Source organism: Passer domesticus, chromosome 21, assembly GCF_036417665.1.
Source record: "Passer domesticus isolate bPasDom1 chromosome 21, bPasDom1.hap1, whole genome shotgun sequence".
NCBI lineage: Eukaryota > Metazoa > Chordata > Aves > Passeriformes > Passeridae > Passer > Passer domesticus.
This window is the reverse complement of record NC_087494.1, coordinates 4833495-4972063: the sequence shown is the minus strand read 5'-3', so window position 1 is coordinate 4972063 and position 138569 is coordinate 4833495. Positions and strand designations below refer to the sequence as shown.

The 138569-nt window shown below is 55.7% G+C and overlaps 4 protein-coding genes and 1 long non-coding RNA gene across 25 annotated transcripts in view; 1 reads left to right on the top strand and 4 right to left on the bottom strand.

The window, feature by feature from the left end:
- Positions 1-7617, bottom strand: part of MEX3D (mex-3 RNA binding family member D) — an 11583-nt gene extending 3966 nt beyond the window's left edge. The window contains exon 1 of one of the 2 annotated variants that reach the window (XM_064396374.1): positions 7082-7617. In XM_064396374.1, the coding sequence (XP_064252444.1) occupies positions 7082-7532 (451 nt within the window). In that variant the 5' untranslated portion in view covers positions 7533-7617. Of the gene's footprint in view, positions 1-4647; positions 5883-7081 lie in introns of those variants that run through there. The other variant, XM_064396375.1, reaches the window with a different exon arrangement.
- Positions 7618-16066: 8449 nt separating this feature from the next.
- Positions 16067-32883, bottom strand: MBD3 (methyl-CpG binding domain protein 3). 4 transcript variants are annotated; one of them, XM_064396299.1, is made up of 8 exons: positions 32798-32883; positions 28547-28603; positions 26383-26542; positions 24177-24314; positions 21478-21568; positions 20422-20599; positions 19033-19230; positions 16067-17893 (listed from the first exon to the last, which is right to left on the bottom strand). In XM_064396299.1, the coding sequence occupies exons 1-7, from the start codon at positions 32851-32853 to the stop codon at positions 19038-19040; spliced, it is 873 nt and encodes a 290-aa protein (XP_064252369.1). In that variant the 5' UTR covers positions 32854-32883; the 3' UTR covers positions 16067-17893; positions 19033-19037. The 4 variants fall into 4 exon arrangements, with proteins under 4 accessions (XP_064252369.1, XP_064252367.1, XP_064252368.1 ...); XM_064396297.1 differs by lacking the exon at positions 32798-32883 and adding an exon at positions 32446-32648; XM_064396298.1 differs by lacking the exon at positions 28547-28603 and having other exon boundaries at positions 32798-32860.
- A 5545-nt stretch (positions 32884-38428) lies between these two features.
- LOC135284671 (cytochrome b-c1 complex subunit 10) lies at positions 38429-41267 on the bottom strand. Its single transcript, XM_064396301.1, has 3 exons — positions 41186-41267; positions 40273-40407; positions 38429-38668 (listed from the first exon to the last, which is right to left on the bottom strand). The coding sequence occupies exons 1-2, from the start codon at positions 41233-41235 to the stop codon at positions 40287-40289; spliced, it is 171 nt and encodes a 56-aa protein (XP_064252371.1). The 5' UTR covers positions 41236-41267; the 3' UTR covers positions 38429-38668; positions 40273-40286.
- A 2841-nt stretch (positions 41268-44108) lies between these two features.
- Positions 44109-127948, bottom strand: TCF3 (transcription factor 3). 17 transcript variants are annotated; one of them, XR_010349864.1, is made up of 21 exons: positions 127641-127944; positions 125488-125589; positions 118501-118573; positions 84351-84424; positions 83221-83317; positions 73996-74063; positions 70825-70954; positions 69214-69263; positions 63462-63564; positions 62766-62905; positions 62518-62641; positions 61648-61712; positions 60902-60980; positions 59867-59940; positions 59046-59249; positions 57537-57660; positions 56646-56808; positions 55537-55775; positions 51665-51809; positions 49668-50767; positions 44109-49625 (listed from the first exon to the last, which is right to left on the bottom strand). XR_010349864.1 is itself a non-coding variant. In XM_064396052.1 (20 exons), the coding sequence occupies exons 2-19, from the start codon at positions 125560-125562 to the stop codon at positions 51667-51669; spliced, it is 2013 nt and encodes a 670-aa protein (XP_064252122.1). In that variant the 5' UTR covers positions 125563-125589; positions 127641-127948; the 3' UTR covers positions 44109-50767; positions 51665-51666. The 17 variants fall into 17 exon arrangements, 16 of the variants coding, with proteins under 16 accessions (XP_064252122.1, XP_064252125.1, XP_064252127.1 ...); XM_064396052.1 differs by lacking the exon at positions 55537-55775 and adding an exon at positions 52496-52722 and having other exon boundaries at positions 44109-50767; positions 127641-127948; XM_064396055.1 differs by lacking the exon at positions 55537-55775 and adding an exon at positions 52496-52719 and having other exon boundaries at positions 44109-50767; positions 127641-127948.
- LOC135284513 (uncharacterized) lies at positions 60629-62109 on the top strand. The gene is made up of 2 exons (XR_010349865.1): positions 60629-60670; positions 61188-62109. It is a non-coding gene; the product is annotated as an uncharacterized LOC135284513 (long non-coding RNA).
- Positions 127949-138569: the final 10621 nt, after the last annotated feature.

Sequence of the window (138569 nt, the reverse complement as noted above, 5' to 3'; positions counted from 1 at the left end):
CAGCTGTGGCAGTGCCCCAGGGCCAGGCTGGACAGGGCTGGGAGCAGCCTGGGACAGTGGGAGGTGTCCCTGCCATGGCAGGGGTGGCACTGGGTGGGCTTTAACATCCCCTCCAACCCAAACCATTCTGGGATTCTGTGACTCAGCCAGGGCTGGAATGGCACAAAAGTTGAGTCAGGTCTGTCCCAAGCAGGAAAATCAATGCAGGCTCTCCAGCAGAGCAGAGGGGGAACAGGAGCTGTGCTGCTCCTGCAGCCCCAGCAGTGCTGCAATCCCAGGGCACCAAGCTTGAGGATGACAAGAAGTAAAAAACTGTCACACTGGGTGGTGTCACAGCCAGGCTCCTCGGCACCACCAAGCCCTGGCAGGTGGATTTATGGCTGGGGCACACCAGCAATGGCCCAGGGACCGGGGCAGGGCAGAACCATCCAAGGTGACATTTACTGAAGCCATTGCCGTGTGCCAGCTCCTACAGGGCTGTGCTGGGAGAGGCACCTGCAACTCCCACGTTCCCCTCCCAGACTGATCCTGGTACCTGCTGCAGGATCTGCCCCTGCTGCACTGCTGGGCACAGCAGGACCAGCCCAGGGCAGGGGGGAGGCTCTGCTGTGCTTCCCACAGGCACCAGCCTCATGCCCATGGTCCCAAATTCATCCTTTGCACATCACAGAACCATGAATATCTCAGCTTGGAAGGGACCCTCAGGGATCATTGGTCCAACCCCTGTCCCTGCACAGCCACCCCAACAACCCCACCTTGAGCACCCCTGAGAGCTCCTGGAGCTCTGGCAGCCTTGGGACCATTCCCTGGCCAGCCTGGGCAGTGCCCAGCTCTTCCCCTGAGCTCCACCCCAACCCTCACCAAGGGGCAGTTTCAGGATGCCAAGCCAGTGGCAGCTCCAGGAGCTGCACACAGGACATGGGGACATGTCCCACAGGGACATGGCCCAGAGAGGCTCTCCCTCACCCACTCCAGCACACCAGCAGCACCAGTGGGACCCAAATGATGCCACGGCAGCACCAAAGGGGGAAGAGTTCGTCTGGCTGCTCCCGTGAGCTCTTCACAGGGACAAAGCCAGAAACCTTGGATAAAAATCAAAGGGTGCCTGGCTTGGCCAGTTCCACCCTCCTCAAACCAGCAGCACAGCAAAAATGCCCCCAGCCCATGGCTGCTGGATGCTGCCAGGGCCAGGGATGGCACCAAACACAGCTGGGGTGGGAGCTGCTTTCCCAGGGGAGGGGCAGGTCTGGGAGGGTGGGGGTGTGGGGTCACCCCTGGCTGTCCCAGAGGCACAGCAGGCAATGCTGGGAAGGGAGGCACTGCCTGGGGCCGTGTGCTGGCACCAGCAGGAGCTGTGCCTGAGCAATCCCCAGCAGCAGCACACACATGGACCAATCTGCCCTGTCCTGTCCCAGGCCCAAACTCCTCCTGGCTGCAGGGACTCCCCAAAGTCCCAAACTTGGAGCAGGCAGGATGGGCAGGAAGAGCAGGACGAGCTTCAGGGCAGCGTTCCACACTGGCACAGAGAGCCATGGCTCTGGGACACTGGGGACAGGTGACACGAGCTGCCAGCAGGACACCCCTGTCCTGCAGCACACCTGAACCCCCTGAGGGTGCTCAGGAGGGGGGGTGGCACCTCATGGCTGAGCCCCCCAGAGCCACATGGACTTGAACTGCAAACTGGGGTTAAACCAGCAACTGCAGCTGGGGAATCATGGAATGGGTTGGATTGGAAAGGACCTTGGAGCTGATCTTGTTCCACCCCTGCCATGGCAGGGACACCTCCCACTGTCCCAGGCTGCTCCAAAACCATCCAGCCTGGCCTTGGGCACTGCCAGGGATCCAGGGGCAGCCACAGCTGCTCTGGGCACCCAAGCCAGGGCCTGCCCACCCTCACAGGGAACAATTCCCAATTCCCAATCTCCCATCCAGCCCTGCCCCCTGGCACTGGCAGCCATTCCCTGGCTCCTGTCCCTGCAGGCCTTGTCCCCAGTCCCTCTGCAGCTCTCCTGGAGCCCCTTCAGGCCCTGCCAGGGGCTCTGAGCTCTGCCTGGAGCCTTCTCTTGTCCAGGGGAGCAGCCCCAGCTCTGCCAGCCTGGCTCAGAGCAGAGGGGCTCCAGCCCTGGCAGCATCTCCGTGGCCTCCTCTGGCCTGGCTGCAGCAGCTCCACGTCCTTCTTGTGCTTGCAATGATCTGGACCAGCACAAGACATTTCAGATGAGCCCCTGCAAACCTCCACCCCAGCACGCTGTGGCTCCATCCTGGATGGCCACATCCCTGTGAAGCTGCTGCAGGACCAGGGTGGTGCCCGAGGGGGCTGTGGAGAGGACCTGGAGCAGCCTGGAGGTGCCAGTGAGCTCCCAGCCCAGGCAGTGCCAGCCTCAGCCCAGCAGCAGCAGGTGGCACCCACACATTCCCCTGGCCAAGGGCTGCTGTGCAGCACCAATGGCAGCACAGCAGAACAAAGTGCCAGACTTTGCTGCAAGCCTCCACCAAAGGCTCTAAAGATCCAAATAAAACCAGCCCAAAAGCAGAGGACAGAGGGGACAGACCTGGGGATGCTCCAGCCCCAGCAGCCCTTTGTGAACACCAGAGCCTGGGTGAGGGAGGCTCAGCTGCTGTCACAGCTCTGGTGGAGCTCTGACTCCCCGTGGGCACAAAATCATCCTGACACCAATGGCCACACTCAGCTGCCAGCAAACCCCAGCATCCCAGAGGGGTCACAGCCCCCTGTGCCACCACACCCAGCTGTGCCTGCAGGGACAGCCCCGATGGGGGTGAGCAGGACACTCCTCCCAAACTCTGTCAAAGCTCCATGGCCTCCTCCTTCACCCTCTCCCCATGCCACGTGGCTCACACTGCACTCCACTCTGCAGAGCTGCCCTGGCTGAGCCCACCCCACCTGCCCTTGGGCTGGGACATGGGACATTTCTGCCAGGGAACAGAATCCAGGGAGCTCTCCCTGGGATAATGTGGTGATGGAGCAGGAAAGGCAGCTGCTCTCACTGGGCATCACCACAGCAAACTTCGCTGTGAGAAGCCCCTGACAGATCAGGGCTGAGACCACTGCAAGAGCCCATGAGAACCAGTAAACACTGGGAGAGAGGGCTGGGAAGGGCCTCTCCATCCCCCATGCTCCAGTGATGGATCCCACACTGCTCATCCACGCCCTGATCCCAGCACGGCCAGGGCAGCCTCTGCTCCCACATCAGGTGCCCCCTGCCCACGAGGACAGAGCCAGCTCATGCCCTTGCCCAGGCCACATCTCAGCTTGACCAAGGAGGGCTGTGCTGGCAGTGCCCAGCTCTGAGCTGGTAAAACCCAAAAAAGGTCAGCAGAACTTTTCTGGAGGAGCCTCTGATGGCACCAGGCAGGAGGATGGTGTCTGTCACAGACTCAGGAACCCTCTGGTGCTTCACCCATGGCTCTTCCTCTTCTCCAGCTCTGCAGCATCTCCTGGCCTCTGATCCAGAGTTCTGGAGCTCCTGGTCCCCTTGGTCCCCAGTGAATGGCACAGGACAGGGCCAGGTGTGGAGGAGAAATTGCTGCACCTCCATCACAGCTCCTCTCCCCTTGCTGAGGGCTCCTTCCCAACTCTGCACACAGAAGGAGCTCATCCCTGCAGCCCTGCTGCAGGAAGCCAGCACATCACACCTTGCCTTCTTCTCCAGACACTGAAGAGGGGCAGGGAGGCTGGGCTCCTCTCCTGGGGACACAGTGTGCAGCCAGTGCCAGCTCTCAGATGTACAGGCAGATCCTTCAGCAGCCACATCCATCTGTGTGACCAAGCTCAGGAGTCCCCAGCTCTGCTGCGACCCAGCTGGGAGGAGGCAGCCAGGAAGATGTGCCAGGTGCCTCCAGGGACATGGCACCTGGCAGGAGACAACAGACAGCAGCAAGCCAGGGCTCCAAAACGAGAGGATTCCGTGCACCCCTGTGAGCCACGGCGAGGTTACAGGTGCCAGGCTGGCCCAGAGGGGCCCATGGTCACCCTGTGCATCCTCCCAGCACTGCAATGCCAGCCACGCTCAGCTGGGAGGAGAGGTGCCATGGGCCATCCTTCCCTGGATTTACCCTTCGAGCATCCCAGCATCTTCTCTAAACAGCAACTTTCCTTCTGTAGAGCTGTGACAGTCCCCAGGTGTCACAGATGGGGAGAGGAGCTGTGGCTCCATCCCATGGGAGGCACCTGGTGCGGGAGGGAAAAGCAGACACTGCTGGGAATGCCCCTCCAAAGCTGGCACAGCAGGAATCCACAGCAGCACAGAGCCCAGGTGCCAGTCAGGGCAGCTCTAACACCTGCACCATGCTCCTGGTGACTCCTATAATCCCCAAGGCTCTCTCTGCTGGATGGAAGAGGAGCCCACGCTGCTCCAGTGGGTGCCACAGCACTTTTTGGAGATGGTCCCTCCCACAGCAGAAGCTATGAACAGGCTGGCAGAGAAGGCACAGCCAGGGAATCCCACCCCAGCCATGTGGGCAGGGGGGACAGGAGCCCCAGATCCCAGCTGGAGGAGCAGCCCCAGATCCCAGCAGGCAGGTGCTGCTCTGTGGTGGCACCGATGCCAATCTGGCCATGGGCTCATGACAAACACTCCTCCAGCTCAGGAAGAAAACACCAATTTGATTTAGAGAACAAAGATTTACCTGACAGGCTGCTGCTGCTCCTTTGTGAAAGGGTTAAATTAGGGCATCTGAAGGAGAGAAACTGAAGAAAAGAAGTAGGAGAAGTTGTATCCAAGTGCCTGTGTCCCATCTCAGCCTGCACAGGACAGGACATCTGTGTCCTCCCTGGTCCCCACCTGCCACAGCAGCCAGGTCTGGGCAAAGCAGCACGGGTCCCAAAGTGCCCCAAGGTGTGTGAGGAGAGATCCTGAATCTTGCCCTGACTCCAGCCCCTGCCAGGGCACTTGAGATGCACATCTTCATCCCTTCCCATGTTCCAGGAGTGGTGGCACCACAAATTTCTGCTCCCTGGGTCAGGACCAGGCTGGGCAGTGAGGCAAGGACAAGAGTGACAGGGACATGATCTGGGTGACCCAATCCAGCCCTGCAGTGTCACCAGCAGGGCCCTTTTTGTCACCACGATGATGATGATGGTCCAGTCAAATACCCCAAGGCTCAGCCCTACAGCCAGACCTCACTGCCACAGGGCTCCCAAATCTGAGGAGACCCGCAGGGGGCCCTGGGAACCAGCAGGTCTGGAGGGAGAGCAGCACAGGCTGAGCGGGAAGGGCTCTGCTCGGTGTGAGCCCGAGGAATAGGCTCGGTATTGCCCAGGCTACACCTGATCATCCTTGCTGTGATCCAGCTGCCAGAGGCACGGAGAGCAGCTGGAGCACAAAGACACTGCTGCCAGCCCCGTGCTGCCCACTGCCCATCCCACAGCGTGACCGAGGGTGCCGAGTGCCCCTCCTCAGCAAAAACCAAAGGCCACCAGGCTGCATCCCGGCAGGCAAGAGCAGGAGAGGGGCAGGAAACACAAAGGGAAACCCCTGGAGAGGGCTGCTCCTGCCCATGGGCTGGGGCTGCAGCAGGAGCTTCAGCTCACAGCTGGCCCCAGATCACCTCCAGGCCCACAGGGCGCTCCTCCAGCACTGCTCCTCAAGTCAACAGAATAATTTCTTCGGCAGTATTTTTTGCCATAAGTTTCACAAGTCCACGAAGCTTAGCGAGCACCCAAACTCCACCAAGGTGTTTGGCAGATAGCTGGCTGTACCCCAAATTCTTCGGGGTGCTGGAGGGGTGAGCTGTACCCCAAATTCTTCGGGGTGCTGTTAGACCGGGGTGTCACAGCACCGAAACAGCCAGGGCAAGGGAGGCACCGAGCGGCAGCTCCCGGGCCAAACGCAGCCGTTCCCCGGCAGAAGCAGCGGCTCCCGGCACAGCCCGGCCCCGGCACAGCTCCTGTCACCCGCCGCACCCGCGGCTCGGCCACCAAATCCAGGTCTCATCCAGCCCGGGAGGAGGAGGAGGAGGAGGAAGAGGAGGAGGATCGCGGGAGCAGGGCGCGGTGCCACGCTCCGCTGCCGGCCCTGCCCCGCCGCCCCCCGGCCCGGCGGGGCCGCGCAGCCCCGGGACCCCCGGCCGGGCGCTGGGAGCGCACAGGGGGCACGGAAAGTTGGGAGGCCGGGAAGCGGGGCCGGCTGGGAGGCAGCGCAGGCCAATGGGAAGCGCAGAGCATGATGTCACCGCGCTCATCACAGCATGGCTCTGGCTAACAAAGAGAACAATGAGGCTGCCCAGCTCCCCGCTTCCCCCCGGGAAAAGGAGCCCCCCGAGCCCCGGCCCGCAGCCCCCCGGGCACGGAGGGCCGGGAGCCGCCGGGCCAGGGCAGGGCTGGGGTGCCAGACCCCGCAAGGGCAGAACAGCCCCGAGGTCACGCTCCCTGCCAGGGGATTCCTGCCGGGATCCCTGCGGGCAGCAGCTCCCTTCCTTTTCCTTCTTTCCCCTAAAATCCTCCGCCCTGGGTCTTTTCTTTTTGATTTTTCAAGGCGAAAGTTTGGTTTATTTGGTCCGTCCTGGAGACAAAGCCCACTCCAGGCACACCCACCCGGCGGGGGCTGGGGCGTCCCTTTGTGACAGGTGGGTGCGAGGGGCTCCAGGGCCGCCTGCGGAGCTCCGGCCACCACCGACGAGCGGGTCAGTGACCATTTATATCGCATTTATCAGCAGGATTTACAAACGAGCTCTGAGATGAGGGGCACCGTTTGCACGCCGGGTCTGAGACACGGAGCTGGAGGGGAGGGGGCAGAGGCACAACTACAATGAAAGCAAAGCTCTCGCCTCGCTCCGTGTCCTGGCAGCTCCCACGGGCTCGCGCGGCTCCCGGGAACTTTCCGCGGGCAGCCGGCGCTATCCCACCGGGCGGACGGAGTTTAATTGCCATTTCCAGGCAGTTCGCCGGCAGCGGCAGGAGCGCAGCTCCCGGGACCCGCGGCCGACTTTCGGGGCCGCGGATCTGTCGCCGTTAAGTTTCCGCCTCCGCACGGAGACAAAGCCCCGAGCGTGCCCCAAATCGCGGCGGCAGGGAGGGAGGGAGGGGGTGCCCGTGTCCCGCCGCGTCCCCACGCCGCGTTACCTTGCCGGCCCACGATCTCGGCGACGTGCTCGGAGCTGGGCACGGGCACGCACTCGGTCATGTTCACGCTCTTCTTCCTGCTGGCCGGCGGCTCGGGCAGCAGCGCGGGCGGCCCCAGCGGCGGGGCCAGGCTGCCGAAGGCGCCCGCGGCCGGGGCGGGGGCCGGCACCGGGGAGCCGCCGCCGCCGCGCTCCCGCTCCCTTAGGCCGCCCGGCCCCGCGCCGCCCGCCGGCTCCTCCGCGCCCTCCAGCCCCAGCAGCGAGAGCTGGTCCAGCGCGAACCTCAGCGCGGCGGCTTCGCCCTGCGCCGGCGGCCCCTCCCGCTCCCGGCCGGGCTCGGGCTCCGGCGGCGGCTCCTGCCCGGCGGGCGGCGGCGGGCTGAGCAGGGTGAGGCAGCGCGGCGGGCCGCGGGCCGGCTGCCCGGGCTCGGGCTGGTACATGGAGCCGGGCATGGCGCGGAGCGGAGCGCAGCGGGCCGGGGCCGGGGCGGTGCCGCTGCCCGGGGCCGCCGCCGCCGCCTCCCTGCGCCCCCCGCCCCGCCCGGCGATGGGCCGGGCCGCGCCCGCCGCGCGCATGCGCGCCGCGGCCCGGCCCAGCGGGCCCGCCCCGCCCCGCCGGAGCCACGCCCACCGGGCCACGCCCTTCTGCGCCCCGCCCTCCCCGCGGAGCCGCGGCCCGGAGAGGGGTCCGGGAATTGGGGGGGGGTCCGGGAATTGGGGGGGTTTCTGAGCAGCCCGGAGGGGTCCGAGCATTTGGGGGGGTCCAAGCGTGGAGGGAAGGGAGCCCTGAGCAGCGCAGGGGTTGGGGAGCGGTCCGAGCATCGCTGGGGCGTTCTGAGCATCCCCGGGGAGCTGCGAACGTCCCGGGAAGGGTCTGAGCATGCCCGCAGGGGTCTCCTAAAACTGCAGGGGGGACTGAGCATCCCGGAGACACGCCAGCATCGCAGATGGTGCCGGGCATCCCGGGAGCGGCCGGGCAGCCGAAGGGGACCGGGGGGCGGGTGTCGATCATCCCGAGGGCCTCGAGCATTCCCTGCCCCGCCCGCAGCTCAGACGCGGCTGCTCCCATCGCCGCCGAGAGCCTGAAAAGCGCCGCCGAAACCGAGGGAGGCGGGAGGCACCGGGCGCGGAGGGGACAGCCCGGCAGTGCCAGCGCTGCCGCCGTCCCTCGGCACAGACAGGAGCCAGCAGGGCCCCGGGTACCGCCCGGTGCCGCCGGGACCGGAGCGGCGGCCGCTCCTCCCGGTACCGGGGACAGGGCTGGGGCACAGCCCCGCTGCACTGCTGCTTCTCGCCGAGTCACTAAACTTAGGAAAACATCACATCTGTCTTTTCCCCTGGCTCTTCAGCTTCTGTTTCACGGGGGATTCCGCAGGGTCCCGGGCCCCGGGTTTTGCTGCTCCGTTCAGCTGGCACCGGGTCCTGCCTGACAGAGCCCAAACCCCGCAGCAGCCTGGGCACGCCGAGCCCAGGGCTCCCCACAAGGACAGCACAGCAGGGCCCTGCTGCCGTGGATGTGCCCCGTGGGCACTGCCAAGCAGCTGCCTCCAACCCCTTTGTCCCACGGCTTTACAGGGCCCTTCCACAGCCAGGACTCCAGAAAACCTTCCCTGACCCTGCTAGCCCAGCACACTCCTTCCCTGGAAAAGCAGAGACCAATTCCCAGCTCCCCCAAGACCCCACATGCCCAGACATTCCCACTCCACATCCGGACTCAAGTTTCATTTTCTCCATTTACACAGAATTGTCTTTCCCAATCACTGTCTTTGGGATTAATTCAACCGTTTGGTTTGGGATTGTTTTTAATTGCAGAAACCATCAGTGTCTGGGCTAGAAACCCCCCCTTCAATCCACCCACTCTGTTCCCATTTCAGATCCCAGGAAACATTAACTCTTGCTTCTCCATGGCCCCAAAACAAGTGGCATGGCCCGGCCTGTGCTTCCAAGCTGGTGACTCTTCTATGGAGAGAGACTTACACATTCTGATACTTTGAAAAGGACACCTGAAACTTCTGTGGGACCTTTCCAGCAAGGTAACAGCCACCAGGAACTGTCTCCTTAACTCTTTCTCCTCCTCTCACCTGATAACTAAACTCATCATCTTCCAGATGCTATGAAGTTTAATGAAAACAGTTACCAGGCTGCTTCTCCTCCTGCTTTGCCTCTTCTTCCTCTCCTCCTGCTTTCTCTCCAGAGGACTCAGCTGTGAACTCCCACCAGCCCCTTCCTTCTGTGGCTGTTGCAGTGAAAGCTGAATAATTTGTTTTCCCCCCAAAAAGCTCAATTTCATGGAGATGTGTCCATATCCATCCCGATTCCTGCGCTTACACAGATCCAACAGCATCAGCACAGCTCTGGGAATCCTCCCACTCCAGACCTGCCTTCTCCATGCCCTGAGCTGTTCAGGGAGCTGGCAGGCTCCAGGATTAAATGGAATTCTGGAATATCCAGAATATTAATGGAATCCTTGAATATCCCAGCTTGGGATGGACCCACAGGGAACCCTGTCCCTGCACAGCCACCCCAACAGCCCCACCCTGAGCAGCCCTGAGAGCTCCTGGAGCTCTGGCAGCCTTGGGGCCGGGACCATTCCCTGGGCAGCCTGGGCAGTGCCAGCACCCTCGGGGCCAAGAACCTTGCCCTGAGCTCCATGCCAAGCCCTGCCACAGCTCTATGCCAATTTTGGCATGAGGGTTTGCACCTCTCACATTGAGAGAAGCTTCTCCTCCAGGGACAGACACAGGAAATCCAAATCTGAGCTTGAGACATCTCCCTCTCTGCTCCTTCACTTCCCAAAATATTTAACATAGTAAGTTGAAGCAACTAAAAGTAGTGGGGTTTCCATACCTTGAAACAGAAGGGCACAACTCCTCCTGTCTGAGCTCCTTTTGTTCCCAGATCATGGAGGAAACTCAGGCATGACCAGCACTGGCTCTGGTAACTCCACCAGGCAGCCTTGAGCAAGGACTGCCCAGGTACCTGAATGGCTCCTGGATGTCCACGCTGCAGTTCCAACACCAGACACACTCCTGGCCACTGCAGGTCACCACATCAGCAGCTCTGGAGCCACTGACAAGTCCTGCAGGTGGGCTTTCAAAACCCCCTCAGCAACTGCACTCCCAGCACTGCCATTTCTGTCTCTGCTCTCTCAGTCCTTTTGGGAAATTTCTACATCAAGTCCAACAACACCCAGGGAAGCTGCCAGTTGTTATTTTAAGCACTTTGGCAAACCTGGTTTGTAGATGTTGTGCCTCTGATCTGTTCCATTTTCAGCAGAACTAGCTCACACTTTCTTCTGAGAGTCTTACTTCCACACATGACACCAGGCAGCCTTTGGGGTTTTTTTAACCTGAGCAATTAGCAGTTCTTAAAGAGACTTGTGTCTCCCATTAACAGAGGAAATGAGTCTACAAACCAGGGAAGTTGTTCAGCACAACTCCATTTCTTTACTGAAACATGACCACGCAGAAGAACCAGCTTCACTAAGCACAAGAGGAAAGAGAAGATGCTCACTGCCTCCAAGCCCATCTGTCCAGGTGCTTCCCCATCTCCCAGCAGACGTCATTCCCAAATGTTTGTACACCTGTAACAATACTGTGTCTGGCCATTAAAGCTGTGGCTGCCCCTGGATCCCTGGCAGTGCCCAAGGCCAGGCTGGGCAGGGCTGGGAGCAGCCTGGGACAGTGGGAGGTGTCCCTGCCATGGCAGGGGGTGGAACAGGATGGGCTTTGAGGTCCTTTTCAACACAAACCATTCTGAAATTCTGTAATCTACAGAACCAAAATGTCCCATAAAGAACAGAATCCCATGTACAGACAGGAGATTCCAGAACGCTGGACTGAAGCACCAGGTGCCAGAGCCCATGAAGGGGTTTCCTATACAGAGAAAAACCAACAGTTCAGCAGAGCACCAGTGCCACCACAGCCCCAACTCCCCCAGGAAGAACTCTGCAGCTGCTGCTTACTCCAGGCCAAGTGTGCAATGGCACAAGTGACAAGAGCTGAGCTGGAATATTTCTTCTGGAATAGAGAGCATCCTTTGTAGATGCACCCCTAAAGATGGGGTTAGTGAACACAGACAGGGGAACCCTCCTGTTCCTCCACCAAAAAACCCCACATTTGTCACAGAATCATCCCAGACTGATTTGGGTAGGAAGGGAGGATAAAGATCATCCAGTGCCACCCCTGCGATGGCAGAGACACCTTCCCAATGCTGCAAGCCCCACCCAGCCTGGCCTTGGGCACTGCCAGGGATCCAGGGGCAGCCACAGCTGCTCTGGGCACCCCAAGCCAGGGCCTGCCCACCCTCACAGGGAACAATTCCTGCCCAATCTCCCATCCAGCCCTGCCCTCTGCCACTGGCAGCCATTCCCTGGCTCCTGTCCCTGCAGGCCTTGTCCCCAGTCCCTCTGCAGCTCTCCTGGAGCCCCTTCAGGCCCTGCCAGGGGCTCTGAGCTCTGCCTGGAGCCTTCTCTTGTCCAGGGGAGCAGCCCCAGCTCTGCCAGCCTGGCTCAGAGCAGAGGGGCTCCAGCCCTGGCAGCATCTCCGTGGCCTCCTCTGGCCTGGCTGCAGCAGCTCCACGTCCTCCTGCTGCTGTTCCAGGGCTGGGGCAGCTCTGCAGGTGGGGTCTGAGCTGGGCAGAGGGGCAGAATCCCCCCTGCCCTGCTGCCCACGCTGGGGGCTCAGCCCAGCACAGGGGGGGTTTCTGGGGCAGTGCCCATGGCCGGGGCAGGCTGAGCCTCTCACACCCCGAGTCCTTCTCCAGGGCTGCTCTCTGTATTTTACCATTTGTCGAAATCACAGCACATTAGCCAAATTCTATAAAACAGGATCCAAAATTCAGAGCAAAAAATACTTTTAAAGAACAATTATTGCTGCTCTTCTCCCCTTTAGGAGGTCAGTCTTTACTTTCTGCACCTTGCCAAGCACAGAAACACAGGCTTGGAGCACAGCACAGAAGAGGTGCTGCAGCTCCAAGCAGAATCACAAAAAAGCCCTTACTCTGTGTGGGAAGGCTTAGGGGAATATTTCAGCACATCAGGAGCTGAATCACTGCATGTGGGTGGAGCCAGACAGATTGACAAGATGTGCAACTTGAAAGATGACCTCAGCCCGAGATCAATCATCCCACAAAGTCGCTGACTGAGGGAACAGCACAGGGGGACAGCTCAAGGTGAGGAGGCTCAGTGTCACCGTGGTGTGCCACAGCTGCAGTAGAGGCACAAGCTGAGGTCACCCAAACCTGGCCCCCTGTGCTCCCTCAGTGCCACCAGGCCCAGCTGCCCTTTCTGTCACTCCCTGCCACGGCACCTTCAGAGGCTCCCTCCCCACAGCAGGACATGAAAGAGGCACCTTGGGGAAGCCATTAGCAGAGGGCTCTTTTGCTTGGATTAGATGAATGAGGAATTGAGCTGTCAGGTAATGACTTTGGAGTTGTGGAGAAGCCAACTTGATGGAAAGCTAAGAATTAATTGCAGATCAGACAAAAGCATGAAAAAATAAAAGCTGGTACAGCACGCTTTCAGGTTTTACAGCCCTTCAGATCACTAAACCCCACAAAATGTGCCCAGCAGGCTAATCCAGGACATGGAACTCGACTCACCTTGCAAACAAAAACACAGAAGAACTTTTTAGGATTCAACTTTTTTCAGAAGCTCAAGCTTGGGGGTCCATACCCCACCTTGAGCACCATGTCCAGCTCTGGGCCCCCAGCATCAGGAGCCAGGCCAGAGGAGGCCACGGAGATGCTGCCAGGGCTGGAGCCCCTCTGCTCTGAGCCAGGCTGGCAGAGCTGGGGCTGCTCCCCTGGACAAGAGAAGGCTCCAGGCAGAGCTCAGAGCCCCTGGCAGGGCCTGAAGGGGCTCCAGGAGAGCTGCAGAGGGACTGGGGACAAGGCCTGCAGGGACAGGAGCCAGGGAATGGCTGCCAGTGCCACAGGGCAGGGCTGGGTGGGAGATTGGGCAGGAATTGTTCCCTGGCAGGGTGGGCAGGCCCTGGCTTGGGGTGCCCAGAGCAGCTGTGGCTGCCCCTGGATCCCTGGCAGTGCCCAAGGCCAGGCTGGGCAGGGCTGGGAGCAGCCTGGGACAGTGGCAGGTGTCCCTGCCATGGCAGGGTGGCACTGGGTGGGCTTTAACATCCCCTCCAACCCAAACCATTCTGGGATTCCATGTATCAGAAAACTTGTCATTTGTAAATGCAAATGCAACCAGATTTGTTCACCAAAGCATTTCTGAATTTTGCCACTGAAGACAAACCTCATCAGGCCACTCATTGCCCAGTTCTGTGCAGTCTCCAACTGCTGCTCTTTGTGACTCTGCAAGGTAAGAAAAACCCAATCTGAGATTTATTTCATGAATTGACTAAAAGCTTTCCCATTGGAGGCCAGTACTATTTCTTACTAGTAGTTATAGTTATTAGCTAGTCAGCAGTAGTTATGGATATTGGTAAGAAATCAGCAATACTAAATGAGATTGCTAAACAATGCCCTGACAATTCCAAGTGCATGTGGTGGGTCATTCTGGAGTTCAAAACGTTGTTCTCTCCCCACCCTCCCAAATGTTCTGTCACTGTAAATACCATTTAGCACACACTGTTCTGTGCTGTTCTCTCCTACACTCCAGCTACTCACGGGATCAGCCTGAGGAGGAGGGGGAGAAAGGTTTTCCCTCATTAATTCAAGTTGATCCCTGCTAATCTGAGAACAAATCCAAATTTTTAGCTCACTACAGCCCATAGAGGACATTATTTTCTGTGCTGCAGAATTAGGACACCACCTTCCCATGGCTGTGTTTCATTAAAGCAGGAAGGTAAAATAGGCAACACTGGGATCCTCAATCGACCCCAAAGGCTGGAGCACTTCCAGCAGATGCAGAAATTCCTGTTCAGAGTGACAACAGTGAGGAATATGCATTTCATGTGATAGGGAAGAAGTGGTATTATCCAAGTATTTGCATGGGCATCTGGACTCTTGGAGATTGTTCTTATGCACATAATCCCAAATAACTAGGATTTCCTGACTGGAGAGTTATTACCCAAAAACTTCCTTTCCCTCCATTAAGCAGTCTCCTGCCTCCTCCCCCTTTAAACACATTACCCCACACTCTTTCCAAGGACCAGGACAATCAGTCCAGACAGAATGGTCCCTCCTTAAAGCAAGACAAAAGCACCTGACTCAGGAGTCCTTCCAGGCATCCTGCTTCACTCATATCCCACAGAGCAGCAGTGAGAATTTAGATGGATATTGGGAAGGAATTCCTGGCTGGGAAGGTGGGCAGGCCCTGGCTTGGGGTGCCCAGAGCAGCTGTGGCTGCCCCTGGACGCCTGGCAGTGCCCAAGGCCACAGTGGGAGGTGTCCCTGCGTGGCAGGGGTGGCACTGGATGGGCTCTGAGGTCCTTTCCAACCCAAACTCCCAGCCAGGACACCAGAGCCTCCCCAGGCAGGGTTTAACATGCCTGCACTCCGAGTCCAGCCATGTCATCCCTGACTCTCTTCTCTTCCTGCTGGGCTGAGTTTACAAGCAAGAAAACTCCTCCCTTTCCTTGCTCAACAGCCAGTTCAGCAAGTTCAATTTCAGATGTGAATCGAGCCAACTTTTCCTGGGCAGAACCACCTTCAAGAGCTCTGCTGGCCAAATCCAGACTGCACCAACATCCATTCCAATTCATTCTATGGTTTGTACAAAATTTGATCCAGCTAGAATTCAGTAAAAATAACACTCCCCAAGCAGCAGGATAATGACATTTCCTTTAAATCTTGAAGTTTTGTACAACAAAGCAGAGAAGAAAAAAACTGTAGGCTTCAACACCCTATGCAGCAGAGAATATTAATGAATGAAATAGAAGTGTTGCCCCAATTCCACTCAATTACTCTTAAGTACATTATTTACTAATCATGTGCCTAACAAGTTGTAGCTCAAGCTGCTTTCTCCACCCTGGGGATAGATTGGATGATGGCAGACACTTTATGCCCATCAGTCACCCCCAGGGCTGAGATAAGACAAACTAATCCAGTTGTTATTGCAGCACCATGAAACACACGTCATGGTCAGTGAAAGCAAACATTTGGTTTCCTCACCTTGGTAAGCAGGTAGGTATTTCACTTTCTCTGCTGTGAGAGGAGTCCTGGGTCCTTCTTTGGCACTTTGCACAAGCAACTCCTCCACATCAATGAAAACATCATGAACTTTGTAAACTGAAGGAAAGAGAGCTGAACTGGGAAAGGGGTGGGGGGTGAAACAAGAGAGCTGGCAGCAATTTAAATTGATATTCATGTATCAAAATGTGAGTGTCAGCACCTCAATCACCTGTGGTACGGTGCCTCAATGGTATGTTTAGATCCAAGTCAAAGTAGATAAAGACAGCACCAGATATTAAACAGGTTTTCAAAAAGCCAGGGTCAGAATAAGATTGCTCTGGCCACAAGGACACCTCTGGGGTGGGATATGAACTGCTGGAGTTGAGATTCAAAGGCCATATGGGAATAGACTCAAGCTGAACCAGGAAGGTTTGGATTGGATATTTGGGATTTTTTTTCCCCCCACAGAAAGGGCTGTCCAGCCCTGGCACAGGCTGCCCAGGGCAGTGGTGGAGTCATCATCCCTGGCAGTGTTCAAAAGCAGTGTGGATGTGACACTGGGGACATGGTGTAGTGGTGAATGTGGTGGTGCTGGGCTGATGGTTGGACTTCATTATCTCAAAGCTCTTTTCCCACCTTAATTCTGTGACTCTTATCACCAACCTCCCCATGAGATGGGACACCCTGGCAGCTTCTCCCGTGCTGGGGACACAGGAGAGGATTCTGCAACAAGAATGAACTGCTTTCCACAAGTTTCCCTCCACATTCCCCTCTGCCAGGCTCCAGCTGTCAAGGTCCAAATCTCAGACTGGAGCCCACAACTGAACCCCCAGAGCATCCCCACTGGGAGAAGTGGAAAGGGCAGAGCACAAAACTTCAGGTAGGGGCTTGAGGCAGACTAGAAGAACCTCTTCTTTGTGAGAAACATTTAATTCAACACCATGACTTACAAGAGGACAGATTTACAGAGTAGTAACTGTAACAGACTGTTCAGAAAAGAAAAGAATGGTCGCTGCCTGCAGTGCCAGGTAAAGCTCCCCAAAGCAGCACCTGGCAGAGCATCAGCAAAGTACAATTCAGTCTCCTTGCAGTACTCAAATGAGCAATATCAACCAATTTTGTATTTTCAAACCTTTAAGAAAAGAGTGAATAAAGGATCAATCACTTTGGCATGAGATATTTTTCAGGGATCACTAAGCTGCACTACTCCCAAAGGCAATTCCCTGGCCCCTGGCTGTCCCTGCTAATCTTTCTCATACAATAAAGGCTCTGGGAGCTACTTTCTTCCCCAAGTTTTGGGATACCAACAACTTGTACAATTGGTTGGTGGCACAGTATTTAATGCACCACTTTGTAGTGTTCTCTCAGCCGAGATGTCCATGCACTGGTTATGCAATGGATACTCTAAGACTAAAATCATTTTGCAACCCAGTCAACACATTCCCCAAGCTATCAACTCTCATCTTCCTCCCCTCTCCTGTCTCCCTTCCCAGAGAAATCCATTTTTAGCCACAAGTTACCCCAACATGCTCAAAGATGTACTGGAAGAGACTGAGGGATCAATCAAGGTACCCATGGTGAAGCCCAATACTTATAAACACATTAAGGCAGGTTTCACATCAGTCCAATTTTTGACACAAAATGCTGGTCACTTCACTGCACATGCAAATAAGAAAGATTCAATACTTAATAAAAAGCTTTAAATTCATTTTTTAGATATCAATTATAGAAAAATCAACCTTTTACTTTTTTTTTTTTTTAAAGAGGTCAGAACATTACTGCACACAAAAGCAGGTGTGTAGTCACACCTGTTGGAATGGATCCCCTTCCCTCCACACTGAGGAACAGAGGGCAGGTTCTTGGCACCAGAAGAGAAAAAGGAGGAAGTTTTCCTCATTTTCAGTCAGAAATGAGTCATCCTTCCATCCCCAATTGAGAAAGTCCTTCTGACTGGACTTAAACCAAAGAAACATATACCTCAGGCTGGGTATATTCTGAACAGAGTCTTGGAGGCAAATGTCTGGACACACAGAGCTCTGCATCCAAACTGTGGTGTGGAATAACCAAATACCCCAATTCCCAGAGCTGGCAGCCCAAGTCCTCGAGTGCAGCTTCCCCTCCTCACCCCAGCTCAGGTGGGAGAGGCACTGGCAGCTCAGCTCTGAGACCACACTGCCAAACACTTCCAAGACCAATGTGGTCTTGTGAGGAAACAGCAATTCACACATGGAATGAACCATTCACGACATGAAATGACCTCCCTACAGTCAGGTACAAACAGGTAGCCCACAGCAGAGTAGCCAAGGAGTGAAACAGCATCTCCCTTGGGTTAGAGAGAAAATTGTTTCTGTGGGTCATTAAAAGTACTTTGATAGAAAAGCTTAAAAATGTATCACCCAGCACTGACCCACAAAAAGTAATACCAAAAAAACCCCAAAATAAAAGAGCCAGCAAATTCAGTTCCTAGGATTTTCCCTCCCACCATGTGATATTCTTTATCCCCTCCCACTTTTGCATTCCCAATCACCCTACCCCTTTAGAAAAAGGAAGAGGAGTAGAGCTCAGTCAAGTTCCATCTGCAGAACTCCCCTACAATGAATGAACCATCAGCTTCCATGTTCCCTGAAGTCCATCCAAAGGCTCTGGGGTACAGTTGGACTGATGGTGCACTCTTGGCTCTGTGAATGCTTGTGCTGACCCTGCTGAATGGGTTTATACTGGGAATTCTTAGATGGAACTCCCTGAAAGAGGAAAAACAAAGACCTTGTAACTCAAAAAGAATTTTTGTATCTTTTCTTAAAAGGAGAAATCCCACTGTCACAGCACATCCATGTCTTTATCTCCTGGGTTTCACCTGCAGCAGTCAGTTTGTTCTGGCTCCTGCCTGTTGCCAGACCTCTGCAGCAGAAAGGAATTCAAGGTATTCACTGTCCAAATAAAGCTACTGCTGGTGATAGGGGAAATGGGAAAAAAGAGCCCAGATAAAAGATGGGCTCTCCCAAAGGCCAAGCAGATTGCACATTATAATCAATCCTCAAGCTTCAAGGATTGCTTAACAAAATCAATCTTCCTCCTACCTGAAATCCCCATTCCCTCCAAAGGAGCTCTTCTGCTATTCATCCTAAGAAGTCCCTTTTTTCCCTCACCACATTCTTGATTCTTGTCTCAGAGGCTCCAGAGGAGGCCACTAAGTTCATCTTACAGAGTTGATGAGCCTACAGAGACAGGCTGAGACAATTGGGGCTGAACCCTGAGCCTCCTTTTCTCCAGGCTGAGCCCTCCCAGCTCTCTCAGTCCCTCCTGGTGCTCCACAGCCTTCCCCAGCCCTGCCCAGCCTGGCCTTGGGCACTGCCAGGGATCCAGGGGCAGCCACAGCTGCTCTGGGCACCCCAAGCCAGGGCCTGCCCACCCTGCCAGGGAACAATTCCTGCCCAATCTCCCATCCAGCCCTGCCCTCTGCCACTGGCAGCCATTCCCTGGCTCCTGTCCCTGCAGGCCTTGTCCCCAGTCCCTCTGCAGCTCTCCTGGAGCCCCTTCAGGCCCTGCCAGGGGCTCTGAGCTCTGCCTGGAGCCTTCTCTTGTCCAGGGGAGCAGCCCCAGCTCTGCCAGCCTGGCTCAGAGCAGAGGGGCTCCAGCCCTGGCAGCATCTCCGTGGCCTCCTCTGGCCTGGCTGCAGCAGCTCCACGTCCTCCTGCTGCTGTTCCAGGGCTGGGGCAGCTCTGCAGGTGGGGTCTCGTGCCCACCTCCCCCATTCCTGACCCAATGCCCCACACCTTTCAAAGCCCAGGCTGAAAAGTGAAGATTCATCAATATTTAAGGTTCCTCCTGAAAACCTTCCTGTGCCCAGTGTTTAAGGTAAGACACAGAATTACCACCCTACCTGGACTATACATTTTCCATCTCCTGGTCATGGTCCTGCTCCTCCTCCTCCTCTTCTTCTTCTCCTTCCTCCTCTGCTCCTTCCTTCTCCGAGGGGGGCTCCCCATCCCTGGCGATCTCCTCCACGTGGGCCAGCATGTCAGCCATCAGGGCCTCCTCCAGCCTCTTCCTCACCTGCTGCACCAGCTCCTCCTGCTTCCTGCCCAGCACAAGGGACAACAACGTCAGCCCCCAGGGCTGCCCCTGCCCAGGGAAAGGAGTCTCCAATCCCTCCACCATGAGACAAGCAGGGACTGGAAAAGCCCTCTAAGAACACCATTGTAGAACAAGAAAAGAACCCAAAAACCCCCACCTGGCATTGTACTCTGAGTGAAGATGAAAAACACTTTAAAAATTTGTCCAGTATTTCTATTCTGTGTCCTGCACCTGTTGATTTCTGGCTGAAATTTGGCTAATCTAGCAGCTGGCTTTTTTTTTTAGCCTAATGCTGATTTTTAACTCCTACTACTAATAACTAACAAGTCAGCCTACCCTGCACACTTTCAAAAATAAGACTGGAGAAAATTAAGTTTCAGGCCATTTCTTTCTGCTCATTTTGCTTTTAAGTCCCAACCCTAAGAAGTCAAAGACACAGCAAAGAAGTGATCAACAATCAGTGGCTCATGGGGCTCCTATTTCAGCTCAGCCACAGGACATCAAAGTTACAAACAGACTGTTTTTCCTGGTCGTTTATGTTTCAATCAAGCCCAGAAAAGTCATCCTGCAATTCCAGAAGATTTATCAAGCAGTCAAAGCAAGGATTGCCTTTAAACACTTAATGAATGCAAATTGCATGCTGCAGGCCTTTGGTATATTCAGTTCTCCATCAAAAGCTTAAAGCTGAGTTTGACCAATCCTGATTTAAGAAGACTTCATTAGTAAAGCAACCTATAGCAGAATAAATTGCATCCTTGCTCCCTGTCACCACAGCAGGCACGGCTTGGGTTTGGTCAATCCATAAATTTTATTTAATTCATTTACTGACACAGAAAAAGGTGAATAGAATCCAATCCCCCTGTACAGGATTTCTCCAATGCCAGCTCTGCTCAGAGGTGCCTCAGTCGAGGTTTCCCCAACTCAGACACTTTTGTAATAAAAACAAACTTGACAAAAAAAACAAACATGAGCCTGAAACTCCAGAGTAACTAAGCACGGCCAAAATAAAAAATAGTGGGCTTTAAGCACATGACAGAGCTTCATGTAACTACTTCTGTCTACTCTCTTGCTAGAGAGCCATTCCAATCCATTCCCAAGGCACAGTGCTCCTTCAGACATTGAGAAAGAAAAGCAAAGCACTGTTTGAGCACAAGGAAGCTCGTTCCAGAACACAAGTGCTATTTCCAGTTCCCACCTGATATCTTCATCAGTCACCATGAAGGCTTTGCAGAGAGGCTGGGAGGTGTTCAGCCAGACCCCAGGGTTCTTCTCCACGGCTGCAGAGAGCTGGCCAGTGATGGGCATGGTGCTGGTGTGCAGGGCACTGGCGATGGCAGAGAGCAGAGTCTCGTCCGTGCAGCCGGGGCCAACGCCTGCAAGGGGGAGGGAAATCCATGAGCAGCACTGCCCCAGGCAGGGAGCAGGAAATCAGGACAATGGCAATTAAATTTTAATGGCAAGGCACAGGCTGTCAGTTGGAAAGCTCACATGACATAAATCTCAGACCTAAATGCTTCTAACAGCACCTTTGCAGCTCTCCGAGGGGATTGAAACTTAGAGCAGTTCCTCATTCTGTTACAATCAAAAAGAAAAGAAAAAACACCAAACTGGCAAAGGAAGATGGTTCCATTCTGCTTAAACAAAGCTCAGAGAGCTGGGGCTGCTCCCCTGGACAAGAGAAGGCTCCAGGCAGAGCTCAGAGCCCCTGGCAGGGCCTGAAGGGGCTCCAGGAGAGCTGCAGAGGGACTGGGGACAAGGCCTGCAGGGACAGGAGCCAGGGAATGGCTGCCAGTGGCAGAGGGCAGGGCTGGATGGGAGATTGGGCAGGAATTGTTCCCTGGCAGGGTGGGCAGGCCCTGGCTTGGGGTGCCCAGAGCAGCTGTGGCTGCCCCTGGATCCCTGGCAGTGCCCAAGGCCAGGCTGGGCAGGGCTGGGAGCAGCCTGGGACAGTGGCAGGTGCCCCTGCCATGGCAGGGGGTGGAACAGGATGAGCTTTAAGGTCTCTTCCAACCCAAACCCAAACAGCAATCTGAGATGCTGTGCTGTTTCTGGAAAGGTTGAGAGGCTTTGCTTCAGTGTTCCCTCAGAACAAAGGGCACTGGGACCCCAGGCCAGCACTCCAGCTCCTGCTGCAGCAGGAATGGCCCCAGCCCTGGCAGGCTCTGGGAACAGGGAGCTCACCCCCAACACCTTCACTCCCTGCTGCCAGGTGCCAAATGCCAGCCCTGAGTGAAGGGCAGCCTCTGATTACCTTGCAGCCCTTTGGGAAGGTCCATTGTTTTCACCAGCTCCTCTGCAATGTCAAAGGCGTTCAGTCCACTCAACTTCTTCTCCCAGAAGAGCTGCAGCCAAAGCAGGTGGTTATTGGTGGTTACTGCACAACAGGAATGGAACTGACAGCTGCACAAAATCCCTGCTGCCTGTGCAGACAGGAGCAGCAGTGCTGAGGACACTTTAATGTGGATTTACCACAGAAGGGATCTGCTACCTCCAACAGCAGGAACAATCCTCACTGCCCCTCAGCCCTGCTGAGTCCTAACTTCTTTTAGCCAGATTTAGGATTAAATGTGTGAGATGGTATTTCTTCTTTGGACTCAGATGTCTGTTAGTTCTTATCTATGTTACAGTCTCACAAACCCTGAATTCTACAGCACTTCACTCTAACAAACAAAAAAATGGAGCCCTATCACTCTCTCTGCAAGGATAAACTGTCCAATTAAGAAATGACACCTGAATTATTTTTACTTTTTACCTAATAACCAACCACCCATGGCCCACAATGTGGCCTTTTTTATCCAATTACACAAAACCACCCAAACCTATGCAGAAGAAGGAGAAGCAGAAGAAGGTGGAGAAGAAGGACCAGCCTCCACCCTAAAACCTCCATCTTGCTCTATATCTATTACTGTATTCTAAAACCTTAAACTCTAAGTTTTCCACCCTGTGCTATCACACACTTCTATCCAAACTCCACACCCACAATCCCAGTTCTATCATTCCATTTTGGAAGCCTTTTCCACGGCCCCAGGTCAATGCAGTGTTCTCTGGGGGTCAGTGCCTGCCAGCACAGAAAGTCTCAAATTCTCAGCAGCCAGGGTTCCAACACAGCCCCACAACTCCTCTCTCCCAAGTTGCTGCCTTGGAAAACTCTCTTTCCTTCCAGGGCCTGGAACTCTCACTGCTCTGAGCTGCAGCAGCAAGGCCAGGCTTGCTGAAGCCCAGAGTGTGAGACAGCCTTGTTTGCACCCTGTTTCTGTCCTACGTATCCCACAGAAAATGAAGGAATGCAAGAACTGTATTCAGGGTATTATTTTCTCCCTTCAAATTGGTCCTTTCCCCCACGTCTCTCCTTTACCACATTTTCAGTCACAGGCTCTCCCAAGGCTTAAAAGCACCTGAATGTGTGGTGTGGTAGAAAGTCAAACACATCACCTTGATACACCTTTAACTCTGCAGGTGATGCAGGAGAGACATCAGGAGGATAGCAATGCACAGCTGGAGGATCAACTGTCTTGCAAAAAGCCACATTTTTATTGAGGTTTTGAGAAATCAAGAACTCGCCTCAAACAGTCCATGCATATCCCACCCTTTTTCCTGCCTGTCAAAATCCAAGTGCAACTGACCCCACATGGCTTTTCCAAAAAGGAGAATGAGGGCAGCCACAGCCCAAACACAGGCTGAATATTCCATAGGTGATTTTTTTTTTTTTTTGTTACCCAGAGCAGCTGTGGCTGCTCCAGTCCTGGAACTGTCCAAGGCCAGGCTGGATGAGGCTTGGAGCAACCTGGGACAGTGCAAGGTGTCCCTACCATGGGAGGAGGGTGGAATGGGGTCATCTTTAAGATCCCTTCCAACCCAAACCCAACAATTCTGGGATTTTTAAGCCAGTGCATGATGGGACTTGGCACTACTTTCAAATTTTGCAGAAGCATCTGGAGTCTGCTGAGAAAAAGTCAAAATATTCTGCAGTCCAGTAAAATATCTTAAACAGGAACACAAATCCAGCTCAGAACTGGTAAAGGGCATTTTATCTTGGGTGTTCTCTTTTACTGCCTTAACTATAAAAGCTGCAGGAATAGCAACAGCACTGTGAACATACAGGATCTGGTTCCCCAGAAAACCACGGTAAGACCCTGCCAACCTGCTTAAAAAACAGAAAAATCCCACCCCAACCACCAAAACCCCACCAATTTCAGATAAATTCTATCTCACACCTGGAGGTTCTATATATATTGAACTAGGTTTATTAAATTCTTAGAATCTGCCTTCAAAAAGTGTTTTAAGTTTTCAGAAAAGGCTTTCAGTGTTCCAACAGGTCCAGCTTATTTTACCAGTGCCTTCCCTTGTCCTGAGTACCCTTTCCTCTAATTTTGGTGTGCTCTCTTGCTTGCAAATACACATTATAAGAAAACCTCTTTGATTTTGTATTAACAATAACATTCTAAGTGAATTTATGATCTTATAAAGCAGAGTTTACTCCTACTCATATACAGACCCTTGCACTGCAATGAACACCACACTGGATGGGATCCATTCAGGAATGTGGATTTAATGGAACATGGAATTCTTACACAACTGCAACATTTGACAGTGATTCTAAACCTAAGTGTCCTCTGAAGTGGCTACAATGTCTGAATAATTTTGTACATAATGCTTAATTTCAGCATGAAAGAAATTCAGGTTTAGCTACAACGGAGTTGGGATCGAACCAAGGCTGGAGTTTGTAAATCCCAGTGTGCAGAGTCCAGAACTAGAGACTGGGAATGGGATTTGTTCTGATTTTAAGAGCTGAGAGCACTGCAAGCCACTGCCCCCGGAGATCAGATTTTTCTGAATGCTGAAGTGCCAGAGATCAGGAATTGCCAGGGAGTATTTGTTCAGCAACACAAAATTAAAGCAGATTATTTTGGGATCCTCCCAGTAGGAAATCCAGGAGTTTCTCAGCCTTACCTGCCTGGGCTGGTCCACAGCTTTCTGGGGGTCACTCTTCACCTTGTTGCTGGGGTGGTTTGTGATCTTTGTGACGGGCTGTTTGAAGATAGAGGCTGTCTGTCTCACGGGCAGGGCTGTGTTCAAATCAGGCTTGCCCTGTTTCACATGAAAAGAAAAGGAAAAACCCACAAAAAATGTTACAGTTTGGTAAAATGCTACTACAGTCACAAAGAAGTGCAGCAGGGAACAGTTCCTGGGCTCCAAATCTTGTCTAATCTCAAGTTATACAAGTTAGGCTGCTAAAAATACATAACTAAATTCAAATCTTCCTTAGACCTATCAAAGTTTTCCACTCATTCTGTTTAACATAGCAGCCTCCTCCCAAGTGAGTTCACACACATCAGTTTTACTCCCATTTTTAATGACTTTAGGAGTCAGAACAAACCACGTGTAATCACTAAACGAGAAGATTACAACACAATATTTGTAATAAATTTAAAAAAAATACATGCAGGGATTTAGGCTGGTTTTTGAATCCAGAAACCACTCCAAACCATTCCTTCTAAATCCAGTTGTGACCAATAAACAAACCAACACCACTGAAAGCTGAGTCCCTTTTTTACCTTTGGTTCTGAACAAAGCTCAGCTTTTAAATGAAGCTCATAATCAATTTTGCACTACATTTTCTGTTAGGGGAAGCATAGGAAGGCTGTTCCTCATTCCCAAAATCCAACACACAACTCTTGGAATGGCTGTAGGACACACTTTGTTCTCAGGGATGCAAACACTGTGTCTGCTTCACAGATTTATTCATGAGATGTAGAAAAGATGTATTCAGGACAAATATAATTCTGAACCATCTGGGTGCTAATCCTTTCAGAAGCCAGTGATAACATTTGTACATTTATTGAGAGTTTTGGGCAGAATTTTTAGCTTGAGAGGTGTGTGAGCTGCTGGTCTCTGCCTCAAGGCAGGTCTCAAAATATCACTGCAGCACCAGGACTGGAAGAAATGCTCCCAGCACTCGCGTGATGATGATCCTTGACTGGCTGATGTATTTCAAAAATGAGATTGTGCCTTTTCCACATGCAGTGTTTAGGTGCATACACAGTAGCTGCTGGGTTCTGGGGAAGATTTTAGCATCTGATGAAGATCCTTAGCAATGACTTGGGACAATCAATCCAGACAGGGAGCCTGTCACTGCCATCCTGCCACCTGAACAATCTGAATCAGCAGCTAGAGAATCTTTTCTTTTGTTCTACAAATAGGACTCACAGCCCTCTCCCCCCTCACGCTTCTTGCCCCAAATGCCACCTCCCCTTCCATCAGTGCCAGAGCTGGGTCAGCAGCACAGCCTGGGGGAGCTGCAGTGAGTCCCTGGTAGGAGCTGCAGCTTCTCCTCACCCCTGTGGACCCAAATCCCTCCTCTCCCCTCAAACCAAAGACAAGGGCAGGGCAGAGCTGCTGCACAGCTCCGCGGAATGGAGCAGACTGTGCTGAAGGAGGTGAGCTCACACTCCAGGGAGGGGGATTACAGAATCATGGAATGGTTTAGATTGGAAGGGACCCAAAGCCCATCCAGTGCCAGCCCTGCCATGGCAGGGACACCTGCCACTGTCCCAGGCTGCTCCCAGCCCTGCCCAGCCTGGCCTTGGGCACTGCCAGGGATCCAGGGGCAGCCACAGCTGCTCTGGGCACCCCAAGCCAGGGCCTGCCCACCCTGCCAGGGAACAATTCCTGCCCAATCTCCCATCCAGCCCTGCCCTCTGCCACTGGCAGCCATTCCCTGGCTCCTGTCCCTGCAGGCCTTGTCCCCAGTCCCTCTGCAGCTCTCCTGGAGCCCCTTCAGGCCCTGCCAGGGGCTCTGAGCTCTGCCTGGAGCCTTCTCTTGTCCAGGGGAGCAGCCCCAGCTCTGCCAGCCTGGCTCAGAGCAGAGGGGCTCCTCTGCACTCATTCCCACAGATCAATGCCTTTCTTGTGTTGGGAATTGAGGAAGGTGACAGTCTCTTCCCTGCCCTCCTCCACAGAAGACTGAGCAGTGACACAACTCTCCTCCACAGCACCAATCCCCTGGGAGCAGCATTGGTCCAACCCCCACCACCAGAGCTGTTCTGACACAGCTCCAATTCCCACTCCAGTCAGGAACTGCTGCGTTTTCCCTCTCCCAGACTGCTCTGGCAGCTGCACGGCAGGGAGGGGGAGCAGCAGTGCCTCCCAGGCTTACTTTGGCTTGGTTGGAGCAGTCGTAGCGCATCCTCTGCCTGTTCTTGTTCATTTTGTTCATCAGCATCTTGCCCGTGCGGAAGTCGAAGGTGCCCAGGTCCATGGAGCTGCCCAGGTACCGCGCCAGCTGCGGCTTGCTGCGGAACTTCTTCCCACTGGGGCTGCAAAAAACACACCACAGCCACATGCAGGCAAACCTCAACCCTCTGCACCTCCACACCGGCGCCTCTGCAGCTCAGGAGGGAGAGTTGTTATTGCCATCCTGGAAAACACGTGCTGGACTTTCCAGAATGGAGCTGATGTTCAACTCTGAGATGCTTTCATACTGACTCCTTCTCATGTGGAACACACAGATTAAGTTAAAATGTTTTTATATGTCAAGAGGAAGGTTCTGATCAGATAAACAAATGTAGCATAATGCACACAATAACCACCAAGGGAGATCTCAGCACAGATGCACTTTTCATTCAGCTGTCTCTCATAGTAAATGCCCATTTTTTGAGTATAATTTTTTCTCCCAGGACTGTTGCATTTGACCAGTACAAAAAATGCTCCTTGTCTCCTCTCCCTGCCCCTTGAACAGTACATTCAGGTTTGAGTCTATGTCTTTTATAGCATCCTGAAGACTTCAGAAAAAGAGAAAACCAGAAGTTAACTACTGACAAGCTGCAAAACACAAAATCACAAAGTGATGCAAAGACAAATGTCACAACCTTGTAAAACTTTCCATTAATGGAAAAAGGAAAGAGAGATTCTTCTGTAACACCTGGGTTTCCACAAAGACTCAACGTGGAGAGCAGGCACAAATTATTCCACATCTTTACTGATGTTTTCTTGGGGTTTTTTTTTTGGGTTTTGTGTGTTTTTTGGTGTTTTGGGTTTTTTTTTAATAATCCAACATCATAAGCTTTTTTTATTCATAAAGCAAAAATAAGCCAGTGTGCAATGGCTGCAGTGTAGGACTGTAAAGACAATAAGCACCAAGTATTCTTCACCTTCTCACTGAGCACCGTAACAACATCTCTTTATTATGTCAATGACTCTCACTTCTGGTTTTCTCCACTTTGCAACTTGCATATTCAGCCCTAGTTCACACCCAGGAGAAGCTCATTCCCTGTGTACCCATCCCACTATCAAAGCTTAATGGGCTGGAAGGCATTTTAAGACAAAAAATGCCAGTTACCACCTTATCTCACACTGGTGAGATACTGATAACTTTACCAGGGTCTTAACAACAACAAAACAAAAGATCTATTTTCACATTTTGTCTCCTGCCCTGAAGCTTTATTAGGGGAAAACCAGCATAAGCAGAGAATTTCTGGTATAGGACAGCAACAAAGCAATTAGGCTAAGTCAGGCTATGCATGAAAAAAAAATAGTTTAAAAAAAAAAACCAAACCCAGAAAGTACCAAAGTATTAAAAGGTCTCCAAAAACTGAGATCAATTTAATATAAATTACACTAAAACTGAAATTAGAAAAACTCTCTCGAAGGAGTTAAGACTGAAAGGTTGTGGTGATCCCACACAGCATCTGCTTAGGAAGCTCCTGGCTCCAACTGCTCCCAAGCTGCTTATCCTGCCTGGATCTCCTCCCTGCCACCACCACTGCTCACACAGCCCAGTGCTCATGCAAATGAACCAGCTGAGGAAAATAATCCATCTTTGGAGGGCAGGGGAGGAGGAGGAAACACTCCCCCACTGGTTATTCCTCAGCTGGACCAGCTCCCTGTGGAGCTGCACTTGGGCCAGGACACAACACAGAGTAGGACCAAGGAACAGAGGCTGTGTCCAGCCCCAAATCTGTGAATCACTTTTTTAAACTATAAAGGGAGCTATTTGCCTCAATCCAGAGAGAGAAATAAGTAACTTCAGCAGCTTTAGGGCAGAGCTGTTACTGCCAGTGAAGCCAGGAAGAAAAGCTCCTGCTACATGAAGAACATGGCACTGCTTCTTCTTCCAAGATCTGCTGCTCTAATTTAGGGTTTAGTGTCTTAGCAGGTTTAAAAATAATGCATTAAAGTGCAGAGTAACTTCCAGAACAGTCAGTACAGTCAAAGACAGGATTTTAAGTGAACAGAACCCTTCATCTCTGTGTGTTTAGTATGTGCTGTGGTCATTTTGCAAGGAAGAACTGAAAAGCTGCTCAGAGTCTCAAAAAACCCACCTGAAATGACTGAGAGTCCTGTCTCTTCCTGGGGAAGCTTGGCCCAAAGGAAAAGCACTGAAATGTTCAGAAGAAAAACTTTTATTCTGATTAGGTCTTGCAAAAGGCAGGAACATCCCCAGGCTCTCTGGGACAACAGCAGACCAGGGAGCAAAGCTATGACCAAAAGGTGACAGTGAACTGAGAAAGGAAGGGATGGGGTGCCCTGGAGCTCCTGGGGACCCCCTGGCAGGACCATGCAGGACACTGGGGCACCTACACACACCTGGGAGGGTCAGAGGTGTGGGGGGAGCCAGAGGAACCCAAAACTTGAGCGGGATTCCTGATGCATACCAGGACACACAGAAACTCCCCAAATACCACAGAACTCTGAGCCCTGTTGAAGCTCCCTTTAAATGTCACAAAATACAGAATTTACCTCCTCCTGCACGCCTGCTTTTGCACAAAGAGGCCCAGAAACGAGACATTTTGGTACAAAGCTGTAAAGCCCAACCTCTGCTCTGTAACACCCCCCAGGCAGCAACGCTGAGAGCCCAGATTGATCCCGAGCTCCCGAATTAGGCTCTGCCACAGCTCCCTGCGTGAAAGGCAAGGACACGGCCAAGTTGCAAAGGAGTTTACAAGTTGCAAAGGATTTTCCACGCTCGTCCATCACCAGCTCCGGGGCTTTATTCACTCGGGCCGCCTGGCTGCTGCTAACAAAACAGACCTGGCTGCCGGGACCCACCCCGAGGCACCCCCGGCTCTCATTCCCAGACTTTTCCGGGCAGATTGAGGCGCGTTGGGAGCAGCCTATTGAAGGGCCAGGCCTGCCAGGTGCCCGGGCTCTCCATGTGCAGCTCACCCTTTGTTTCCTGCCTTATATCCTTAAGGAGAGAGCGGCTGCCCAGGCCCGCTCCCCTCCTCCCGCAGCACAGTCTCCTCCCCTCTGCTCTCCCATTTAGCCTGCACAGGATCTGCACAACTTGGGAAGCAAGGGACAAAAGGCAAAAAAAAACAAAAAAACCCCAAACAAACAAAAAAAAACCCCAAACAAACAAACAAAAAACCCCACAAAAAAAAACCAAAAAAAAAAAAAACAACCGTGAGCAAACCCAGGCACCGCGTGCCTCTGGCAGGAATGGAGGCAGGAACAGCCCAGGGAAAACGGGGCACTGAGGGCAGACACTCAGAGCCTCGCTGGATGGGGCACGGGAACAACACAAAATGATTCTTTCTTGCTCTCCATCGGGCTCCCGCCCTGGCTTCTCCCCCCAGCTCTGCTCCAGGCAAATCCCGGCACCAGGGGCTCCTGGAGGGCTGCAGGAGCTCCCGATGGTGCTCACAGGGAGATGGGGACCCCAAGACACGGCATGACCAACACTGCCAGCGTCTCTGTCACAGCACCCCCACCCAGCTGGGCTATCCCAGGATGGGCTGGCACGGCCATGAAAACCACACCAGGCCAGGGGGGCAACTCCTCCAGCTGCCACAGCCCACCCCGCACCCCGCACATCCACAGCCCCATCCCACAGAGCAGCCTCGGGGACCGAGCTGTCCCCGTCCCCTTGGGGCTGTCCCAGGGGATGATGTCCCCTGCCCTGCAGGACAACAGGGGGGTCTTCCTTCAGCAAGCTGGACTCCAACCATACCAAAAATAAACCCCCCAAAAAAACCACTTGGAGACACACAAAATCTCCCAAATTTCCAGAAGCACCACATCCCTAAACAAGAGTTTGGGACAAACAATTACAACCAGATGATTTTGTAGGGCTCAATTCAGGCATCATGCAATCATGGAATTGTTAAGGGTGGAAAAGACCTTTAAGATCATCAGATCCACCATCACCCCAGCAGCACCACCATGTTCACCATTAAACCATGTCCCCAGGTGTCACATCCACATGTTTTTTTGAATATTTCCAGGGATGATGATGCCACCACTGCCTTGGGCAGCCTGTTCTAATCCTTTACAACTCTTTCCATGAAAAAAATCTCCCTAACACCAAACCTAAACGTCCCCTGGTGCAATTTGAGGCCGTTTCCTTCTCATGTGAGAAATAATGAGCTTCCCTGCAGGCAAACCAGAGCAACAGAGGAAAAGCAAAGCACAGACTCAGTGAAAGCATTTGCTCCACAATTTTTTTGGAAAAGATTTCACTGATCAAAATATACTTGGAGGAGTGTTAAAAACATTCCCTTCCAACTTCTTACATTTGTGCTGCAAAGGTAAGGAATTCTCAACAAAATAAGTTTCACACAAGAGTGTGAAGTTTCCCAGCACAGTGATGTCAACATCCTGAGGCAGAGACAAGCAGCAACCCCAAATTTCTGACACTTGGTCATCAAACTTTCAGGAGAAAAACACTCTGAAGAAAAAAGCCCCATAAAGCAGCATTAAATTCTCCTTCCCCCGTGTGAGAACCCTGAGTTTGAAGAGAGCCAGAACTCCCTCAAAGACAACCTGCCACTTTGTCAAAATCCCTAACACAATTTTCTTCCTGAAATCCTCCATGCCTGCACTTCTGCTCACTCTGAATCCAGCCCACAAGTCCCAGCCTATCATCCAGAAGCCCTCCTAAGGGTGAGGTTCGAGGGCTGGCTGTAAAAACCTGCCCAGGTACTCAGACCTCGAGGAAGATGGAATTTCCAGCCAGAGACTGGCTCACACACACAGATCTCACAGGGGGTTTTCCACAAGCCCTCCCTGCATCTGTACGTGCCTGGAAGCTGGACAGAACAATCACCCAGGTAAACAACAGGCAGAACTCTCGCAGGTATTACTGAACTGCCACACCTGTATCTGCCACTCTGAGGTAATGCAAAATGCAACAGAAACCAAAAATTAGTGCAACAAAGCTCTATTCTACCTTTGATCTCTGTCCAAATTGATACAAAGGGAAAACCCATAATAATTTGGGAATAAAAACATGCTACTTGTCCTCTCTCCCCCTGTTTTTAAAGTTCATCTCCAACACTGAAACTTAACAAACAAGTTCTGGGAAAAACAGGATCTTAGAGGCTTTTAGCTGCTGCTGGTGGTCTCATCCTGCCCTCAGCCTCTGAGCTGCAGCAGCAGAATCGGCTTCACATTCTCGAGGATGGCACTTTCTGGTTCACTCCCCCTTTTCTCACAAGCATAACCTGATTCCAAAAATGGAATCTGGAGCTAAAGCTGTGGCTGCCCCATCCCTGGAAGCGTCCAAGGCCAGGTTGGACGGGGCTGGGAGCCACCTGGTGCAGTGGAAGGTGTCCCTGCCCAGGGCAGGGGGTGGAATGAGATGGGCTTTAGGGTGCCTCCCCACCCAAACCGTCCTGCGAGGATTCTGTGTCGGAGGCAGAAGCTGATGGTGTGGATTTTCCCGAGAGGCAGGGCCAGGTGAGGACACGGGGACAGCTCCTGCTGCGTTCGCAGCTCCCGCTGGACCCGAGTTTCACACCTCAGCCCGCGGGTGCCTGGTGGGTGCGGGGAGGATCCATATGGCCACCTACAGCCATATGAGCCATGCAGGGCTATAAATAGAACCCCTCCAGCTCCCGGGCCGTGCGCTCCCCCCGCAGCCCCGCTCCCGGCAAGGCGCATCCCGAGCCCGCCCGGGGCCAGCACCGCCAGCAGCCGAGGCTCCCTCCCCACAATGCCGAAGTACGCCCAAAAAGCGGCGGAGCGAGCCCCGGGGAAGGAGGAACACCCCCCGCGCCGCTCCTTCCGAATAAAGAGCCCCGCGTGTCGGCGGGGCAGGAGCCGCTCTGAGGGGACGCGGGGGCTCCTCCCGGCGCTGCCCCGGCCCTGAGGGGGGCCGAGCAGCTCCGACCCCCCGGGGCCGGCCCGGGCCAGCTCCCCGCTCCCTTCCCCTCCACTTGTGGCTGCAGCCCCGGCCCGGCCCCCCCGCGCCCGGGGCGGCCCCGCCGAGCGCTCCCACCTCTTCCGCTCCATGGCGGCTCCTCCCGGCCCGCTCCCGCCTGGCTCCGGCCGCCTCCCGCCGGCTGCTCCCGGCCCTTCCGCGCTGCCGCTGTCCCCGGGAGGCGGCGCCGCGGCCCGGCCCGGCCCGCTGCGCTCCGCTCCCGGCGCCGCTCCCGGCCCTGGCCCCGCTCCCGCCGTCCGGTGCGCGCCGCTCCCTCCGCCCGCCCCTTCCACCCACCGAGCCGCCTCCCACCGCCCGCCGCGCCCGGATCCCTCCGCCCGCATATAGTCCCTCCCCCCGCCGCCCCCGCGCGGTGCCCCCCCGGCCCGGCCCCGCTCCCCCCGGCGAGCCCCCGCGCTCCCGGCCTTACCCCAGCGCCGAGCGCCGCGTGCTCCCCCGGTGTCCCGGCAGCGCAGCTTTGGGCATCTTCCCTCGTGCCCACCCCGGCCAGACTGGCGGCCCCGCGACCCCCGGCCCCGCCCCGCGCCCCGGGGACGCGGACCCGCCCGGACCCCCGGGGAGAACCGGCCCCTCGCCGGGGGGCTGCCCCGGGGCAGCTCGGGAGTTCGCTCCGTGCAACAGCAGCGTGCAAAAAAAACCGCTCAAAAAAACCCTAACAACAAAAACCCCACAACAACAACAAAACAAAACAAAAAAAAAAAGGGGGGGGGTAAATCTGCACACGAGGAACTGGAGTGAAGACAAAGCAATGAAAAGTTTTTCAGGAAAGCGTGTAAACCAACACCTACTGCAGCTGCAGTGGCAAATTCCCGGCTGTGGCAGCGCCAGGAGAGGTGTCTGCTTCCCGCTCCGAGGAACGGCCGCCTGGGAGCCCCAGCTTTGGGAACGAGACCCCAGCCCGCACCCCAACTCCTGCTGCTGTGCTCCTCGCCATTCCACTCCAGTATCCACATGCTGAGAAACAGCACAAAGCAGCCTCCTTCCCAAAGCTAGTCAGAGAAATCAATTTTCCTTTAATGAATGATGTATTAGCTTTTTGTTAAGAATCCTGCTTGGAGCAGCAGTTGGAAGGGATCAGTGTCAGACACTGCAGCTGGGGTGTCCATAGCAGTGAGTCCACACTCCAGCCACCACTCTGGTCTGACATCAAACTCTCTTTGTGTCAATAACCAGTGCTTCCTCCAGTCCTCAGCTGGCAGTAACTTAGAATCCTGGACTATCCTGAGCTGGAAGGGACCCCCAGGGATGCTCAGGGCAGCCCCTGTCCCTGCACAGCCACCCCAACAGCCCCACCCTGAGCAGCCCTGGCAGCGCTGGCCAAACGCTCCTGCAGCTCTGGCAGCCTTGGGGCCGGGACCATTCCCTGGGCAGCCTGGGCAGTGCCAGCACCCTCGGGGCCAAGAGCCTTGCCCTGAGCTCCATGCCAAGCCCTGCCACAGCTCCAGCCCTTCGTGGGCTCCTGGCCCTGTTGCAGAGCAGAGCTCAGCCCCTGCCCCTCTGCCTGCCCTGGGCAGGAGCTGCAGCCCCCAGGAGCCTCCCCTCAGTCTCCTGTGCTCCAGCTGAACGAGCCAAGGGCCCTCAGCCGCTCCTCAGAGCCTTCCCCAGCTCCCTGTCTCTCCTCTGGGCACTCTCCAACAGCTTTGGATCCTTCTGATCTCGTGGTGCCCAAAGTGCCCCAGCCCTGGAGGTGAGGCTGCCCCAGTGCAGAGCAGAGTGGGACAGTCCCTCCCTGGGCCTGGTGTCCCCAGGACAGGGTGGCCCTTTGGGCTGCCAGGACCCAGCGGTGACTCAGATCCAACTTGCCCCTGCCAGGACCCCCAGGGCCCTTCCCAGGGCGCTGCTCTCCAGCCTCTCACTCCCAGTCTGTCCCTGCATCCAGGGCTGCCCCATCCCTGGGCAGGAACCAGCACTGGCCATCGTTAAACATCACATGGTTGGGTATTGCTTACTGCCTTTTTTCCCCCAAAGTCAGGGCTCACTCACTCGTTTCAAACTCCCTCGTTTGAAAGCAGCAGGAGATTGAGGGAGGATGTGAGACTCGTCACGGATGCGAGGGAAGCCCACACCCCCACAACGAGCTGCAAATTGTCCAGACTCGGGAGTAGAAACGGGAAACAATTTCCAAGAGCCAGGTGCGCCTGTAGGTGCTGGGTTACATTCACTTTGTTTGAAAAGGTTTAAGATCCAAGCGGGTGGAGGTGGTGGCTTTAATTTGATCGATGCTGATCTTTGCCCCGAAGGCATTCCGGCTCCCCCGGGACCGGGTGTGGAAGTTTATGTTGTCTCCTCCGGCCTCACAGGTAGGAAACGTCTCGCTCTGCCATTGCTGTTATTTCCTGCAATCTTACACAAAAGAGATGGAAAACTTCCAATTCCTACTATTGATCAAACCCACACCATTTTCCATACATGCACTTCCCTGGCTTTTTTTTTAATAATAAAAACACCCCAAACCTCAAATCCAGGTCAATGGATACTGTTGTAACCAAAAACTCGTACTGATGTGGAGCTCTGGAGTGCAAAAGGGAAACTGAAGCACGGTGAAACCATCAGTGGTGTTTTTTAAGAATGAACTGGCAGAGCTGGGAGCCAGTGGAGCTGTGGGTTTGGATGTGGAAGTGTCACAGCTAGTCTGTGGGAGGATCCCTGCATGTCCTCTGGACCTCCAGCCGAGGCGATCAGGAGGCAGAAAATCAGTTTTCACTGGCAGCTGGCACCGGTTTGTGGAAGGGAAACATTTACTCTCTCCTAGGACTGCGTGAAATGTTTGGGTAGAAATGAACTCTTGAGCTGAAGGGAAAATATTCCAGTGCTCCTCTGGGAACACTGCCAAGGTGAGGTACTTGCAGGTAGAACCACCAGCCAAAAGTGGATTCAGCTGCCAGAGACTCTGTGCTGCCCCAGGATGAGCAGATAATCCCCAAAATCACCAAAATCAGTTGTTGTCAGACATGGAAGGAAGCAGCAGGATATCCTCACAGAAAAACTCTCGATTTCACTCTGCAGGTATCCCTGGTTCGAAGTTTCCTACTCTATGTTCCCAGAGCCAACTGAGGAGCTTATTCCAGAGCAGGACTGGCCACGGAATTCCCAAGCCAGGAGCCCAGCAGAGGCTCCTCCAGGAGAAGAGACCAAGAGGGGCTGGTCCAGGCTCACAGTGCTGAGGTCACTGCGGTGAAAAAACCCTGTCCCACCTCCACTTGCACATTCCAGGAGAGAAGTGAAGTGGGGGCACCACCACAAGGGCAAACACTTGGAAGAGGCAGGAATGCAAAGCCTCCCTTTTCTTAGGGGCTGTTTCAAAATTACATCACCAACCCACAGCTGTAAATCCAAAGCTGCCTCTGTGCCCTCTCCCCAGCTTTGGAAGGGGAAGCTTTGTCCCCCTCTGTCAGGTTGTTGTTTTTATTTTGTTCCTAACATACGTGGCATTCATAGCTCATTATGAAAATAATTAACTGTTAGAAGACAGGCAATGCTAGGATATTAAAAATTAGAAAGATCACCCATGCCACTTGAACAGTAATTATTTGAATTTTAACAGATACTTGCCCAAGAATGCAGAAGGTATTTTCAGGAGTGTGTTTCTTGCTCTTGTAGCAAAAGAAATATAGCAATTAAATCAGTTCTACACTAATTCTAGGGTTAATTAGCAATAATTCCATCACTGGAAATACTGAATGGAGAACAAGGAGCTGAACAATCCCCAAACAAATCCAAGGTCTGTATGGTCCTTGCAGAGCTGCTTGTGCACACAGCTGGGATTTTCAGTATGTTTTTCTCCTTTCAGTATCTCATCTCACCTGCTGGGCACACCTCTGCCACTGGGGCTGTGTAAAGGTGACTGTCACCACTGACTGCCAGCCCGGGGACCCCAGGGTTCCCAGAGGGATGGACACCACAGACCTCCAGCTTCAGCCTTCCCAAAGATCTCCAAGCCATGGGAACAGGTCACTCACCCACGGGAACAAGGCAAAACCAGGGAATTTCTGAAGCAGCAGGTTACACCCGTCCTGCCCAGGTGTGTCACACAGGTAAAGAAAGAGCAGGGACTGAGCTGTCCAGAGCTGAGCTTACAATCCTGCTCTGTGCAAGGACAGGCTGACAGAACACCCACTTCCCAAGAATATCCACTTCCCAGCCATCATTTGGCTGGAAATGGATCAGTATCAACACCCCTAGGTATGGCAGAGGGCTGCTGCTGTCACAGCTGCACTCTCAGCACCCTGAGGTTAAGGTGAGGCTCTGGCCTCCTGCGGGTCAGTCAGGAGCACTGCTGGGACAGCCTGAGGAATCAGCCCTGTTATCCCATTATTCCATATCCCAAGGAAGCTGCCCCAAGGCTGCCAGAGCTCCAGGAGCGTTGGGACCCTGCTCTCAGGGTGGGCTTGTTGGGGTGGCTGTGCAGGGACAGGGGCTGGGCTGAGCATCCCTGAGGGTCCCTTCCCACTCAGGATCTTCCAGGATTCTGTGATTGCATCTCAGGGGACAGAGAAGCAAAGGCAGTTTTTTGCATGTGAAAATTATATTCTTTGCCCCAAATTAATTAATAATGATGATGCTGAAGCAGTGTCGTCATCTTAGTGCAAAAGCTCCATACCTTCTTGGAGATTTCTTATGAGCAGCTCCTTGCAGCACTTCACACAAACTTCCAACAAACTCCATCTAACTCCTCGACCAGCCAACCTGCTCTTTTACAATACCCATCCTCACTGGATCTAGCTGTGCCCTGTTAAAGGCAGGCCTGTTCCTAATTCCTGGTAATTAACACAGCTGTAACCCCTTAGGGGTGAGATTGCCTCCATCACTATCTCTATTCTCCTACATTCCATCCAGCCACAAAGCAACACTAAGAAATTTTCCTGTTAGTTAATTAATTAATCCAAGTGTCCTGCACAGTGCCACTGTTTGGGCAGGTTTTCCACCAGTTTTCCATAGAAACATCCCTGAGGGTGACACAGCCCTGACAGTGACACATGGGCAGCACAGCCACAACTGGGATTTTCCCCTAACGAGATTCAAACTTTGCATTACAGCCAAACATTCTAGTAAGATGAAATTGGGCACTAAGCAGAGAGAAAACAGTGACCCTGCTCTCACACAGAGGAAGTTTGTTTGTAAATTCTTGTCTTTGTGAAAAGGGATGAACTTTTCCCCGAGTCTGAGTCATCTGTGGCTGAGTGGCAGAGACCAAAGCAAAATAATCCTCATTCTTCCTTTTCCTAACAGCTAAAAACTCTCATCTAAAGGGTTGTGGTAGTGGTTTTCTAACAGCTAAGAACTCTCACCTAAAGCCTTGTGTTTGTGGAGTTGTTTCATCACCAATTTCAGTTCACAAATAAATAGTTTATTTTTCTACTTAAACCCCAAATTAAGAAAACTGAGCAGTTCTCTGAACCCTTGGTTTTCATCCTGGTACAAAGAAAGACACCCAGGATTTGGGGCCTGCCTTCCTCAAGCCCCTAGAATAAACCAGAAAAGCTTAAAACCCAGACCATTTAAGGGGTCCATGAATTGATGTTAAAAACCCCAAATTCTTTCTTTAAACCTAATTTGAGGAATCTGTCACTATGAAACTCTGCAGTATTGGCTGTGAAAAGTTAACTGCATCCAAGAGGCCACAGTGATCCAGGAATCATGAGCCTAAAATCAACACATCCCTAAGAGTAGCTCAAGAGCTGTAATTGATATAAATAAATCATCAAGCCCAGTATCCTAGCAGCCAGTGCTTGATTCCTGAGGAAGCTGCACATGAAAAAAGGCAACATGTGGCAGGTCTGCCTCAGGACACACAGTCCAAGAAGCTGAAGATGTAACACAGTGCCCAGAGCAGCTGTGGCTGGCCCTGGATCCCTGGAAGTGTCCAAGGCCAGGCTGGACAGGGCTTGGAGCAACCTGGGGTAGTGCCAGGTGTGCCAACCCAAACCAGTCTGTGATTCCATGATTCTGTAACTCAAAACCAAACCAGGAGTCTGGTCTTAAGAACGTGGACTAAGAAGGTAAGACACACACACAATCCCAAAAACCCAAGCCCCGCAAAAACCATTCACTTGGTTTATTTGGTACACCAGGTTTATAAATTACTCCCATCAAGGCAAGATGTGCTGGGAAAGTGCTCAGAGGGAAGTGGTCAGTGAGGGTGAATTTGCTCACAGCTGTTCATGGGAGAGACGGACAGACAGACAGACCACAGCTTGCTGCAGAATCTGTACTGCTTTCAGGGTCACCCAGCGGGGTCTCAGCGGACGGAAGGCTCCCAACACTCTCCAGCAACAGAATCCTACAACAAACACAGAGCAGTCGTTAAGCAGAGCCTCCTGCACACAGCCACAGCAGCCACCAGGAGAGACTTCAAAAGGCTCCAGGATCCAGGCTGGAAGTTTCAGGCACAGGAGCTGATCCAGGTGTGGGTGGGCAGGCCTGGAGTCCCTCTGGAAGGGAGCACAGGCCACCACAGACACATCCCCTTTCTCTGCTCCTCTTTCCAGACACACAAAGTTCCTACTCCAAAATGGGAAACACAGGCTGTGGGCTCAGGAATAGAGCTGTGTTCTGACAATTTTTAAGGAAGGAAAGCCCTCAGCAGGTAATTTAATTGCCTCTACATAACCTGAGAGCTTTTCCACTTGGAAACTTTTCTCTATCCATGCTGGACAGGGCTTGGAGAGCCCGGGATAGTGGAAGGTGTCCCTGCCCATGGGACTGAATGGGCTCTGAGGCCCCTTCCCACCCAACCCACTGGGTGATTTTATGGTTCTATGACTTGTCTGTAAACATCACAACGACCCAAAATGCCTCCAGTTCAGCTGACTTCCAAGAAAAGTTTCATTCCTCTCTTGGTTACAGAAGGATCTGTGCAATACAAAGTTTGCAAACAGTAAATTGTTTAAACTGCAACAATTATTGCTGAAAAAGGACTTAAAAAGTACTGCCTGTGCTTTCCAAACTGACTTCCCTACAAAATACTGTGTAGCTGGAACACAAATAGCTCACTTTCATGAATCAACATTTAGATGTAACTGTTATTCTGACCAGAAAAAACAAACCCTGAGGTGGACAGTTTCCTCAGGACTCAGAGTTTCTCCATTAGCATCCTTTAATGAATGGAAAAATCTTCCTGACTCTCTTCTGTCTGCAGTAAGAAATAAAGAAATCCAAAGCCTGCCCACCAGAAAGAATATGCAGTTAGAGCCCCTACAGAAGGATTGTCTAACTGCTGCTCCAGCTTTAGGAATGGCCAGACTTTCAGAACATTCAGAACAGCACTTCTGATAGGCATTTAAAGAAGCAAAAGAACCAAAACCTTGAGAAAGCAAATCTTCCAAGGAATTTGTGGAATACAATAACCAGCTCTGAAAATTCAATTTACTTTTAATACCACATACAAGGAGCAGAAAGGAGTCTGAATTTGCCTAGCCACAAAACAAGTCCTGAGCTTGTAGCTCTTCTGCTCAGGAACAGAAGTAAACAGATAAGTCAAAAGTTCCAAATTAGCCTGATTTGACCTCCTAAGAACTGCATTATGTTGTAAAGACCTGCTGCTTGCAAAATATTCATTTGAAAAACATATTCTAATGAATATTCCATCCTTCTGGTGCTCTGTGAAGCACCATTTAAAAAACAGAAAAAAATATGATTGTTCCCCAGGCAAAGAAGAAATATCCACTGTCACAACAATACAGGGTTAATGTGTTGGTGTTCAAGTGTTGCAGGCTAGGTTGTCCTGGACAGATCTTGGAGCAGCCTGGGATAGTGGAGGTGTCCCTGCCCATGACAGGGGCTGAACAGGGTGAGCTTTAAGGTCCTTCCAACCCAAACCCATCCGGGATTCTGTGATTTTATAATTCTATTGATTAAGCTACAAGATGTACAACCAAAACTCACCATTAGAGGGAAGCTCAGTCTTCAGTTTTGAACTTGCCGCCGATGTAGGGAACGTACTGCAAGACCAGCTTCCAGTCTGTGGCCCAGATCACACCAACGCCAGCCACACCACCCCATGTCACCAGGGTGGGGGTCCTAAAGGGCAGACACACCCAGGGAAACAACAAATTACCACTGTGCAAGGCCTGGCCGATGCTCGTGGCTGAGGTACCTGAGAAAGTCACCTCTATCAGGAAAAGAGCTTAGAATTCCAGAATACCCTGAGCTGGAAGGGACCCTCGGGGATGCTCAGGGCAGCCCCTGTCCCTGCACAGCCACCCCAACAGCCCCACCCTGAGCAGCCCTGGCAGCGCTGTCCAAACGCTCCTGGAGCTCTGGCAGCCTTGGGGCCGGGACCATTCCCTGGGCAGCCTGGGCAGTGCCAGCACCCTCGGGGCCAAGAGCCTTGCCCTGAGCTCCATGCCAAGCCCTGCCACAGCTCGAGGAGCCTCCCCTCAGTTTCCCGTGCTCCAGCTGAACGAGCCAAGGGCCCTCAGCCGCTCCTCAGAGCCTTCCCGAGCTCTGGTCCCAGGTGGGCCGCAAGCCCTGCCCGCGGCTCTCGGCCCCTCAGCCCGGCCCGAGCGCTGCTCCGCACCCCACCACCCTCAGCGACCCTCAGAGGGCGCGGAAGGAACGGGGAGGCCTCGGCCAGAGGTCGCGAAGGGGCCGGGATGCCCTTCAGGCTCCCACAGAGCGCGCTGAGTGCGCGGCCGTGCGCGGAGGACGCGGTGAGGAGAGCGCGGAGCCCCGGGCCCGGCGGACAGCCCCGGGCCGGGCGAGCAGAGCCCGGCTCGGAGCGGACAGAGAGCCCGGGGTGGAAGCGGGCAGGCGCGGGCAGCCCCAGCGCGGCGCGGGCAGCCCGGCAGCTCCTCACCAGGTCCGCAGCAGTTGCGCGTAGCGCGGCCCCAGCAGCTGGCTCAACATGGCGATGGCGCCGCCTCACAAAGTGACCCCGAGCGGCGGCGGCGGCGGCGCTGCGAGCACGCGCGGGGCTGCAGCGGGGCGGGGCTGGGCGCAACCGGCCCGCGCGGGGCTGCGCGGGAGCCTGCGGGGACTCGGGGCGCCCTGAGGGGACACGGGGCGAGCTGAGGGGACACGGGCCTGAGGGGACACGGGCCTGGGGGGACACGGGCTGCCCTGAGGGGACTCGAACCACCCTGAGGGTACACAGGCTGTCCTGAGGGGTCTCGGGCACTAAGGAAACACCAGCCAAGGGAACACCAGCCCAGATGGGACACGAGCCCTGAGGGGACGGGCTTGTCTCTGTGCTGGGGGGGACGCGAGGCCTGAGGGGACACGGGCGGAGGGGACGGGCAGGTGGACACGTGGGATGGACAGATGGACAGGTGGGATGGATGGATGGATGGATGGATGGATGGATGGATGGATGGATGGATGGACGGACAGGTGGGATGGATGGATGGATGGATGGATGGATGGATGGATGGATGGATGGATGGATGGATGGATGGATGGATGGATGGATGGATGGATGGATGGACGGACAGGTGGGATGGATGGACAGATGGACAGGTGCAACACGGGGTCAGGGGCAGGACTGGAGGCGATCACCTGCAGCTCCCCCTGCACCTCGCAGCTCCGTGGACAGGTGGGATAGAGATGGATGGACAGGCGGAATGGATGGACAGACTGTCCCCACACTGGACAGGGGACACGAGCCCTGAAGAGACAGTCTGTCCCCATGCTGGGGAGGGATGAGAGCCGTGACACCAGCCCTGAGAGGACATGAGCTCTGAGGGGACACGGGCTGGGGGAAGAGGCTGTCCCCACAGCGGAGGGAGGACAGCAGCTGCCCTGGGGGAACCGGCTGTCCCTGCACTGCAGAGGGGACGTGAGGCCTGTGCTTGCACCAGAGAGGGAACAGAGCCCAGCACAAGCCCTGAGGGGACAGGATGTGCCCAGGCTGGAGAGGGGACACGGGCCCTGAGGGGTGGCAGTGTCCCTGCACTGAGCTGGGACTGCTTCCCAGCCTCTTGTGCTGGAGGGAAGTGCCCCCTTCCCAAAGTGATGTCCCCAGAGCCCGTCAGTGCCCCCTCAAACCACCCTATCATGGCCACTCAGTCTCCCCCAACAGGAGAGGGAGTTTCCAGCCAGGTTTTTCAGGAGAGGGTCATAAAATCACCATCAATTCCATCGTGTTCCCCAGGATCTGCTCGGAGCTTGCTCGGCCGCTTGTGAACGTGCAGGAGAACTCTGGATCAGACACCCCAGAGCAGCTGTGGCTGCCCCTGGATCCCTGGCAGTGCCCAAGGCCAGGCTGGACAGGGCTGGGAGCAGCCTGGGATGGTGGGAGGTGTCCCTGCCCATGGGGTGAGCTTTAAGATCCCTTAGAACCGAAACCATTCCGTGATTCTGTGATTGTCTGGCGGTGCAAGCATGACATGACATTTGCCCCTAGGATCTGGTAGTCCCATCCCAGCTCATCTCCAGCTGGTAGTGACTCGTCTCCAGTGCTGGCAGGAGCTCACTTGGTGGCCAGTGCTCACTGAATGCTCTCAGCAGCCCCTCTGTGCTGCTCCTTGCTCCTGCCCTCCCCAGCCCAGGCCTGCTCCGGACACTGGCACTTGCCTGCTTTATGCTCCACCTTGTGCATTTGTTGAGCATCCATCTTCCAGGCTGCTCCCAAGCACACGCTTCTCCCTCGTCTGGATCTGGGCTGTAAACAGCTGGCACAGGCTGCCCCGGGCAGTGGTGGAGTCACCATCCCTAGAAGCATTAAAAAAATGTGTGCATTTGGCTCTTGAGGACACTTTAGAGGTGGACATGGCAGTGCTGTTGGGACTGGGTGATCTTCAAAGTCTCCCAGTCTCAATGATTCTGTGGTTTTGTGATGCAGTCTAAGGAAGGACTGTCATCCATGCACCCAGAGCAGCTCAGGAGGGGCAGAGCTGCCTCACTGCTGAGAGAAGGCACCCAAGGCTAAGGAGATTTAACCAGCCATTGCCAGAGCCACTTCCAGTTAGTCCGGACTGTCTGTCCTGCTCTGTGCAGACAAGCCTCGAGCCAGAGCAGCACAGTGAGAGCACAGGCAGCAGACCTGGGGAAGGAAGGCTGCTTCCAGCAGGGGCCTCGGCTCTGGAAGTGTGCAAGGCCAGGCTGGATGGAGCATGTGGCCCAGTGGAAGGTGTTCCCACGCGTGGCAGGCAGTGCAATGAGATGGGCTTTATGGTCCTTTCCAGCCCCAATGAGTCTGTAATTCTGTGACAGTCCTGGGGGGCAGGAGAATGGAGCCAGGTGGGGGTCGGGCTCTTCCCAGGGAGTGAGGGACAGGAGGAGAGGAAACGGCCCCAAGTTGTGCCAGGGAAGGTTTAGGTTGGATATTAGGAATAATTTCTTCCCAATGAGGGTTGTCAGGTACTGGCACAGGCTGCCCTGGGCAGAAGGGTGGAGTCACCATCCCTGCAAGTGTTCAAACAATGCATGTGGCACTTGGGGCATGGGTTAGTGCTGAACTGACTGCTGGACCCAGTGATCTGAAAGGTCTTTTTCAACCTTAACGACTCTGATTTGATGAACTTCTCCCATCACCAGTCTGTGCTGGGCTCCTGGATGGGCTGGGGGCATTTAACTGGATTTGAGTGGATTTTTTGTGGGTACTCCCCAGGGGCAGAGGCAAACAACAGCATGCAGGAGGCAGGATCCACACCCAGAGCAAGTGTCTGAAAACCTGGCTCGTGCTTTCTTTTGTTTTTTAGTACAAGGCAAAGCCTTTATTCCAACTTTTCATTCCTAGGGGTACAACATCTGAAGGACACACATGGGGATAAAAAAAGTAATATTGTTATAAAATGTCACATTTATTGCTACATTACTGTTATATACAGGACAGTTCTCAAAATCTACTTTAAAAAAGTTAGGATTATTTAAAAATTCCAAATAATCCAGCCAGCTGTTTTGACACTTGTATAAAATTATTTAAAAAAATGAAAACAATTCATATCTTGAGGCACTCAGAAACACAATTTCATCCCCCAATTGTGATTCATTTCAAAGAGCAATGCATTTCCCACCCCCAAATACTTTATTTTTTTTTATTTTTTGCTGGGTTAGGCATATATATATATATATTTACTATATATATAGTTCAAAACTATAATGTGTATCTGATTTAAGAACAAGGATTTCAGCCACTTAAGTACATCTGGATTTACAGGTAGGCAGCATAAACATCAAAAGCAAGGACCATTTTTCATTTTAAAGGCCAAAAACCAAAGACAACCCATAACTTTCTACAGGGTTAAAAATAAACAACTTCCGCAGGCATCTCCCATCTGCTCTCCCACCCCCCATTCCTACAAAAATATAAAGAACATCCCAGGAATGCTTTGTTTCCAGAGAGCTGGAGCCCTCGGCACCCAACAGGTCACTCCCAGCGCGGGGTCCCCCCTGCCCTGCCTCCCCAGGCACAGGAGCAGCGGCTCCTTCCCTCCCAGGTGCTCCATGGCACAAGGTTTGCCCAAAAGCTGGTGGGTTCTGCTCGTTTGGGAAGACGTGGCCCTGGCAAGGGGGACCCGTGGTGTCCCCAGCTCGCTGCCTCCAGGAGCCCCACGGCTCCCAGGCACAGCCCAGGGGTGCAGGACACAGCCCAGGGGTGCATGGCACAGCCCAGGGGTGCAGGACACAGCCCAGGGGTGCAGGACACAGCCCAGGGGTGCATGGCACAGCCCAGGGGTGCATGGCACAGCCCAGGGGTGCAGGACACAGCCCAGGGGTGCAGGACACAGCCCAGGGGTGCATGGCACAGCCCAGGGGTGCAGGACACAGCCCAGGGGTGCATGGCACAGCCCAGGGGTGCAGGACACAGCCCAGGGATGCAGGGCACAGCCGAGGGATGCAGGGCACGGGGATGCTCTTTGGCCAAAGGCCTTGGTACCAGGACATCCCCTTTGGAAGCAGAAACGCCTCTGCTCTCCTGGGCTGGTGCTGCAGCCACGCTGGGCTGAGATGTCCAGGGGTGAGTGTTAGTTAGAGCCTTGCTTGGCTGGGCCAGGGTGGGAACGGGGAGCCCTGAGGAGCAGGAGGGGTACAAACCCAGGGGAACAGAGATACCAGTGTGGAGACCCACGACAGGAGTGCCCTTGGCCCAGAGCTGGGCTGCAGATGGACACACAAGGTTTGGCAAAAGGTCACGAGGAGCCTGCACCACCCTCCTAAGCAGAGCCCCCTCCCCGTGGGAGTCCTGCAGGCACAGCTCTGCTGGCTCCCCAAAAGGGCTGAATTGTCCTGGAAATCAAAGTACAGAGCACCAGGTCCCCAAGAGCAGGGAGAGGCAGCTGTGCTGGGGGACACTGGCAGCACCCACCCCTCAAATCCTCCTGCCTGTGTCCCAGCTGATGGGCAGCTGCTGGCATGGGCTGCCCCTCTGCCAAGGGGAACAGCTCAGAGATGCTGGCTGGAGAGACTGGGGAGCATGGGAGGAAGGGAAACACCCCTTCAGGCTTGTGGTGGCTGAAGGAAGAGCAGCCCCAGCCAAGCCTGAGGCTCAGGAGTTAGAAGAGGGCAGTCTGGGCAGCAGCAAGGTGGAACAGAGCTTCTCCTTTCAGGGGGATGAGGGATGCTGGCAGAGCCCCACCAGCATGGAGCAGAAGGCACAGGAGGATGAAGGGTGCGTGCAGGAGCCCCAGGACCAGGCCCTGCCCCTGCAGTTCAGTGCTCAGTATGAGCTGGGTGCTCCTACAGTCTCACCTGCCCCCTCCCAGCTCCAGAGCACAGGTCTCAAAATGCTTTTGGAGCTGCCAGGAATGAAGCTGGACCCTGAGGGCAGCAGGGAGCAGGAATTACAGACAAGAGCAGAGAGAACTGGCTGGGCTGGGATCTGCAGAGCCCTGGAAGAGGGGAGAGGGATAAGATTTGCATAGGATTTTTACCAGGGCAAAGACCTTGTGCAAGCTCGGGGTACAGAAAACAGGCCTTGCTATTGCTGGTGTTGGGCAGGAAGGGGGAGTCCAGTGGCCAGGGCTTGCTCTGGGTTTGCCAGCACTGCAGCTGGGGGCTCAAGGCTTGTTCTGGCCCAGCTCCATCCCCAGCTTTGCTTCACCTCCCACAGCCCAGGGATGGAACTGCAGCTGGCCCAGGCTCCCCAGTACAGCACAGCAGGGCCTGCAAGAGGAACTCGGGTTCCACTCGCCACAAAGTTGGCAGCAAAGCTCAAGGGGTGCAAGGGATGGGGGGGTGCCAGAACCTCCTGTTTCTCCATCCCCCACAACTGGAACCACCCAGCAAGGGCCCAAAGGCTCTGCTGGCTTCAGTGGGGACACTGGTGGGGCACAAGGGACCTGGAGAGCAGTTTCTGCCCTGACTCTGGAATTACAGCCTCCTGAGGAAACCACAGGTTGAGTCCATCCTTCCTGCCAGCACGGCTCTGGGGGGCAGCTGTGAAAGCAGGGGAGCAGAGAGCCCCGAGAGCTGCTGGCTGGGGCTGTGAGTGGGGGTCATGGGCAGGGGGGACTGCCACACAGCTGGAATTCTGCCCCTGGGCTGGGGGCTGTGACAGGGGGGACTGCCACACAGCTGGAATTCTGCCCCTGGGCTGTGAGCAGGAGCAGCCACATTGCCACCACTGCCTGAGTACCAAGCCATGGGAGGCTGCAGCTGCTTTGCTCTGGGGAAAAAGCAGGTGAAAAGGGAGAAAACAACAATCTGCCATTTTCCCGTTGACAGACTGGATTGCAGATGCTCCCCAGTCCTGTGGCATGCACAGCTTGTGTGCAGGGGGGCAGGGGGCTGGCTGAGCAGGGCAACAGGAGGGCCCTGGGCTGGGGACACAGGAAATGTCCCATGGCAGTGCCCCAGTTCTGCTACTCCACGGGGATGCAGCCTGGGGAAAGAGGGACTAGAAGCTGCACAGAAGGGAAGGCATCTGCCCCATCTGATGAAGGAAGCTTTGGGGGGGCTCAGTGGCCCCCAAAGAAGAGGGCACGTGTCCCCAGGAGCAGCCATGCAAGCAAAGGCTGAGAGAGGAAGGAGAAGATGGAATAAATGGCACCATACAGCATGTCACCCCCCGTGACACCTCTCCTGGCAGCCCCACTGCTGTGGGGGACACAGGCAGGCAGAGGAGCAGGTCTGGGGATCTCTAAGATCCCAAGTGGAATGGAGCAGAGCTGTGGGCTAGAGAGGTGCAGACCTGGCCCTCACTGACCACACCTAAAGACAAGAGTTTCATTGCTACAGAGTGACATTTCAGGGCTGGGCTGGGGGTATTTTGGGGACAGCACCTGGCAGTGGTTCTTTTTAGAAAAGCCACTTTCCCTGGCAGATTACAGGCACCATGTTCACACTGAGCCAAACACATTGGCAAGACAAAGGAATTTTTCCTTGCTGCTCTTCCCAGTTGTTCCCTGAGCACCTGGAATGCAGAGATGCCACTGAGGCCACACTGGGCTGGCACACAAAACTGTCACCCTGTGCCATCAAGGCAGCTCCAGGGACAGCACTGCCACCCCCTACATTGTGCTTTTGAGATGATCTCTCCAAACCCTGCCTCTGAGGGCTCATGCTCAAGGATCTTCACCCAAGTCTTGCCATGGAAGGAAGCTGGCTGGATTTGCTGTCAGAAGTAACATCTTAAACCACCTAAATGCAGATGAAAAGCCCCATTTTTGTTGCAATGCCTGGGGATTCTGGGATGGTGAGAAAGGCTCTGGCTCATCAGGATTCCTCCTTGGCCTACAGGACTAGGAGGGGATAAAGAAGTTCAGCAAATTTGTGAACAACTCATAAATCTTCTCAGGTTTCCACTTTTGTTGAATTTATGGATTTTTCTTGACTAGTCCTTTAAGTCCAGTTGCCCATTCTTGCCACCTCCAATTCTTGGGGCAAAATCAAAGGGTTTGTGAACCACTTTTAATTTTTTTTGTAGGGTTTCAAGCTTTCCAGGGCTGGGACACTGCTCCATCCCTCCTGGTCCTGGGACAGGGGCACTGAGCCAGCCAAAACCCCTGAGCAGTGGGTACTTTGCAGTGTCACCAATGGAGCAGGATGAAACAGAAAGCAGCTGCTGAGCCCTCCAGTTTGCTCTCCAGAGCATGAATGGAGTCAAGGCTGTCACAAGGGGAGAAAAACCTCATCCATCTCCCTGCCCCCTGCTCCAGCACCCACAGGAGCCCCAGGGAGGGAAGTGTTGTAACCTGATGAGCTGTTTAGGCTAAAATGTGTCTGTTGACACAGGCAAGAAGCACCTGGGTTACTGGAACCACTGAGTTTCCTGCCCTTCCCAGGGACAGAGCTGGGGCTGCTGAGGTCTCACCACGCAGAAGGAATGGTGAGAGCACCCAAAAGCTTCAGAGTGATGGCTGGATGCTGGGGAGCCCAGGGCAGGGCCAGGGGCAGCAGGGACAGTCCCATCCTATCCTGGCACTTGGAGTGGCTCAGCTTGGAGCTGCCACAGGGGCTGAGGCCACAGTGCCCAGCGTGGGTGGCAGATAAGCACTGCCCTGAGCACTTCCAGCAGAGCTTGCCAGAGCACAAAGCACGTGGAGGAGCACCAGGTTATGCCAAGAGCCTGGGGTTGCTGGCAAATGCCACAGGACCTAATCCTGTTTGCCAGTCCCTCCCTTTCCCTGTGCCACAGCAACACAGCTTCCCCAGGAGCCCAGGCTGGAGCAGCACAGGGAGAGATGGAGCCTGCAGGGGAGAGGGGAGTTCCCCACATCCCCCAGACCAGTACCCATGTCTCATGCACCATCCTGCCTGACTGGGCTCTGCAGAGCTGGGAAGAACCAGGCACAAAACGTTTCACAAGGGGAAGGAGAGGGAAGAAACAAGAGTAAATTCCTGGTGGATGTTTTGCCATGGCCATCTCCAAACCGGCTGCTGCAGCCCAGAACTGCCCAGCACCTCTTTGCTCCACACCTCCAGGGCACCCAGAGGGGCTGCCAGGGATCCTCCTCCTGCTGAGCACACCAGAGTGGTCTGGAGTGACTGGGAATCCCTTGGAGTGAAGGGATAGCTGGCTGCTTGGAGCACACGGACAGGAGCTCCTGCTGCCCTCCTCCCCAGTGCCAAGGGAGGAGCCCATGCACAGGTGATGGTGGCCACTCACATCCCGTGGCAGTGCTGAGCTCAGTTTGCCTCCAAGGACGCCTGGGAGATGTGACAGCAGGTGACAGTGGGGTGTGAAGCCACCCCTCTCCCCGAGGCAGCATTTTGCATTTCCGATGGCTCCGGTGCGAGAAGGGATCCTGCTGCTGCTCACGGCTTTGCCCAGGCTGGAGTGGCCAGCTCGCTGCTCCTTCCCTGCCTGCAGCACCCTCAGGCTGCTGCTGCCCGGCCTCCTGGCCCCGTGTCCCGGCCTCCTGGCCCCGTGTCCCGGCCTCCTGGCCCCATGTCCCGGCCTCCTGGCCCTGTGTCCCGGCCTCCTGGCCCCGTGTCCCAGCCTCCTGGCCCCGTGTCCCGGCCTTCTGGCCCCGTGTCCCGGCCTCCTGGCCCCGTGTCCCGCTGCTGCTGCTCCGCTGCCTCCGCCTCCTGCCACGCTCCAGCTTTGTTCACTTGGTCTTTGTTCAGTGCTGCTCCTGGAAGCGCCTCGGGCAGCTCTGCCCTGTGGAACAGGCTCTTCCCTGTGCATCCCTTGCTGCTCTGCTCACCTGGAAGCGCCTCAGTCCCTGGTTCTCCTGCTCCCGGGGCTGTTCTCTCCCAGCATCTCCGGGACAAGGCCAACCCCGCCGAGCACCTCGGTCACTGCCGGGGCAGCGGGAGCACTGCTGCCACTCGCTCTGCTGTTTAACTTCCTTTTCCCAAATCAGAAGTGGCCGAAGAAAAGAGATGGTGAATTCAGCACGAGTTTGTTTTTTGTCATGGAAGGTACAAGCCAGGCAAGGAAGAACATTCCCTCACTGTGGCTACATTCGCTTTTAGTGGCTTTCCGAGCCGAATCTGAGAATTCCTCTCTTTATATCCAGTCTCTCTTAATACAATTTTAATATTCTGGTTGATCCTAAAGATGCAACGTTAACTATAGAAACAGCAGCAGAAAAGCGGAGGGTACAAGACATGTTTTTATACAAAAAAAAATCTTTTCGTTGCTTACAAAACATATGCAAAAGAAGCTAAAAAAACCAAAAGGCATTGCTATTTGTTCTACATAAAAAAATCTCATAACTAATGTTCTTTTTTTTTAAAAAAGAAATATCAAGCTTAGGCACAATTTTGCTGCTGGCTGCTTGTGAACAAGCCAAGAGAACACGCCACCCCCTCCTAACTGAGTGATATGTATTGACTGTTCTGCACTTTATACTTAAGGCAATTTTTTGTTTCCGTTTTGTTTTTGACAAAGTGTTTTTTCCACCCCTTACGTCACGCCAGGATCCGTCTGCGTGTGTCAGTATGAGCAGTACTGTTCATGGTTCATGGTTTATGGTTTATGGTTCAACAGGGTTGCAGGTCACACCGAGGGTTTTCTTCCTACAGATCTCCATATCCAGAGGAACAAAAAGATCTACAAATGAAATAATACAATAAAAGAAAAGTCTGAAGTGGTAGAAGCCCAAATGAGAATAAAACTGTGCTCCTTGCACAGGGGGCCCCAGGGCTCCTGCTGCAGCTTGTCCCTGCAGGGCTGCAGCTGAGCTTTGCCTTTGTTTTGGTCAGGCCATCCCCAGGCACCCACTGGGGCAGGGGACACCAAGGGACTGTGTCCTCTCCAGGCACTCCATGGGATCAGCTCCTGACCTACCACTCCTGGATCTGCTCAGTCCCCCCACCATCTCTGCACTGCTCAGATGCTCCCACGGTCCCTTAAAAGTGGAACCAGCCCTCTGGAGCCTGTGCCTGCCACAGCCTCACCAGGGCATTTTCACGTTCTCTGACTCTCTTGGCATTTCTGGGACCTGCCCATTTCCTCTCATAGACCCACAAGGAAAAGGAATTGCTGGTTTCCAGTAGCCATCGAGGGCAGGACTGGGAGGTGCAGAGCAGAGCTGGGCCCACTCAGAGAGCTCCAGCCCCCCCATCCCAGCTGTGGGACTGCACTCTGCTGTGGGCCAGAGCCTTTGGGTGGGGGGCCACAGGACACAGAGAGAATCATGGAATGGGTTGGGCTGGAATAGACCTTGAAGCTCATCTTATTCCACCCCTGCCATGGGCAGGGACACCTCCCACTATCTCAGGTCACTCCAAGCCCCTTCAACTTGGCCTTGGACACTTCAGGGATGAGGCAGCCACAGCTGCTCTGGGCACCCTGTGCCAGGCCTTGCACACATGCAAGTCACTGATTTCAGGGAAATGAAGCAAGGCTCCTGCTGAGGGAGCGGGGCTGACCAGCCAGAGCACAGCAGGGCATGGGCACAGGGCTGGACCCACCCTGGGATGTGGGATCAAAGGTGGGGAACAGTACCTTTACATGTGTCCAACAGGGTTGTGACCGTCTCCTAGACCAGGATGGGAAGCTGACAGTGTCATCTGGGGGTCTCCTACCACTCCGGACACTTTCTCCTCTTCCCGACGTTTCAAGCAGGCCGCTTTTGGGTTCAGATTGCGCTCTGTGCCCAAAACAGCAAGGGAGGGGAGCAACCTCAGTCTGGGCAACAGCATCACCCTGGCAGCAGCGTCCCAGAGGGACAGCAGGGACCTGCCAGGCAGGCCTGAGTGAGCAGATGAGCTCCGTGCAGCCCCCAGTCCCTGCAGGACCTGCCAGGCCCCTCCTCGAGCAGAACCCCAGGCCCAGCTGCACCCCCACTTCAACATGGGATCATGGAATGGTTTGGGTTGGAAGGAATATTAAAATCCATCTTGTTCCAACCCCCTGCCATGGGCAGGGACACCTTCCACTATCCCAAAGTGCTCCAAGCCCCGGCCAACCTGGCCTTGGGCACTTCCAGGGATCCAGGGGCAGCCACAGCTGCTCTGGGCACCCTGTGCCAGGGCATCTCCATGTGCTTGTTACAGGAACCCCCAAGTGCCTCAGCCAGCACTCAGAGTTGAGGACTGAATTTTCCAAAGCTGCTTAATGGGATCCAGGTGCCAAATTATATCAAGCATGAGCAGAGAGAGAGGTGAGCCTCAAATCCACCCCGGGCCAGGGCTGGGGAGAGCTCAGCAGCCGGAGGTGCTGCTGGTGCTGCAAACACACAGCTGAGACCGAAAGCAGAGTCAGGACAGAGAAGCAGAGCATGCAGAGCCAGGGGGAGAGACAGGCCCCGAAATGCACCTGCCAGCGGTACCATACCTCGTACTTGCTGCTCCAGGCCCAGAATGACCTGCACGGCCTGCTGCAGGATGATCAGTTTGGTCTGTGCTTTGTCCGTTTTTAAGTGCATCTGGCACATGCGTCCCAGCTCCTTAAAGGCCTCGTTAATGTCCCGCACACGCACCCTCTCCCTGGCGTTATTGGCCATTCTCCTCTCCCGGTCCCTCAGATCTTTGTCCTCCAGTGACAAGGCCTCGTCTGTACTGCTGGGTTCACAGCACCACAGGGTTAGTCGGGGGTGCCACCGAGGGGGGCTCTATGTTGCCGTGCTGGAAGTGCTCCGGGTGTCCACTGGAAATGGCCCAAACGGCCTCACTTTGCAAAGCCAATTCCTCCGGGTGCTTCCCAGAGCAGCCCAGGCTGTGTCACCTCTGCAAGCCCGGGGAAGGTGCTGCCAGCACAGGGCCAGGTGCCCAGGGGGCTGGAGGGGCCACTGGGGGCAAGGGTGGGCATTGATGCAGCATCACCCACCAACACCTTCCACCCTCTGCAAAATTTTGCCTTCCTGTTTGTTCTCAACTGAAAACTCGAAGACTGGGGGAGGCTCTCGGCCAAAAATGCCAGGTTTGTCCCCCATGGTGAGATTTTGGCAAGAAGCAAATCCTTCTTTGTAAGATTTCCTTCCCAATTCCATTCCAAATTCTGCAGCTTCCAGTGCTGGTGTGTGAAGCAGTGGTGCTGCAGCAGCAGGAGCAGCCTGGCCTGGCACCCTCTCAGGAGCCAGGGCTGCCCTGAGGATCAGACTCGGATGCAGACACTGAATTCTGATCTTTCCACACAGCCAAAAGCCTGCCAGAAGGGGTGATTTTTTTTCCAGGCACAGTCAGAAGCTCTGGGAGAGCCCCCACTGCTGACAGCACCCCTGGGATGCCTGACACAGGCAGGGATGGGGGAAGCAAAGTTGTGCTGGCAGCATCTTGAACCGTGGCCTTGCCCATCCCCCTGAAAGTCCCAATTTAAACGCAGACGACCTTCTCCCCCAGAGCAAAACTTGCAGGAAGACACCTGTCTGAGGAGGGTCCTTGGGTGAGACCTGACACTGGGACAGCCTGTGGCCTCGAGCTCCTGGGGAGCCATGTGGGATAAGCCTCTAGCAAAGAGGGGCTGCAGAGTCAGAGCCCCCTGGAGAGCCTCCGGACAGTGCACGGCATGTGAAGGGGGAGCAGGGGCTCCCTGGCAAGCAGTGCCTGTGTGGGACAGAGGGCTGCCCACTGGCCCTGCTGCACCCTCTCCTTGCTGCCTTGTCCCTGCCTGTGTCCCCTCCTCGCTGCCCCAGCTGGCCCTGCCACCTCCTCTCCACACACCCAGCACAGGTGGGGGGACGGGGCCATCCTGGCACCTGTGTCCCCACACAGGACCCCAGATCCTTCCTCCAGCACAGGCTGGTGGCTGCAGGTCCTTGCTGGGGGCCAGTCCTGGCTGGTGGCTCCCCCAGCAGGGACAAGGCTTGGATGTCACACCTGGGCAGGACAGAGCCGTGTCCCCACCACCAGCACGTACCACTGCAGCTTGCACTGTGTGAGGATGGGATGCTTCGGCTGCCCTGTGCCCCTGGGGGTCACCAACCAGCCCAAAACTCCTCAGTCTCCTCCCTTCCCTTCCTGCAGCTGCTGTGGCACTGGGAGGATGCTGGCAGCCCCCATGGCACACAAGGACCTGATGGCAGTGCTGCCAGAGGGGGTGAGGGTGGTTTTCTCTCCTGGAAAGCAGCACAAAGCCAAGGAGGGGACACTGTCTGTCTGCACCATCTGCTGAGGGAGCCTGCGGGGCTCAGCCACCTCTCTGGCTGCCTCCAGGAAGGGTTTAAAAAGGGACAAGCGTGGGAGACCAAAGTGAACACGGTGCCAACTCTGCCTAAGCCCTGCCCCACCCTCAGTCCTGCCTGGGATCCGTGAGCAGCAAGTACAAGGTAGAGTGGGACCACCGAGAGGTCACGGCTGGGGCATGTCTGTAGGAGATTGGAAAGAACAGAACCAAAAAGTAAAAACTTGAAATAAAAAAAAAAAATCAAAAGGAAGGGGAAATTAAAATAGAAGACAGGAAAAAATATACATGTTATGAAAGGCAAAAAATTACAAACTGAAGAGAGGCACAAAGGACTCCAACATCAAGGCACAGCAAGGCCAGCAGAGAGGAGCACAGGCAGGCACAGCCCCCGACGCGTGTTACACAGCTCTGCAGAGAGAAAGGGGTTAACCTGCCCGGGCAGGAGCATGCACTGCGGGATGGGGACAAAGCAGCCACGTCCTGGGGCGGATGGCACAGCCGGGACAGCCACCCTGGCTCCCTCCTGCACACACACCATGCTGCACGTGTGGAGGGGAGCGAGCAGGGTGTCCCGAGCAGGGTGTCCCGAGCTGCCCTCAGCGTGTCACCAGCTGCCCTCAGCGTGTCCCCAGCATGCCCTCAGGGTGTCCCGAGCTGCCCTCAGGGTGTCCCGGTGAGGGCAGAGGCTCCAGGCTCGGAATGCACAGTGCTCCCAGCCTGTGCTGGACACCGGGGCAGGCAGCCAGGGCTGCTCAGCCCGGGGCATCCCGCTGCCCTCGCACAGCTGCCCCGAGCCCAGGGCTTTGCCAGGTGCCACACGGCAGGAACAGGAGCCCAGAGCCATGTCAGGCACACCCAGGGGAAAGGAACGGGCTCTGTGCTCACAGCAGCCCTTGGAGCCGGCAGGACTGGACCCCTCTGGGGGATTCTCTAGTGGGGTTTCTGTCACTTTGCTGGCCAAGCACTGAGCACTCCCGGCTGCGGGGAAGCAGGATGGCACAGGCGTCCCCGCGGGGACAGCATGCAGCACACGCGGTGGCAGCGGGGGACAAAGGAGAGAACAGCAGGGATGGATGCAAAAAAAGGCAAAAAAAAATAAATTAAAAGGACATCGACAGCCTTGGGTTGGTTCCCAAGGCCACAGGGGAGAGAGACAGTGCGAGGCACCACAGCACGTCACAGGAGACAGACAGACAGACAGCCCCGTGCCGATCAGGTACGTAAAATATCACCACTCCGGGACCCTCACTGACCTCTAACTTGTTGCTCCAGGTTCAGTATGACTGATACGGCCTGGTGTAGGATTAGCAGTTTGGTCTGCGGTTTTTCGCTGTTTAGGTGCAGCTGGCACATGCGTCCGAGCTCCTTAAAGGCCTCGTTGATGTCACGAACCCGCAGGCGCTCACGGGCATTATTGGCGACCCTCCTTTCTCTCTCTCTCTCGGCTTTTTGCTCTGGGGGAAGAAGATCGTCCTCCTCATCCTCATCTTGACTAATGGTTTAAAATAAGAACGAGACAGGGACATTCCTCGTGTGCACTCTCAGCACTGGTCAACTCACAGACAAGAAACACACGGTGACGCGCCAAGGTGCCGAGCCCCCCACGTGCCCTGCCAGGACCTGCTGGCCTGTGCCACGCGCAGGGACACGCAGGGGCTTCGCAGACAAGCAGTTAAGGCTCTTCTTCTGCCTCTTTTTTGTTTTCTTTTGTTTTTAAACAGCAAAGAAAGAAACCACAATGTGATTAAGGCCTGAGCTTGTTGCCAGGAGTGTGCAGGATGGCCCAGACAAGGCCAATGCTGGAATCCCCAGCTGGAATCTGGGAAGATGCAGCCCTCTGCCTCCAGGGCAGGAGTGGGGCTGGTGCTGCCTCTCTGGGCACCATCACCCTGCTGAGGTCTCCGAGCTGGTGGCAAGGCCGCGGAGCAGCCAACACGCTGAAGGACTCCACCTGAGCCACTGCCACTCCTCTGGCTGGATGTGACAGAGGATACAGGAGCCCAAAGCAGAGAGCAGAGATGCCCCAAGGCAGGGAAGGGGTCAAACCATGTCTGACTGGGGCTGAGCACTTGCTCTTTCCCTGCACAGCCCCAGGTGCCCACAGAGGCAGGTGAGGGATGAGGTGCATCCCTCTGCTTTAGGAGCATGAGGGTGCCCTGAGGCCATAGGGACAGAAGCCAGCAGGAGGGTGACAGGGACCCCTCCCCCACACCAGGCTCCAGGATGGGCAGGGGCTGGGGGGTCTGTGCCACAGGATGACCCCAGGCCAAACCGGGCCAAGCCCAGTGCCTGGCGGGTCCTGGCAGCTGGACCCCAGCCCAAACACCCCTGGCCTGGCAGCAGAGAAAGTGAAGGGAGAGACCTGTTCAAAGAGCACCTTGTTCTGTTCCGGGAGGGTTTTAGCTCCTTCTTCTCCTCTTCTGAGTTATCTGCCACCGAGGTGTTCTCCTCATCCTCCTTCTCTTCCCTCTTTATCTCGCTCGTTCCTGAGGAGACGCTGCTCCGGCCCAGCCCCCCGGACAAGCCTGCAGAGAGAGCACAGCCACACGCACAGCTTGAGGGACCTGACCACACAGGAGGCTGGGGGGGTCCCCAGGCTCTGCTCCTGCAGTGGCATCCCAAACTCATCCTGCATTGCTGCCCCACACTCAGGGAAGGTGTGAGGGTGCTGCCTCTGCCCTGCTGATGCTCCCTGTTCTCCCTCTTACTTCCCAGACCCTCCAATTTGGGAACCCAACCTACACAGCAGAGCACTGGGAACTGTGCACCCACACCTGGCAGGGGGAACAGGAAAATACAGACATGTAGGGTTAGATGGGATATTGGGCAGGAATTATTCCCTGGCAGGGTGGGCAGGCCCTGGCTTGGGGTGCCCAGAGCAGCTGTGGCTGCCCCTGGATCTCTGGGAGTGCCCAAGGCCAGGCTGGACATTGAGGCCTGGAGCAGCCTGGGACAGTGGGAGGTGTCCCTGTCCATGGGAGGGTGTGAAACAGGATGAGCTTTAAGGTCCTTTCCAAGCCAGACCATTCTGGGACTCTGTAAAACCTCTGGAAAAGGCTCCAAGTAGAAACTGCCCTGTGAATGCTGCAAGGAAGCACCAGCCTTGCAGGGACATCATCCACCTCCTCCCTGGCTGCACAGGCCTGGACCCAAGCCCCACAGGTGGCTCCCCACACCCTCAGCAGTGGCCCTTAGCACAGGTGAGCCCTTAGCACAGGTGAGCCCCACCTGCACCCGTGCAGAGCTGCCTTACCACTGTACGTGTCCTGCTGCCTGCTGAGGTCCGGGAGCGAGCTGGCCTGTGATGGAAGTGTCACATGGTTGTGGAGCAAGCTGGGGTTGCTGGACAGCCCATCTTCGGGGTGGCCTCCTCCCACCTGCAGCACAAGGAGCAGAGTGAGCCTCAGGGAGGGGAGCAGGCAGTGGGGACATTCAGCTGAGCAGTCACCCCAGGCCACCCCCAGCTCCAGGCTGAGGCACTGCTGGTGCTGCCCTCACCCCCCCACCCCTGCAGCTCTGGAGCGCAGGAGGGCAGAGCCAGCCTGCAGCAGCAGCTCTCTGGGACTGTGCTGGGGACACTGCAGCTCCCTGTCCTGAGCAGGAGCTGCAGCCAGCCCAGAGCCCCTGTCACTGCTGTCCCCTGCCCCGAGGAAAAGCCCCTCTGTGGCCAGTGCAAGGCCAGCACAGCAGAGAGGACACGTGTCCTGTGTCCACTGAGCACCACTGTGCCTGCACCTCCCTAGTGCCACCGGAGCAAGGGACACCCCAGCAACATGAACTTGGCTGCAAAGGGGCTGCAGGCAAAGGGTGAGCGACCCTGCTGAGCCCACAGCCCCCAGGCAGTGCCACACAGGCTGGGGACTGACAGGACAGACCAGCCCTGCTGGCTCCGCAGCTGGCAGCAGCCTGCAGAGGACACGTCTCATTCCCTGCTCAGAGCAGAACCCAGGGAGCCTAGAAGGGGATCACAACTGCTTCTCTGGAGACTGGAGGGGTGTCACTGTTTGCTGCAGCAGGCAAGCAGCTCTGCCAAAAATGTGCTGCTGTGGTCACCAGCCTCTAGACAAGGGGGACCCAGGTGACCCTGCATGGGACGCCAGCATCCACGTGCCCAGGGTGCCATGGATCCATCACATCCCTGGAGCTGCAATGAGCCCTCACACACCACAGAGGGACGTGGTGCCTGCCCATTCAGAGTTCCTGGTGACAGCTGCCACTCCTGTACCCACTGGATCCCTCTTCTCCTCCCTGCATAACCTAGGGATGCCTTGAAGTTGTTTTGAGGGATTTTCAATCATGTTGCAGGGAAAGAGCAGCTCTCTCACCACCTCTGCCTGCCCTGAGAAGGGGCACAAGGGAAGGGCACACAGAGCTTGTGCCAAGGCTGGACTCAGTGTCCCCAGAGCAGCTGTGGCTGCCCCCAAAATCCCTGAAGTGTCTAAGACCAGGCTGGACAGGGCTTGGAGCATCCTGGGACAGTGGAAGGTGTCCCTGCCATGGCAGGAGGTGGAACAAGATGAGCTTTGAGGTCCCTCCACCCCAAACCACTCTGGGATTCTGTGACTCAGCTCTCCCTTGCAGGAACATGGCAGTGACTTCTCTGCCTGTCACCCATGCAACGCTGCCAGCACCTGACCCAGCCTGGACCACACTGAGCTATTCCTGCACCACAGGACACGTCCCTCTGAATGCCATGTCACACCACACGTGACACGTGTCCCCAGCGTGTCCCTGCCAGCTGCCACATTGCTCCCACACTCACCAGACTCGGGTGCCTGTTCCCCAGGGCCATGACTGAGGCGGGGAAGGGCTGGCCCAGGCTGCCCACGGCAGCACTGTGTGCTGGTGCTGAGCCCAGCAGCCCGTGCATGTCCCCGTGGTTGCTGGGCATGGCAGAGGTCTGGCCCACGGCGTGGTTCCTCAGCACGTGGATGGCTTCATCCAACCTGTCTTCCATTTTGTTTTGCTGGAAGGGCAGGACAGAGAGAGGTTTGTGTTAAGTGCCCCACCCCTGAAAGCGTCCAAGGCTGGAGGGGGCTTGGAGCACCCTGCTCTAGCAGAAGGTGTCTCTGCCCATGGCAGGGGTGCAACTGTGTGAGCTTTAAGATCCCTTCCAACCCAAACCTTTCCATGATTCCAATCCAATTCCATGACTGCAATCCCATACAGCCAGCAGCCCCCTGCTGCTCTGCACTACAGAATGGCTGGTGGCAATCCTGGACTCAGGAGCCACAGGGCAGGGATGAAACAACCCCCCAAGCCAGTGCCATTCCCCGAAGGCACGACGGGTCACATGAGTGGAACTGCTCAGGGCAGGGAGGAACCTGCCAGGAATCCCTTGGGCTGGGCCAGACCCCCGGGATGGACTGGCTGGGGCAGTGGGAGGGTGCCAGGCTGCCGGGGGACTGCAGGTCAGGGATGCAGCACTCGGCTCTGCTCAGCTGCTGCTACCCAAACATTCATCCCTGCCAAACCAGCTGATTCCAGGCGTTCAGGGGAGAGGGTGCCACCCAAAACCCCTTCCCCACCAAGGCCTGAGGCAAGAGAGAGAAAAGGTGAACCCGGAATTTTTGTGCCACTCACCAAAGTGTGGAGGCTCCCTTCGTAACTGGGAGATAAGGCACCCGCTCCGCCCGCCCGCGGCCACTGCGACGAGCCTGGGGACAAACGCAGAGCTGGGACCGGCCATGGCCACGGCGGCCACTAGATGGGGCTGGAAGCTGGGCCACCGCGACGGCTCCCCGGCCACCGAGGCACACAGCACTGCTCGGGCACTGCTCGGGCCACACCGGCACCACCCGGCCCGGCACAGGCCACTGGGGCACCACAGGGCACTGCATGGGCACCATGGCACTGCACAGGCCACTGGGGCACCACAGGGCACTGCACGGCCACCATGGCACTGCACGGGCACCATGGCACTGCATGGGCACCATGGCACTGCATGGGCACCATGGCACTGCACAGGCCACTGTGGCACTGCACAGGCCACTGCATGGCCACCATGGCACTGCATGGGCACCATGGCACTGCACAGGCCACTGAGACACCACATGGGCCGTGATGGCACTGCACAGGCCACTGTGGCACTGCATGGCACTACATGGATCACCAAGGCACCACATGGACCACTGCAGCACCTCACGGGCCACCACAGAGCTGTGTGACACTGCACAGACACTGTGGCACTGTGTGGCACTCTGAGCTCTGCCCTGGCTCAGCCCTTCAGGCCTCGAGAGGTGTCCCAATGTCCCTGGTCCCAGTGACTCACTGTGACCTCAGGGCCAGGTTATGCTGCACCCTGGGCACAGGAAGCCTGGGCACCAGCTCTGCTGGGCACAACCAGACCTGTCCTGCCCAAGGGGACCAGGAATGGGCTTTCAGCAGGTGCTGAACGTGGGTTTTAGCCCCTGGCTGCTTCCCAGGTGCCACTGCACTTCTCCCACGGGGGCAAATCCAGCCACAGCCTCTGTGTAGGGACAGGGTCAGGAAGGGCAGGCAAAGGTCCTGGGGCTGCTGCCAGCCCTGGGCTGAGAGTTTGGGCTGACCTGGGAAATTCAGTGCCTGGGAGGTCCCCAAAGCAAACCCCACCCCCCTGACCCTCACACTGTCACTCACCTGCGAGGCCCTGCGGGGACCCGACCGGGGTGGAGGGGTTGGAGGAGAAGTTATTGCTAGAGTGGTCGGGGGAGTAAATCTGCAGGGACAGAAGGGGCATGGTCAGCAGTGCCACCCTGAGCTAGCTGTCCCCTCCCAGTGGCACCCACCACCTGCTGGGACCTCCCTTCTCAAACCCACAGCCAGCACAAAGACCATGCCCAGTTCCCCCCAGTTCCCCCATTAACCCTGGGGTCTCTCCATGTCCCCACTGTCACCACCCCTGAGTGCAGCCTCTGCTCTTCAGGTCCCCTCTCAGGAGGAAGCAGGAGCTCTCAGGAATCGTTGCAGGGTCACTGTCAGCACCCCTCTGCCACTGTGCAAGGATCACTGAACAGGACATGGGCAACTCTCTGGTGACCCAGTGAGACCAGTGCCCTCCAGTTTGAACCAGCACACACAGGGCAAGGACTACTGGGACCTGCAAGTCCTGCCACGAGGTCTGTGTAGGGTGGTCTTGGCAGAGCAGCACCAGGCTGGAAGGGCACAGAGCAGCAAATGGGGCTGCAGGGCCACCACAACCTCAGTTTCCCCATCCACCAAAAGGTGCTGGGACTGAGATGACAGCACATGGAGAGGGGAAAACCCTCCCTCAGAGGCTGCTGTGGATTTGGGGTGCATTCACCACATGTGTGCATGTTCCCTGCTGGGCAGAGGGTCCCTGCAGCAGCAGGACTGGGATGGTCAGGACTATCCCAAACTCTTACCGAGGCCAGAGCCTTCCCGAGCGCGTCTCCGGAGCTCCCGGCTGTGGTTCCTCTGTTACCTGCCAAGAGACACAGATGCCACTGCCAGGACCCCAGAGCCCAGCAGGACACAGTACCCTACAGGGCCTTCTCTGGGGCACCTGCTCTGGGGTGGAAATTTTCTGCTTTTAGTGCTTTGCTTGAAAATTAAATGTTTGTCCAGCTCGGACATGGGGCACCTTCCCCTGGAAGCCATCAAGGGGCTGCAGGGACATCTCTGCAAGCCCTGGGCTGGAGGTGTAGTGCCACCAACAGCAATCAGACATCTCTGCTGCAGCACAGCCACTGCCATGGGGCATCTCAAACCCCAATAGCCACCAAGGCACTGGATGAACCTAGAGGTCTCTTCCAACTTTAATGATACTTTCATTCCATGAATCCCAAACTTCCTTCTCTATAGAAAAACAAGGTATTTTCTACAAATCTGTGTCAGGATCCTCATTTCCTGGGGAGCACGAGTTCATTTCAGTAACAGCTTCAGCAGGGTCAGAGATTAAAGCACTTGGGGGTTAACGTGGTATCCAAACCCAGCACAAACATTCCTGTTCTGGATCTAGGGGAGCAGCTTCACACAGCTGTAAATCCATCCCACAACTCATCTAAGCCACAGCACCTCCAGGAGATAATACCAGAACTGCTGGGCTCCTCCCACACTCAACCTATGAGGTGTAAACCCCCAGAGCAGAACCCAGAACCTCCCTGTGCCTCTTCCCCGGGCAGAGACTGCAGGCACAGGTGCCACACGAGGGTGCCTGGGTGTGTTGGATGCCTCAGGCACCAGGTCTGCACAAGGCCTGGTTTTCCAGGTGAGCCTGTGCCTGGCCATACCCATGATGGTGTCGGTGCCGCTGATCGGGGGGGTGTGACTGGACACTCCGTACGCCGTGGAGGCCGAGGAGAAGCCGGACACGGAGGGGAGCCCGCCGTTCACCTCTCCGGAATGCAGCTGGTAGTTCTGGCAGGGAGGGGGAGCGCGGTGAGAGGGGCCCCGCAAAAGCTGTGGGGTTCAGCAGCTGGGGCCTGGGCCCACAGCCAGGGCACAAGGTGCCAGGGAGGGGACAGCCACGGGGACACGTTACCATGCGTTCGTGCTGGTGTAAACTGTTGAAGCTGCTGGGCTGTGGGAGCGGGGACGAGGAGCTGCCCAGCATGGCACCGTAACTCGACTGGCTCATGGCACCCGGGGAACTCCACAGGTCTGGAGAGTTGTGGAGTCCATCTGCAACGAACCCAGAGCTGAGTGGGGCAGGGACAGCAGGAGGCAGCCCCCAGGCCCCAGGGGGGAACAGGTCAGCCCTGGCTGAGGGGCTGGGACTGTCCCCACCATGTCCTGCCTGTGCTGAGCATCACCCACTGAGCAAATCAGGACAAACTCTCTGGGACAGGGCCAGGAGCCCGCGAAGGGCTGGAGCTGTGGCAGGGCTTGGCATGGAGCTCAGGGCAAGGCTCTTGGCCCCGAGGGTGCTGGCACTGCCCAGGCTGCCCAGGGAATGGTCCCGGCCCCAAGGCTGCCAGAGCTCCAGGAGCGTTTGGACAGCGCTGCCAGGGCTGCTCAGGGTGGGGCTGTTGGGGTGGCTGTGCAGGGACAGGGGCTGCAATCAACGATCCCTGAGGGTCCCTTCCCACTCAGGATATTGGATGATTTTGGGGCTGCATTGTGTCTCATGCACTCCTGCCCTGAGCTCTCTCCAGATGTGCAATCCCTCCCATGGTCCATACCAGGGATGGCTGCCCCTGCTCTGCCTTGTGGGATCACAGGGCTGGGAATAACTCACCTGTCATGTAAAAGGCTCCAGGATACACAGTGCTGGGAGGTTTCGAGGGAGTATATCCAGCTGGGTCCCTGCTGTAGTCATCACCTGAGTTGGATGGATACACCTGTGGGGCAGGAAAGGGGTTGAAGAGAAGGCCTTGGTCAGTCCATGGCCCCACATGCTCACCATGGCTGCCCCCAACCCTGCACAGCTTAAACTTTAAACCCCAAACTTCAGCAGTGTTTGACCACCTCTCCTCTCTGTATGGCAACAGAGCAGCAAGTCCTTCACTCAACTGACCTTTCAAGGGTGTGGAGGGACAGGAGCCAGGGAATGGCTGCCAGTGGCAGAGGGCAGGGCTGGATGGGAGATTGGGCAGGAATTGTTCCCTGGCAGGGTGGGCAGGCCCTGGCTTGGGGTGCCCAGAGCAGCTGTGGCTGCCCCTGGATCCCTGGCAGTGCCCAAGGCCAGGCTGGGCAGGGCTGGGAGCAGCCTGGGACAGTGGCAGGTGTCCCTGCCATGGTAGGGGTGGCACTGGATGGGCTTTAAGGTCCCTTCCAACCCAAACCATCTGATGAGCCCAGGAGCTTTGTTTTAATTCATCCCACAGCAGATTTGGAGGGAGAACTGGAGCAGCCCAGCCAAAGTCCTCAAAGGGCACAGCCCTACATGGAGCAGGGCAGGGGACAGGGCACAGAGGACAGGGCACAGAGGACAGGGCACAGGGCTCCTCTCTGATTGTTCCTGTCACCCTCCTTGGTCCCCAGAACCTGCCCAGCTCCAGCAGAAGTTTTGACTCTGCTCCAGTTCCGTTTTTCCATGGTTATAACTTTTTTTGGGTAACCACAAAAGCCACCACTGCTGCAGTGACTCCACACTGGGGGGACGGGCTGGGTGATGGCAGTGGGCACCCATGTGGCCTTGGGACCCCCCTGTGCCAACCCTGCCCTGTGCCAGGCTCCTGAGCACAGCCCCCACCCAAAGCCCTCAGGGAAACCAGGCTGAGGGGAAACTGAGGCACGTGGGGCTGAGCAGCCCCTCATAGCTGTTGTCACAGGGGAGGGACAAATCTCAGACAGCCCTCACACAGCTCTTGGGTCAGATTTCTGCAGCACTGCTCAGCTCTGTGATTTAACAGCACATTAAGCAGAAGAAAAAGCTTTTCCTTCCCTTCTAAATTAACCAAACCCATCCTAGAAAGCCTTGACCGAAAATCAGCTTCTGCCAGGACAAAAACAGACTTTTCTTTTTTTAAAGCAGAAATTCGACATGCAAAGAAACCGAAATGGCATTCAAAGAAACTGAAATAGCACTCAGATGATGTGAGAACTTTTGTCACAGGTTATTTTCATCTCCTTTGATTCATTCTGAAACCGATAATCTTTTTTTTTTAATCCAGCTGAAAGCAGAGGTGGGGCAGGGGCCAGGCTCTGCCTGGCACACACAGCTCTCTTTGGGAAGGAAACTTGCCTGAGTTTCTTTTTCCCCACAGCCAGCTGCTCCCTTCCAGCCCTTGTCCTCACCAGCAAAAAGGGACAAAATTGATGGTGTGAATAAAAGACACAATCAGAGAATCCTTAAGGCTGGAAGAGACCTTTAAGATCAAGTCCAACCATGAAAGCAGCAGCACCACCACGTTCACCACTAACCCATGCCCTCAAGTGCCACATCCACATGTTTTTTGAACAATTCCAAGATGGTGACTCCACCATGGCCCTGGACATCCTGTGCCAGGCTTCCTTTTGTTTAAAAAATTACCCCAAAGCCCTCCAGAAATCCAACAAGGTCAGTGGAGCTGGAGAAGGGTCTGGAGCTCCAGGAGAGGCTGAGGGAGCTGGGAAGGGGCTCAGCCTGGAGAAAAGGAGGCTCAGGGGGGACCTTGTGGCTCTGCACAGCTCCTGCCAGGAGGGGACAGCCGGGGGGTCGGGCTGTGCTCCAGGGAACAGGGACAGGAGGAGAGGGAACGGCCTCAGGCTGGGCCAGGGGAGGTTTAGGTTGGAAATTGGGAAAATTTCTTCACAGAAAGTGTTGTGAAGCATTGGAACAGAGTGCCCAGGATAGAAGTGGACTCACCATCCCTAGAAGTGCTCAAACAACGTGTGAATGTGGCACTTGGGGACATGGGTCAGCAGTGGCCTTGGCAATGCTGGGGAACAGTTGGACTCTGTGACCCTTAGAGGGCTTTTCCCACCTTAATGACTCCGTGACTCTACAGAGAACTCGTAAAATAAAGACAAAAAAAGAGAGAGGGGGGAAGGGCAAATCCTGACAGACACTGGCAGCTGCCCTTTGTCCCCTGCTCAAAAAAGAGAATTCCAGGCCCTGGTCCTGCCGGGTGCTGTGGGCAGAGGGAGCCGCGCGTGGGCTGGGGGGGATGGGGAGGCGCTGCAGAACGGGAATCCAGCAAATTGACTTTTCCTATAATTTGATTAAATAGCGGGAGCGGGACGGGGAATGGAGTGCAGCACGTCTGAGAGCCCCGCGCCATCTGGCAGGGGCTGGCTCGGGGCCAGGCGCCCGGCAGCTGCAGCAACAGCCAAGCCAGGAGCCCAGGGAGAAAACAACGGCGATAAAATGGCAGGGATGGAGGGAGCAGGGCTGCAAAGCAGGGGAGGTTCACCTTGCTGTGTGCCCACCCTGCTCCACCACCCCTAGAATATCTCCTGCTGGATCCTGGGGGGCCAAGTTTCAGCACACTCCTGGCCCCGACCCCTGCTAATTGTTCCTTTTGCTGTCCAGCATAGGGAGGCTGTGGGAAGCCAATTCCATCCTTCTGTGCACGGAGCCAGGAGCCGTGTGCGGGCACGGCGGGGCCGGGCTGGGCGCTGCAGGCAGCTGGAAATCAGGGCCAGGCTCTGCTCCCCAGCCCCTGGCCCCAGCCCTCAGGCCGGCGGCCTCGGGGACCTCCAGGTGAGGTCATTTCCTCCGGTTAAAATCTGCCAGCGCGGCGAGAGCCGCTCGAAAAGCCCCAGCGCTGGGATCCGCAGCGCTTTGTGGTCTGGGGCTGTTTTTCCCTCCCTGTTTTTCTTGCTCAAATGCAGGAGCTGGGGTGGGACTTTGGGCAGACTGAGGCTAAACAGAGCAGTGACCAGACTGGGAATGCACAGCCTGAAACAGCTCCCAGGCACTGAACTCGCTGTGGCAACAAAATCCTGCAGGAACCAACTTGCACAAAATCCCTGCCCGGTTCCTCTGGCACCGCAGTCGATGTGGGGCCACATCCAGCCCTGGATCCTGTGCCCGGACACAGCAGCCTGTGGCCAGGAGCTCGAGAGCTGCAGGGAGGCTCCAAGGGGCTCCATGCCCTGAGGGCAGCCCCAAGCCAGCACCTAACTGGTTTACGGATGGTTCATGGATGGTTTGGGTTCAGAGGGACCTCAAAGCCCATCTCATTCTAGCCCCTGCCATGGCAGGGACACCCTCCACTATTCCAGAGTGCTCCAAGCCCTGTCCAACCTGGCCTTGAACGATTCCAGGGATTCAGAGGCACTCTGGGCACCCTTGTGAGGGTCTCACCACCCTCACAGGGAACAATTCCTGCCCAATCTCCCATCTAACACTGCCCTTTGACTCCTGGAGCCCCTTCAGGCCCTGCAAGGGTCTCTCAGCTCTCCCTGGAGCCTTCCCTTCCCCAGGGGAGCAGCCCCAGCTCTGCCAGCCTGGCTCCAGAGCAGAGGGGCTCCAGCCCTGGGAGCAGCTCTGTGGCCTCCTTGGAACAGAAGCACTGAGCCCAAGGGCCCTGGGCTCCCAGCACAGTTCCTCTGTGCCCGTCCCTGCCTGGCATTGTTGCTCACTCCCCCTGAACCCCTCTCGCTGCCTCTGGCATCACTCCCTGCTCACGCACCCACCCTCAGCTCCTGCAGCCGCTGACCTCGGCGAGTTTTCAAAGCAGCTCGGGAATTACGGATTAAAGCACTTCATTTTAATAAGATGCTGATTAACCTATTTATTTTGCACGGGGTCCAGCGATAACACGGGGCGGGCTCCTGCATGGGCGAGTCAGACAAGAAAGAGCCTTTGATCCGCTGCCTTTGAGGCCACTCCTGCCTCACACTTCTCCCGCCGCCCAGGCACAGATCTGCCTCCCCAGGTGTGGAAGTTCAAAAACAAACCAGGAAGCTGGAGCTCCCAGCACAGGGAGGGTGAGGGAAAGAGGCAGAACCAGCCCGTGCTCTGAAAACTGGAGCTTTGGCATCAAGGGGCAGCTGAGGCAACAGCCAGGGCAGAGACAGAGATTTAGGTTGGATGTTGGGGAAAAATTCCTTCCTGGCACAGGGTGCCCAGAGCAGCCCTGGCTGCCCCTGGATCCCTGGCAGTGCCCAAGGCCAGGCTGGATGGGGCTTTGAATACCCTGGGTGCCCCTGGCCATGGCAGAGGTGGCACGGGATGGGCTTTAATGTCCCTGCCAACCCAAACCATTCCATGATCCTATGGAAGGCTGGAGTGCAGGTGTCACTCCGACACAGGGGCTGAGCTGGAGCAAATGCCAAGCAGCTCTTCCTGTGGGAATCAGGGTCCTCCAGGGCTCTGCCAGCAGGATGGGCCAAACCCCAGCACTTTGAAATTTGAGGCCAATAAAGGCCATTTGTTGGGGCGATGTTTTCCCCACATGTCGACTGGGGTTTAAAGCTCCAAATTTCCCACAGAAACTCGAGGCAGCGACACGGATTGTGACTCAAGCAGGTTTTCCCTGTCAAAACACACACTCTTGGAGCTGGTTTCTGCCTCATGTGGATTCACATGGACCCTCTAACACTCCCAGGTCTGTGAGCCCAGCCTGGCAAGGCCTCGGTGCCCTCCCCTCCCTCTATCCTCAGGTCCAATCCCAAAGGCAGAGCCTGTGGTGCAGGTACAGCTGTGCACCAGCAGTCAGGGAATGCCACAGCCCGGATTTCCCCAGGGATGGGGGTGTTCCCTGGGGAATGGGGCAGTGTCACACCGGCTTTGGCAGAGACTGAGGGCACCTCTCCAGCACAGCCCCGGGCTGGGGACAGAGCCCAATGAGACCAAGCCGTCCCCCCAAGCACGCAAACATTCCAGCCAGGAATGCAGCCCCGGCCCCAGACAGCTCCCGTGCTCCTGCAGGAGCCCCGCAGCCCGCTCCAATTAGCTTTCCTGCAGATCCCATTACCCGCAGCCACAAAGACATTGTTCAGCTCATTCCCCCGAACAGCCGCGGGAGCAGGGCTGGTGTATTCCTGCAGGCTGCTCAGCTTTCCTGTAAAGCAGCGCACACCTGGAGCGGGCTCAGCTGCTGCCCCAGCGCGGGGGCGAAACCCGAGCCCGCGGTGTCGCCTTGCAGCCGGACCCGGCACGGGCTGCGGGCTCGGCTCCTTCCCCGGAGCTCCCACCGCTTCCCCGCACGGGAATTCCCTTCCCCATCCCGCTGGGATCCCAGCCCGCCATGCAGGCAGCGCAGGGTTCTTGTTGCTGGCAGCTTTAGGTTGGGAGAAATCCTGTGAAGTTTGTGGATTTTTAGGCTGGCACCCCAGTGTCGGGCAGTGCGAGTGGCCGCAAACTGACGTCATTTTCCAAGGGAAAAATAAATTATTTCCTCAGGCTCTGGCTATCAGCTCAGAGGGGACATCTCGGGCTCCAACAGCAGGTCCTGGCTGCTGGCAGCTTTGATTTGGGAGAAATCCTGAAGTTTGCAAATGCTGACGTTGGCACCCCACTGTTGACCAGTTTGGGGTTGCAGGTGCCAGCGGTTTTGGGGCTCAGGGAGCAGGGATGGCTCCCAGGGCACCAATGGGAACCCCCTGCTGCCACTTACCGAGGAGGGGAGTCCAGGAGGCACCTTCCGAACCTTTTTGGGCTGTCCATCTGCATCAGACAAGAGAGGATCTCAGTTTTCAAGGGGTTAGAAGGAGAGGAAATGAGCTGCAGCAAAAGTGTCCAGGGTTGCAAACTGCAGGCACAGACAGGGCTGAGATCCCAAATGTCCTGTGGCTGAGGAAGCATCAGCAGTGAAAATGCCCAAGGACGAGCCTCTCCAAATCTTGTCTACTCCCTTTGGGGGCAGGTTTCACACCCACACAGAGATCCCAGGACAGGAAGGGTTTGTTGGGAGAGACTGAGCCCATACATGTAATAACATTTAATGTTATAACCCCTCATTGGGATTTTTTTTTGGAAACACTTTTAACCTGAAGTGGGCTTGTGGAGAGAGGATGCAGAAAGGGAACACATGCAGGGCTGGGCTGTGTTTTCATTTGCTTCCTACACAGGAGCAGACCTGAGAAAGCTTTACTGCTGCAGGAGGCAGGGATGTGCTTCCTGGGGACAGACCCCAGCCCATCCCTCCAGTTCCAGCTCTGGAGGGGCACAGGGGACAGTTCAGGGAGGTGTGGGGAAATATCCAGAAGTGCCTCAAGGGAAAGTACCGGCTAATTTTTTTTAAATTCTATTTTTCATAATTATTATTTTAGAACTATTTTTCCATAATTATTTTTCATAAATTAAAAAAAAAATTCATAATTAAGGAAAGCCCTGGCTGGGGGTGCAGGGTGCTAACACAGCAACCTGACAAGCCAGGGACTCTGCTTGGATGTACCTCCAGAGCAGAAATTCATCCCACAGAATGCTAGAGAATCATTTTCCAGGCTGAAGTGGCAGCACCAGAGTAGGTGCCTTTTTCTGAAAAGCACTGAAAAATGCACCCAATGCACTGGGTCACTTCTGGTTTCACTCGTTGGGGAAAGCCCAAAATAGCAGCAGGAAAGTGGCTCTGGAGGGTGCAGGGGGAACTGTGACGAGAAACACAAGTTCTGGGGAACTGGAGCTTGTGTTCCCTCTGAAGTTAAACTCACACCTGACCCCAGCCTTTGGTAAAAGCTTATGCCCAGCTCCATCCAGACACGGGCAAGCCCTGCTTGGGTACAGCAGAGCAGGCAGGGAGAGCTCCTGGAGCAAACATTCCCTGGGTCCCAGGCACAGCTCCAGCACCTCCTGCTGCCTCCCACACCCTGCTCCTGCCACTCGTGCCTGCTGCAGCTCCAGGAGCCATCAGCCACAGGAACAGCCTCCTTGGCAGCCCAGGGCTTGCCAGGAAGGAGGAGTGATGTGCAGTGTGGCTGGAGGTGTTTTTACAAGAACCTCGAGCCATTTGCTGCTTTCAGCTAATCTGGCATTCTCCAGAAAGAGGGAAATTGTACCTGACTCTGAGCACCCCTTTTTTGAGGTTAGATCTCTCTCTCTGTATATAGAAGAGATATTTACATGCATTCCCTCCCCTAAAAGAGCAAATGCCAGATTCATGCCAGGGGCACACATGGCAACATCAGTCCCTCATTCCCAGCATCAATGTCCTCATTCCCAAGGGCAGGTCTGACAAGGACACCTGCCCAGGTGCACGGTGGCACCCGGGGGACACGCAGTCACTCACCTATGCTGCTCTCTGCACCTCTCCTGCGAGGATTGTTGGGGTAAGAAAAATACTGAGACCCCCCTTTGCCCCCGGTGGGGGAAAGCGTGCTCGGGCTGGCGATTCCCATCTCGCTGGGCAGGAAACCAGGCTGCAAACAAGGAGAGAGAAAAGCCCTTCCATGGAATTACACTGCAAAACGACTCGCTGGGAGAGAACAGAGCTGCTTTGAGCCACCTTCACACCAATTCAGCTGAGGGGAAAAATAAACACGAGCCAAGGGGCCAGGAGGGAAAGCAAATCCGTAAATATGGGGGTGGAGGTGGGGGAATAGGTGTGGAGGAACAAAAGAGGCTTTCAGCTTGTGCTTTCCTGCTGGACCCCAGCAAGAAACCTCTGCAAGCCAGGGATGCAAACCAGCAGGTGCCATGGTGGGGGACACTGTGGTCCCACGGTCACCTTGCAGGTGCCATGGTAGGACCAGCAGGGTCCCATGCTCACCTTGATGTCCAGGACAGCATGAGCCCCACATCGCCAGCCCATGTCGTGGCCAGTGCCCTGGAGCTGTGCTGCCACTGCTCAGGGTGGTTTTCTCCTGAGTTTTATCAGGGAAAAGCCAAATCCCTCTTTGTAAAGCCAGGAAACTCCTCCCTCTGTTTATCCCGGCTGACCTTGGGCACGCTGGGAAGCAGCAGAGCCAGAGCCCAGGGTGCTCCCTCCTGGGACAGAGCCTCTCCTCCAGCACTGCCCCTCTCACCTCGGGAGGAAGTGCAGTGTATTTACAAGAAATTGCACAGGGCTACCAAAGTCCCAAAAGCTCAGCTTTGACCCATCCTCTGAGGGCAACACATGGAAATAAAGGAGGATTTCAGGCTTTTGAGAAACTGGAAAGAAAAACCTTTGCTTTCAAACTCTGTCTCCTCCAGAAAGGGGTCAGGGAGGGAAAGAGGAGCTCGTGTGTTCACAGCTGGTGACATTCCTGCAATCTGTTCCACTGCTCAGGTTTCCTCTGCTCTGGACCCGCTCTGTGCTCAGCCAAGGAAAGCACCCGGAGGGATCCCGGGAGCTGCTGCCCTGCTCCTCCTGCAGGCAGGAGACACACTGGGACTTGGAGGCAATTTCCCAAAGAAAGGGGTTTTCTTCCTGTTTCCTCTCCTTGGGGATGCCCCAGGAGATGGTTCAGGGTTAAACAAGGGGGAAATGCCCTGCCAGCTCTACCCTACCAGAGCAGAGCATTTTTGGGCAAGAACCTGATCCCCATCCAGGGCATTTCCACCAGACAATTTTTAGTTTAAAAAAAACAAAAAAAACCCAAAAAAACCAAAAAAGTCAACCCCCCTCACTCCCCCAAACTGGAGCCAGAAGCAACAACTGCTCTGGGGGCCACAGAGGCTCCTCTGGACTCCCCCCACCCCCCACAAGGGGGTTTTGTCTCCTCTCCACATCAAGTGGGATTTGCCACCCGATCCTGAGCCCCGTGCCTGCCTCTCCCGGGGCCTCTCCCGACCATTTGCCCCCCCATTTCTGTTACCTTATATTCCCCCTCCTCCACGAAAGCCCAGCAAAACCATCACATCCAAAAGCAACACTTGGCACTGGGCCCGGTTTTCTTTGAGCAGCTTCAGTGGTAAATGAAATTCACTCTGGCACAGCCAGCACAGCTGCTCCAGCAAAGGAAACATCCTCACTTCAGAGAGGAGGAAATTATGACAAATTTGTGTAAAATTAAAACATGTAATATGTGTGTGTGTACATGGATAAAATAAAAGCTGTCCGGCCAAAAGCTCCTCCCTTGGCTCCAATGCTGGGACTGTTTCCCCAGGGCCACACTGGGCACCGAGGGGGCACTTGGAGCCACACATCAAAGGGAGCTGCTCACTCCTTCCCAAAAAACTATTTCTGGATGTTGCTGGCAGCAGGGGAGGTTATCTCAGGGCTGCTCTGCTGTGTTCTGGGCCCAGATTGACACCTCTGGTATTCCCCACAGGAAGCAAAGCTGCTCCCCCCAGCAGAGCCCAGGGGTTCACACGGGGTGACCCAACAGGGCTGGGCTGTGTCTGCAAGAGGTGGCTCTGGTCCCTTCCAGGATGGTGGAGATCATGGAGTGCCAGAAGGATTTGTGTTGGGAGAGACCTCAAAGCCCATCCAGTGCCACCCCTGCCATGGCAGGGACACCTCCCACTGTCCCAGGCTGCTCCCAGCCCTGCCCAGCCTGGCCCTGGGCACTGCCAGGGATCCAGGGGCAGCCACAGCTGCTCTGGGCACCCCAAGCCAGGGCCTGCCCACCCTCACAGGGAACAATTCCTGCCCAATCTCCCACCCAGCCCTGCCCTCTGCCACTGGCAGCCATTCCCTGGCTCCTGTCCCTGCAGGCCTTGTCCCCAGTCCCTCTGCAGCTCTCCTGGAGCCCCTTCAGGCCCTGCCAGGGGCTCTGAGCTCTGCCTGGAGCCTTCTCTTGTCCAGGGGAGCAGCCCCAGCTCTGCCAGCCTGGCTCAGAGCAGAGGGGCTCCAGCCCTGGCAGCATCTCCGTGGCCTCCTCTGGCCTGGCTGCAGCAGCTCCACGTCCTGGTGCTGCCCCAGGGCTGGGCAGAGCTCCTGCTGCAGGTCCTGCACCAACAGCCCCACCATAAAACTACAGCTCCATCTGACAGTCACTGAAATGATGCTGCAGCAGCACAGAAAACAGCTCAGAGACCACAACTGGGACACTGGACACTGGCCAGGGAGCTGGGAGATGCTGCTGAGGAGGGAGAGGGAAAGGCCAGGACAGGCAGGGGAGGGGGAAGGAGCCTCCTGGAACGCTCCCCTGCCCACAGCCAGCCTGGCACAGGGAAAGGTGCTGCTTGGATCTGATTCCCTGGAACTCCCCAGCAAGGCAGCGTGCCTGGGTCATGGCTGATCAAATACAAACCAGGAGTAACAATAACAAAATGAGCGAGGCTGAAGAGGATTGGGAAAGAAGTGAGAGGCTGCTACAACCAACATCTTCTAACCTCTGACAACTCCTCTGAGCCAGCAGCACACACCAGTATGAACCCCCAACACTCCACAGAGGTTTTGGAGCAGAGCAGAGGCTTCCCAGGACCCAGTGCATGAAGATGAGATGTAAATCCAGGCTGGTTTTCATTACCAGACTCCCGCTCTCGGGAGCCACTAAATGAAGCAGAAAATCTCACTGCATTATATCATTACCTGGTTTAGTCCTGGCATCCCTGTGTCTCTTCCAAACGTGGAGTATGAGGCTCTTTCACTGCTCTTCCCTGCAGAAGAAGAAAAGACAAGGTTTGGGGTAAGAGGGAAGTGGAGGGGTTTTTTTGCCCCCAGGCACCTGGATCCTGCCAAGGGACAAATCCTGCTCCTGTGAGGCAGCTCACCCTGCCCTCCCATGAGGGACAGCCTGACAAGCTTGTGCTCAAGCAGGAGCTGTTTTAAGCTCACAGAGAGCAGGTCCAAAAGCACCAAAAGGCCAGAGCTGCAGTGGCACAGGGAAGTGTTGGTGGCCATGAAAAGTGGCAGTGTCAGCCCCGAGCCAAAAGGTCCCTGCAGACACCGAGAGCCAGCTGGGCTGGCAGGGCAGGGCTGGAGCAGACCAAGGGCCAGGACAAGGCACAGACCCCGGGGTGCTTTCCAGACAACAGGAAATGCAATCCCAGCAAACAAGAGCTGAGCTCCTGCCCTGCACAGGGCACTGGGCACCTTCTGCCCCACTCCTGGGGGAGGTTCAACTTCCCAAATCCTGTGGCTCCTCACAGCCAGCTGGGATCTGTGTGGGGACATCCCTGTGCCAGCAGTGCCCACATGCTCCTGTGAAGTTACAGATTCCCAGAAGGATCTGGGTTGGAAAGGACAATAAAGCCCATCCAGTGCCACCCCTGCCATGGCAGGGACACCTGCCACTGTCCCAGGCTGCTCCCAGCCCTGCCCAGCCTGGCCTTGGGCACTGCCAGGGATCCAGGGGCAGCCACAGCTGCTCTGGGCACCCCAAGCCAGGGCCTGCCCACCCTCACAGGCAACAATTCCTAATTCCCAATATCCCATCCAGCCCTGCCCCCTGGCACTGGAAGCCATTCTGCCTTGCCCTGGCACTCAGGATCAATGAGGGCTTCTCTCACAACCACCTCACCCTGCACACATTCAGCTGAAAATAAAATATTGAAGGGCCAAAAAAAAAGGAGCCCAGATACCTGCTGGGATGTTCCCTCTCCAAAACATCCTGGCACTCTCCTGCCTCATGGTCACTGCCCTGGACACAGTATGGCCCCAGCCAGCAGCACCCAGGAGTGCCAGGGCAGCAAAGGACACAAGGAAGGGAGGAAGGAATGGTTCTGTGCCGTGCCTGCAGCAGCTGGAGGCACAACAGTGTCCTTTGGGATTCCCTCCATCCCTCCAAAGCAAAACCAGAAACTCTTCTAGTGGGCAACAGGCACTCCACCAGCCCCCACCCCCAAACCCTTCCCGAAAAGGGGATCACAGATCACATCCTGCCTCTGGTCTGGCTTAGTGAGCAAAATTGGGAGGAGTGGGATTTTGCCAATCTGCTTAGCCTAAAGCCAGCCCCAAGGCCACTAAGATGCAGGTTAATGCACTGGGGCCACGCTGGGGCTGGCAGGACCCTCCCCACAGCACTGAGAGCAGATGAAGAGGGGAGGGGAAGCAAAATGCCTCAAACCATCCCCCATGAAGGACAGGGCCCAGAGACTAGAGAATGCCAGAGTGGTTTGGGCTGAAAGGATCTTAAAGCCCCTGCCATGGACAGGGACACCTTCCACTATCCCAGGTTGCTGCAAGCCCTGTCCAGCCTGGCCTTGGGCACTTCCAGGGATCCAGGGCCAGCCACAGCTGGACCCCCTGGACAGGGGCTGGACTCATCAACCTGTGGGTCCCTTCCAGCTCAGGATATTCCAGGATTCCATGATTCATGTGCCAGATGGGAAGAGAGAGGAGGCTGCTCATTTTGGAACCTTACCATGGAGGTCATGAACTCAACCCAGAAATTTTAGAGTGGATTCCCCCACGATGACCCCCAAGCCCCAGACCCCCATTCCTGCTGGGAAGGTCCTGGCATGGCTCAGCCTCCCCCTCCCTCCATGCAGGCACAGCCGGGGGCCCCTGGTGCTGCTGCCATTTCCTTTCAGAGGCTTAAACGTTAAGTAAACAAAGGTCAGAATGTCAGAGGATGGATCTCCTAAATGACCTAATTTCTAAAAGAGCTTAAGAGCTCGATCCACCGCAGCACCAGGCAGGGCACAAAGGACACAGCAGGTTGTGGCATCAGGCAGGTTCTGATTACTCCTAAAGCAGAGGAAAAGCAGGGTAATGCTGGGGGGGTTGGCTGGTCAGCAGCAGCCAGGTCTCCCATCTGATAACACACTGCAGCTTCCATGTGTGACTGCAGTGGGGAATCACAGAGTCACAGAATGGTTTGGGTTGGAAGGGACCCTAAAGCTCATCCAGCAGTCTCTGCCATCACCAGAGAACTTGGGCAGAGCCAGGGGGCTCCTGGACGTGTGTGGGAAGGTGAAGACACACTGGGCAATCCCCAACCATGTGAAGTTTAACAGGGCAAGTGTCAGATCCTGCCCAGGGATGGGGCAGCCCTGGGTGCAGGGACAGACTGGGAGTGAGAGGCTGGAGAGCAGCGCCCTGGGAAGGGCCTGGGGGTCCTGGTCAGGGGCAAGTTGGATCTGAGTCACTGCTGGGTCCTGGCAGCCCAAAGGGCCACCCTGTCCTGGGGACACCAGGCCCAGGGAGGGACTGTCCCACTCTGCTCTGCACTGGGGCAGCCTCACCTCCAGGGCTGGGGCACTTTGGGCACCACGAGATCAGAAGGATCCAAAGCTGTTGGAGAGTGCCCAGAGGAGGGACACGGAGCTGGGGAAGGCTCTGAGGAGCGGCTGAGGGCCCTTGGCTCGTTCAGCTGGAGCACAGGAGACTGAGGGGAGGCTCCTGGGGGCTGCAGCTCCTGCCCAGGGCAGGCAGAGGGGCAGGGGCTGAGCTCTGCTCTGGGCCAGGGCCAGGAGCCCACCAAGGGCTGGAGCTGTGGCAGGGCTTGGCATGGAGCTCAGGGCAAGGTTCTTGGCCCCGAGGGTGCTGGCACTGCCCAGGCTGCCCAGGGAATGGTCCCGGCCCCAAGGCTGCCAGAGCTCCAGGAGCGTTTGGACAGCGCTGCCAGGGCTGCTCAGGGTGGGGCTGTTGGGGTGGCTGTGCAGGGACAGGGGCTGCCCTGAGCATCCCTGGGGGTCCCTTCCAGCTCAGGATATTCCAGGATTCTGGAACCCAGTGGCAGCTCTGCACTGCTCCAAACCCACGACCTTCTCTGATGTCTCTCATTCCTCATTCAGCACCTGCTGCACCCTTGGGTCTGTGGGTGCCCCATGGGATGGGAGACATTGGGAAAGACAGGGCAGCCCTGGCCAGCCCCTGCTCCTGCACCCTCCATCATCACATAACAAGGGAAAAAAGCAGTAAAAAACTCAGCAGAAGAGATTTTACATTTAAATGTCTATGAAAACGGCCGAAGGAAGAAGCACCTTTCTGGGCTGGAATGTACCTAAGCCTGCTGGATTCATAAGGTGTGCAAGCTGGGCAAGCAAAGGCTGACCTTGCCAGCAGAAGGAGCTGTTTCTGCAGCACAAGGGCATGCAGATGGCACAGGTGGCAAGCCCAGACCCACCCTGTCACCCTTGGTAGCCAGAGCCCAGGACTCCAACCAGGAAAGGTGGCCAAGGCCCAGGCAGGAGGCAAGGACCAGGATGGAGGCAAGTCTCAGTAACTTGGGGAAAACCCACCAGGAATCTCCCCAAACCCCACCTTGCTCCCAGCAGAATTCCTGAAATCCTGCAGATGGACGTGAAGGGATCTTGTGGGAGGAGGAGAAGATGTGGGAATAAAGCCCTCAAAGAGGAAAAGGGTTTCCTTTGGAAAGGAGGTGAAGCACAATGGAGGCACCTCAAGTCAGTGCACCCAGACACTGGCTGAGGGCATTCAGCATTTCCAGATCCTCCTGGCACCCCCCTCCTGTCTTTCCCCCTGCCAGCTCCTTCTCCTGCCCCCCATCTGCCTGTGCTGCCTCCAGCCCCGCCTAAGGAGCCTTTCCCAGCCTCTCTCCTCCCCAGCATGTTCCCTCTTGCAGGATCTGGCTGTGTGGGGCTCTGGGAAGCCTCCCCAGCCCTGCCTTCACCCAGGGCTTTTCCAGAGGAACCCCCCACGCCGTTTGTGCCACTCCTCCCAAGTGCACATCTGCTTCTGAGCTTGGAGACAAGGTAGAAAAATATAAACTGCTCTTCCCAGAGGTTCTCACCCACTCTGGCAGTGTCACAGATTGGCTTTGGCACCCTGGATCATGGCAGCATCTCACCTTCACTGGAGCAAACTGCTTTTAAATAATAATAAATCATGGGTTTGCCATTTCTCTCACAGACCACAGAATCACAGAACAGCCTGAGTTGGAAGGGATCCACAGAGATCATCGAAGTCCAACTCCTGGCCCTGCACTTGACAGGCCAAGAAAAAACATTTAAATGCTGCCTGCAAGTTTTTCCAGCACCCACTGGCAGAACCAGTGCCCCCACATCACCCCAGCCCCAGCACAGCCACCACCCACCATGCACCTCCCCCAGCCCCACACTGCTAATTCCATTCGAATTCCATTAGAATTCTGGCCTGGGGGAACAGGGGAGGCAAAACACAGCCAGGGATTAAAAACGGGGAGGAAAAAAAGAAGTTAAAAAACCAGGAGCAGCGACCACCCCCTGATTAAACCCATTGTCCAGGAAGACCCCAATCTACAGGCACTGACAATACCCACCCGATTAGGAACACTGCTCTGAAAGGCAGCTAATTACTAGAAATAATTACTAGAAAGAAATCTGTTATGGCTTATCAGTTTCCTTGCTGTTTAACCACCCTACTCCCCGCCTGTCCCTGCTGAAGATGAATGGTAAATTGTGAAATTGGTGACTTAGAAAAGCCCTCCTCATCCTCCTCATCCTCTGGGACAAGCCCAGCTGGTTTGTCACTGTGTGCTGTCCTGGCACTGACCCGGGACAGCCAGGGATGCTCCTGTCACCCCTCCCCACCCCAGGCAGGGAAGCTCAGAACGCCCCAGGAGGTTCCATGTCCTCCAGCAGCAGCAAAAGCTCAAAGCTGGGAAACTTGGAGGAGGGAGCAATGGAGGGCTCAGCCATGGGGTCTGCACCTGCTCACCTGGTTCAAAGCCCCCACCCAGCAGCCTGGGATGCTTCTCATTCAGAGCACTGATGGTGTTTCCATTCAGGGGTTTAGAATCATGGAATCCTGGACTATCCTGAGCTGGGAGGGACCCCCAGGGATGCTCAGGGCAGCCCCTGGCCCTGCACAGCCACCCCAACAGCCCCACCCTGAGCAGCCCTGGCAGCGCTGTCCAAACGCTCCTGCAGCTCTGGCAGCCTTGGGGCCGGGACCATTCCCTGGGCAGCCTGGGCAGTGCCAGCACCCTCGGGGCCAAGAGCCTTGCCCTGAGCTCCATGCCAAGCCCTGCCACAGCTCCAGCCCTTCATGGGCTCCTGGCCCTGTCGCAGAGCAGAGCTCAGCCCCTGCCCCTCTGCCTGCCCTGGGCAGGAGCTGCAGCCCCCAGGAGCCTCCCCTCAGTCTCCTGTGCTCCAGCTGAACGAGCCAAGGGCCCTCAGCCGCTCCTCAGAGCCTTCCCCAGCTCCGTGTCCCTCCTCTGGGCACCTTCTAATTTATTTACTTATTCTTTTGACAAATTTAGGTAATTCCAACCAGTGCAACACAGCCCAGAGGCCCCTGCCCAGTCTGTCCTGAGGGGCTCTGATTTTCCCCATCACCCGTGGAGCTGAAGCTGTGGCTGAGGGAAGTAACTGAAGACTCCCCCACAGTGTGTCTTTCATGGGAGCAGGGAGCCCTGTGGGAGCATCTCCCCCAGGTGCTGTGTCAGTGCAGCCCCTCTTGGCTTTGTACTGAAGGTGCCCCCTAAAGCCAAGCTCCCATCATGCCCCATATTCATCCAAAGAACATCCATGAGCTCAAACTCAACAGCTGAACAGAAATCAGTGCTTTTTCTTTCAAACTGCTTTTGGATCAGGTGTGCACCCTGTGATCCACAAGGTCACCACCCCAAGAATGGGCAGGACTGGGCTGAGGAGCAGTGGCTGTCCCTCCCTGGGGCCACTGCAGGGAACAACAGGGATTAAATCAGAGCTTTGTACTCCCCCAGCTCCACCCCAGGGGCTGAGCAGCCCCTTCCTCACTGTCCCTGGGAGGGGACTCAGGCTGGGGATGGGGACCCTGGGCAGGGGAAGAGGGCTTGGGCTAGGGTGACACCGAAGAGCCCAACCAGGACAGGAACAAAGGGCAGGGATGCAGCCTGCAGGGGGTTCAGGGATGTGCTGGCAGTGTCCTGCTCCCTCAAACTGAGACCTGCTTTCCTTCTCTCCTGGGCCAGGCAGATCCCTCCAGCCCTGCCTACCCCACGGAGTTTGCTGCTCATGGAGTTTGTGTCACCAGCTCCCAGCACAGACACACTGGGCAGAAATCTGGCTGGACACATTCCACTGCTCCCCTACCCAAAGGGCCCCTCCACCCTGCAGCTCCCCAGTTTCCTCTGCTCCTGTCAGATCAGTCTGAGTGGTGACAGGACCTGTGTAGGAGGGTGAGCACTGGCTGCACCTGGGATCCCCCTCGGGATCTCCAGGGCCCCAAAATGCCACCAGCCTGCAGGGACAGGGGAAGGCTCCACCCTGGAAGGGATGTGATCACTGCTCCAAAGCTCAGGCTGGCAGGAGCTCCTCAACCCACCAAACACTGGTCAGAGCACAGCCTCCTTTTCCATGTGGAAAATTGAGGCAAGAAATCACCACTTGCTCAATTTCTCCAACAAGTGCTGCCTGCTGCAGTGTCCCTTTGCTGGGGAAAGGTGCTCCCTGTTCCTAAAGCCCATCCTCAGAGGACAGGGGGCTGTAGCCTGGCCCTGGGACGTGCATGGGCTTCAGGAACACAAAATCCAAAGGATGGGGGTGCCAGGAGGAGCCATCACCACCCTGACTGCTCAGAGCCCCAGCACTGACTTTGGGGGGCCCTTGCAGCTCAGCCTCCCTCTCTCCTGGCCCAACCCACCATTGCCAGCAGAGAGCATCCAGGCTGCTCCCAAAATGGTTCTTCCCACAGTTCCTGATCCTCCTTGAAGAAATAGAGGTTGAGTGGGAAAGAGATAAAAATTCTAATCTTGGAGAAGGGCTTAGATGTTTCACACACCTTTCATCCATCAACAACCACAACATGTTCATCCTCATCTGCTCCCTCCACCTCCTCAGATTTTGAAATTCCCTGGTTCCACTCAGCCACCCCATTAACATGAACTTCCCTCCCTGAGGGGCACCTTGCTGGCAACCAGGACCTGGCAGACAGGGGGACACACTGCCAAAACTCCCTTTTCCCTCCCATTTTTCCCCTGCTTTTACAGAAGCATTGTTTTATTTTCCTGCCTGCCCTCTCCTTTATCCCTTTGCATTTTTGCCACTCTAAGTTTTCAGAAGCAGCTCGGAAAAGAGGAAGAGAAAATCCCACCCCTGCTCTTCCCCATGTCCTCCCCTCCCAGCACATGAGCAAAGAGTAGGTTTAGATTGGATATTGGGATGAAATTGCTGGCTCTGAGGGTGGGCAGGCCCTGGCTTGGGGTGCCCAGAGCAGCTGTGGCTGCCCCTGGATCCCTGGCAGTGCCCAAGGCCAGGCTGGACAGGGCTGGGAGCAGCCTGGGACAGTGGGAGGTGTCCCTGCCATGGCAGGGGTGGCACTGGTTGGGCTTTGAGGTCCCTTTCAGCCCAAAGCACTCTGTGATTCTTTGATTCTACAATGAAAAGTGATTTATCTATTTTGGAACCTGCTCCCAGAATCGATGCTTTCTACTTTAACCACGTTCAATTTTAGAAACAAAAGGGAGTTGGAAACGTGAGGAACCCTTCCCCCCTGCCTGTTCCCTGGTGGAGCTCCTGGTGTTGCCCCTGACCCCCCTGGGGAGTCACAGCCCCTGAGCCTGGGGCCAGAGCGTGGCCAGAGTCCTGCTGTCCCTGGGCCCCACTGAAGTCCCCGGGAGCCCCAGGAGCTGGCAGTGCCCGGGCTCGCAGGGAGAGCCTGCTCTGGGAGGCAGCCAAAGGCGGCTTCCCCGCACACATCAAAGGGGAAACCTCCTGCTCCTCCCGGGCAGCTCCTCCTCAGCTGGAAACTCTCCGGGCTGCCTTGGCCCCAGGTGTGGGATGGGCTGGGATGGGTTCCCCCACGCACATCCCCCCCAAGCCCCGCTGAGCTGCAGCAAGGCTCCCCTGTCCTACCCCAAAACTTCTCTGTGCTCCACTCTCCTCCTGGGCCAGAGAGGGACAGGGAAGATCCTCCCTTGCAGAGGGACAGGGGGAGCTGCTCAGGAGCGCTCCTCTCCCTGCAGAGATCCCCGAGGGACAGCCAAACGTTGTCCCCAACAGCACAAGGGTGAAAGGGGGAAGCAGAGCTCACAGCGAGCCCCGAGCCCTGCCCCAGGCCAGGAGGGGCCAACGTGTGGCTGCCCTGTCCCAGCACAACCCTGCTCTGCTCTTCCCCTTTGCCACCACATCCACAGGGGGGATTTTCTGTTTCAAACATGATTGATTCCCGTTTTTCCCCTCCCTTCCAACCACGAGCAAGCCCTGCCCCGGCCCTGCTCCTTCCACATGTGCTGGAGCGTTTTAACCACCCCTGTGTGGGCAAAGATGGGGAGGACTAACCCCAATTCCTGACCTAATGCCATTAGAGCTCTCTAAGCCCTGCAGGAGGGATATTTTCTGCTCTTAATCTCTCCTCCCAGCCTGAGCTGGGAGAGGTGACTGGGTGAATGGTCACACGCATCCGGCCATGCGGGATCACCATCCCCTGAGCTCCTCACGCTGCCTGCCTGGAGCTGGGGCTGGAGGGGCCAGACAAGGAAGAGGCTCCTCCAAACCCCGCTGCAGCAAAGGCAGCACTGCCAGCTCTCTGGGAAGTGACATAGCCCCCAGCCCCTTGCACGCCACAGTCACCCAGTGGGTCTGGTTGGAAGTGACCACGGTGGGATCACCTGGTGCCACCTCCCCACTCAAGCAGGGTCATCCCAAGTCCTTAATAAATCCTTTACAATAAGCATCTCTCCCGCCCCTAATTCCCAGCTCCCAGGAGCACACTCAGCCCATCCTGGGGGACTCTGCTACTCCCTCAGGGTAAAAAGCAGGGAAACACAACCACACCCACAGAACAGCTGGCACAGCTGGCACTGACGGAACCCTCTGGGTACCCCCTCCCTGGCCCACAGCTCGGAGAACACCTGGAGCAGGTCCAGCACAGGGAGCAGCAAGGCTGTCCCAACACTCCCCCACCACGTGCCCCCTGGCCTGGGGACCTGGCAGCTGCAGCACTCACCCACGAGTCCAGCTCCCAGGAACGGTGACGAGGAGATGCTGTTGTGGGATGGCAGGTCCCGGTGCTCACCGTAGTGGGGGCCTTCACCATAGCTCTGCTGGGACAACAGGGGACAGTCAACACAGCGTGGGGACAAAGCACAGGGCTGCCAGGGCCCAGCCTCCCCCAGGAAGAGGCAAAGCCAAAGGCTCCTTGTGAAAAGGGCATGGAAAGGATTTTATCCCCATGCCAAGGGGAGCTGGGCAGTGCAGAGGCCGGGGCGTTGGGAGGTAACATGGCAGCTGGGGACATGGCGAGAGGGGACATGGAACCATGTCCCATGCTGGCACCTCTTTGGCACCCACCAGGTAAGAGCCACGCAGCCCCTCCGTAAACCAGGGGGGTGAAGGGGCAAGAAAAAGGCTGGATAAATATAAATATATATATTTAGATATATTTATATGAATATATAAATTCTAAATATACAAATGAGAGTTGACATAACAGCCCCAGCTCTGTCACTGATTGGAGGGGAGGGAAAGGTACCATTGCAAAAACAAATCACACAAACCCATTAAAACAAAAATTACATCATTTCCATGAAGTTTGTGGCATTTCTCTCTTCCCATACTCAGACCCCAGTCACGCGTGTTGCAGCCTCAACTCCTTCCCTGCAAAACCCTTCCCAAGTTCTCCATCCCCACCAAGGGTGCCATGGCCAGACAATGTGGTGGATTGCAGGGATTCCCTCCTCAGGTTGTCAAAGGATGGATGCTCAGGAAGCTTTGCCATCAGATGAGATCCCTCAACCCCTCGACCCACCCATCTGTGTCTCCTTGGGGCACGTGTCCCACCCCCTGGGTCCCCCCTCCCCACACCAACACCGGGTGCAGGGAGGGAGATGCCTGAGCAGCCACAGGAGCCCACCCTAGTGCAGGTCTGGGAGAGGTTTTTGGAGGAGAAACCTCAAGGGGACCTCAAGGCAGCAAAGCCCGGGGAGATGGGGATGGGGAAAATCCTAAAGAGTCACAGAACCCATGTCCAAAATGGGGCAAGAAAAGCTGTGCCAGGGTTAGACCCAAGGCTCTGCAAGGCCTGGGAAAGACCCCGTTTGTTTTGGTTGGAGCTTGGTGTTTGTGCTTTGTCCTTACCCTTCCTTGGTCAAACGTGGAGCTGTTTTGATCTGCCGTTCCCCAGGAACCTGATCCCGGCCTTTCATCCAAGCCTACCGAAAAACAGGAAGAACAAAGGTTACTCTTTGCTTTATCAGCAAAGCCTCAAAGGTGTTCTCGTAAAATTAACTCTTCCTTCTACAAACAAAACAATATTTTCATTAATAAACCACTTCCACTTGGCGTGACCGAGCCTCCCCTCTGCCTCCTCACCTTCCCACTCCCACTGGGAGTTATTCCACAAACTTCAAAGCACATCCCACCACAGCCTGGAAATGGTTCAAAACATGGGACAGTGGGAAGAGGAAAAACCAGTATTTTAACTCCTTTATTCCAGAGAGCACCCATGAACCTCCTTCCCCCGGAGAGCGACAGTGAAAGGGATTGAACTATAAATCAAAACCACATTGCATCCATTTGGATGCTCCAGCTGAACTTGAATTTTGCCCATGGTGGTGCAAGATCATGGGCCAAACTCTATTCAACCTGGGCAGAGTGAAGGAGTGCCCAGAGGTGAAATCCTCAGGTGGGAATTGCTGGGGGTCCAATGTTACAGAGTCACCTGTCCAGGGGTGCTCCTTCAGCCCCCCAAGGTTCCCCTGAGGAAGGGGGGCCATCAGAGCACACCCAGCCACCCCAGCTTCAGCCCTCCCAAGAGTATCCTCAGCACAAGGGATCCAGCCCAGTCCAGCAGAGGAGCAGGCAGGAGGTTTTGCAATGTTTCTGCCCAGGCTGCAGTGGGAGATCAGCTCCTTTCATCCCCTGCCAAGTCCACGCAGGCGGCACCTCCTGGGCTGCACCCAGGGGACTCAGGAACCATGGAATGGTTTGGGCTGGAAGGGACCTCGCTCAGCCAGTGCCACCCCTGCCATGGCAGGGACCCCTCCCACTGTCCCAGGCTGCTCCCAGCCCTGCCCAGCCTGGCCTTGGGCACTGCCAGGGATCCAGGGGCAGCCACAGCTGCTCTGGGCACCCCAAGCCAGGGCCTGCCCACCCTGCCAGGGAACAATTCCTGCCCAATCTCCCATCCAGCCCTGCCCTCTGCCACTGGCAGCCATTCCCTGGCTCCTGTCCCTGCAGGCCTTGTCCCCAGTCCCTCTGCAGCTCTCCTGGAGCCCCTTCAGTGAGCTGGGAATGTCCACCCTGACACAAAACCCTCGGGCTGTTGCATCAGCACAGCTCCCACAGTTGCAGCTGATACCACAACCACACGGAAGGAACCTTCTGGAAAACAGCCTCGACCTGACTCAGCTGCAGGATCTCCAACTGTGCTGCTCCATCTCCTGCTCCAGTGGGTGACCAGGGGCTGGGGAGCAGCAGTTGGTGCTCTAAGGGGGCAAATCCAGGGATGTGAGAGGGGCTGGGCAGGGTGGGGGCACCCATCATCTTTTGAGGTGCTGCACAAACAGTGACTCTGCTGGGCTGGACAGAAGAAATCCCAGATCTGCAGAAGGCCGAGAGTGAGGGTGGACCAACCATGGACACTTCCCAAGGCAGGGACACCCCCTGTCCCCACCGGGGTCACAGCCACACTGCAGTGACACCAGACTCTCCCAGCAGCATCACCCTGGGGCAGCAGCAGGGCCCCGTGGCTCTCTGGGACCTGTCCTGTGCTGGTTCTTCCAATGGGGATGGCACCTCCAGGTGCCCCAGGATGCCCTTTTGGGAGCAGGGAGTGAGGGGCAGCAAGGACATGGGGGCAGGGGGTCAGGGCTCACTCCCATTTCGCTTGGCAAAGCTGATTATTATGGCAAACATGCCTCAGATTTGTCTCCTCCGCTCCCCTCACTGTTCATTTAACCAGAAACTTCTTTCAAATTACATCCTTCTATTTCTGTGCCTTTGTGTTAATCATTTCCCCGGAGAATTGGTGTTTAATTGCTGTCTAATTTGCATAATTATGCATATTAATCTCCACACCTAATGAATATTCATAATTCTCATTTAGATTTTGTTTTCTAATCAAAAATTTCCAATGTGATTACTGTGCAGAGCAGGGATAAGCCTCTAATAATACCTTGGATACTAGGGAGAATTACTGCCAATTCTCCCACCTCCTACTTCCTAGAATAAACTTTTGCTTTGCTAATGTGTTTTTCCAAAGCAATTCATCTGCAATCCCTGCAAACCCCGGCGAGGCAGGAGGCAGAAACGCTCCTTTGAGTCATTTTGCTGTCACGGGTGGTTTTAAAGCTCCCCAAGGGTTGGGGAGAAGACACGAGCAGGATCAGCAGCCTTGGACATGGTTGGAAAGTGCTCCCTCTGGGCTGGAAGCACAAGGACTGCAGCACCACAGTCCCCATGAGGAGCCCCAGAGGCAGAGGGGAAGCCAAGGCAGGGGGGTCCAGACCCTGACACCCCCCAGTGCCACATGCAGGATGGGCTTTGGGGGTCCTGGGCCTGCCACCACCCCACTGACAGCAGAGCAGCACTCCAGACCAGAATATGCCTGGAGAGGATGCTCGGGGGGCTCTGGAGGGAGATGGGGTGCCTGGAAGACACTCAGGTTGAGTCTTCCTCCCTCAAATGTCCCTTCAGATATTCAAGAACCTGCAGATATTCTCTAGAGTTATGCCAAAACAGTCTGGACACAATCCTGTGCTCTGTGCCATGGGCCCAGACGAGCCATGTGGTTCTTCCAACCTCCCCCATTCTGGGATTCTGTGCCAAAATTCCTGAAAAATAAAAGCAAACCCTTGTCTGGTCTCCCCAAGGAAGGAAGGAGAGGAGACAGAGAGTGGCACAGGGGGCCAAGGCTGAGGGTCACACATCCCCTCTGCAAGGACAAAGCCCTGGCATGAGCTGCTGCACCCTGTGGTGCCACCAGGATGGCACAGACCCTGGAGAGGGGCCAAAGCCCTGAGTGCTCCAACAGCAACTGCAGAGGATGAGCCACTCACCCAGAGCAAGGGCAGGTCCCCAACCCCTCCTGGGCCTCTTTGTGACACCAAACGGGGTCACAGCAAACCGACCCTTTCTTTCAGGAAGAAATTCCTCCCTGGAAGGTGGGCAGGCCCTGGCTTGGGGTGCCCAGAGCAGCTGTGGCTGCCCCTGGATCCCTGGCAGTGCCCAAGGCCAGGCTGGATGGTTTTGGAGCAGCCTGGGACAGTGGGAGGTGTCCCTGCCATGGCAGGGGTGGCGCTGGATGGGCTTTAAGATCCCTCCCAACCAAATCAATTCTGGGATTCTGGGATTCTGTAACCCCCAAGGAAACCCAAAAGGTTTCTTGTACCCTCCAGGTAGTTCCTGTGGCTGCCAAGGTGAAGTGAGGTTCCACTCTCCCACCGAAGCAGCAAGAGCATCCCAGGGTTCTGGAAGCACCTCTGAAGGTGCCCGTGCCAGCTCTGTCTGATGTCTCCTGGAAAATAAAGTCTTGCACCTTCCCCAAGCTGCAGCCATTGGCTTGAAAAGTGCTAGCAAAAAATCTCCCTATTTTCAGCACCTGCAGGTGTTTTAGGAATTCAGGGATTTCTGGGACGAAGCCAGGAAAAAGCAGACTGCCCTCTTTACACGTCTGGCATCTGTCCTACATTCCCTGCCAGCCCACTCTCCCCTCCCTTCGTATTCCTGAGGATCTGCAATTTGGCAGCAAATGCCCTCAGCCAGCCCTGCAAAATCCCAGTGTCTGGCCACGGGCAGGTGTGTCTGGAAAAGCTCCATCAGCAGGGCTGGCTCCACTCTCAGCACAAAGCCCCTGGGCACAGTGTCACCCCAAACAGCCCCACGCCCTGGGAGCAGCCAGGCTGGACACGAGCAGAGGGAGAGGAAGGGGAAGGGGGAGAGGAGAGGGAAGCTGGGTGGGAAGGACACAGCCCTGCAGCCCCAGGGCTCAGCCAAGGCACCCCAGCAGCTGTAGGGGTGACCCAGGTGCCCAGGAAGGGTCAGAGGCACCTTGGGGCACCTGGGAATGTTTCCTGCCCCTGGGCATCACCCAGGAGCTGCCCCAGGTGAGATGGAGATCCCTGAGAATCTTCTGGGCCCCAATTGCTCCACACTTGTGGACACATCCTCTGCCTTAAAACACCCACAGGGATGGCAAAAAACCCCATAAATCCAAATCACCAAAGAGAGATCATGCCCAAAGGGCCACGGAGATGCTGCCAGGGCTGGAGCCCCTCTGCTCTGAGCCAGGCTGGCAGAGCTGGGGCTGCTCCCCTGGACAAGAGAAGGCTCCAGGCAGAGCTCAGAGCCCCTGGCAGGGCCTGAAGGGGCTCCAGGAGAGCTGCAGAGGGACTGGGGACAAGGCCTGCAGGGACAGGAGCAGGGAATGGCTGCCAGTGGCAGAGGGCAGGGCTGGATGGGAGATTGGGCAGGAATTGTTCCCTGGAAGGGTGGGCAGGCCCTGGCTTGGGGTGCCCAGAGCAGCTGTGGCTGCCCCTGGATCCCTGGCAGTGCCCAAGGCCAGGCTGGACAGGGCTGGGAGCAGCCTGGGACAGTGGGAGGTGTCCCTGCCATGGCATGGGTGGCACTGGATGAGCTTTAAGGTCTTTCCCAACCCAAACCTTTGTAGGATTTTGTGATTCTGTGGCTGAAAACTCCCATGGCACTGAGCTGAATTCTGTCTGCATGAGGGAGCTCCATCCTGGCAGGGCTTGGCTTTGCCACTGTTCCAGTGCTCTCCCACCCTGAGGTGTGTGAGTTTTGGAGACACCCATGTGCCCATGCTGCTGGCAGGAGCCAAGCTGATTTTAAAATAACCCCATTTCCCAACTACCCAAGTTAAGGCACACTTTCCAATTGAGAATGACAAAAATAGGAGCTACCTCCTCTCTCCATTAATACAGTTATTAAACTGAGTACAGATTAATTGTGCATTTTAATAACCTTGAGCATGAATATTCATAACACATTTCTTGCTCATGTTCTAATTAAAACATACTAATAGAATAAGATGTAGCTGTCAGACAGTCATTTTTTTTCCTCACGGTTTTCCTGCCACAGCCAAGAAGAGCTGATAGACATGAGCTGTCCTAAGCTTCAGCAGGGATAAAAATAATTTAACCACATTTAGGCTCAGAAAAAACATCCTTAGTGCAGCAATGAACCCCAGTAAAGGCTATGGACAAGTGTCCAGTGACACAGAGCAATGACAGCTGCTCCCATCCAGAGGAACAGAACCACTTTGGACACACAGCTCTGACAAGAAAACACAGCAGAGTGACAGGAAAGGGGACCTGTTTTACCTAAAGGAGGACAGATTTACCTCAGGGGAGGAGATTCTCCCCTGTGAGGGTGGGCAGGCCCTGGCTTGGGGTGCCCAGAGCAGCTGTGGCTGCCCCTGGATCCCTGGCAGTGCCCAAGGCCAGGCTGGGCAGGGCTGGGAGCAGCCTGGGACAGTGGCAGGTGTCCCTGCCATGGCAGGGTGGCACTGGGTGGGCTGTAATGTCCCTCTACCCCAAACTATTCCAGGATACTATGGAAAGCATTAAAAGGGGGCAGGGTTTTGTGATCCATCCCACATCCTTCCAGCTCAGTTCCCAGCCTGTGCCCTCCAGCTGCCCCAAGAGAAGCTGCCCTGGTTTCAACACCCAGAGCCCCCAAAGCCAGCTGGGCACAGGGGCTGGTCCTTGAGCCCTGAGCTCTGAACGCCCCAGTCTGAGCACAGGTGAGGGAGGGAACGTGGCTCTGGAGGCAGCTCTGACCACCTGGGCACAGCCAAGGACCCCACAGCCTTTGTGTGAATGGACAGGGCAGGAGTTGGACTGGATGGTCCTTGTGTGTCCCTCCCAACCCAGGATATTCCAGGATTCTGTGGAAGGTCTTTCAGAACAAGCTCAGTCCCTAACAATTGCTGTACCCAAAGCAAAGCTCAGGGGTGTGCAGCCATCTCTCTGGATCCAGAGGACATGCAGGGATGGAGAATGGGATGTTTTGCTCCTGAACCCTCTCAGATCCATGTGTAAAGCAAATACAGAGCTTTTGCATTAAATCCTGTACCAAGGAGCACCCTGAGGAGAACAGGCACTGCTGGAAAGCTGCAGTGCTGCAGGCTCAAATCACGGAATGGTTGGGTGGGAAGGGTCCTCAAAGCCCATCCAGTGCCACCCTTGCCATGGCAGGGACACCTCCCACTATCCCAAGCCCTGTCCAACCTGGCCTTGGGCACTGCCAGGGATCCAGGGGCAGCCACAGCTGCTCTGGGCACCCTGGGCCAGGGCCTGCCCACCCTCCCAGGGAGGAATTTCTGGGATTTCTTCAAAATCCCTCAAAGGCACCTTGTTTTCAGGTGTCTGGAGGAGGAGGCAGAGAGGGACCCTCCCAGCAGCCCCAGGGGTGACACTGGGGGACACTGCTTGGGGTCTCTGTGCTGCTGGAGCTGGGACTGAGCCAGGCTCAGCCTCTCCCTCCCCCCAGCCTCCACAATCTGCCCTCCCTAATCTGATTCCAGCAAAAGGACTGGGCCTGGCTTTTTTTTTTTTTTTTTTTGGTTGGGTTTTTGGGGGGTTTTTTGTTTTGTTTTTAAATTCTATTAAAATATTTAGGCCAAATCCCTCCCGTGGCTGGAGGAGGTTTGGAAGCAGCTGTAGCTGCCACGAAGGTGCATCTCGCATCCTCAAGAGAGACCATACAGTGCCCATGGTGGGGATTTGAGGGCCAGGAGGGAAATTCCAGCTCTGCAGCCACAGCAGTGCCCGAGGGCTGGAGCAGGACAAGGACGTGGAGTAAAAACCCCAGAGCCAGCAGCTTTTCCAGCTCATGGAACACTTAGATCCATGGAACGGTTTGGGTTGGAAGGAGCCTCAAAGACCAAGCTAGCTCCAAACACCCTGCCGTGGTTGTTTAAGGCAGAGGAGCCCTGCTCCACCTGCCTCCCTCGGGGTGGGACAGCACAGGCCAGCACAGGCAGGGCCACCGGTGCCACTGTAATTTGATTTGAAGCAGAGGTGGCAGAAGGCTGCTTGATAAACACTTCCAAATTAAGCGGCTTTGTGTGCTAATCGCTCTGGCAATCAGCCCCACAGCAAAATCTCTGCTAAAAGGGATTGGAAATCAATAAAATTAGTTGACTAGTAATTAGCTTTAGTCCCAGCAAAAGAAAACCAGCAAAGTTGTTTTTTCTGAGGAGAGTTTGCTGCACTCGGTGAGGAACAACCCACCCCGGCACCCCCCAGGAAAGGCTCTGAGGTGCTGGCACAGCCCCTGGGAGGGAGAAGGGGGTGCTGGAAGCAGCTCCCAGAATTCCTGTTTATTTACCAGCCCCATCCACCCCCAAATAGGAAAAAACAGCTGTGAGTGGAAGGCAGCCGGGAGCTGTTTACAGGACGTCGATTGTAGAGGGGACCATACAATTTGTTCACTTCCTTTTCCCGGTGCACGACAAAACAATTAAAATAAAAATAAGGGGGGGGTGGATAAAAAACCCACCCTGAACACCTGGAGGGCAGCACGAGGTCCCTGGCAATGCCATCCTGGGGGGCTCAGCTCATGGGGCAGGTCAGGCGATGTTTTACCCCCTTCACTGCTGAGAAATTTGAGGTTGGACCAGAACTGACTGTTGGGACAGTGAGGCTCAGCTGCCCTGCTGCCCTGGCAGTGCCCAAGGCCAGGCTGGATGGGCTTGGAGCAACCTGGGACACTGGAAGGTGTCCCTGCCATGGCAGGGGGCTGGAATGTGCTGCCACTTCCTGACCTGTCCAGGGGCACCAAAAGGGCCAGGTGGCATTTCCCTCTGGGCCAGGAGGCCACGAAGGGCTGGAGCTGTGGCAGGGCTTGGCATGGAGCTCAGGGCAAGGCTCTTGGCCCCGAGGGTGCTGGCACTGCCCAGGCTGCCCAGGGAATGGTCCCGGCCCCAAGGCTGCCAGAGCTCCAGGAGCGTTTGGCCAGCGCTGCCAGGGCTGCTCAGGGTGGGGTGTTGGGGTGGCTGTGCAGGGACAGGGGCTGCCCTGAGCATCCCTGGGGGTCCCTCCCAGCTCAGGGTATTCCAGGACTCCATAAACAGATGCTCTGGCCCAGGAGAGCCCAGTGACATCATCCCCAGAGCAGGCACCCCAGGGGGACACACAGCACCCACATTAAACTCAGATCCCTGCATGATTTCTGGGGCAGATTCTGCCCCTGTCTCTTTGTGATGATGAATGAACCCAGAACCCAAAGCCACAACAGGCCCATGCACCCCACACACAGCCCTGATCCAGGGAAGCACCTGCTGTTGCCGCCCCCTCCCCAAATGTGCACTCAGGGATAATTTTTGACTTCAAAAAGCTGATGTCACCACTTTGGTGATTGTTAATTCCTCTGCTCAGCATCTGCTCAGCATCTCCTGCACTGTATTCCAGTTCAGCAGTTTCTGCACACACAGATGGGGTTTAGGAAATGTTTGGGGCTGGGGAAAAATAGGAGAGAACCAGGGAAGGAGTGGGGCAAAATGATCCACTCCCCACTGGCTTTCTATGAGGGATAACCATGGAGAAAAACAGAACCTACACCAAAACCAAACAAAGCCAGAAAGAGGGGAAAAGAGTCAAGGAAGATCTTTAGCAACTCCTGGTCTTCTGGAAGATGCTCTGACATCACTGAAACTGCTCTCAAAGGACAGGGCAGGCTGCACGGCAGCCCCTGGGCTGGTTTTGGGGGTGCTGGTGTGACATCTCAGAAACAGAATCCTGCAGTGTCCTGAGCCAGAAGGGATTCACCAGGATTACTGAGTCCAACTCCTGTCTCTGCTCAGGACAGCCCAACAATCCCACCATTTGCATAAACAGTAATAATTATATGCAACAAAAAAAGTACAAACCAGTGCCCAGCACAGGGGTGAGGAAGTTTTGGAAAAACCAACAAAACCCAACCAGCAAATTTGGCTGTCCCTCAGTTTAGACACAAATCATATTTGCAGATGTAAAGGAAGGTCCCCACTGCATTTTTTATGGAGTGATTTTATGGAAATCAAAATAAAAGCTTGCCTTTATTTTAAGTCATCGTTAAGGAAATTAATGACATGGGCCAGCCCAAGTCTCATCAAGGCCTTGCAAAATGACTGCACAGGGTGCCCATGGTGGCACTGGGCCACAGCCACCATCCCCTGTGTCCAGAACAGGGCCAAGGACCTGACTCAGGGTGCCAAGGTTCACACCAGTACTGAATTGCTGAGCTGTGCTCCTCTTGGAGAAGGGGTGGGACTGGACAGGATTTATTAAACTCAAAAAATGGGGATGGATGGATGGATGGATGGATGGATGGATGGATGGATGGATGATGGATGGATGGATGGATGGATGGATGGATGGATGGATGGATGGATGGATGGATGGGAGCAGCCCTGGGGAGAAGGACTCGGGGTGTTGGTGGGTGAGAGGCTCAGCCTGCCCCGGCCATGGGCACTGCCCCAGAAACCCCCCTGTGCTGGGCTGAGCCCCCAGCGTGGGCAGCAGGGCAGGGGGGGATTCTGCCCCTGTGCCCCTGTGCTCAGCTCAGACCCCACCTGCAGAGCTGCCCCAGCCCTGGAACAGCAGCAGGAGGACGTGGAGCTGCTGCAGCCAGGCCAGAGGAGGCCACAGAGATGCTGCCAGGGCTGGAGCCCCTCTGCTCTGAGCCAGGCTGGCAGAGCTGGGGCTGCTCCCCTGGACAAGAGAAGGCTCCAGGCAGAGCTCAGAGCCCCTTCCTTCCCAAGAGAGTGGTAAGGCCCTGGCTTGGGGTGCCCAGAGCAGCTGTTGCTGCCCCTGGATCCCTGGCAGTGCCCAAGGCCAGGCTGGACAGGGCTTGGAGCAGCCTGGTGCTCCAAGCAGGTGCCCCTGCCATGGCAGGGGTGGAATGGGATGGGCTTTGAGGTTCCTTCCAGCCCAAGCCATTCTGGGATTCTGTGGTAAAAATTCAGTAAGAGAAGTGAAGGCAGAGAGGCTTTGGGGCCTCCCAAATGCAGGGAAGATCCTGCTCCCTCCAGCAGGAAAGCCCCGAGAGCAGCAGCCAGTCCCTCTCCCAGCCCCTGGGAGAGCCAGCAAGATGCCACACGGAGAAAGAAAACAAACCTGTGACGACAACCAGAGGGAAGAAAATAAACTTTAAAGCTCAAAACACTTCCCCCAGCTGTAAAAACAAAGGCCAGCAGTGACCAAACACGAGCACAAAGGAGCGGCAGGAGAAGGGGATGGAGGATAACACAGTCAGGGCTTTCTAAAGGTCATCAGCCTGCGGGACGAACCCACCGTGTCCCTTGTCCCCAGCCTCCTCAGGACAAACCTATCCCTGTCCCTCATCCCCAGCCTCCACCCAAGCCTGACAGCCCTGCAAGAAGCAGGATGTCAACGAGGGTCCAAGGGACAAGAGTGCAGGGAATCAGACCAAGAACAACACTGGGCTGAGTCAGACCCTGACAGGTGTCAGGAGTCGCTGTTCCCCGCTGTCCCTCGGATCGGCTGTGCTCGCGAGGGACAGCTCGGCTCCCTCCCTGCACATGGAAACAGAGACCCACGGTGAGGTGACAGTGGGGACCCACAGCCAGGCTGGCCAGCCCTGCGGTGCCACTGCACCGTGACAGGGTGGGTGACAGGGACCACGGAGGCTGGGAGAGCACAAGGGGATGTCCCAAAGCTCTGGAAGTGGCTTGGGATGAACCTAACCCTGCAGAACAACAAGGAGGTGGCCCAGACTCAAACCTGTGGTACCCCTTTTCAGGAAGGTGTCACACATTACAATGTCTGTCATTACAGAATCGTGGAGAGGTTTGGGTTGGAAGGGATGCTGAAGCTCATCCTATTCCCTGCCATGGCAGGGACACCTCCCACTGTCCCAGGCTGCTCCCAGCCCTGCCCAGCCTGGCCTTGGGCACTGCCAGGGATCCAGGGGCAGCCACAGCTGCTCTGGGCACCCCAAGCCAGGGCCTGCCCACCCTGCCAGGGAACAATTCCTGCCCAATCTCCCACCCAGCCCTGCCCTCTGCCACTGGCAGCCATTCCCTGGCTCCTGTCCCTGCAGGCCTTGTCCCCAGTCCCTCTGCAGCTCTCCTGGAGCCCCTTCAGGCCCTGCCAGGGGCTCTGAGCTCTGCCTGGAGCCTTCTCTTGTCCAGGGGAGCAGCCCCAGCTCTGCCAGCCTGGCTCAGAGCAGAGGGGCTCCAGCCCTGGCAGCATCTCCGTGGCCTCCTCTGGCCTGGCTGCAGCAGCTCCACGTCCTCCTGCTGCTGTTCCAGGGCTGGGGCAGCTCTGCAGGTGGGGTCTGAGCTGAGCACAGGGGCACAGGGGCAGAATCCCCCCCTGCCCTGCTGCCCACGCTGGGGGCTCAGCCCAGCACAGGGGGGGTTTCTGGGCAGTGCCCATGGCCGGGGCAGGCTGAGCCTCTCACACCCCGAGTCCTTCTCCAGGGCTGCTCCTGATCCATTCTCCATAAACATGCAGACAGCCCCATGGAGAACCTTCCTTACTTCTGCCTCACATGCGCTCAACAATATCAACCCATTTGCCACCACAAAACAATTGAAATTCAGGAGGTATGGGGTAATTCCCAAAGCCAGGGGTTATATTCCATTAAACAGAAAGCTTCAGGGAGAAGTAAAGTGTAAATCCACATCCTGGTTTTTCCTGGTCATTTACTGTACACAGAGTTGCACACTCACAGCAGGGCAGACACTCCACACTCACACATGGATTGTTGTCCAAAGAGACAAAGCTCATTCTGCTGAGTGAACAAGGGAACTCAGCAGCCTGAAGGCAGCGAGGACTGAAACACAGCAGGTCCCCTGGGACACTCTCAGTGACCTCTCATGTTCCTCCAGCCATGGGGTGTTTTGCACACCCCCACAGATGCATGGAGGAGCACAACACCCCCACTTACTCCACTTAGCAGCAGCCACCTCTACTTCCGCTGTGATTTGCATCTTTCCAAGTATTGTTTAATTTGCAATGTAAAATCAAATTACAGCCGCAGAGATGCAGCCGGAACACCGGGGAACAGAAATCTCCTTCCACTTGGTTTCCATTACTCACCAAGAAGACAAATGGGGACAGAAGCTTGTTTACTTACAAGTGACCAAAAAACCCCCAGAAGTTTGCCAGAGAGGCATCTGAGATCAAACAGGCAGGCAGCAGCAGCCGTGTGTACGTGAGCCCTCCCAGCCCTGCACTGCTGCAGCCCTACAGGTAGGGAGGCCAGGGGCTGTTAAAAATTAGACAAATTAAGGATGGCTTCCAAATAATGTGGAAATTACGCGGGGAAGTGGCCAAACACACGTACACCCCACCAGGGTGGCCTTGGCAGTTTGTTTGTGAGCCTCCTCTCAGCGGGGAGAGGGATGGTGGGGAATGACTTGTGCACTAATGCACGAGTCCCTGTGAGCTTCCTCGGGAAAAACAGACCCTGAAGGGTGAGGGAGGCAGCCAGGGGTGGTAATCCCAACCCAGGGGCTGTGATGCTGTGATCCTGCGGGGTGCTGGGCCCCTGTGGATGCCCCTGTGGATGCCCCCGGGGCGCAGGATGCGGCCGCAGCCGAGAGCCAGCGCTGGCCCAGACGATGATTCAGCCCACAGGAAGGATCATCTCAGAAGAATTGCTGGACACAATGAGGAAAACTTTCCCAAACAAAGCATTCTCAGCACCACCTGCCTCCCTCCCTCAGCCCCGGCTCCTGCTCGAGAGTAACCTCGAGGCTCTGGTCACCACAACAAAAGTTGGTGTTTTTGTTTTCCCCTTTCCCGAGATGAGTGTTTCTGGGGCACAGCGGGCTCAGGATTCCATCCTGGCCCCCGAGAGCAACACAGAAGCTGCCACCAAAGCCCCTGGCCATGTCCAGTTACAGCCAGCAACCTCAGGGCTGTAAACTTCAGGAGCTGGATATACCCAAAATATACGAGCCAGGCTTCCTAAGGAATCCCTAAAGTGAATCCATGGGTCAGAGCACACCAGGTGCAGTTTGGGGATAACTGCATGTACAGCCAAGGAGTTCTCCCTCCCAGACAGCAGCTCTTACAGAATTTGGTCCATGTGACACCACACAGTGAGGTATTTACCTGAAGAACAATTTAAAGACAGATGTGACCTATTTAGAGCTCTGCCAAATATTTCTGTAATTGAATAGACCATTGATTATTTAAATTGCATTAAAAAGGGCTGAATTCAATCCACTTGCTCCTACAAAGCACCATTTCCATGAACCACAACTCTTTTTCTCCCTCTTCAAACATAAACACTTCAAGATGTTCACTTGTCCCTCGCCCTGAAAGGATCCACATCTTTGTATAACCATGCCCCATGCCCTAAATTTCCCTTGCAGCCCTAAAGCCAAAAGGACAAGTCACAGGAAGAGTTTACCTGAAGACAAATCCCAACCCATCAGCTTTAAGGCTACCAAGGCTTATGGTGTGTATGGGGCAGGGCTGTCAGCCCCCATGACCTTGGCAGGAGTCACTGCTGGGTGGCACTGTGGGTTTAGGCTGCCAAATCAGCCCTCCAGCCACACACTGCTCAGGGGACACCACAAAGCTGCTCCAGCCCCTCGTGCCCTCGTCCCTAAATCCAGCTCCAACACACATCTTCAAGCAGTGCCTAGGCACTGGAGGAGGGATTAAGGCACCGAGCTGGTGGGGAGGAAGGTTTTATAAAGGTCAGTGTGTCACCTGGGATGTAGAGAAGTGCTTGGGGCAGCCCCAGGGAGAGGACAGGACAGAGCCAAGGGCAGCCTGGACCCAGCCTGTGTGTGATGGATCGTGGTGGCACCAGCTCTGGCTGGCATGTGCCACCCTGGGCAGGTGCTGCTGGGCTCCTCCTGCCCCACGAGGGGCAGGGAGTGCACGGCTGAGGGAGCAGAGGGAGCCACCCTTACCATCCCTGCAGGCTGGGCACTGATTGTCCCTGGCAAACGGTGGCACGGGTGAGGTGCCAGTAGATGGCACTCAATGAGTAGCACGGATCCTCCTCTTTCCCAGGACTAACCAGCACCTTTCTCCTCCCTGCAGATTTCAAACCATTTCCCGGGTGCAGCTTTGGCATCCCTCAACAGCGGCTGGCAGGAGCTGGTGCTCCTTGGTCTCATGTCTTGTGCTGGGCAACAAAAAAAGCCCTGAGAAAACCCCACAAAAACCCCACTGCCCAGCCCCCTGGAAGCCCCAGAGATGTCAGGAAAGCAGGTTTTATGATTTTTCTTGACATCTCTCACGTTACCCTGGGCACACACTGGCCATTGTCTGGGGTGTGGATAGGTGACCCAGGAAGGGGGGAGGCAGTTCCCCCTCCCTGCTCCACAGGCAGCATGGCAAACCCACAGCAGCATCAGCCTGGCCTCACAGCCCATCCCAACCCCTCCAGGGCTCTCTGCTGCTCAGAACAAGCTGGAGACAAAAAGAGACCCATTAGATTATCTTGTCTGTGTCTCCTCTACATGAGGCTTCGATTTCTGGTGCTTTTGTCAAGCCAAGCACTAACACTCTTTATCAGGAATCCTAATACAACTGTCTAGGAAAATTGACCATTAACAAGCTCCTCTGATATTTTGCTCAAAGACTGCTTTCTTTTAACTAGGAGAAGCTCAAAGAAATGTTTTCCTTCATGAACAAATAGAGCTGCAGCAATTAAAAACCTGGAGCTGCAGTTTGCTGGGATGGTGAGAGCTGAGCTCACCACTGTGGATGAGAAGCTGCTGTCTTGAAGGAAGGTGGCTGCATTTACAAATGCAAGTTTGAAACAAAAAAAAAAATTAAATTATACGCATAAAAATGCGAATAATTAAAAAAAAAAAAAGCATGCCATTCTCAGACTAGTGCTGCAAGGAAAACAAAGACCAAAGTCATCCCCAAATCCCTGGACTGACTCCAACATGTGAGCTCTGCTGGCAGCTCCCACCTCTGCTCTGGGGACACCCAGGGCCATGCTGGCCCCTGACAAAGCTCCCTCCAGATGCTCACTGCACCAGTTCCGAGTGGCTCAGGGCATGGCAGCCCTGGCTGCTGTGGGAGGAAAGGGCCCCTCTCACCCTGCATTTCTCTTGAGTGAGCTCTGGGCCTGCTGGACTTTCCAGGGGCCGCTGAACACGTAAGGCAGCAGGAAACCCAAAGAAAATCGGTTCCCCATTTGGAGCACAACGTGCCCCAGAAGCCCCCAAGATGGGGCAGGCCAGGATGGACGGGAAGAGGAAGATCTCAGCTGGCAGCTGGTTTGCAAAACCACAGCCCCACACCTTCGCCTCTCAGAGCCCCAGCACTGGTGTCACCATGGCACAGGGAGCAGGGACGGGCTGCAGGGAATAAACTGCCCTGCCCTCATCTCCAGACAGAATCAAGGGGAAACAAGCTGTTATCAATCTCTCTGGTGCCCAGGACCCACCACACTCTGGGCTTGTTCATCCAGCTCCTGCCCACACTGCTGGGGTCAGGGCAAGGAACGCACACCAACCTCTGCTCACCTTGGGCACAGAGCCTGAACTCCCAGAGAAGTCCCACAATTGTTTGGGTTGGAAGGGACCTTAAACCTCATCTTGTTCCACCCCCTGCCACGGGTAGGGACACCTTCCACTATCCCAGGGTGCTCATGGGAACCTGCTCCTGGCCTTGCACAGCTCTGCCCACGCTGCAATTCCCCTGATCTTGCAGCATCCCAAAGCCTCAGCTGCTCCCTGGCACCCCAGAGAGAGCCCAGTCTGCACCCAGGATGCTGCCTCACCTACACACAAGCCCATGTTTGTTTCAAACTCAGAGATGCAGATTTCTCCAGGTGTCCCTGTACCCCAGCTCAGTTCAAAGCAGGCACCATGTACAGCAGCGATTCAGAATAAATGGTTCCTCTTAAGTTACAACTCCACACACACAAAAATCTCCAATCAAAGCTAGACCACCGCCAGGGAGCTGTGCCTTGTTTGATTCATATCTAAAACCACCTGAAATAAAAACCATCCCACGAGCCCCTTGTAGGGCAAGGAAACCCCACACCCAGGCCATGTCACCACAGCAATTAACAATACGGCAATTAACAATACAACAATTAACAATACAGCAATTAACTGTGCCAGCGATGGGCTCACTGGGTGGGGACCATGGGGGACCCTACACAGGACACTCAGCTGGCACCTGAACTTTGTGCTGTGTCCCCAACCTACGGAGTCCTCTCCTCCTGCAGCCCTGCCCTGGGCACAGCTCTAACAGGTTTAGGGGACTTGAGCACGCACAGGGGGGAGGCAGCAGACAAAGCTGAGCTGTTCCTGCTCCCAAAAAGGGTTGTGTGTCCTCAAGCAGCTTTAAGGCTCCCAGTTCCTGCCCAACAGCACCAAAAAGTACCCAGAACATGAGGAAGAAGATCCCTGCACAATTCCAGCCCACCCTCCACAGCCCAGCTGCCACCCGATCCCTCGAGAGTCCCACTCCCCGCCGACCCGCCACAAACCCCCCGCTGACACTCCATGCTTCCCCCCTTCACCCGAACTCACGTACCCCTGGGCAGCTGGCTGCGGGCTGCCATGTCCCGGGCGGCGGCACTGAGCAGCCGGGCCCCGGCCGAGCGCTCCAGCCCGGCCCCGGGAGGAGGAGCAGCTCCCGCGGCCCCGGCCTGCCCTGCCCTGCCCGCCCCTGCCTGCCTTTGTCTGGGGACTGCACAGATCGCTGCTGGGACAGGCAGAGCCAGCGAAAGGAAAGCTAATGAAGTTTATGGGGTGGATCAGCTTGACCAGGGAGTTTATAAAGCGCTGCCTGGAGAGCAAAGAGCAAGCGGACAGCATCTCTTCCAGAGCAGGATTGTCCCTAGGGAGCCCTGGAAAAAAATCACCCAAGTGCTTCAGTCGTGCTCTGATCTACAGATGAGGGTGGGCAGGCCCTGGCTTGGGGTGCCCAGAGCAGCTGTGGCTGCCCCTGGATCCCTGGCAATGCCCAAGGCCAGGCTGGGCAGGGCTGGGAGCAGCCTGGGACAGTGGGAGGTGTCCCTGCCATGGCAGGGCTGGCACTGGATGATCCCTAAGGTCTCTTCCAGCCCAAAGCACTCTGTGATCTCATGATGGTCTCTTCTTGTTATCTCCTTGCCAGGAGCCCTTTAAAGGCCAGGTCAGCACCAGTGCTGCAGCTGGAGCAGTTTCTGCCCTCTCACAAAAGCCACCTCCACCCAACCCTGCACAGCTCTGCCATGGTGATCCAGGGACTCCTTTGGCACAGCCCTGGGCACTGGTTATTGTTTGGCTTTCCTTTATCTGCAGATCTCAAAGCATTTTGTAAATGTTAAACCTCGAAGCCTCTCCAGGGAACAAAACCCTTTCTGCTATTGTACAGATGGAGAGACTTGCCCAAAAATGAGGGCAGAGCTAAGGGAGGCAGCAGAGCCCAGAGCTGAGCCAGCTCAGCTTTTTACTGGCACGAAGTACAGTGGCACAGATTATCCCTGGAAGACCTGTGTGGACAAACACAGCTCCTGGGAGAAGCACTCACTCTCCAGGTGGGAAAGCCTGGCATGCTGGAGCACCCAAAAATTTATTTACAACTGGTGCTCCAAACCACAATGTCTCACCCATCTTTCAGTTTTCTTTTTTGGGTAAAAAAAAAAAAAAAGGCAAAAGAAAACCAACTAAAAAAAAATCCCCAGTTCTATAGTTTCAAGTTTTTAGAAAATTATTTAAAGAATACAGAACAAAAAACCACAATGATTTTGAAAATACAAAGCAAGCTGGGGGAGAAGGGCTCTTCTCTCTTTCTGAGCTGACCCAGGAGGCCTGGGCAGGGCAGGGAGCTGGGGGAGATGCTCCTGCCTAGCTCTTGGGTCCTGCTGGCCATGGGGGCTGCAGGGAGCTCCCCATCTTTTCACCCAGATTTATTTCCCACACATTTCAATTTAAAGGAACCTGAGGGCCAGCAGGAATTGGGAATTCAGTGGCACCCAGCATGGCTTTGCCCAGTGCTGCAGGGAAATGCTGCAGTGAGCCAGAGGGGATGGAACTGTAGCAGCACCTCACTTGGGACACCACTCAGTGCCTGTAAGCTCCAGCTCAGGGAGAAACCCCAAATCTCTGAGTGTCTGGGATGGGAAGGAGCCAGCACAAGGGTGCCCTGGCAGCTGGAAAACCTCACAGGAATGAAGACAAGCAGCGGCAGGAGCAGCCCAGCACAGGCACCCTCTGGGATGCACAGACCTGCTTGGCTCGGGCTGTAAGGGTGTCGGGAGCAGCTCCCACGGGAAGCAAGTGAAGTGCCAGGCCTAAGGAACCTCCAGTGGTGACTAAAACAGCAACCAAAGAGACCCCCAGAAGTTTGCTGTGAACTCATGATTCCAGACATTACTTCCCTGAGATGCCTCAACTCCCAGATCCCTCTCAGAGGTCTCTCCCCCAAGGATCTCAGGTGACAGACACTCCTCCAGTTTCTGACCTACACCTGGTGCTCTGCACCACAGGAACCTGGAAGAGCAAAACTGGCCATGAAGAAGGCATGGAGTGACAGGACAAGGAGGAATGGCTTCCCACTGCCAGAGGGCAGGGTTAGATGTGACTTTCGGAAGAAATTCTTCCAAAGAATTTGGGAGGGTGGGCAGGCCCTGGCTTGGGGTGCCCAGAGCAGCTGTGGCTGCCCCTGGATCCCTGGCAGTGCCCAAGGCCAGGCTGGACAGGGCTGGAGGAACTTGGGATAGTGGAAGGTGTCTCTGCCCACAGGAGGGGGTGGAACAGGATGAGCTTTGAGGTCCCTTTCATCCCAAACCATTCTGGAATTCTGTGAAGAGCATGTAAAAACCCCACAAGACAGAATTCAGGACTCATTTTCCACTCCAAGCTGCTCATATCCAAGTGGTGTTTCCAGCATGACAGAACTCCACTTGGATCAACCTCACGCTTCCCTGCGGAGCCAGGCAGTTCCTGGAAAGTCAGAGCAGGGACAGCAACACCTCAGTGCCACGAGCCTGCACAGGGGGAGCACCAGAACTGCCAGCCTCTTGCAGGGCTCCCCTGCAGCTCGGGAAGGAGCCAGAGCTGGAGGGGACACGAGGCAGCTCTTGGTGACCCATGGGGAGAGGCCAGCAGGCACCTCGGCCAGAAACAGCAGCTTAACATTCAACAAGCCCCAGGTTCTGAGTTCTGAACGGATGGAAACCGAGAGGAGCTGAGCAGGGCCAGCCCAGGCTCCTTCCCCTTCTGCTGTTTCACCCCGGTCGCTTCTGCAGCCGCCCCAACCTCAGAGGCTGCTCCTGCATCACAGCCAGGCTGCAGATAATGAAGGCAGCACAGCTGGGACGGGCACCACCGAGGCCCCACACTTGGCCAAAAGGAAATTAGATGCCACCAAACCCGTATCAGGAGTCTCAGGCATGAGGGTCAAGGAAGAAGGTGCAAAGTGGAGCTGTTTGTGTGAGGAGAAGCTGTGGATGGCAGCCTGGGGGCACTGGGGATGCTCCCCAAGGAAGTTCAACAAGCAGGAACCCCCCAAAGGTTCAGATCAGCTCAGCCGGCCAAACCCACCCTGCCCTTTCTCTCCATCCTCCACCTTCACTCCCTACTGATTTCCATGGAAGTGCTTAATTAATCAATTAAAGTGGTGATGGCTGCTGGACTTCACCATACCAACAGTGAATCGGGTGGGTGGGCAAAGAGAAGGGGGACAAGAACCAGGAGAGCTGCAGGGTTTGGGGCAAACACTGCCCAGGGGGGACCACTGCCACTGGGAGAGCAGCCAGACACCTGAGGACAGGGGCTCAGGACCTGCTCCTTCCGTGCCCAGCAGTGCCACATCCCCAAGGCTGGCTGTGCCAGGATGGAGATGGCTTTTGCTCTGCACATCCCTGGGCTCAGGGGATACCTTTGGATTGCCCAAGTGACCCTTCAGAGAGGCAGAGACAACAAAGCTGACCCAGAGCTCCATGGTGCAATCCCTGACCAGACCAACCCTGCTCCTGGGATGCACCTCCCATCCCAAAGCATCCACAGGGTACAGAGGTGACAGTCCTCCCATTAATGGCACAGCCAGAGCCTCAGTGCCAGCACCTGCGAGGCCAGAGAGCCTCTCATGCCATGGGAAGGTGCCCAGCCCTCCCAGGGCACAGCCCACAGCCTTTCCTGGGAGAGATTTTAGAGTTAAAGCAACACCGGTAGTGGGATTGTCAGCAGCACAAATGCACAATCAGGAGGGGAAGATGGGGGGGGAAAGCATCCAACTGGCAAATATAATACTTGGAAGGAAAAGTAGATTTTTAAAAAAATAAAAAATGAGGGGGTGGCAAAAAAAAATCTCAGGAAGTCATCTAGTCATTCCTGCTCTTTGCAGAAACAATAGACTCGGGATGCTGGCTAAGTTATAAATAATCCTGCTGGCTACACAACACAAATCCAAGACAGGAGCAGGGTAACTATCAGCTCTATGGAAAGTGAGTCACTACCTTCTTACAGCATTCCCAAAAAGGGAAAACGCCACGGCCCCACTCCCGCTCTGCTCCAGTGGCCAGGACCCCATCCCAGGGGGCAGGAGCAGCTCGGTGACACAAGGTGGTGACACGACGTGTGACACCCTGACCCACAGGGAGCTCCAGCAGCTGTGAGGCTGAGCCCAGAACAGAGCAGGACACACAACCCGACACTCACAGAATCCTGAAATACCCTGAGCTGGAAGGACCCACAAGGATCATCCAGGCATGAACCAGGAGACCCCAACACCCCACCCTGAGCAGCCCTGGCAGCGCTGGCCAAACGCTCCTGGAGCTCTGGCAGCCTTGGGGCTGGGACCATTCCCTGGGCAGCCTGGGCAGTGCCAGCACCCTCGGGGCAAGAACCTTGCCCTGAGCTCCATGCCAAGCCCTGCCACAGCTCGAGGAGCCTCCCCTCAGTCTCCTGTGCTCCAGCTGAACGAGCCAAGGGCCCTCAGCCGCTCCTCAGAGCCTTCCCCAGCTCTGTGTTCCTCCTCTGGGCACTCTCAACAGCTTTGGATCCTTCTGACACTGTGGGATCAGTGGCAAGAAAGCTCAAATTGGGGAAAATAATGGGAAGCCACCAACTCCACAACATCCTTCTCTTTTTTGAAAGGAAGTTGCCATTGTGAGATGCTTTGGCTGAGCTGTTTTCCAGATCCCTCCTCTGAACCTGAGAGCAAGCACAGAGATGAGCAAAGCCAACATGCCTCAGGGTGCTGGTGGAACTGCCCAGGAAGGGTGGGTGTGCCAGGGCCTCTGCCCCAAGCACAGCCCTGCAGGAGGGACACTGCCCCTCTGGCCTGGCAGCTCTCAGGGCAAAGGGAAGATGCATCTTTTTGGGCACCCAGAACATCTCTGTCACTTCCCCGTGTTTGTGGCCAACCAGGACATGGAGCACAAAGTGCAGCACCCTGGACCAGGGTGTCCCTGCATGGCCACAGCCCCCCCAGGAGCCCTCAGGTCAAGAGCAGAACGTGGAATCATGGAATGGTTTGGCTGGAAAGAGACCTCAAAGCCCACCTCATTCCACCCCTTCACTGTCCCAGGGTGCTCCAAGCCCTGTCCAACTTGGCCTTGGAAACTTCCAGAGATGGAGAGCCCCTAACCTCTCTGAGTAACTGATAAAGGGAAAGAGCTTCCCAACTGGAGACTTGGAAGCGACATAATTTCTTCTTTCTTTAAAAAAAAAAAAAAAAAGCTTCCTGACTTGTTATTCCATTACCCAAATCTGGAAATGTAATCATATTAGTTCAGCTGCATTAACACAACAAAAAACCCCAACAAAAACTGTCTTAAAAATTGAATTGATCTCCAAGGAGTGAAGAGAAAGGAGAACAAAAGTCAGAAACCTAAAGCAAGCAGCTCCCCCTGTGAGCACCATGGCCAGCCCAAGACACTCTCCGACGACAGATTCACAGAGGATGTGAAATAATCAGGATGTGATGCGATTTTTAAGAGCTTTTTTTGCCAGGTAGGTGAGGTAAAAGGTCAGTAAGAGCCATGTGAGCACACCCAGCTCAGCAACGTAACACTGAGCTTGTCACAGAGCTTAAGTCAGCTTAAACAGACCTCAGTCAAGGGGAAAAATCCAGCCTCGAGCCAAGTGAGAAGTCCAGGCAGCTCGGAGGGACTGTGGGGATGTGCAGAGTTGGCTCAGCACTCCTCTGGCTCCCAAAGCCTGCAGCAGCCCAAGCAGCAGCAAAGCCCTGCTCCTGTTCTCTGGCACCTGGGGAGCACTGCCCAAACCTTGGCCTGTGTGGGAAGGGCTTGGAGCAGCCACTGCTCCAGCTGAAGTGAAAAACCAAAAAGCCTCAATCCCCAGCCTGGGCTGCAGCCAGGGCCCTTGCAGGGAGCAGCAGGAGCAACGTGAGGGGCTCCTGCACAAACCCACCTGATGGGCTGGGAAAATGCACTGAATCCCACCTGGTTTGGGCTGAAAGGGACCTCAAAGTTCATCCAGCGCCACCCCTGCCATGGCAGGGACACCTGCCACTGTCCCAGGCTGCTCCCAGCCCTGCCCAGCCTGGCCTTGGGCACTGCCAGGGATCCAGGGGCAGCCACAGCTGCTCTGGGCACCCCAAGCCAGGGCCTGCCCACCCTCCCAGGGAACAATTCCTGCCCAATCTCCCATCCAGCCCTGCCCTCTGCCACTGGCAGCCATTCCCTGGCTCCTGTCCCTGCAGGCCTTGTCCCCAGTCCCTCTGCAGCTCTCCTGGAGCCCCTTCAGGCCCTGCCAGGGGCTCTGAGCTCTGCCTGGAGCCTTCTCTTGTCCAGGGGAGCAGCCCCAGCTCTGCCAGCCTGGCTCAGAGCAGAGGGGCTCCAGCCCTGGCAGCATCTCCGTGGCCTCCTCTGGCCTGGCTGCAGCAGCTCCACGTCCTCCTGCTGCTGTTCCAGGGCTGGGGCAGCTCTGCAGGTGGGGTCTGAGCTGAGCACAGGGGGGACAGAGGGGCAGAATCCCCCCCTGCCCTGCTGCCCACGCTGGGGCTCAGCCCAGCACACAGCCAGGAGTGGAGCTGCCACCAAAACCAAGTTGTTAAGAGTAAATGTAATCCCTCTCCCTCCTGGGGCTGGAGCTCCAGCACCTCACAGGCTTTGCAGTGACCACCCAGCCAGACAAATCCAGTTTGGGAGGAAGGTGTGAACACTTTGAACCACGGGACAAGAAATGAAGGAACCCTGCTTTAAATTTTTTGCTTCAAAAAGGAAAAAAAAAACCAACCAACCATATGTGATGGGGAGGCACATCCACCTTCCCACAGCTTTTTGGGCCATTCAGCATTTGGATAAAATCCAGTTTCACATTGAAATTCAGCTGGACTTTCAAATGCAAATCCGAGGAGGAGAGCAACATATGGTAGAGGTTAGTGCGTATTTTTCCTAATTAGATGGCAAACTGCTGCTTTGTATAACAATGTTAACAGGGCAGGAGGAGCCTTTGCAAGGGAGACCACATCACTGCAGAATAAAATGTCCCAGAAAGCAGAAGGGGCCCAGGCCACCCCCGCTCTCAGGGAAGGTCACGCACTCACCGCCCCCAGGATGGGTTTTGTCACTTGTCAAAAGTGAGATTTGTCCCCCCAGCTGGGGAAGGGTGAGGCAGAAAGGTAAGAGAAGGGGTTGGCAGCACCAGTGCCCCCAAGGCTTGTCATGAAGGACTTTGGCTTCTTCCAGGTCAGGTTGTCCCCAGCAGCAGCCCTGGGTGGCACACGCACCCACCTGGAGGGCTTTTGGAGGGGGAAAATGTTACCAGCTCCTCACCCCAGGCACCAGGGATGGAGGAATGATGGGCAGAAGATGCTTCAGAACTCCCTGAGAAGGGGAGGAACAGCTCTGCTTTGAGCAGTGCCCAGCAGCCATCACCAAACCTGCCCCAGGAGAGGCAGGTGCCACCACCAGAGGTGACCCCAGAGCTTGCTGGCCACCTCCAGTGCCCACAGACAGGACATCACCACTCTCCTGGAAGGTTATTCCCAGCTAGACAAGTCAAGGCTTATAGATGCCTGTCCCTTGCCCTGCCTGGTCCCAAAAAAGGCACCTCCTCATGTCCCTGTGTGCTGGAGGCTGCCCTCCCTCCCAGCCTTGGCCCCAGAGGCTCTGATATGGAGCTCATTTATTTATTTTCAGTCCCTGTCTAACCAGGCAAACTCCCCTGCTAGAAAAAGCTTATGTCACATTAACTTCACCTCCTTCTTACTCCTGACGCAATCCCCAGCTAAATTTAGAGGAAGACATTGCCTGAGGTCACTTTGGAGGTGGGGATGTGCTTCCCAGGTTTCACAGGCAGATGGACAGTGTTTTTTAGATTTTTCTCCCTGCTGGCTTTGGAGCTGGGCCTACCTGGCAAGTTAATTGAAAAATTCAGGATAAAAAAATGAGGGCAGATGTCCTGGACTGCCTATTTCCCTTCTCTACTGGGGGAGTGAGGCACTGGAGGCAACTTCCCTCTGGAAACATTAATCAGGGCAGGGAGAAGAGCATCCAAACAGCCACTGCAGAAACTCTCAAAAGCTGAACCAAGAAATCTCCTCTCATGGCTCAGATTTTCCCTTTCTGATGTTTGTTCAGATGTTTGTACTTCCACCCTGCAAGACAGGGACAGACAGACCAAAAACTCTGCAACCCATTGGCAAACCCCCCACCCTCCATGCTCCCCCAAACCCGAGGCAAATCCCTGTTCTGATGGCAAAGCCAGCATGGCCACAGTGCACAGTGGCTGCTCCCAGGGGACACACGTGGGGACACCACCACCAGTTTCAATCCTGCCCAGGAGTTGGATCCTCTGGCAGAAAAACACCCAACAGTGCCACACTTGTGGGCACAATGACATCTTTGCTGTGATGGGGGGTTGGCCTGGTCCCCACTGGGGAGCATTATGGGGGTTCTGTCCCCTGTCTGTCCCCCAAATGGGCTCTCTGCTGTCACACAGCCCCGTTTTGGGGCCATGAGAGCTCCGTGCCTGGCTTGCCTCAGGTGATCCCCGATCCTCAGCCGTGCTCCCAGGCCCCTGTACAATTACACATTCAGCACCACAATGTATTTCAAACTGTATTTCATGCCTCATTTGGCAACAAAATTAATTAAACTCTAAGTCACCACTGAAGGAGTGCAGCACCTCTTCCCTCCGTGGGTGTACAACTCAATTTGTTTAAGCTAATGTGCTAATCAAAGCTTGCCAGGTATTTGGGGACCTCCTGGCAGAGGGGGCTCTGAAGTGTCACAGGATGGGCTCTGCTGGGAGGGAACCAGGCACAGGGCCTGCCACCAGCCTCTGAAAGAGCTCGGATTCCTAAAATCCAATCCTTCCTCCACCAGCACCAGGCACCCACAGTGAGGCCAACTTATCATCCCAGGCCTTTGAGGTCTGGGAGCTGCCCACTGGCTGGAAATCACAGAATCCCAGAATACCCTGAGCTGGGAGGGACCCCCAGGGATGCTCAGGGCAGCCCCTGTCCCTGCACAGCCACCCCAACAGCCCCACCCTGAGCAGCCCTGGCAGCGCTGGCCAAACGCTCCTGGAGCTCTGGCAGCCTTGGGGCCGGGACCATTCCCTGGGCAGCCTGGGCAGTGCCAGCACCCTCGGGGCCAAGAACCTTGCCCTGAGCTCCATGCCAAGCCCTGCCACAGCTCCAGCCCTTCGTGGGCTCCTGGCCCTGTCCCAGAGCAGAGCTCAGCCCCTGCCCCTCTGCCTCCCCTCAGGAGAAGGGGCACCCAGAGGATCACTGCCATCCTGCCCTCCCAGGCTGATCAGGTTGAGGCTCCTGCACGGAACCAGCTGGGCTTGGCATGTGCCAGGGAAACCACAGCACCCGTTCCTGGCACTGCCCAGGTCCCTCCTCCTGGCCACACATGGACTGGTGGGCAATTCAGTGCCCCCACTCCCAGCTGTTGGAGGTGCTGGGAGAGGGCAGGGTATCCCAGCTCACACAGATGGGAATCCAAAAGGCAGACAGAACCACAGAGTGATCTGAGTTGGAAACGACCTGAAAGCTCATTCCCACCCCCTGCCATGGCAGGGACACCTCCCACTGTCCCAGGCTGCTCCCAGCCCTGCCCAGCCTGGCCTTGGGCACTGCCAGGGATCCAGGGGCAGCCACAGCTGCTCTGGGCACCCCAAGCCAGGGCCTGCCCACCCTGCCAGGGAACAATTCCTGCCCAGTCTCCCACCCAGCCCTGCCCTCTGCCACTGGCAGCCATTCCCTGGCTCCTGTCCCTGCAGGCCTTGTCCCCAGTCCCTCTGCAGCTCTCCTGGAGCCCCTTCAGGCCCTGCCAGGGGCTCTGAGCTCTGCCTGGAGCCTTCTCTTGTCCAGGGGAGCAGCCCCAGCTCTGCCAGCCTGGCTCAGAGCAGAGGGGCTCCAGCCCTGGCAGCACCTCTGTGGCCTCCTCTGGACATGATGGCCTCCTCTCCACCTGATTCTGACATTTTTTGACATGTCTGAGACAGCTCTATTGTCCCTACATCCACCACTGGCTCCCTCCCTTCCCATGATGGAAATGGCCCTGGGTGAATCCCTCCATCCTGCACCCAGAGCAGGGAGCACAGGCTGGGCAGGAGTGAAGAGGATCCTCCCCAGGCCACCAAGACAACAGAGACAAGTCAGGAACCAGGCATTTACAGTGTCCTTCAGCTGTGTGCACTGGGGAATGCAGTGCCAGGTGAGAAATGAGGCCCTCCAGAGTAACAAAATAGCACTATGCATGCAATCCACCCCCTCAGACACCCATTTGTTGCCTCTAATTAAAAATACTACTAATAATTGCAGTGTGAGCATCACTGCACACAACCATTAACAATGGAGATGCAGCAGGCTGAGGAGCTGGTCACACGTGGGACACGTGCTGCAGCAGGGCACCCCACAGGGCATGAGGAATTGCAAATTAGCAGCAGCCAGGTCCAGCAGCAGCACTTGCCAGACCTGCTGGGCCCCTTCCAAAGCCATCTCTCCCCTTTGGAAAGGGCACAACGAGCGTGGAGGCTGGAGTTGGAAGGCTGAGCCAACATGTGCTGCTCAGGCAGCCCTGGGGCAGGATTAGAGGTGAACTCAGGCAGAGCTGCAGCAAACCCCAGAGTCCTGCCCCCCAGAGACCATCTAAGTGCTCAGAATGGAGATGAGAGCCCTGAGGAACAGGGCAGGGACAGAGGGAATTCACAGAATCCCAGAATGGTTTGGATTAGAAGAAACATTAAAACCCATCCAGTTCCATCCCTGCCCTGGCCAGGGACACCTCCCACCATCCCAGGTTGCTCCAAGCCCCTTCCAACCTGGCCTTGGGCACTGCCAGGGATCCAGGGGCAGCCACAGCTGCTCTGGGCACCCTGGGCTAGGGCCTGCCCACCCTCACAGGGCAGAATTTATTCCCAATATCTGAGCTGAACTTACTCTCTTTAGTTACTAATTGCTGCCCACCAGCTCCTCTCGTTAAAGACAGGGCAGTGCTGGAGCTTGTACCTGCTCTTTTAGAAGGTGCACACCAGGCCCAGCTTCCCCTCAGATTTTTGCACAAGACATTGATCCCATCAGAGCCCCTGGAGCCTCACTGCCTGGAACTGCCTCGTCCACGGGAGGAAAGAGCCCTGCACTGCCTCAGCAATTCTGGCAAAGTTAAAACTGTGCTTAAACAAGGTCTGTGGCAAACTGGCAGTTTCTAAACAAAAGCTGTCACTTATCTCAGTACAGCTTTGGCTCTGATACCCCCAGCATTCTCTGTACTCTTTCCCAGTTAAAGATTTTAAATCCAGTCAGGAGGATTCTTCTCCAGGTGGGAGATGAACAAAAAAAAACCCAAAACCAAAACCCCCCCCAAAAAAAAAAACAAACAAAAAAAAAAAAAAAAAAACAACCCCACAAAAAAAAACCAAACAAACAAAAAAAACAACCCAAAGAACCCCCCAAAACCTTCCCTTGAAAACATGCACCCTTCACCTCTCAAGTTAAACACACACTGAGACAGGGACTAGGTTATATTTGCCTCTCCCCAGCTGCTAGAGGAGCCCTGAGCTGCTGCCAGGGCATCCCCACAGCACTGTCACCATGTCCTTGCTCTTCCCAGACTCGCTCCTTGTGTGTCCATTAGAAATCAGCTGTCCTGTGGCAGGACTGACACCCTCACTATCCACAGTGAAATAAAATTCAAGGGGAAGCAATTAATTGCAAGAAAGAGAGAGCTCTTCATATTTCAAGACAGGTTGGACAAGGTTTGGAGCAACCTGGGATAGTGGAAGGTGCCCCTGCCCATGGCAGGAGATGGAATGAGATGGGCCCAAATCATTCTGCGATTCTGTTTCAACATCACTGCAAAGGCACAGGAGAAGCCTGTGTGCAGTGGGGAACCCCTGGCAGCAGAACATGCACCCCAAGGCAGGAGGATCAGAGATGGGGTGTGACCCTGCATTAAGGCACACAGGGGCAAAGACCTTCCCCTGCCATTTGCTGCCCCAAACCATGTTGTTTCCTGCTGACCTGCACTCCCTGCCCCCAGCTTTCGGGCCCTCCAACTCTTTTCTTCCAGACCTTGCTTTTCCATATCCTGGTAAATGGGATGCACCCCACGAGAAAAACAGGGAGCAGAAAGGGGAGAGGGAGGAGACCAGGAGCTTCCCAAGGGCAAAGGCAAAAGCAAAGCAGAAAGCCCGACTGGCACAGGGGAGATGAACTCACTGAGAGTGCCCAGGCTTTGCCAGCAGCAGGGGGGCACTGCAGCACAGGGCTGTGCCCCTGCCACAGCTGGAGCTTCCTCCTGCCTCCCGGGAGAGGGCTGTGCCAGCAGCAGCAATGGAAAGGCTCCAGTGCTCTGGAGAGCAGGGGGTGGCAGGGACTGGACTTGGAGGAATGAGACTGCATGGCTTTGCAAGCTGGACCTGGCCATGGCAAGGGTTTTCCATGGAATCCCAGAATGGTTTTTGAGTTGGAAGAAACCTCAAAGCTCCTCTCCTTCCAAACACCTGCTGTGGCCAGGTTCACCTTCCATTGTCCCTCACAGCTTCAAACCCTGGCCTTGGGCACTGCCAGGGATCCAGGGGCAGCCACAGCTGCTCTGGGCACCCCAAGCCAGGGCCTGCCCACCCTGCCAGGGAACAATTCCTGCCCAATCTCCCACCCAGCCCTGCCCTCTGCCACTGGCAGCCATTCCCTGGCTCCTGTCCCTGCAGGCCTTGTCCCCAGTCCCTCTGCAGCTCTCCTGGAGCCCCTTCAGGCCCTGCCAGGGGCTCTGAGCTCTGCCTGGAGCCTTCTCTTGTCCAGGGCAGCAGCCCCAGCTCTCCTTTGATTTCAGTTGATAATGGCTAAACAATAACATTTACTTTGAAACAAATGGTCACACCAACAGCCTGGCAAATGAATTTTCCTGCTTTGCCTTTTTCTGTTGTGGTGGCTTTGTGTTTGGTGTGTTTGGTGACAGTTTGCATGGGCACGCCACAAAAACATGCAGCCTGGATCCCAAACTTGAACGGGAAGTGCCAGTTCTAAATATCAAGTCCCATATTGCACACCTCATGTCTGCCTTTCATCATCCATCAAAATAGCAAGCGGAGCCCAGCACTCCCACTTCAGCATAAGCAAAACATGTGGGAACTCGAGGCAGTTAGTAGGAAAACGTGATACAGCCTTGCTAATAAAAGCTCCTGCTTTCCTCACTATGGAAAACAGTTGCAAATGGGTTTCTGCAGCCTGGGACTCGACTGCTGACAGCACGGTGACAGAAACGTTGTGCTTGGCTCTTCCCAGCCCTGCCTGCCATGGTGTCCCAGCAAAGCACCCAGCTCCAGGAGCAGAGGGGAGCCCAGCAGCATCCATCCTGCTGTACCAGACCCTGCCCATCCCGCTCGGCGCTTCCCAACGCAGGGCTGCCTGCACACTCAAATAATTAAACCTTCAAACAGCTCCCCCATAGCACCAATTAAAGAGACAACCCCAGCTTTCAGAGAATTTATGACTCTCGGTGCTGTTGCCACAGGTATCCCGGTTTGTGCGTTGTTTAAAGAGAGTTTCAAAGGGGATCTGGGCTCGCCTCCCTCCAGGGAGAATCCATTCGCTTTGTTCACCAGACTATAACTTAAAATTTGTTACATGCACCGGCTTGTAAGCCTTTGAAAAACTCCCTGCTCCGCCAGCTTCAAATGGACTTGATGAACTTCCCCTGATCAAAGCAACTCTCTCACAGGGAGCCTCAGCTCACGAGCAAGGAAGCACCCAACAAATTTTGGGGGTGGGAATCACAGCATGGGCCAGGAGGGGACTCTCCCTCCCAAACGCACCCGAGAGCCCAAGCAAAGAGCCCAACCCACTTTGGCAGAAAGCACAACGAAAAAGGCATTAATGCTGAATTCGTTTATTTAAAAGGGGAGGAAAAGAAAAAAATAAAAGATTAGCAGAGGTTTTGCTTGTTGAAAGCAGAGTAATTTGTCAGCAGGAGACCCCATGACTCCTGTCCCATCAGGACCCAGTCCTGGCACCCCACAACACTTGGGATGGGAAGGGAGATGGTTGCACACCCTCCACACTAGCCACAGGTGGAAGTGCTGCTCGTGTGCTGCTCCAGGAGATGTTTTACCTCACACACAACCACATGCCTTGGGTTTATTCCCTGCTCTGCAGAGCACAAACCCCTTTGCTGGAGCAAAGGTGCAGCCGGCACGCACCAACCCTGCTGAAAACTCAGCAGCCACGAGGCCACAGCACAACTCTGCTGCCTCCGGCCACTCCCACTGCCTCGATGTCAATTAAAATGGTCATTTCCATGCGAAATTCAGCCCCAGTGGTTTCCTGCTTGAGGCAGGGCTCGATGAAGCACTGGGAGGGAGCTTGCTGCAGCTCAGATTAGTCATTTATGAACTACGATACGATGGGGGACACACTTTGAGATGTTTTGCTACTGCAAGTAACAAACACACTTTTGGGAGGGGAAGGCAAACCCCCTTCGAGGAGCAGGACAAGAGGCACGGGCTGAGCACCCTGGCTAAAATAAAGCCCCAGCAGAAAACAGCCCATGCTGAAAACACTGGTTGCAGCTCCCAGCCCCAGGAAGACCAACTTCCCGCGGTGACCTATATGTGCTATAAATGCTGCAGCCACGGGCTGGGTGACGTCAGCTCCATCCTTGTGGCAATTGTTGGGTCTCTCCTTGCCAAGAAAAGGCAAAGCGGAGGTGCTGAATTGTCCGTGCGGCGGGGGAGCAAAACCAGTTCCTCCCCGGAGCATTTGAGGACAGAAATGAGGGAAACAGTGGCAGGGCTTAAAATAAAAGCAGGAGGTAAATAGGAAAGCAAAGGGATCTTGAAGCTGGAGGGTTTGCATGAACACTTTGAATTTTTATGGCCTCAGGGAATAAAAGGGGTTCCCTTGGTAAAAGGGCCACCAGCAGCTTGGCCAGGGCAGTTGTTAGAAACAAGGAATTGTTAAGGTTGGAAAAGATCTTTAGGATGTTCAAGTGCAACTGTCAGCCCAGCACCACGTTCACCACTAAAGCATGTCCTCAAGTGCCACATCAACACCTGTTCTGAACACTTCCAGGGACAGTGATTCCATCCCTGCTCTGGGCAGCCAATGGTTAACAATACTTCTGGTAAAGAAATTTTGAATTCGAAAAGGATTTGAATTTGGGACAATTTTATCACTGGGATTGCCTGTTTCAATCAAATGCTTCTGTTCCTTTATTTACCAGCTGGGCTTTGGAAGCAAAAATCTCATTTTGGCCAGGACTGATCAGTCAGTGCTTTGCTCCCATCCCTCCTTCCCTCCTCACTTCTCTGGAGAGGAAAGAGCCTGGAGATAACAGCTCCTCTGGAGGGGAAGAAGAATAAAAGCTGCACACTGTCCCAGCATTTCCACAAGGAGATGGGAAGAGGGAGATCATGAATTCCCATGTCCAACTCAATTACACCAATCCAGTGACTGCTCCCATCTGGGGGAAAGATAAAACACCAATATTTCTTGGCACACTAGACAACATCAGTTTGTTATCTGGAGGTTACCACAACAAGCCCAAATAAAGAGATCCTGGCACTGTGGTGCACAACACCGAGCTAAGACTCAGACAAATCAGTGTTTGCTTCTCCTTTGCAGGCAGAGGGGAAATGCTGCACTGCCTCCACTGCTGGTCCAGGCCCCTGACTGAGAAGTGCTTGGAACACACGTGGCACATTAAAGAAGCAGCCCAGGCCTTCCTGCATGGCAAGATTTAGGGTGATCACCTCCAGGTCCTGGTTATGGTGTGGTTGTGAGGTGCTCTGCTCCCTCTGCTAGTCTGGATCCCCAAATCCAAGGACCATCTCCACCCTCTGACCACATCAAGGTTAATGATGACTCCAAATCAAATTTGGAGCTGGATGACTGCCTGTGTCTTGGGGAATTAAATACCTTGGGGGATGACCAAGGCCAGGTTGGAAGGGGCTTGGAGCAGCCTGGTCTAGGGGAAGGTGTCTCTACCCACGGCAGGAGGTGGAAAAAGATGAGCTTTAAGGTCCCTTCCAACCCAAAGCCTTCCATGATTCTGCAATTCTAACTAGTACTTGATTGTACCAGTGAATAAAGCTAAAGCAACAAACCAACAATCTGTGAGAACAACCTCTTGCCATTTTCTAGGGCCTTGTTTAGAGACCTTGGATCCTTCTAACAGGCAGAACACATCCTTCTGCATGGCACAGCTCTCTGATGTCTTACTGCAGTTATTCACCCACCAGCAAAAAGCCAAAGATGCAGGAGCAGGAAGAAGTCCCAAAGCTGACACTTAGATGAAATTTGTCCCCTGAACTCCAGGTGAGGCCAAGGATGGCTGACCAAGGGATAAAGCTGCTGCTGGAGCAAAGCTCTTGCCCTCCACCCAGCCCTGAGCTGCATTGCCAAGGCAGGATGCATGCAGCAGGATGAGGGAGCCTCTGCTGTGTCCGAGGCTGGGACAGCAGGGATTGTGCAACGTCCCTCAGTGCAGTTGTATAACATCAGTGCTCTGTTTTCATGAACTGCTCCCAGTCAGGCCCAGAGAGCAGCAGCCCAGAGGAAGGGTGGTGTCAACATTACCTTTCACTCACCCGAAAGAAAAGAAGGGGTGGGGGGAGAATCAAAGATTTGGTGTCGTTTGGGCTGGGGGGGGTCTGGCTGTGCTGCAGAGCCCCGCTCCAACCTCTGCTCCTGGCCAGCACCACGGAGCTGGCAGCCAAGGCAGGCTCTGAGCAGGAAACGGGTTAATGGCAGCTCCTGCACTGCTCTGCTCCCCCCAGCGTGTAGCACGTCTTTTGTGGATTATTTTAACAGCAGAAGGCACACAAGGAACACTCACTGAAGAGATCAGCTTCCATCTGGGCTAACCTGAGAGTTTTCTCCCCTCCAATTTCCTCCAGCACCCACTCAACAGCTTCCCTCCCTGCCAAAGTGTTTGCTCAAAACCATCTTGACATGCAGCTCAACAGCTCAGTTGGAGAGCATCACTTTTGCCTGGTCCGGAAGGGCAGGAGCAAGGCAGGGCAAGGCAGGGCAGAGCTCCCACCCTGCTGCTGTAGGTTCCCCAGTGCCCCACCGGGGCAGCAAAGCTGCTCTCCAGAAATCCCAGCCCAGTCTCTGGAATGCTCACAGTGTCACACCACAGCCAGGAGTTCCCAGCTGGAGCCAGCCCAGGGCAGGGAAGGTCGAGTTTTAACCATCCACAAAGTATTCAGCAGAAGGGCAGATAAGCTGAATTTCCCTCATGCTGTGTGAGCCCTGCACAGAGCAGCTTCCCTGGGCACTAAAACCCTGCCCAGCACTGTCCAGCCATCCTCCCCTGAGCCTCAAACCAACCAGCACATTTTCAGCCTCCAATAGCAGCCACTTCTCCAGCCCACTCCTCCCCACTGCCCTGCTCCCAAAGCCCTTGAATGTCAGCATCCCTGGTCCCCCCTTGGCACCCTGGAAGGCTTTGCAAGATCCCTTTGGGAATACTGAGATCCCACCCAACAGCAGTGAGCTGCTGGAGGGGCTGCATGGAGCAGACCCCCAAAGTGCCAGGAATGAACCACCACCACCTGTCTTCAGAGGGGAACAGCAGTTCTTGTTCAGAGGGGAACAACTTCCAGGGCAGTGCAGACACATCTAAGCAGCTTAGAGACCAGCCCTGTCTGCTCCCAGGCTCCTGGAGCAGTGGGACAACAACCTCCAGCTCAGGCAGCAACGTCTTCATGGGAGCCAGCTCGGCAAGAGCAGCTTTGCCCACCCAGAGACACACGGAGCAACAAGGAAACCATCCAGAGAAACAGCAGCAGAGCACCACCCGAAAAATACATCACCAAAATACACAACCCCCTCCCCTAAGGCATCTCTGGAACCAAACACAAATTTATTGCGAGAAACATTATGGTATAAGGGGAAAAAAAAGATGACAGTACCTGATCCTCCAAACTGAGTGCTCGCAAGGGTCGTGGGTCTGTTTTTTCCATTAGCCACTGGCAAGGGAAACATCTAGAAAAACAAGGAGATGAGAGAGAAGGGAAAGAAAAGAGATTTCAGTATGTTGGTTTTACTGTGCTGCTGCAAAGGGGTCACACTGGGGGAGGGGAGGGGGAAGGCAGCCCGTTATTGATGCAAAAACCTTTCCTTGTGTGCCTGCTCCATCACTCAGGAGGGAGGCACAGCCCTGCTCTCACACACACCCCCACGTGTACACCCCCTGCTTCTGCAGGGGCAGCTGGAAACCAGCCAAGGAGCATCCCTGCCATCCCAGTTTCATCCCAAAGTTGCTCACCCTGGCTGCAGGTGAGCCCTGGGGAAAGGCCAACTCCATTCATAAAAAGGCAGCAGGATAATGACAGCAAAGCTGTTTTATCCCTCACTGTCCCAGCTCCCACAGCAGTCCTGGTCCCATCCCACACCTCCAGCCACCTGCAGTGCCAGGGCAGGACAAGGGCTGCCTGTGGGCCTGGCTCACGGATCAGCCCCCAGCCTCATGGAGCAGCTCCCACCCCACTGCTTGGGGGCTCCAGCAGCACCAGGACCTGACACAGCCCTGGGGCCTGGGGAGAGGAAGCTGCTCCGAGGGCAAATACAGTTACTCATGATTTTAAAAGTTAATATATTTCACAGAATTGGTCGCTGTGGGGACTTGTTTGCTCTATCACTACAGCTTCATTATCACAACTGAGCCTCTCCTGCCAGGAGCTTCCTCAAAAACACACCTTGTCACCTAACCTGTATAAATATTTTTAATAAAAGTTGGGAGAGTTTCAGAGGCTGCTATTTAATAATTTACATGCACCTGCGTGCAGCAGAAAAGAAAACTAATTCTCCTGCACACAAATGGAGCTCCAGCCAATAAAACAACTGGTGGAAAAACGCTTAGTGAATTAACATTTTAATATCCTTTTTCTATTCAAGATACTTTCACCACCAAGTCATTTGAATTTTTATTATTTTTAGCTTTGTAATGTCTGAGTAACTCAAAAGTTTAATGCTTTGAAGATTAAACAATGTAATGGCACAAGAGCCTACAGAAAGGCAGCGTTTCATGCCCTGACATAGCTGATGTCTGGCTGTGGTCAGAAACATTCCTTTGTACAGAACCGTCTGCCCAGCTTTGTTTTCACAAATGCTGGGGAGGAGAAAAAAACCCAACAAAAAACAGTTAAATGTGGTAGAGATGCAAAGAGAGCAGTTAAGGAACCAACTGCCATTCATAAAGAGCACAAATTTGGGATCATATATATGCATGCAGGGTGTAGATGTTTTACACACGGATTTAAACGAAGGTGTAAACAGTGTTTAGTGTTCATCCAGCTGCCTGCACACACCTGCCCTCACCTGCCTGCACACGGCCCCCCGGCCCCCTCAGATGTGCCCTGAGGCTGCTGCTCACCCCAGGGGCTCCCGAGGTGTTTGGGGTGGCCCAGCAGCCCCACCATCGGATGAGCTTTGTTTCCTCAGGAAGTTGGGCTAGAAAATAAAAACAAACCCCAAAGATTGCAGCTCACCTTCCTCTGCACTGCTGCAGGGCTTCCCTGCATCCCCTCCCCCTTGCAGGGCAGGAGGGGGGCTCTGCAAACATCTCCAATCATGCTGAAAATTGAACTTAGGTGGCTGATCCCACCCTGCCTGTGCTCATTCCCTCTCCTCAAGGTAGGAAGAAGATTGAGATCAAGCTCCCTTCTTGCCAAGTGGCATGGGGCAGGTCTGCATGTGCGAGCAGGGGGGAAGGGATGCACCATGAACCGACCAGCAAAGAGCACACTCACACAAAAGAAAACCCAAAAAACCCAAAAACAAACAACCCCCCCCGAAAAAAGGCACTGCTGGCTCTTTTCATGAGCATTTCTGCTCAGCATTTGCTGAGGCTGAAAAACACAAGGTTTGAGCAGCAAACATGAACAGAGAAAAGGAACAGCCTTGTTCCACTGCACCCAGCACCTTCTGCTTCTGCAGAACAGGAGGGTCCCCCCAGGGCAGCAATGCCCAGCCCCCCCAAAACACCCCCTCACAGCCCAGGGAACCCCTCCCCTCCTCCAACTGCTTGAAGAGAGATTTTGAGGCTGATGCAACACCTTCCTGCTCTCCCTCCCCAGGGGATTTAGAAGTCATGGACCCCTTCCTGCAGCAGGGCAAGTAGAGATGCTAGAGGACAGAATCCTGGAATATCCTGAGCTGGAAGAGATCCAGCCATTCAGTCCAACCCTGTCCCTGCACAGCCACCCCAACACCCCCACCCTGAGCATCCCTGAGAGCTCCTGGAGCTCTGGCAGCCTTGGGACCATTCCCTGGGCAGCGCCAGCACCCTCGGGGGCAAGAACCTTGCCCTGAGCTCCTTGCCAAGCCCTGGCACAACCTCATGCTGTCAAAGAAGGGTGATGGGGAGCAGAGAACCCCAGGTTACCCCTCCAAACCTAACACATGCCAACCACAGGAGGCGTTTTGGGCTTTTTTCTTGCTCCCAGCCTCTTTTTCCACTGTGGTGTGGGCTGAAGCTGCCCCGAGGAGCCCGGCACAAGTCATACGTGAAGTGCCTTCGCTGGCGTGTGTTGCTCAGAGGCAAAGTTCATCCACCCACTGCAAATTTCCTTTCTGTTTTAAATGCTGCTTTAAAAATAAACTGGGGGGAGGGAGGAGATGAACCGGAGCTGGCACCTACCAGGGGACCCAGGCATTGAGAGACCCAGGCATGAGCTCTCAAGAGTTGTAATTGGGTCATTACTTGGCCTTTGTTAGATTTGAATAATGTAGATTTAAACGGTTATGTAAAATCCCCTATCTTAAGTTGCTGTATTTGGTTTTTCAAGTCCTATCTCCAGCCTCCCTGAGAGCTGACAACAACTTCGTTCCCTCCTAGCTCAATTTCCACCCCTTCCAAAGAATTTATTCTCCCTTCATTTCTCCCTGGGTAAAACAGGCAAATCCAGAGCATGAGAAGATCCAAATGCCTGCACCCTCCCCTGAGGAGGTTATAGCCCAGAGACCCCACACTTCATACAGCAAACTCCTAAGAAAGAAAGGAAATTTGCCAGAAATGAGGAACATCAAGCAGCATGTCATTTATTGTGCACATCTAGAAGTGCAATTCTTTTCAAATTAAATCAGTGCTCATTCTCTCTCCTCTCCCACCTGATGAACTCCAGGCTGAACCAACCTCAGGCCTGAACTCCAAACCCGAAATCTATTTTGCAGCATGGAAAGAATCCAGCTGTTAATTTGGGGAGAAGAGGGAATTTGACCCAAAATACATTGCCAGCAGGACATTTTATACATGTTCACTTAAGACAGACCTTCCTGACTACAGTCCCAAATGCCCACTGTGTGTGCAGTCAAACTTTAAGCTCCACAGCTGCTTCACTCTGAACAAAACTCCGAGTTTTACCATGGAAATGCAGGCGCTGGCCTTGGCCGCAGCAGGGCACGGCTTCAGCATCCTCCAGTGGAGCAGCAGGAGCTGCTCCAGCCCTGCTCGCTGCCAGCACTTTGGCTCCCACTCCCGGAGCCGGGGCTGGAGCCGCGAGAGCCGCGGCGCAGCCGGAGCGGCAGGTCCTGTGTGACTGCTCAAGCCCCTGCCCACCCTGCAGCGAGCCAGAAACCCCCTCTGCCAGGCAGCTCCCCGCAGCATATGGTTAATACTCTGCTAATAATCATGGCTGTTAACAGCACCTCGCTCCTGCCAGAGCCCCCGGCTGGCACTGGCACGCGGCCGCTCCCACCTCGGCTGGCGCTCGGTGGCACCAACACACCCAGGGCTGCTCTGCTCCTCTGTCCCCTGCCTGGGGTGTCCTGTCCTCCAGAGCAGTGCAGCCCAGCCAGGACACCTGTGTGGCACCTTCCCACTGCACAGCAGCGCTGGCACAGCTGAGACACTGCCTGGGATAACCAGTAACCACAAAAAGTCCCAGAATCCTGGAATACCCTGAGCTGGAAGGGACCCCCAGGGATGCTCAGGGCAGCCCCTGGCCCTGCACAGCCACCCCAACAGCCCCACCCTGAGCAGCCCTGGCAGCGCTGGCCAAACGCTCCTGGAGCTCTGGCAGCCTTGGGACCATTCCCTGGGCAGCCTGGGCAGTGCCAGCACCCTTGGGGGCAAGAACCTTTTCCTCATATGCAAGTCCTTGTGGTTGAGCATCTCCTGACAGCACAGGCCAAGGGCAGCTCCCCCCCTGCACAGCCTGTGCCCATCAGGCTGAGCTGCAAAGCCTGGAAGCCACCAAAGCCCAGCCTAATCAATAGCTGAGCTGCCCACTTGGGTCTATGGGCAGGATGTTTTCTCGAAAGCTCCTCTCCAGATCTGGCAGCCCATCTGGGCCTGCTGCCAGGGAGCAGTGGTGAAGGCGAGCTTACAAATTACCCACACTTTGGGGTAATTAGAAAAGGCAATTTATCTGGGGGTAGAGGTAAATGTGCTGCCATGCACACCCCAAACCACCACTGGGCCTTTCTTTTGACTTGTGCTCACTTACAGATTCCTTTGATTTTTGCCCTTTTTGGCAAATTACAGTGGCACAAAGCTTTTGGTGAGTGCTTTGGAGTTCAGTATCTACCTAATCAATTTATTTATTAAAGAGGGGATGAGTCTCTTCTTTCAGGACTGCAAGCCTAGCTTTCAGCATCTCACACAACCCTGTAATTTACTGACCCCAGGAACTCATGGCAGGCCATGCCACCCCCTTAGGGCCTTAAAATTCCCTTCCTGCACAGCAAAACACATTGCAGGGCTGGACCACAGACTGCTGGGGCTGAACACATTTTCCCTAGAAAAAAGGAATCAAAATACTGATCTGAAGCAAATGCTTCCAGCTGCTCTGAGTATCTCTACTTTTCCCTCCCCTCTACTCTCCTGGAGAGGATTACTGAACCAATGCTCCACTCCTGTTTATTCAAAGAAAAATATAAATACACTTGAAAGAGCGAGCTTTGTGGTCAAAAATCCTGTATCCCAAGGACACAGAGAGAGCAAACCATGGAGCACCTATTCAACAGACCCATCTACTGTCTAGGAAGCTTTTCCATTTCAGCTCCTCATCCTTGAGGAGAGCTGTTAATATTCCCTTTATGCAAAGAGAGAAGGGTGTGCGGAGATGAGGGTTTGTGAAGCAGAGCTGGCTGCAGTCCAGGCTGCGCCGGAGCCCATCGGCCGGCGGATCCTGCAGGGAACATCTTCGAGCCATTTGCTGGCAAATGACATTCACAGGCCCTGGTGCTGTGAGCAGCAACCCCCAGCACCTCCACACCAGCCGTGAGGGAGCACAGGATGAGTTCTGGTCCTTCCCAGAATTACACCAGTGGAAGAGCGTTGGATGCAAACCCAAATTTAACCTTTTGGTGTGGATTCGCCTCCAATGACAGAAACGTTTGTGGACAGAGGGACCAGGTCAAGACTCATCCCAGGAATACAGCTCTAGGCATGCAAATGAGGATGGTTGGTTAAATTGGAGAATAAGGTCTTGGGGTTTTTTTAAAGCTCTAAATGGTGAATGGCATTTGATTTTTTTTTTTCAAGAAGGGGAAAAAGCAAAGTAGGAACTGCTGCAGCCCCCATCAGGGAGCAGATTCTGGGTTACTGACCCAAAGTGCAATTGATGGAATGCCCCAGGGCTCCTGCCAACCTGCAGGATCTCTGTGAGGGACAAATAACCAAAGCAAGCCCTGAACAGATTCCTGGTTTCACAGGGATACCAGCACTGCAGTCCCTGTACCCACTTTAAAACATTCTACTAGAAACGCCCATCACCAGCAATTTAACAGAACCAGCCTCCCAGTAGAAGGATGAAACTGGGAGAACTGGGCTTCTCCTGGAGAATTGCTCTTGGGGGGCTCAGAGACACCCCCCTGCCCCTCCAGGACAGAGTTCTGTCAGGACAGGTACAACCCCCAGCTGTAGAAAAAGGTTTATTTCCCAGGGCTGAAGCTCAGTGTGCGGATGCAGAAAAGCAGATGAGCCCCAGCACACCCACAGGGACAGCAGGTGACCCTAGCTCTGCCACCACTTTTTGTCCCTTCTCCTCCACGGGGCTGGAACATCAGCCCAGCAGGGCTGTGGGCTGGGTGACCCAGGCTGGGGTGACTCTCACGGCCATTCCTCCTCCTGGAGCTGTTGTTTCTATCTCTGCAGCACGTTTGCTTATCTCGCCAGCAAGACACATGCTTGCAGTGCCATGAGGGTGCAGCACACAACAGAGGAACCCAACAGACAGTTATTGCCTTTGAACACCAGCTCTGCCCTCCAGAGTCACCTGCCAAAGAGAGGCAGCACCGCTGGCAGTGCCACAGCGCGATGTGCCAGGGACTAACCCCGCTCTGCTGTGACTAAAGGGACTTCTCCTCCCTCCGAGCTGTGCACACCCTTCAGGGGGAACTCTTAGGTCCTGTTTCTTTGAAAATAAACAGCTCCTAAATGCAGCTCAAGGTTTCCAGGATACAGAAGAGCAGAGCATGGGGAGCACAAGTGTCCAACTCCTGCAAAAATAACGCGCTGGAGAGCTTGGACACGTTTCAAACTGTGACAAAATAACCTGTGGGAGCAAAAGTTTAATAGTCTGGATCTAGGGAGAGGAAAAAAGCTTGATTAATCAGCTACTGAAGTTACATCTCCCCATGGCTGCAGAAACACTCACCCAGTGAGCATTTAAACAGAGAACACACAACTCTGCTAATTCCCCCAAAATTTCCCATCCAGAAAAGAAACCTCCCTGCCTTCCCTGCAAGGGAACAACACACATTTGAGGGGAAGAGGGGGAGAGGAGGGGCAGAGGCTTTGCTTTAACTTGAAAATAAACAAGTTGCAGCACATGTGCACGCACACAAACACGGCACATCTGAAAGCCATCATGTCCAATTTACAGGCTCACATTTCCTCCCCTGTGCAGCTCCCAGCCCCGGGGCTGCGCAGCCCCCCGGCCGCGCTCGCTCACCATACTGAAGTCCAGCAGGTCACTGAGCTCTTTGTCTGTCCCAACTGCAGCCATTCTCTGCTGCTGCTGATTCATATTCCCACAGACTCAACAGTGGCAGTCCTGCAGAAAGCGAGGGGGAGGGGAGGGAGATATTTTAATGACTACAGCAAACTACCCACCCCATTGATGAATATTTTAAAAAGACAGAGTGGAGGGGCAAGAAAAGAAAAGCCCTGAGCGTGTCGGCAGCGTCCAAGTCCGGGGCCAGAGCACAGTCGGAGTCCTCACACAGCACCCAGCGGCAGGAACAAGCCTTCTATTGACCAGACACACTTGTATGTTAGTTTTTTGCTGCCAATTCCACTAGTTCAGGCCAATTCTGTTCCCGGCGTGTGGCGAATGAAGGGGGGAAAAGAAGGAAAAAAAAAAAAAAAAAGGGAAAAAAAAGAGTCAACTCATTTATCAAAGGGTTCAGGCAAGTTATCACTCAGGCGCTTGTCTGGCTCAGCTCGCCCCCTCGCCTTCCCCCACACTTGCTCCCCGCAGGAGGCTCTCTTGTCCTTGCTGAGTTTTGTTTAAAAAAAAAAAAAAGAAAAAAAAAAAAGAAAAAAAAAGTCTGATGTTACAGCTCTTTCCTTCGGGTCGCCGAGCACCTGCAGCTGCTTTTTCAGGGGCTGTGTTTGGGGATGCCCAGCCAGGCCGTGCTCAGTGAGAACTGAACCTCTCCACTCCCAAAAGGGGCTGGAAACAAAAAAAATTTTGTTTTCGGAGTGTTTTTGCAAAAATAAAGCCCTCCAGGCAACCTTGCAAGATAGGTAAATATTATTCTTCCTAATTTTACAGATTATTTTTTTTCAAAAGGGAGATTGATCTTTTTGGCCAGCTTGCTATGATAGAAAAATATTTCTTTGGGAGGGAGGAAGAGAGGCCTGGGATGAGATAAAAGATTCCTTTTTTTTTTTAGGCCTTTTTTTTTAGGAACTCATTCATGGTTACAAAGGGCAGCTGGCCAATAAATTTAACTCATTAATTGTAAGGTTAAAAAAAAGAAGAAGAAAAAAAAAACAAAAAACAAAACTCCACACGATCCAAAGTGTTTGTAGGCTCAGCCACCACATTTCAATGAAGTTTCATAAAAAAAGGCTGAAATCAGCCCAGCGTGTAAAAAGCCTTCACCGCTATAAAAAACAGCCCGGGAGTTTTCTTTTTTTTTTTCGTATTTTCATTTTCTTTGAAAATCCTTTTTCAAAGTGTCATCAGTGCATCTGGTCAGTGTTTTTAAAGCCACTTTCCCAACCTCCTGCCCCGGTGCCTCAAGTGGGGCTGGGGACACGAGACCCCGGAGAAGCCGCGGAAGGAGGGAGGGAAGAGGGCACATCTCTTCCCAGGCCCCCAAACCCTGCACCCCCGAGCACCCTGGGACAACGTGAACAAAACCCTCGGCCGCCCCAACGCCACGCTGGGAGGGTTATTTTTATTTATTCCACGCACACTTTCTGACTCCAGAGCAGCCCGCGGGGCCGGGGCGCCGGGCCAGGACCTCCCCCCCCCGATGTCTCCGCGCCCCCGGGGTCCCTCCCCAGCCCGGACAAAGGCTCGGCTGCCCCGGGACGGGCGTGAAAGTTGTTCGGTGCCCTCCAGCCGCGACCCCCGTGCCGCAGAGAGCGGGGCTCCCGGCTGGCAGCCCCCGCGCAGACCGGGCAGCGCAGGAGGGCGAAGCGGCCCCAGGGGCCTCCTCCCTGCCGGGGGAGAAGCCGAAGCTGCCGCCCCCGCGCTGGGTCCCGCGGCTCCGGCAGCCCCCGAGCCGGGAAGGGGCTGCGGGACCCCCGGGGGGGCCGCGGCGAGCTGCGCTCGGCTGAAGTTCGCGGCGGGACCGAGCGCCGGAGCCCCCTCCCCAGCCGGGACCGCGCACCCCCTCCCCGCGGCCCGCACGCCCCCCGAGCCCGCCCCGCCGCTGCCGCCCCCCTTCCCCCGGCCCCGGCAAACTTTGCCGAGGGGACAATAGCGCCGAGCCCGTCCCGTCCCGCTCCGCACTCCGCGCTCCGCCACACCGGCACCCCCAGCTCCGGCACCCCCGCGCCGGGACCCCCGCTCCGCGCAGCCCCGGGGCGGCGCGGCCGGCTTGGCTTGGTTATTATTTTATTATCTCTACGCTTTATTTTATTTTTTACCTGTTCCAGGCCCGGCGCGCCCGGGGCAGGGGAAGCGCATGAAGGGTGTCGGGGGTCGCGGCGGGGGCGGGGGCGGCCGCGGCGCCCAGGCCCGGGGGCGGCGGCGGCGCCTATTGTTCTCCGCCGCCGGCGGATACAATGTAGCGAAGCGGCGCGATCGCCCCGCACCGGGCGGCGCGTGCGCCCCGGCCCGCCCCGCGGCCCCGCCCCGCGCCGGGCCGGGCCCTAACGCCGCTGCTGCTGCTGCCGCCGCCGGGGCCGCCGCTGCCGCTCCGCCTCCCGCCGCTGTTCCGCCCGCCCGCCCCGCGGTCCCTGCATAGCTCCCCGCGCGGCGGCGGCAGCAGCGACGGCGGCTCCCCCCCGCGCCCGCCTCTGCCGCCTCCCCCCACACGCCCTCACGACTGGCGGCCGCACGCCCCGCCCCCGCCGTATCGCTCCGCCGCCCGCACAAACAGCGGGCGGCCGGCGGGGTGGTGCCGCCGCGCGCGGGCCTCGCGGAACCGGCGCGAGCGTGGCCGCCCCCGGGAGGGCGGAACGGGGCCGCGGCGGCGCGGCGGGGACAGCGCCGTGGCGGGGACTATATTTCCTAGCGTAAGGGGACGGGCGGCTCGGCGAACAGCGCCGGTGACGACACCGGAGCTCCGCGAGATGGACTGATAAGGCAGCAGGGTCCCAGCCAATGGAAACGTGCTGTTGATGTGATTGGCAGGTGGTGCGGCCAACCAGAGCGCGGACTGCCGCGGTCCCCGCCCACCGAGCGGGGGGCGGGCCGGGGGCGGCCGCTGGTTGCCGTCGCCGCCCGCGGCTCCCCCCGCGCCGTCGACGGGGCCCCCGGCGGGGCCGGGCGCGCAGGGCCTGGGGTGCTGCCGCGGGACCCCCGCCGGCAGCTGCTGCCTCGCCCCGCAACCCCCGCCGAGGGGCCGGAGGGGCCCGGCGGGACCTGCGTGGCGGCTGTGGCCCGGCCGCGCCGCCCCCTCGGGGGCCCCGGGGGCACCTTGCGCGCCGCTGGGGCCGGCACAGCGCAGCCCCGGGGGTGGTGGGGCCGGGGCAGCCCCGCTGTGGGGTCACCCGCGAGCGCTGAGGCCTGAACGGGCCCTGCAGTGGCATGGAGGGTCCGTGTGTGACATCCTCGGAGCGTGTCGGGTGTGGAGAGGCCTCAAATTTCGTCTCGTTCCACTCCTGCCACGGCAGGGACCCCTGCCACTGTCCCAGGCTGCTCCCAGCCCTGTCCAGCCTGGCCTTGGGCACTGCCAGGGATCCAGGGGCAGCCACAGCTGCTCTGGGCACCCCAAGCCAGGGCCTGCCCACCCTGCCAGGGAACAATTCCTGCCCAATCTCCCATCCAGCCCTGCCCTCTGCCACTGGCAGCCATTCCCTGGCTCCTGTCCCTGCAGGCCTTGTCCCCAGTCCCTCTGCAGCTCTCCTGGAGCCCCTTCAGGCCCTGCCAGGGGCTCTGAGCTCTGCCTGGAGCCTTCTCTTGTCCAGGGGAGCAGCCCCAGCTCTGCCAGCCTGGCTCAGAGCAGAGGGGCTCCAGCCCTGGCAGCATCTCCGTGGCCTCCTCTGGCCTGGCTGCAGCAGCTCCACGTCCTCCTGCTGCTGTTCCAGGGCTGGGGCAGCTCTGCGGGTGGGGTCTGAGCTGAGCACAGGGGCAGAGGGGCAGAATCCCCCCCTGCCCTGCTGCCCACGCTGGGGCTCAGCCCAGCACAGGGGGGGTTTCTGGGGCAGTGCCCATGGCCGGGGCAGGCTGAGCCTCTCACCCACCAACAGCCCGAGTCCTTCTCCCCAGGGCTGCTCCTGATCTGTTCTTTATCCAGCCTGTTCTTTTGCTTGGGATTGCCTCGACCCATGTGCAGAATGTTGCACTTGAACTTGTCAAAATTCATGATTTGACACCATCCCTCCTCTCCAGCCTGTCTAGGCCCCTGTGGTTCCCCATCCCTGCTCTCCAGTGTGTGACCCCACAGCACAACTCTGTGTCACCAAGTGCCCTGGACCCCACTGCCCGTGTCACCCTTAGAACTCCACACTCCCCTCCCATTTCCCTGTCCCCTTTCCTGCTGCAGCCGGTGCTGGCACTTGGCAGCAGCTGGCAGGTGCTTGGGATCAAAGGTGCCAATGGGACTGTGGAATGTGTGTCTGCCTGGCCCTCTGGGGTGAGGCAGTTTGTATCATTGCCCAGGGTCCTGGGAGCTGCTTCCCCCACCCAGTGGGTTTTGGAGGAGCTGGGATTCAGCGTGAGGGTGGAGGGATGGTGCTTTACCAGTTACTCGTGGTGCAGGAGGTGCAGGAGCAGAGGCACAAACGTGGTTGCAGCAGGTGTGGGCAGGGGTTCACCTCCTCTCCCTGCATCCCAACACAGGGATCTTGGAGGAGCTGGGCTGTTCTCCCTGGCAGAAGCTGCTTCTCCTGCCCTGCCCAGGCAGCTCCAGGCTCATCTGTCAGCAGTGCTAGTTTGGGTTTCCCTGTGCCTGACCCCTCTGCAGCCAGATCTGGGGCCAGCTGTCACCTGCAGCTTTGGGCCATTTGGCTTTTATTTTCTTTTTTTTAAAGTGGAAAGAATTGCCCGCATCTAAATGGGGTCACTGACCAAAGTCACCTCCTGTCATCAGGGATGGATCATCGCAGGGGTGAGGATGTGAGGATGGCCCCTGCCCCAATTCAGCAAAGATGGGGGCGTGGGCCGGCACTGAGGTGCTGGTCCAAGGCGCATGGAATCCTAAAATCATGGAACACTTTGGGTGAAGAGGACCTTAGACTTGATCTTGTTCCATCCTCAGGCTCTGGGGGGGGATATTTTCACCATCCCAGGCTGCTCCCAGCCCTGCCCAGCCTGGCCTTGGGCACTGCCAGGGATCCAGGGGCAGCCACAGCTGCTCTGGGCACCCCAAGCCAGGGCCTGCCCACCCTGCCAGGGAACAATTCCTGCCCAATCTCCCATCCAGCCCTGCCCTCTGCCACTGGCAGCCATTCCCTGGCTCCTGTCCCTGCAGGCCTTGTCCCCAGTCCCTCTGCAGCTCTGGGTGAAGGAAGGCAAGCATTGCCTCGTCACTGCTGCTCTGTAAAAAGGAGCCATTCACCCCCTTCTGCTGCATTTCCTCTGGGCTCAGAGGCCCTCGGGACTGGTGTCACCCCCCAGCACCCCCAGCCCTGTCACTCCCCCCACTGTGAGGCCTCCTGCCAACATCATCCCTCTCCTGCTGCTCCCCCTCCGCCTTCCGCTCCCGGGGATGACAGGGAGAAGATGAAACATTTCCCTAACACAATTATATTCTAATTTTGCATCTGTGGCCGTAATTTCCCTGTCAACAATTGTAATTAAACCTTTGAGCTTCGCTCTGCTGCTGGTGGTGGCTCAGCAAAGCCAAGTGATGGAGGGGAGGGATGGGACGGGATGGGACGGGATGGGACGGGATGGGATGGGATGGGATGGGATGGGCCAGGTCTCTCTGGTTTTCCACAGGCATTTGTGGCCAGGACAGTGTGAGAATGAAAGCAGTGAGGAGATTTTCCTGCTCTGAGCTGTTTTGGTCACTTGGTCTATGTTGAAACTAGAATTTTTGTTTCACAGAATGGTTGGGCTTGGAGGGGACCTCTCCAGATCATGCAGTTCAAGTCCCTGCCAGGGAAGGGTCACCCAGAGCAGGTGACACAGGAACACATCCAGGTGGGTTTTGGAGTCTCCCTCTCTTGGGCAGAGACTCCACAGCCTCTTTGTGCAGCCTGTTCCAGGGCTCTGCCACCCTCATGGAAAGAAGTTCTTCCTCATGTTGATGTGGGACTTCTGGTGGTTTAGTTTATGGCCACTGCTCCTTGTCCTGTTTCTGGGCACCAGAACAGAGTGTGGCACCATCCTCTGACACCCCTTGGAGATGCTTGTATGGATTGGTGAGATCCCCTCTCAGTCTTCTCTGGATTAACCAAGCCCAGCTCCCCTGGTCTCTCCTCACCAGAGAAGCTCCAGACCCCAAACCACCTTTGGGGCCTCCACTGGACTCTCCCCAGCAGCTCCTTGTCCTTCTTGTCCCAGAGCTGGACACAGCCCCCCAGCAGAGGGGCAGGATCCCTCCCTGCCCCCTGGCCACGCTCCCCCCGATGCCCCCAGGGTCCCCCGGCCCCAGGACACTCTGCTGGCTCAGGGACAGTTTGCCATCCACCAGCACCCCCAGGTCCTTCTCTGCAGAGCTGCTCTCAGCGGGTCACCCCCAGCCCGTGCTGGGTTGTCCCTCCCGGGTGCAGGACCCTACACCTGCCCTTGTTGAACCTCCTTAGGTTTGTCCCCACCCAGCTCTGCAGCCTGTAATGAATTAATTTATAATTAATAATGCCTCCTTCCTGGTGGGTGGCAGCATCATGGCAAAAAGTGTGTCCCCAGGCCTGCTCGTGGGGAACAGGAAGGTTTAAAACTCCTCTGACATTGTGGGGTTTTTTCCTGAAGCTGAGCAGTTCCCCCTTGCAGTTCACAGCGTGGCCCCCTCAGTTTCCCATTTCAGGCTATTTTGGTCGGGCAGGAGGAAGCAGAGGGGCTGAGGGGATGCACCAAGGGGCACCACGGGGATGCTCTGCAGACACGTCCACCCAGAGGTGACACCAGAGGGGCTCCGGTGACATTCCCCACCTGGAGAAGCGCCGGAGCCTCAGGCTCAGGGGAAGCTTCAACATCCCCTGGGCACCTCGTGAGGTGGGTAGGGGCACAAAACACAGCATGGGCAACACAGAACCACAGAATCCTGGGACCTCCTGAGTGGGAAGGTACCCACAAGGATCATCAGAGCCCAGCTCCTGGCCCTGCACAGGGCAGCCCCCAGAACTGTCAAGATTCTCTCAAGAACGCCAAGAACAGCTTGAGTTCTCATTGTTTCCATCCCCTGGACCTTTGGGATGGGGGTAGCAGTTTTCACCAACTTCAGAATTGGTTGTGCTGATATCACACAGCTGATAAATAAGAAAATAAAGCTGAGGTTGTATCCAAGTGCTGGGAGCTGTGGCTGAAATGAAGCAGTTTCACAGCGGCTCTTGCAATGCTCAGAGCTGGAAATGCCAGGGAAGAAAAGTGGAGTGGAGGCTCCAAAGGCAGCACTGTCCAAAGTAGGGCATGGAGAGCTTCCCTCACAGGCAGATCATCCTCCACAATGTCATCCTCAGCTCTGCTGCACAGAGCAGCTGTGGCTGCCCCTGGATCCCTGGAAGTGTCCAAGGCCAGGCTGGACAGGGCTTGGAGCAGCCTGGGACAGTGGGAGGTGTCCCTCCCCATGTATGGATGGGCTTTAGGGTTCCTCCCAACCCAAACCATTCCATGACTCTGTGATCTCCCCTGGAAGAGGAGCAGTTCCTCTGGCTGGGCTTTTATCTCTGTCCCTGGTTGCAGTGCCTCAGTTTCCCCTCTGTGTGATGACATCAGGGCCACACTCTGCTCTCATGGAGCCCTTGGAGACCATTGTAGGTGCTGTTGGGTGTGAGCCCAGCATCCCTGGGCAGAGGAGCCCTGAACAAGCCTCAGGCAGAGCCTGCCTGACCCAGTGGGGCTGAATGAGGTGTCCTGGCCCCATTCCCAGAGCCAAAAACCAGCCAAGGTCACTGAGATCAGCAAGGAGTTGCAGGTCCCATTTGTGTCTGCAGAGCTGCTGGTGCAGAAGGGAAGGCTGAGACCTGAGAAGGGATGGATGGATGGATGGATGGATGGATGGATGATGGATGGATGATGGATGGATGGATAAGGATGGATGGATGGATGATGGATGGATGATGGATGGATGGATGGATGGATGATGGATGGATAGATGGATGGATGGATCATGGATGGATGGACGGACGGATGGATGGACGGACGGATGGATGGATGATGAATGGATGGATGATGGATGGATGGATGGATGGATGGATGGATGGTGGATGGATGATGGATGGATGGATGATGGATGGATGGATGGATGGATGGATGGATGGATGGATGATGGATGGATGGATGGATGGATGGATGGATGATGGATGGATGATGGATGGATGGATGGATGATGGATGGATGGATGATGGATGATGGATGGATGGATGGATGGATGATGGATGGATGGATGGATGGATGATGGATGGATGATGGATGGATGGATGGATGATGGATGGATGGATGGATGGATGGATGGATGGATGGATGGATGGATGATGGATGGTTGGATGGATGATGGATGATGGATGGATGGATGGATGGATGATGGATGGATGGATGGATGGAGCTTGGATGGATGGATGGATGGATGGATGGATGATGGATGGTTGGATGGATGATGGATGGATGGATGGATGGATGGATGGATGGATGGATGGATTGTTCAAAGGCAGCTTTGGTGCAAGTTGTTCTGCCTCTGACCCCCCACCCAGGCGCATCGGTGTCCCCAGGGCTCATTCCAGGGGTTCATGAGGGTCTGGGGAAGGCTCGGTCAGTCCTTGGCCAGGAGAGCTTGGGAACGCTGAGCTGGTCCAGCCTCTGTGCAGTGGAAATGGGTGGGGGAGGCTCTGTCCCCAGTGGGAGCTGTGGGACACCAGCAACTGCCCTCAGAGCCTCCCACCCCCTCTTACAAAACTAGAAATTAATAAAGTACAATTCAGTGCTGGGCAACAAAAAAGGCTTTAGGAAAAAATCCTATATATACTGGAGAAAAGTCCCCATTTCCCTGGAATTTCCTTCGAGCTGGGCTGGGTTTCCACCCAGTGATTCCCTGGCCGTGGTATTTCCCCCTCCAGGGACCCAGACCCTTTTTCCTTCTGTTAGTGGCTGGGGACACGAGAAGTGAGAGCCACCCACAGCCATGGACCTGGTGCCTGGCCCAGAGGAGATGGACAGACCAGGAGTGCCCAGCGAGGCCGGTGGCTGCACTGAGCCCCCTCAGCGTGGGGACACGAGAGGCACAAGCAGGAGTGTGTCCCACCCAGAGCCGAGGTGTGGCAGCCCCATCCTGCCCCCGGCTCCCTCCCAGCCCCGCTCAGGGGTGGGACAGAGCGGGGCTGCGGGCACTGCTGGCTGCAGGTGCCCGTCCTGGAATGGCCAGTGTCCGGCCGGGCTGGCCACTGGCAGGGGCCGGTGGGAGCTCGGGGCTCCTCGCTGGATGCCGAGGACTTTAAGGAGCAGGTTTGAGTTCATATTTGCATTTAGTCACAGTGTGAGTCAGACATTCCAGCCCCGGCTGCCGAAATGCCTCAGCTCTGACTTCTGATTTCCCACTGCAGCCTTGGGTTGGTTTTTGATTTTCTTTTTGTTTCTTTTTTTTTCCCTCCTCTTTTCTCTTTCCCTTTCCCTTTCTCTTCTTTTTCTTCCCTTTCTCTGTCCTTTCTGGCCAGCCCCAGTTCAGAGGCAGGTCACTGGCACAGGGCACAGGTGGATGGGGCAGAGGGATGGGCAGGGGCATCCTGCAGAGTTTATTCTTCCCTGGAGCAGTGGGAAGCCAAGGCAGAGTTAAACCCTGCCAGGTGGAGGGGGCTGAGCCAGGAGCCCCCACATCCCTCCAGCAGCGGTAGGGGGGCACGGGGGTGGCACTGAGGGCACCAGCAGCTTTTGGCTGCCCTGGCCATTGTGGAGAGATCCCAGGGCAGAGCGAAACTTGGGGGGAGGAGGAGTGGGAGGAAATGGGACAAAGTGGCAGGACAAGCCCTGCAGACCCTCCCGTGTGCTTCGGGGTACGTGTCAGGCTTGTGCAGGTTTGTTTGTCCTCAGCAAAACACCAGTTCTTGATTTGTAAAGTTTTTAATTAGAGCTAACCTGGAGCTCAGCAGGCTCGGAGCAGGAGCTGCCTCCCCCTTGTGTCCCCCCCTGCTGTCCCCCTCCCACGGAGACATCAAAGCCCAGACGTGGGGGCTGCGGGACCCCCGCACCGGGGGCTGGGGGCAGGAGCCGTGCCGAGCTCCTGGCCAGAAAGGCGATTTTGTTTTTGGTTTCCTGGATGATGCATTCCACATGGCGTTGCATCACGCACAGCTGTTACATCACTTTAGCCAGGAAATTTAAAACAAGTGGCCTGGGCTGGAAATGGTGGTTTAATTATTATTTATGGATAACAACAACAACAGCGAGAGAGAAGAAAGACCTCAAAACCCTTTTCTTCTTTTTTAAATTTTTTTTTTCCTCTTTCTAAGGCCCGCCCATCTCTCGCGTTACAGTGACTTTGTCCCCAGCTCCCTCCCAGCCCCTGCGCAGGGGAGCAGCCCCCGGGATGGGCTCCCAGCAGGGGCTGCTTTGGCCACACTGTGCCCCTTCCCCCGAGGGTGTCCCTCCTTCCTGGCCACCCCCGCAGAGCGGGGACACCCTCCTGGCACCCCGGGGACACCTAAGGGTGACCCAGCAGGGGCCACAGCAGCTCCCTCGGAGCACCCTTGGCTCCACGTGCCGCCCTCCCTTCGGGTGCCGTTTGTCACCAGCAGCCCCCGCCACTGCTCCGAGCCTGCCAGCTGAGTTGTGACAGTCGCTGTCCCCCGTGGGACACTCTGGAGGCACATGACGGATCCAGTGCATCCCTGCCTGCCGGGGCTGCCCCCCAGGGCATCTGAGGGACGTTGGTGACAGGGATGGTTCCCTCTCTCCTTCCCTTTCACTCCTTTCCTTCCAGCTGTGGGGACAGAAGTGATGTTGAGAGCATTGTCATCCTCATTGTCCTCCCTGCCTGGAGGCATCAGGGACCCTCTTCTTCCTCTCTTCCTGTGGGCACAGCATAGAGCAGGGACACCAGTGGCTCTGCTCCCCCACTGCCACCACCTGGGGTGTCCCTGTCACCAGGCAGGACACCCCCCTCCATCGGGCTCTGCTCCTGCCAGAGCGACTGATGGCTGCACATGGCCAGGGACACGAGTGTCACCAGGGCCACGTGTGTCACCAGGACCACGAGTGTCCCCAGGGCCACGTGTGTCACCAGGACCACGAGTGTCACCAGGGCCACGTGTGTCCCCAGGGCCATGTGTGTCACCAGGGCCATGTGTGTCCCCAGGGCCACTGTGCTCCCAGGGCCCTGGGGCTGAGGAGGGGACAGCCCTGGTGTGAACTGCCCAGGGGGTTTGCACAGCCCCCAGCCCCTTTTGCAGCTGGGGAGCCACGGCAAGGCACTGAGCATCCCCAGGCACCTGCCAGGCAGGGCCACGTCCCCTTCTGGGGGATGGAGGGGACACAGTGAGGGGACAGGCCTGGAACCCTCCCTTGGGACCTGCAGGAGGAACCCAGCCCCAGCCCGGGCAGAGCTGGGATGGAAACTCCTCCATCCCACGTAGAGAGCCTCAGGGCAGCTCGTTGGAAACTTCTCAGGGGAATTCTGAGTGCGAGCCCCGTGTTTAGTGTGGAGTGTTTAAAAATGCAGCAGTGCTCCTTTGCTACGCTGCTGCCGTGACAAAACCCCTGCAGCCACCTCCCACGGCCACCACGGTGCTGCTCACCCTCCCCATACCCACCACGATCATCCCTCATCCCTTCATCTGCTGATGAAGAGCTGGAGAGCGCACCCCAGCCCTGAGGACTCAAGGAAAGTGGTCCCCAAATTGTCATGCTCAGATGTTCTGGTTGTACAGAAATCCCACCCTGGGTGACTGTGGGAAATAAATTTGCGTAGAATTTTAAAAGTTTGATTTTTTTAAAAAAAATTAATATTTTATTTCTCTACCAATCCATCTCCCACAGGTGGCCCAGATGAGGACCAGGTCCCTCTGCTCTATTTTCCACGAGCTGCGGGATACCATCCCACACAGGCACAGCAGAGCCTGGGGATCCTTGAGGACCTGCTTTGTGAGCTCGATCCTGCCCGGGGGGCTTGGCAAACAGCTTTAAAATCGACAAAAAACGAGCTGGGCTGATGAGAGCGTCCTGGGAATGGTGTGGAGGAGGAGGAGGAGGAGGAGGAAACGCGGCATCCCCGGCCCCAGGTGGGGTCCCCCGGCGCCGCTGCAGCCCAAGATAGAATCCGCCCACGGGCAGGAAACCCTCAGGGCTGTTCACGGGCGGGGAAATCTCCTCTGAATGGAAAGGAAAGGCGCCCTCGCCCCCAGAAACCATCTCAGCGCCACCCCCGAGGCCGGGGGATCTCCAGGGTTGCCCCGCTGGGACCGTGCTGCCCCAGCAGGGCGTGGGGCGAAGGCTGCCTGAGGCAGAGTGTGGTGGGAGAAACCAAAATAGGGTTGGGAGAACCTGCTGGGGGAGCCTGGTCCGCACACAGGCCCTGGAAAAAGGGATGGGGACAGGGGGAAGGAGAGGAGGGGGGAGGGAGAAGGAAAGTGAGAGGTGGAGCAAAGGAGATGGCTGTCAAAGGAGTTAGACATGGAGCAGGGCACAGGGACCGGAGCCTTGCCCACAGGGGCTGTCCAAGATGCCAAATGGGGCATCCAGCAGGGACTGGGGCAGCTGTCAAACCTGAGGGTAAATTTTGCCCATGGACAGGAAGGGGACAGCACCCAGGCCTGCCCACATATTCCCTGCCAGCTGGACAGGTCCCAAAGCAGGGATGGGTGCCCCACAGGAGAGTTTTTGCCTGGCTGAGTTAGAGTTTTGGATGTCACTGGGATGTGAACGTGCTGTTCTTGGGGTACTTTTCCTGGTTTTTCAAGCTAAAACAGCTCAGTGAATCCATCATTCCCGTGGGAGAGGATCAGGAAGTTTCACCCTGCAAAGGTGCCCTGAAGTGGAGCTGATCCAAGCCCTGGGACACCGGGACCACGGTGGCCTTTGTGCCTTTGCTGCAGGGGGAAGGAGAGGACACCGTGGTGCCTCTGGGACCCAACGGGGGATTCCCCCTCCCTCCCCAGATTTCTTCACTCAGTGGGTTTTGTGATCTGATGTCAGGTTTCAGCTTCATGTGAGGAGTAATAGAAACCACACCATGAGGTGGGTCCCTGCTCCAGGCTCTGTTCCCAATCCGTGGGAGAGGCTCACCAGACCCCAGGGACAGCTCTGCTGCAGCAGGAGAGGCT

Bases quoted from the DNA above. Each gene is read 5' to 3' on its own strand.
- MBD3 (XM_064396299.1), bottom strand. From the start codon at position 32,853: ATGCCCAAAGCTGCGCTGCCGGGACACCGGGGGAGCACGCGGCGCTCG. The intron at 28,604-32,797 runs GTAAGGCCGGGA...TGAACATTTCAG, and splicing joins ACGCGGCGCTCGGCGCTGGG to TGCTTTTCCTTTGGGCCAAG. The intron at 21,569-24,176 runs GTAAGGCTGAGA...CTTTGGCTGCAG, and splicing joins CTGTGGACCAGCCCAGGCAG to CTCTTCTGGGAGAAGAAGTT.
- LOC135284671 (XM_064396301.1), bottom strand. From the start codon at position 41,235: ATGTTGAGCCAGCTGCTGGGGCCGCGCTACGCGCAACTGCTGCGGACC. The intron at 40,408-41,185 runs GTGAGGAGCTGC...TCTGCCCTTTAG, and splicing joins GCGCAACTGCTGCGGACCTG to GACCCCCACCCTGGTGACAT.
- TCF3 (XM_064396048.1), bottom strand. From the start codon at position 125,562: ATGAATCAGCAGCAGCAGAGAATGGCTGCAGTTGGGACAGACAAAGAG. The intron at 59,250-59,866 runs GTGAGTGGCACA...CTGCCCTTCCAG, and splicing joins AAGGGAGCCTCCACACTTTG to CAAAACAAAATGGAAGACAG. The intron at 55,776-56,645 runs GTCTCTCCCTTC...TTAAACCATTAG, and splicing joins ACAAGGTGCTCTTTGAACAG to TCAAGATGAGGATGAGGAGG.